The following is a 131816-nucleotide window of genomic DNA, read 5'->3' as shown; positions in this document are numbered from 1 at the left end:
TTGTTACCCTAATTTCACCCATATTTTAATATGAAAATTGCAGGGGGGATTATGTGTTTATGATGTTGTACTTTGTTCTAAAAAGATATTGTTGTACATGGTCAACTGATTTATTCCTGCAGTTCTTGATCTTTCTCTTGAATCTTTACGCAAATATGAATCAGAAGAGGAACACAACAGCGCTATCCATCCATTATTAAAGGGTGTAGTCAAATCCATGTATTAGGGCAAAATAATTTTCTGGAATTGAAAGCCATGTGATGTAGATGTAAGAGGTCAAACAATATCTAACAGATTAAACATGTAGAGGTCGCATTCTTTAGAGTTTGTCCCCGATTCATTACACTCACTGCTCATCTTGCATGCTTGTAAACAATACAAATAATAATTTAGCTGTCCCACAATCAAGGTTCCATCATGGGATAATTTCATATTTAATTAATATATCTGTCTAAACATAACATATACATATACATATATAACAGGGGAGCTAGAAAAACAATCCCAGTTAATTAGAATAACCTATAGGATCATTTTTATTGAGATTTTTTAACTTGCTACAATACATTTATTTTTCTTTGCAATTTATCTTTCAAAGTCTATATTTCACGGTGCACAGTAAGAAATTTGGTATCACTATTTTGATAGGGAGAACTTCTCTAATATCTTAAATGATATATGGTGAAAAACCTAAGAAATTTAATTAAATAAAATTTTAAATGTGGCAACAAAAGGTGCTTTTCCATCTCACTGCCTTATTCTTGGTGAAGTTCTTGATCAAAGATATACCAGAGCTAGCATAGATGATGGATTTGATCCCACCATGGTAGCTATTGCATATGCATAATGATTTTGTGTGCAAAACCAACATATTAAATGGCTGTATAACACACTACATGACGGGTAGAGTTTAATTATTAATGCAAAGGTATTATTAGAATATTTAGATTAAAAATACAAAATTATATATTGTGGCATGAAAAATTTCTTAATAGGTAATTTTTAAGATGGTAGATTCAATTATTATAAGAAACTAAGCTCAAGAGTTATAATTCATCTTACATCATATTCATGAAAAGATGATTCTAAATCAAACTTTTTAAGTAAATGCAATTATTGAGAAATTATCATTGTCTTGAAATGACTTATGTAAGGAAAAAAAAGTTATTTTGATATTTATATCCATTGATCTAAAATTTATTTTAAAAAAATAATAAGTATGTCATATAATTGGTCTAGAGAAAAAGAAAAGAAAAAGGCAAAGATTAGGTTAAGACATATTTTTATTTTGGTATCTATTGGTAAAAGAGACCAAAATTTTGTCCTCAATGTTGTAATTAATATTTTATATGGTTGAAATTATCAATGTTTGAAAGTATGGTGAAAGTGATATTAAGATCCTGTTTATTTTTGTGTTTTAAAAACGCTTTTGAAAAAAATTGAATTTTTATTTTATTTTTTCTGCTTCAAATTAATATTTTTTTAGTATTTTTAGATCATTTAATTTGATGTGCTGATATCAAAAATAATTTTTAAAAAATAATAATAAAATATTATTTTGATATATTTCTGAGTAAAAAATACTTTGAAAATCAACCACAGCCACACTCTAAGACATTCACCTCTGTATTTTTCTTTCGGCCAAGCATATAGGTTAGGAGAGTAATATTTTACATCTAAAATGAAGATCCTCCATTAAAATTAGATCAAATTGCAACACTTTTGTTTTTCAGAACAGAATTCAAGATTTCAAAGGACAGTAAGGATCAAATCATACGAAGAAAATGCAAATTGCAATTCAATGTTTCACAAATACCGAAACCATACAGCATCAATAAGATTCTATTTGCAACCTGCTTCTCTTCATTTTTGTTCTATTGTGGAAAAACTATTATAGTGAGAAATTAACAAAACAACAAAATGATGACGATTAATTTTATTATTTAGTATTATATTGATTATTAATTGGTTTTTATATTTTTTATTATATAATAAAATAATAAATTAATTCAATTTAGTGAAGTTCATAACCCGGGTTACATGTTTAAAGGGTTAACCAGGATAAACATGGTATTTTTTATTTATTTAGACCTATATAATGAATAAGGTCATAACAAAAAACTTTCAAACGATTTAATTTAAAACTCAGGTTAAGTAAATAATTAAATTAAAAAAAAATTATGTTTAAACTATTATACCAAGTTTAGTAACAATGCCAAAACATTTTTGACAATCTAAAACTTTTTTTATGTTGAAATTTTTTTTATTCAACTTGTAGTAAGAGTGTGATCAATAAACTATTAAACTACTATAATTCCACTAGTTTATTTTCATATTTTCTTGAAAAATAAGATTAATATTCTTTATAAATACAAATCACTATCATTATATTTTTTAGCATACTTATACACATTTTTCCTACAATTTATCTATCAAACTTTATGTTTTATTTTTATGGTTTTTTAATCATAATTTTTTACTACATTTCTTAGTGTAGTTCTTACTTTTCTATTTCTTCAAATAAATAAATAAAACTTTATATTTTAATTAGGGATTTGTTTTTAGATAACCTTGATGTATGATTTGATCTCTTTGAATCTACTTCACGATTGATCTTTATCTTCACTATATGTCTATGAAGCCTATTATTTTTGTGGGAATTTTTTAATAACATTATTAAATCTAACCAAATTTAATAAATTAATATGATGACTTGTCGATCTAATATTTAGACCAGATTAGGTTTTAAAATAAATTAAATAAGAATTAAGCTAATATTGACCAGTGAATTGATGAGTGCCTGCAACTCCAACAACCTGATTTGAAACTCCATTTCATTTTTTTTTCAAAAATAAAATGTGAATGACATTGATTTATTTATTTTTATTAAGAAAATATTCGAAAGACAAGATTTTGGATTACCTAGGTCAAAACATATTAGCTCACCCAACCCAAGACAAGTATCATAACTCTAGACAAGTTTATTAACCTCGCTTTCTAGAATTATTTTTTTATTTACTTGTACAATTATAAAAACAAATATTTGTAGGAAAGATAACAAATAAAATTATAGGAGAAATATACTCTCTTTTTTTATCAAAATTGTCTTTTTTTATTCATGTGATTTTATTTTATTTTTGACAACCAAAACCTATATTTTTTATTAGCAGCAAACTTAATTTGAAAAAAAATGCAACATCAATTAGAAAAACAAAAATAAGAAAACTATATTAATTTTTGAAATAAAAAGGAAATTAAAGCATATATATTTTTAATGAAAAAAAAGCTAAATTCTCTTATTCAAGCCTTTTTTAAACATTTGAGGAAAACATAGTTTTTAGGAGCATTTTTTAACATTGTGAAAGTAATAGTCAATTAAAAACTTAAAAACAAAATCATGAAGCCATCATCTTTCTGCAACTATCTTAAAAGCATAAGAACGATAAGTTTCAAGAAATTATAAAAAAAATTATAATTGTGAAATGAAGAAAAAAATAAAGAAATCGATAATAACATCATAAAAAATTAATAAGAAAATTATTTTAAAGATTCTGCATATAAGGCTAATACATAATTATCTATAAAGAAATCAATAATAACATCATAAAAAATCCGTGACCTTTTTAAAAACAACATAAATTTTCATCAAATTTTCTTTTTTAAAATAAAAGGTAGCAACAATTAAAATAAATATTTTTCAAAAAATTTCAAAATTTTGAAATAAGTAGGAAAATATATTTCTTTAATCTAAACTCAATTTCCATATTAATGCATGTTTTTATTATTTTAACGAAAGCATGTTTTGCATGTAATTGAAGGGAAAAAATAATAAATGTGTTAAAATAATGTAAAAATATATTAAATTGTTTTTTTAAGTTATATTTTCATTGAATATTCATGAACAATTATTTTATTTTATTTTATTTTATTTTTGCATATAAGGTACACAATAATTGAAAAAGAAATTGTAACATTCTCATAAAAACCTATGATATTATTTAAGAACCATTACAAAAATTAAATAATAATTTTAATATCATGTTATGCATTTTTTTTATAGTGCATTTCAATAAAAATAAAAAATATCTTAGAAAACAAAATATTGGAAGGAACCAAGCATCGGGGGCCAAAGAGAAGGGACTCGTACACCTAGCCTTTTTTCTTTCTTTTTTTGTTCAAGGGTGAATGATATGTTATCTACCCTTTTATTTTTTAAAAAATAAATCAAACGACACATCAATTACTATGACAAACAATGTATTGTTTGCTTACCTAAGTTATGCTCATCAAAGAGATGGATGACAAATCAGGTTGAGGTTTTTTAGGCTCAAAATACTATTTTTCAACCGATTGAGCTGAAAATAAACACATTTAGAATCTCAAGGAACAAATTTATCAACTTAAAATATCCATAAATCAACTAAAAAATACAAATGAAATGTAGGAATGAAATGTTAAAACCTCAATAAACAAGGATAAAAAAATGAAAAAAGAAAAACATTATTGACCAAATTTTTCAAAAAAGCCTCATAGACAATTTTAGAAAAGAAAAGGCCTACATTTTTGCTTTACTGTCAAATTTCATACTCGTAGAATCAATTTTTTATAAGCAATAAAATTAAATTTTATTTTGTAAAATCGGGTAACTTAATCTCAAGATTTTATTTACACCATAAAAACCCCATAGCAAGCAATTCAAAGAAAATTATGAAGGATAATTTCTATTCAATGTAATATGAAAAGGCAAGATTGAAAAAAATAATTGCTCAACGAATGGTGTAGAAAAATACTTGAAGAATAAAAAAAGAAAGAAAGAAAAACACTACTCCAATGCATAATACTTTGTGTGCGAAACTACAGTGTGTTCTCCATCTTTTTTTATATTTGTTTGTAATTATAATGTTATAATCACCACTTTTCATAACAAGATTACATTTTTTATTTTTTATTTTGAAAATAGAAATAACAATTTTATTGAAAAAATAAAAAAAGTACAAGTGAATAACTTTTTTTCTCATTACATTTTGATAAATGAAAATAATAAAAACTATAACTTGTCACTTGAAAAGTACTTGAGAACACCAGTAGATGGTCTTTTGGTAATATTTGGTGCTTTCAATTATACGGACAAAAAAAAAAACTCTCCAAACTTCCCTAATCTAGGATGTTTATATATGAATTTACCAATAGAAATCATCAAAGAAATAGATTACACAACTATGTCTTGTTGATATATAGAGTATAAAAAATGACTTGGAAATATTAATCTCCTTTATCCAGTAAAACATAAATACCAATCTTTCATTGAAATGGGGGAAATTTCAAATGAGTAGAGACAACAAACCACCACATAAATATAAATTCAAGATCTAGATCTATAAAGTATATAAAAAAACTAATATAATCTTAAACTATAAAGGAAAAAAAGGAGAGACATTGTTGTAAGTGAGAGGCATTAATGATAGCTAAACGATTTATTTATGAGAAACTATGCTTTTTTTTATATGAGAAAGACCATACTGCATTTTATTTTGAAATCGCAATTCCTATAATTACTCTAGCATTATAAAAGAGCTACCAAAAATCATTCATTGCAAAATATTTTAATGTCAACCTTTAAACTTGGTTTATTTATTTGAGTTTGTCTGTTGAAATAAATTCTTAGCTCATAAATTTCATCATATATTTTATAGTAGTAATCAACTTATAACATCAACCATTGTTGCGATGTCACGGTCGTACAAATTAATTACCCTAACTTAAAACACAACACACAAGATAGTATATAGCAAGCAAGGGGCCGATCTCACAATAAAGGTTCAAGCCAGATTTTTATGTTAGATAATATGCAATTTGAGGGGGTTTGGAGGTTATCTAAGCTAAAGCAAAGAAAACCAAAATTTATCAAGAAAAACAAACTTTGGTCGCAAGTAAATGTCCACCTACAAAAATCAAAACTGATCATGGAAATGAAACATCAATATATACTCTCAATATTTATCTTTTCTTATGTTGATTAGTTAACAGATCCGTTGTATAACTAATCATAACCATCAAACAACCACAGTGTCCGCACTAGTAATTTAATTCAATGGCAGCCTTAAGAACTAGATGAGTTGATTAATCTAGGCAACATAATTGTTCGAAGTCCATGTTTGATTTGATCAATTGAATGTTCTCTCTAAGATTATTAATCTGGATCTGCCACAATTATTAATCTTAGTTGCTTCATAAGTTTATATACGACAACTCCGATTTTGATAGCAAACTTAGTAATAGATTATTCATAATAATAACTTAGAGTCCGCTAGCTCTAGCAATTAAAATAAACAATCATAGGAAATAAGCATAGGAGAACAAATATATTCATTCATCATATAAACTGAAAAGAAAAGGTAAAATAAATCTCACAGTTCTTGAAATCCGAAGGTTTCTATGTCCTTGCAACCAAGAAAAAAAGTTTAGCCTTGCATGTCTACTAAACAATTAATCCAAAAAGAAAGAAGAAAGCATGATTTCAGGTTCTGTTGGAGGAAGGTATGCTTTTTTCTCTCTTGGTTGGCCATCATCTCTTTTCCTTTCTCTCTTTCTTTTTATATCCTATGAAACCCTAATCTCTTTTCTACAAAATAGTCATTAACTAAGTAGACAATTTACATTTAAGTCTCTCAATAACTATTTTTCTAAAAAAATGAGATATAGCCTTGCATAAAATCTTCAAGCTTTGAATTTTGACTTAGAGGAGCTAAATTGTTGAAATAAAGACTTAGATGATGATTTGGATGCTTTGAGAAGTACTTTAGACTTGTTTCTTCACAAAATTTGTTTGCTGACAGAATTCATATGTCATTTTAGAAAAATCATATCTCTCTCATATGAGATCCTTTTCTTTTTAGATTTGGTAGGCAGATAGGTATGCGAGTCAGGAATCCAAAAGCATTGAGTTTGTATCAAATGAACTTTGTAGCTCAAGATATTCAAGTTGAAATGGCCGAAGTTCAACATTGGCAGAATGCGAGATTTGACTTTGAAGGCTTCTATTTCCATTCTCTTTCTCTTTTTATTTTTCTTGCCTTATATTTATAGAAAGGTATGGATGTTAGCTTTTTAATCCCACTGGAATCACTTCGTTTTGACCTCTAGAGCTCAAGCTCTGCACAAAACATCGATTGGAGGTCAAATCTACCAATTATCTCTAATTTACTTCTTTTTGAATCTTTCATCCAAAAGTGCCTTCAAAACATAAAACAAAGAATATCAAGACATTTTATGTATAAAACATAGAAAAAACACTAGGTAAATATGGGTAAAACTATTAAATAATATGGTTGCATTAACCATCACGACTCTACAATGACCACCATCACCTTGCACAACATCACCACTACTATCTCACTATAACCATTACTAGCACACCACCCTATTATTCCACCATCACCTCCTCTTTGTTATTGTTGTCATCACCATCACCTCCACTTCTATCATTGCAACTAATTTAACCACTATCACCTTCTTTTCTTTATCATTGTCGCCACTATAAGTAGCACCACCTTTTCACCATAACATATCATCACTGACAAAACATATAGTACAAAAGAAAGAATTAGGGCTCTTAAACTATAAGATTACAACTCCAAAACTATAGAGAAAATCTAATATATTATGAAAAGTCAATAATTAATATAATAACTTAAAAACTACACAGCAATTGTTTTTAAGTGAAAAGACTGACTTAGTCTATATGGGGGGGGGGGGAAAGACAAAATAAAATGAAATATGAAAGATGAATAAAATTTGAAATAAATAGAAAAATAATTAAAAATATAAAAGTAAAATTTTCTAAACCTAATTTGAGGGCTTCTCCGAACATATCTAGTTACAACAAGATGAACCCCTATAGAATTAAGCATGTATAACCCTAGATAAATTTGAGCATGGTACAACTATCAAGTCTAAAGTTTATGGTTGTTGGCGTCAAATAGGTCATTTGGTGCATCTAGGCTTTTTCTTGGACATCATATTATCTATTTGATCCATAAATACATCCATAAAACATTCCACATTTGTCCTCTCTACTTGCAAAAGACTCACCCTCAAGTCAACATCCAAATCTAGATATAGCATCCTATCATCATAATAAGGATAAATATCAAATACATTAAAGGTCATATAAATACCATATTACATATAAGATCAATCATATAAGTATTGTCATTGAACTTCTTTATTATGTTGTAAGGATTATACTTCTTTTATTACAACTTGCTACACATCTCAATTGAAAATCTCTCCTTGCATAGAAATATCATCACCCTATCTTCTTCCATGTACATTTTAGGATAACATTGTTTGTCAATAGCCTCTTTATATTTGGTATTGGTTTGTTACAACTTTTATCTCATATAAGCTAGTATAGCTTTCACATTTGTAGCCATCTTCTTGAAAGTAATAGTCTTTGGCAACCTATGCATCTTTCTAAACAAGTATAAGATCAAGCATATTATCTCTAATTTTGATTTATTTGTGGCACTGTGTTCAGACTTTTATAGTGATTTTTTCTTATACAAGTGCCCAATTCCACTACTTTGGTTGGTCACCATAAATTATTTAAAATCAAATTCCTAGGTTTTTTATTTAGCGACACCATTTTCCCATCTATTTATAGATGTATTATGCTACTAAATTGTAATTTTCAATCATCATCCTCCATAATGTTTACCAAAAGTAACGAAGAAACTTGTTTTATTGATTACATGTAATAGTCTTTGACACCCTATGCAAACAAACGACCTTTTGAAATAGAAGTTTAACAATTGCAGAAGCATTATTCGTCTTCTTGTAATCATTTCCTTTTATGTATAGGGTAATCTAAATGCAAAATCCATACACAGGTCTTCCCATATATTTTCAAGAACAGGCATAGGCATACATAAACTTGTATATTGTTCTTACCCTTTGGCGGTTTGAAAAATATAGCATTAATGCACAAACTTACCAATATATCATTTCAAATTAGGCTAATAGTACTTTTCAATTACATCTTCATAATTAAGTTTGTGTTTTACAAATCCTACCTTTAGATGATTAGAAATTTGCTTTAATTTAAATTACGCTTAAAAGTTTTCTTTGAGAAATTACAAACAAAAAAGGAATTTCACTACTAAAAAAATGAAAAATGATGATGGAATATTCCATCAACATATATTGAAGATTTTATCGGTATTGAGAAATGTCGACAAAATTGTTGACAGAAAAGCATCGTTGAAAAGTATCTCATTAGGTTTTTTATTCCATCAACAATCCCATCACTGTTTATTTTACCAATAGAATATCCCATTAGTGATTTTGTTGGTACATTGCTACATATTTTGTACGTCTTACAAAAAGTTCTAGAAGAGCGTGAAATTTTTGATGAAAATCCCAATGAAAACCCCGAAGGAATTCCCTTTCTTTCGGTGATTCCATCAAAGATTGCAAAAAAAATTGGTATGATCCCTAAGCCAATAATTGCTTGCTTATAATAAACTCCAACCACAACAAAAACGCATCTAAAAAGTTGAATTATACAAGTTTCACAATATAATATAAATATTTCATAACAATGAGATAAGTAGAATTTCATACCAAAGTTGTTTTTTCTACAAATTAAATGTTTTGTTAAAAGTCTCACAAATAAACATGTAATTAAAACCTCAAGAAAAATAATAAAATATATAACAATGAGCTTTTAGTAGGTTATTTGCATGGTTGATAAACGAATCACTTCTCTGGTGTGCTTACTTATCAAACCATAAGTTTTTTTTTTTTATTTTGTGTACTAAATCATGAGTGCTTTGTAAAACTTTATGAAACATAAATCGTTGTTACAATGTCCAATTACTCTCTGTAGCATGCCTCGATTTATAGCTTTTTCACTTCTCTATGTCATTCACTTTCTAATTGCTTGTTTGTGGGCATCATACAAAAAATCACGCAATCTGGTACAAAAATTATGTAAGAAAATAAAAGAATACAAGTTTAGAATAATATAAAATTAATTGATTTAAACTCACCTAGTTGTACTATGGTTTTCTCATACTTTCTTGACAAGCGCCTTGTTGCTCTCATACCATTAAATGTTTTTCTTAATTGATTTCATACATTAATTAGTTTTAAAAACTTTTAAAACTAGTAACTAAAATTAGAGATTATTTATCTAACCTTAAAATCTTTCAATAATAATATAACATATATATTAATTTAGGATGGTTATGAAGCTGACTCCATTGAAATAATGGTTCTTTAAATGACCACTTCATCATAAAGGTGATGGAACGAGCAATTTCAATATTGGTAAACCTGAAAAAATATTTAAGCAAGTTATTTTCATGTAATTATAAAACTTAAAATAACTCAATACAAATAAATAACATCATGAGACAAAACATTAATTATATAGATAGGTCACTCTTCTATTCTGCTATAATTTTTCCTGAAATGGGCTTTATCTAAGAATAGATGTCTGCTTTGTTGTCCTCAGTGGTTAAGCCTTGGTTGGTAACTTCTATATTAAGTGTCTCTTCATAATCATCATCTAGATTCAAGGCACGATCATTGACACTATTACTTGATGAAGCAATAGTGCTCTTGTTAGACCCGGACTTGTTTTTTCTTGAATACATGGAAGCTAAAAAAAAATAATAAACTAATGAAATGATTTCTATTAATAAAAGTAATGGAGGTCACCATATAATGAAATTCAAGATGACATTATAATTGATCACAAGTTGCTAGCAACCACTAAGCACAAATTATAGTCATCAAACAAAACCAAAGTACTGACAGAAAAATCCTTACTTCTCAATATTGTGCTTTACCTCACAAGCTATGGTCCTTATATTTAACCATTCAATCTTTGGACCATCGATTACGTGAAGTTAAGGAATTGGCTTTCAATAAATAAACCATGGAAACAACAATATACATATTCTTTAACCTAAATTATAAGCATACAAACCATAGAGATACACATTATACATATTTGTCATATTATTAGTACGTGCATTGACTTATTAATCATAATTGTTAAATTCTAGTCAAACATAAATAAAAGCCAAATAATGAACTACAACCATCTTACTACCACAAATCAACCATAAAAATAAGCTCTATGTTGTATTCAACAAACAATCAAACATAAAGCATCCTAATAAATGGCCATATAATAAAGATTTAACATCTATATCATCAGCAATAGGTTTATATTTCTCAAAAAAAGCACTTCATGTTAATTTTCAAGATACTATTGCCACTATTGGTCACATTCAAGTTCAACAAATAGAACGAAGCCAAAAACCTCAAAGTTCAACAAAAGAAAAAAATCACATTACATTTAAGCATTTGAAAGAACTACATAAACATAACAAAATTGAAAGGTAAAAAAGTTAGACAATCACCATGGAGAATATTCATCTCATATCCAAGTTTTAATTTTGCAACAAAAAAACCATTCAATTTTCATTTCCCATAAACAAGAACATTCAAATAGCACACTCAAACAAACAATTGAGCAACTACATCAATTATAAAGACAAATAGTTAAGGTGTTAAATCCAATCAAAGAAAGTAAAAACCCTAAACAAGAAAAAATGCTACGAATAATTCACACACCAAATGAAATAAACCTATTTCATGAAACTCTAAAATACAAATCCCTAAACCCTGAAAAAGCAATCATCTGAAACCCAATCAAGAACTTACCCATTTATCTAAACAAAGGAAATGCATAAAAACTAAACTTTCAACTTAAAAAGTTAAAACCAAAGACAAACATGAGTTGAGATGGGGAGAGTCAATGCTAAATTTGTGAGGGTGGTGGGGGGCAGTCAAATTTTTCTTAGGAGAGAGGATGAGAGAGATATGTTGTGATTTAAAATGAATGAATAAGAAAAATAGGGGAAAGAGAGGTAGGTTTTTGACATGTTAAATCATCAATGAAATTTGTTTTGATAATTTGACATGTCAATAATGCTAATGAAATTGCCGATGTAATTTTTAAAATTTTTAGTTTTTTATTTCATCACCATTTTCATAAAAAATACTTCTAAAAATTTTTCATTGCAATTTTCATCGAGAAACAACAATGGAATATTAATCATCGGTGTTTTTATCGCTTTTTAAATTTTCTTATAGTGTTTTATCATAATAAGAAACACATCTATTAATAGGATGATTGCAAATTAAGTCTCTATATATGTTCTAATAACAATTAATGCAGTGTATAGTGAAGGATAATAAGGTTTGTTATAAGTCAAAATCCTCAATAATAATGGAGAAATATCCAAAATATTTAATTTTTATTCATCAATATTCTTTTTTATCATCTCTTTCGAGCTTGCATGGCTCATATTTTCCTTTAGAATGTTCTTGTTCATGCTGGTTTTTTATGAATATGACTAAGTTTTTACTTTTACAATCAATAGAACTATGCTCTACTCTCCGTATTTAATTGGTTTGCCATAGGGTTTTGTCAAGCTTAATGCCATCTTATCTACCATGAATTTGTTGTGATGTTTGAACTATTTTTTCCTTGTTAGCAACACTAAATTTACTTGCTTTATTGCTTTACCTCCTAAAAGGATTGATTCTGTCATCACTACAAGCCTTTTTTTTTTTCAGTGGCATCCTAACCCTTATGACCATATTCCTTAACTCTATAGGGGTAAATAACATATGCACTCCAATCTTATATATGATTGTTTGCTTTATTCCCCTATAAAATCTCACCACGTATTAACCCTTTGTCCTTTATAGTTAGTTATGTTTCACTAGCTATTAAAACTTAGCAGTATAATAAATAATAGATTTATTGCCATATGAATAGTCTTGATATCGTGAAACAAGTATTGTTTTTAATTAGGAGGAAAGAACCTATTATGCACCATCTTTCTCATAATTCTCCATGACATAACTGGTTATCTACCTTCTCTTACATATTTATATGTCTAACATTCCACCAAGATGAAGCTTCTCCCTTATACTTATATATGATTAGTTTCACCATCTCTTCTTCTATGATATTCACATATTTCCTAAGTTTATCACACTTAGAAATATAGTCAAGGAGTTCATTTATGTCAAGATCTCCATTAAAGCTAAAGACTTTTAATCTCATTAAAAAATCCATCGTTTTGGGTCAGGTAGTGTTGTCTCTCAAGTTGTGGTTATAGTTGTGATTTATCATAATCTATGAAACACACACCTCTTTTGATTTTTTTCTCTTAAAAATCCTCTATGCAGACAGGTTGTGGTTATCTATATGGGATTTGAAGAATAGGTATAGGGTTAGACTTGCCTTAAGGTATTTTTTTCAAACACATTCTTCTTCTATTCATGATTCCTATTTGTGCCTCCTTCTAGTAGTGCTAGATGGTTCAAGCAATATACGATATTTGTCACTAACCTTTCTATTTGATCTAGTCTCTATAATAGGGTTCTTTATGCTGCCTCTTAAATTCTCTATGTTGCCTCTTGAGCCATCTCAACATCCTAGATGGTCTCCACTTCTATATCGTGAGATGGGATGATGTTTATATTGTCTCTGTCCATCAAAAAAGTCAACCTTCTCCAATACCTATTAATGTAATGTATATTGCAAAAGACAAAAATAAGGTTCTTGAGCTATAAGATTATAATTCTAAACTATAAAGAAAACTCCAATATATTCTGAAAAGTAATAATTCATAAAATTTTTAAAATAGCATGCCAACTTATTTTTATGTTGGAAAAGTCGACTTGCCTCTCTCTCTCTCTCTCTCTCTCTCTCTATATATATATATATATATATATATATATATATAAATAACTAAGAAGGAAAAATTAATAAAATATTAAACTAAATAGGAAAATAATAAAAACTACAAAAGCAACATCTTTTTAACATAATTTGAGGGCTTTTAATTCTCGACTGGTTATAATGAGCAAACCCCTTATAGAATTGAATCCATAGAACCTTCTTATTAATTTTGAGCACAGTCCAAAAATTAAATCTAATGGTATGATCGTTTTCATTAAACATGTCATTCAGCATTTTCAAGCTTCTTTTTGAACTTCACTTTGTTTATTTGGTTCATAAATACATCTTCAAAATGTTTAACCAATAATTATTACAACTACCATCATACTTTTCACATGATTACTTATCAAACACTATAAAAACTGTTCTAAAAAACATTTTACATACAAATTATTTTTCTATTTGTAAATTATTATTATGCAAAACAAATATTTAATATAGTATATATAAGTTAATGTCTCTACATGACATATTTCAAGGTATGGTAAACTCGTTTCTTAAAGGAAAAAAGAAATAGATTTTTTATAATATTATATGAAACAAAGGTATGAGAAATGGTATTTATTTGACTAAACAAGTTAGGGAATACATTTACTTGTGGGGATAGTATTAGACAACCATTACTAATTAACTTATTTCCACCTAATTGGTTGGTTAATATTTTTTTAATGAAAGTTCAACAAGAGAAAACTTCTTTACATAACCTATGACACTATCTACTTGACTAGATAGAAAATTAATTGAAACAATAGTAGTAATCATCAAGTTTATAACACCTATAGTACTTTCATCTGCTTCTCTTTATGTACATCCCTAATTATATTTCCACAAAAATTGTCTAAATTAATTCGGTTAGTAACAGGCACCAGCCTAGATCATGCTAGATGTCAATAGAGTAGGTCTCCACTGGGCCTAATCTTTCTACTAGTTTTTCATCAAGAGGTGTAGAAAGTCAACAGGTGAAAGCATGCACTAAAAAAGAAACCTAGTAATTTGTTAGTTAAACTTCGAGAAGCAGGTAATGAGGGCATATCCGACTTCCTTATCCTCTTGTGTCTGTAATGATAAAAACTCCAGAAAGGAAGGATGCATAGAGGAAACTTGTATGAGCAAAAACAAAAACATCACTAGCTCACTAGTACTAGGTATTATCATAAGATAGCATTTCAGCAGTGCTGGTGTTGGTGCTACTAATGGCAGTGAGTTCATCCGAAAATTTGTTTAGGTTACAAGACTGTGACTTCAAATGGAGAAGACCCTAAGCATAACATGCACGTGGCAGCATTTTAATTGATTCTCAGTGTCATCAATACTACAATTGTTCATTGAGATTTATAATACTGTGGGAGTATTTAGTAATAGTTAATTACTCCTTGGTTCAACTTCTAAGAAAGAGACAAGCTGAAAGATGAGAGATGTTCACAAGAAGTCCCATCAACAATGATTTTAATATTTTTCATTTGGATTTGTATATAAAATTTTCAACTTTCCTTTTTTTCTTTCTATTTTTGTATCTTTTTCTCCTGTATTTATATGTATTGTATCTATTTCTCTTATATGTATTAAGTATTGGTAGTTACTTCTTTGATGGTATAAAATTTATTCATTAAAATGCACAATAGTAAAAATATTTTGTTGAGATTTCTTGATTTCTAGTATAGGTATTTAAATTAAATTTCTTGATTATTAGATTCCTGAGTTTCCTATATAATTAGTTTTTTAAGTTAACTTAATTAGTATTGTATACATATAGCACCTTATTCTCTCAATAAAAAAATCTAAAGAGTATTTTATTCCTATTGAAAATATGATATTAGAACTAGGTTAAATCCTTGAACCATGATTTTTCTCCTATATATTTTTCCCTTTTAAAAGTTTTTAAATCCTCTAGGAAAAAAAACACATTGAATCATTCTTTCTTTGATATATTAAGAGAAACATATTGTATTTAAATGTGATTTTCTAGAGAAAAAAAAAGAGATTTGAAAAATATATAACTTCTTGAAACAATGATTTGAAGATTCATTCAATTTGGATCAAACACTTTGATTAGAGTTATTCATGGTCTGATTGAGGTGAAATTTTATAGACATTTCAAGACACGAGGCTTTATAATCTAAAAGCATTAACTATTAGACTTGGATCAACTTAACTAGTGTTTTCAGCCATGAACAGTAACTGAGATGTTATGATTCACACAAAAAGAAGAAATTCTTTTTTGTTGTTTTGTGATTGATTTGGATATCTCAAATTAAAGAGAAAAGGATTAGTAATAAATATGGATTTATCAAAAGATCACGAGAACTTCTTCTACATTGCTGAACTCAACGAGCAAGGTAAAAGCTACGATGAAATAATAGATATAATGAAGAAAGTGGCAAAACTTTTGATGAATTAATTATAAAGGAGAGACACTTATTCTGTATGAATTATAAATTAAAATGTGATTTGTACAAAGATGGAAGAGGAGTAAAAAAGGAATATGGGAAAAGGATCAAAGAGTATAAGAAGAAGGAGTAAAGAGAGTAGAAGAAGATTTTTAGGGTTTTCTTGGGAGAGCTTATACTTCTATTTTTAGGTACTTTTCAAAAGTGCTTTTGGCTTAAAAAAAAAGTATCAAATTGATATTTTAATAATATTTTATGATGATTTTCATGTATTGATGTCAAAAATAAAAAACAATTCTAAAAAAATCATTTAAATGCATTTTCTAGCGAAAAAATATTTTAAAAAGCATCTTGTATCATAATATCAAATACACACTTAAATAAGTGGGCATATATTATATTTATACACCAACTTAAGGGGGAGTGTTATGATTTTATGATAACTTGTATATGGATTTAGAGTTAATGTCCTAATTTCTAGCTTCCTAATGTTTATATATAATTAGTTTCATAAGTTAGCTTAATTTGTGTGAGTGTATAGCATAATTTTATAATTTCTCTACTTTCATTAAGGATGGACATGTTTGTTTATATACATGTCCATCCTTAATGAAAGTAGAGAAATTATAAAATTGTACTACTTACTGCTCATTTAAAAAAATTTACTACTCATTTATAAAATCTATAGGTTGAAGGTCAACTTGATCTTGGACCTTACAACTAGATGAAGGGAGGTTTTTCACTTGTCAAGGAACCCAACCTTGGATTTTTTGTCTCTTAAAAATAATATTCATAGTTCCTTGTATAATTATATCTTAATAAATTATTATAAAGAATCTCATATACCAATGATCTTATTTGTTTAAATCATGGTAGAATATTAATAGTAGATATAATTTAAAAATATAAATTTATATGAGTAAATCACTATATTTCTGGCACTCATAGTCTGACATAATTTTTTTTTTTATGTACAAAAAATGGTAATTCAAAACTCGAGTCATTGTTTTCAAGTGGTAATTTAAATTATATGAATGAAAAACTACAATAACAATAAATAAACTAATAAGAAATTTGAAAAAGAAAAAAAGGTAAAAAGAACTCAACCTAAGCTCATCCAGATCAGTAAACTACCAAATGTTAAAAGGCAAAACTAGAAAAAAATAATTTAAAAAAAAAAACAAAAAAAAGAGCTTGGTTAAACGGGGTTATCTCGCTAACTTGGTGACCATAAGTATAAGATTGTGATAATCTCATAGAAAAAAAAAACAGGGAAAAGTCTATAGTGCAATTCCTAATAAATAAAATCAATAAAAAGAAAAAAAAATTGAATCTCAATTTCTAGCAAGTAAAATGTTAAAAAATGAAAATTAAGAAAAAAATATAATAAAAAAGAAAAAAAAAACTTGATTCGAGCACATCTAGGTTAAGATGTAAACTCATTGACCTAGTCGTGATGTTAGGGTACCAAGATGAAAAATGCATGACCTAGTCATTATACCAAGATAACCACATTTAAAACCAAATTGAATAAAATCATGAAGCTCAATTATCAAACAACTCAATGTTGGAAGATAAAAATGAAAAAAAGAAATTTAATTAAGAAGAGTTATGAAAAAATCTGAGTCAACTTGAGTTAACCCGCTAATCTCGCAATCGTTGGCGCAAGATCGGGATAACCCAATAGAAAGGAATGAGAAAAAAAAAAAAGGCATGATGGTCAATTTCCAACACAACAAATGTTGAATGATGAAATTGAAAATCAATTTTTTTTTTAAAAAAAAAAGGACAAACAAAAGAAATAGTCAACCCAGGTTAACTATTGAAACCGGTGACTCTGGTCATGAACTAGAGACTAAGCTCATAGAAGAAAAATTGTAAAACATAACAAAGCAAAATTCTAAAAAAAAGTGAAATAAAACATTTGTTTTCAAAAAGGAAAAAAAAGAAAACTAAGGCAAAACTCCTAGAGGATGAAATTTAAAAAACTTAGCAAAGCAAAAAAGATAGCAATAAAAAAGAATATGGATCGAATTTTGATAGAAAAAAACTATAGAGGATGATATTGTAAAAAAGAATAATATAAAAAATGATCCCAAATAAAACAAATAGTTATAAAAAGAATAGGGATCAAATTTGAAAAATTATTCAAAATAAAAAATAATTATAATCAAAAGAAAATGGATCAAATGTGAAGAAAAAAACAATTGAAATGATTGGTCTGAAATTTTAAAGGGTTAGGTGTTAGATTTGAGGATGAGAGAGAGAAGAATGAGAGGGAAAAAAATTATCAATGACGCCAAACCAGAGGCACGTTTGGCACAAACGCCACTCAATCATACTTAGACCTTCCAAACATCATGCTGGAAGGAGGCATTGGGTGATTAGACGAATATGCATACATCCTGAAAGGCATAGGGTCGTACTAGCATATTTTTTATTGTCTTAAAAAATAAAATTATCAATTTAACCTTGTATAAATTGTTAAAGACAATTGTATTATGATGAAAAAATCATCTTATCCACAATGTGTAGTTTAAAGATTTTTTGGGCTAGGAGTAATTTTTTCAAATAATTTTTCCAATGAATACTGTATTCCTAGGTACATAAGAACTTCCTTCTCCTTTTGTTTTTTTGTTTTTTGTTTTTTAATTTGTTACTACAATGGTTATATATAAATCATTCAAAATGCGGTTTAATTTGTTATTACAATGGTTATATATAAATCATTCAAAATGCGGTTTATTTTTAAAAATCATGTATATACTATTAAACTATGTGTTTATTACTTTTTAATGGACTTAAATAGTTAATAAAAAAAAAACATCTATCACCTATCTTATATCATATACCATTTAATATTTGATAGAGAGATGTTATATATAATACTTAGGAGCACTACTATACTAATTATACATCTTCTTAATTAATAATCATTAATCATTACATATTCATCCAATAATTATTTATTGTTGTTGTTGTTGTTAAATATCATAATTTAAACATCAATTATAAAATTAAAGTTAGAGATTTAAATTATTTTTTATAGGTTTTGCAATATAAAATTTTAATAATAATTATATATATTAAAAATAAAGAAAAGAGTGTGTATTATTTACAAAGTAAAATATTTAGCTAAACATGAAAAAGAATGAAAAATCAGTTTTTCCATATAAGGTTTATAATATATATATATATATATATATATATATATGGTAAAAATGTGGAATCATATATTAGTCAAGTAATACTAACAACTAAAAAAATTGAAGATGGGTTTAATTATTCATATGAATAGTGAATATGATTAATATATATTTTTAATGGTTTAATAAAAAACATCGTGGAGTAACTCAAGTGGCTGAAGCGTGCACGCGACGTATACATCGTTGAGGTCGCAAGTGTGATTCTCATTGGCGGTGACTACATTATGAAAAATGATCTATTGTTTATCATATTTTTTTTTCAAAAAAAAAAGGCCGGCGACAAGTTGCCCCTTATAAAAAGCCAAAAAAAAATTGGTCTAAGCTTGAAACAAGGCTAGTCATGCTGGGCTACTCAGACCCCCATATCTAGGTCCTTTTGTATTGGCCCCTTTACTTTTTTTACTTTTTTTTTATCTTTTGAATTTTTTTTATTTTGTCCTGGGTTTTTCTTTTCGCACATGCTTGGGTTTTGTTATAGTAAGCCCATGCAGTTTTTTATTTGCCTTTTGGGTTGTTTTGGGCTTTTTTATATTTTTTTTTCAAATTTCATCTTATAATGCAAAGTTTTATATTGAATTTTAACATTCAATATTGAGTTGATGGTCAATCAATTTCATATTGTTTATTATATAACTATTATAAATAATAAAGACTATTTCAAAAGGTTTTTATCTAGTGCTTATGTAAGTGAACTTTGATACGGGTTTGGCGACCTCATTAAACATAAAAACTTTGGTATTGGCAATCATGCCAGACCCTAAGAAACATGGGTTATGGGTCAGGCGAACGTGCCAGATTCAAAATACTTAGATTTGACAATATACTAACCCAAGGAAAACAAAGGTCTGAAAATGGTGTTAGACCTAAAACGCTTTTCTTGGAATTAATTTTCCAACAACCACAAAATCTTAACAACTCTTTTTTAAACAATAACAACTCTTTAATTCCCCAAGAACTCTTTTATTTTTTAATTGTTGTAACCTTATAAATTATGGAAAGGTTATTCTCCTAATTTAAAATATCCAAAAGTGTGGGAGTGTCTAGCTAAGGTTATGTTACTTGAACCTAAAAGAGAAAAGTTCAAAACTTCTAATTGTATGTTTATTGGCTATGCTGCAAATAGTATTGCATATAGGTTTCTAGTTTTGAAAAGTGATGTGCTAGATTACAATACTATTATTGAAACAAAAAATGTAGAATTCTTTGAACACATTTATCCATTAAATGAAAAGTTTTCTTATGCATATGTTAATGACAATAGAGTTGATGAAACTCACATTGAGGAAGTGAGGCGTAAGAAACAAAGGAAAGAAACTTCCCTTGAAAATGATTTTTTCACTTAATTGGTAGATAAGGATCCAGTGACATACTCTGAAGCTATTTCTTATTCCGATTCCTTGTTTCGGAAAGAAGCAATTAAAGTTGAAATTGATTCGCTTTTACAAAATCAAACCTGGGAGATTATTGATTTGCCCCTAGGTGCAAAACCTATTAGTTGTAAATGGATTTTTAAAAGAAAATATTTTTTTGATGGTTCTATAGATAAATACAAAGCAAGATTAGTTACAAAGGGTTTTACTTAAAAACAAAATATGGATTATTTTGATACTTTTTTCACCTATAACTAGAATTTCTTTAATTCAAGTTTTAATTACTTTAGCTTCTATTTATAACCTCTTTATACATCAAATGGATGTTAAAACTGCTTTTTTAAATGGTGATCTAGAAGAAGAGATATATATGTTACAACCTGAAGGTTGTATAGTTCCCGATCAAAAGAATAAAGTTTGTAAGTTGAAAAGGTCTTTATATGGCTTAAAACAAGCTCCTAAACAGTGGCATGAGAAATTTGATCAAGTTGTTTTAAGTGATGGGTTTTCTTTAGATAGTGTGGATAAATGTGTGTATACTAAGTCTATTAATAATGGATATGTGATTATTAGTTTATATGTAGATAATATGCTTGTTTTTGGTACTAACATGAATGTCGTGTATAGCACTAAACATTTCTTAGCCTCTAAATTCTATATGAAAGATTGGGTGAAACTAGTGTAATATTGAGTATTAAAATTATAAGGAGACACAATGGTATAATAACATTATGTAGAGAAACTTCTTAAAAAGTTTGGTCACTTTGATGTGACACCTGTGAGTACTCCTTGTGATATTAACATTCAATTAAGGAAAAATAAAGGTGAAGCTATTACTCAGCTTGAGTACGCTCGGATTATTGGGAATCTGATATATTTGATGAACTTCACTTGAGTGATATAGCATACGATGTGTGTAGATTGAGCAGATATACATAAAATCTCAATCATGAGCATTGGGCGGCAATAGTCTGACTAATGAAATATTTGAGAGGTACCATAGACTATGGTATTCTATATAGTGGATTTCTCATTGTATTAGAAGGATACAACGATGCTAACTGGATTTCAAATTCAGTTGAGATTAAATCCACTGGTGGCTATATCTTTATTCTTGGTGGTGGTGTAGTGTCTTGGAAATCATCTAAGCAAAGTTTAATCGCTCGATCCACCATGTAGTCAGAATTTATAGCTTTGGAATCAGCAGAAAATGAAGTTGATTGGTTGAGGAATTTTTTAACTAAAATTCCATTGGGAATAAAACCAACACCTTTTATATCCATGCATTATGATTCTCAAGTGGCAATAACCATTACTAAGAATAAATCTTTCAATGGTAAAAATCGACATATTCGATTAAGACATGATGTTGTAAAGTAGCTGCTACAAGATGGAATTATCTTACTTGATTATATGAAGTCAGAAATGAATCTGGCTGATTCTCTAACTAAACCACTTGGTAAAAAGATGATATTAAAAACATCGAGGGGAATGGAACTAATGCTTAAGTGAGAAACCAAAATGATGGTAACCCAACCTATATGATTGGAGATCACATGAATTAGGTTCATATGGGTAAAAACAAAGTCATTTGTTTCTATAATGTGAGAATAGTGCTAGTATGCAATTAAAGAGATGATGAACTACAAGGTTCTTAATAAGTTTCATATTCCTTATGGATAGTGTTCAAATTGCAATGAACACTTGATGGAATCACCTGTACAAGTGTGGAGTGGGGCCGCTCCTATGAGATACTAGAAAAATCTCTAGAGCACTTATGAACAACAAGACATGCGCATGGCCTATTAAGCGCAAAACCAAGTCAAAGAGTAAGAGATTATGGGGGTATAATGTGATTGGTAAGATACCTAACTTACAATAATAATTTTTTATCCATAGAAATTAAAAATTTCACCAATAATTCTGTAAGTTAAATTAAATCTCATTTTTTATATGTTTTGGTTCATAGTCCAAAAGATACCAGGTTAGATGCATTACACTCAATAGATGGAAATCCAACAATTATATATATATATAGTCAATAATGAAGACTATTTCAAAAAGTTTTTATCTAGTGTTTATATAAGTAAACTTTGATATGGGTCTGACGACCTCGATAGACACAAGACCCTAAGGTTTGGCAATCATTTCAGACTCAAGGAAACATGAGTCAGGTGAACGTGGAAAATCCAAAATATTTGGGTTTGACAATCTACCTAACCTAAGGAAAACATGGGTCTAAAACTGGTGTCAGACCCAAAACGCTTTTCTTAGAATTAACTTTCCAACAGCCACAAAATCCATATAATTCTTTTTTAAATAGCTACAACTCTTTAAATAGCTCTTTTATTTTTTAACTGTTGTAACATTTCTTTAATTTCTAATTTATTTTCTACCTAACTGTTACATTTTAGCAGTCTATATATACCATGTACTCTTATAGACAATTAGTGCTGAAAAAACTATAGTATTATTTTTCTGTGTTTGCAAGACTTGTTGTTATTTCCTTTCTATCTTGCTCACTGTTTTTGTAACCTTCGTATTTAGAGGAGGAACTTGTTGGATCTTGGATGATAGTCTTATGTTGTAGGAAATATCCTTAAGGACAGTGTTTACACACGCCTCAAGATATAGTTTATTTTTGTTCATTGTATCTTTAATTTTACAACAATAACAAAATAAATAAAAATTAATTCGACTCAGTGGAGTCCATAACCAGGATCATGGTTAAGCAGGTTGACCATGATGAACTTGGCCTTTTTTATTTCTTTCAACCTAATCCGTTGACAAGGTCATATCGGTACAACTTTTACATGATTTAATTTTAAATCTCGGATAGATAAGGAGTTGAGTTTGGAGATTTCAATGTTGATCCATTAAATCAAGTTTAATAATTATAGCAAATAATATTTGATGACCAGAATATATTTTTTATATTCAATTCTTTTTTTTATTTCAACCACAACATAGCACAACACTCTTAACTAATTCAATCTAATCGAATTGAATAATAATCATATAAGATACACCAGATAAAATTGACATCTTCGTCACTTTATATATTCCTTCTCGTCCACCTAACAAAGTCAAAATTAAACCATCTAACAAAAGAGGGCGTGCCATTAGTTTTAAAATTCAGGAAGTTTGCATTTTTTTTAATTTTTTTTACTTTACAACACTAAAGTTGGAGCAATTAAAGAAATAGAGATAGTCACCTTATTAAAAGAATATATATATATATATATATATATATATAAAAGAACCAAATTAATGAAGGATATCAAAGAAATTTAGAAAATCTAAGCGATGTGGACACATCTCGATTAATGAAATGTTGAAATATTTATTGTTGATGAAGGGAGCGCCACTTGGTTTGTGTGAGAAGCATGTTATTGCTACCATGTTTTTATAGTTTTATTATTCTTTAATTTATTGATTTCTATAAACATAATATAAAACCTTTTTTACATTTAACTAGTCTTGGTGTCGATAAGAATGCAAAATATCATATTTTTCATCCTTAATATATAGCATTTTATAATTATTTGACGTCTAAATATACTCATTACTTTTATATTTTAATTTATGGTGCAAACGGAGGCGTTAAGGGCATAACAAAGTTGCTTTATAATCCTTAGGATGATTTTGAACAATTTTGACATTGCTTTATAATCTAGACATAACTCTCTCATCTGAGCTCCGATTGAGATGATTCAAAATGCTATGGAATACTAAGAAAAAACTCTACAACTTTTATGTTTTGTGTTTTGAGTTTTGATAGATAATATAAAACCATATAAAACCTTGAACTTTAAAAAAAGATATGAAAATTTTAGTATGAGAATATACCAGGAGTTAAAGAAAAATTACCTGAAAACATGTGGAAAAACTTAAGTAAGAGTGAGTAAGGGTAAAATAGGAAAGACAAAAATATCCCTTATTTTCTTTCTCCAAAGGGTCGAATGCAGCCATAAGGAAAAGGAGGAGTTTTTCCATTTCTTGCTTTATAAAACCAAAAACATGTAAGGAAATCATGAATCATGGCTATGATAAAAAGAGGATGGGTGATTAAACACATTACCATAAGAATCAAGAGAAAGAAAGGAAAATTTGAGAGAGGGTTGGCGGCAATGAGAGAGAAAAAAAGGAGGAGCATAAAAATCTCATGACGAAAACTTTCAAAGTTCATTTTCATGCTTGGTAGGGGGTTCTCAACCTACCTACATAAACTTGAGTGAAAAGGAATAAAACTAATGCTAAATTTATGAATTTGCATTATAGAAAATTAAGGGAAATGCAAATTGTTTGTTGTTTAAATCAATTGGGGTATAGTAGAGAGTGATGGGTGCAAAACCTTGCTAGAAATTGAAGAAAATGTTTAGCATTAAAGAGGTATAGGGTCGATCAACATAAGGAAGAATTAGTAAAACAGTGAAATTATCATGTATGCTTACTAATTTATGCTTGGTTAATGTACATGAATATATTATTGATGTGTTGTGGAAAAACAAATTGTATCTTTCATTTCCTTACTATGTATTTCGACTAAGAGAAAAGGAGAGAATAGGAAGATTTTTTTTCTTTAGTTGTGAAAATGCATGTGAAATCGTGTAATATGAAATGTATATTGCTAGATGGATGATATTTGAGAACAAGTAAATTATTTTATTGAATAACAATGAAATGGTATTAATATGATCGAGAACTTCTAAGAGAAGATTGTCAAATTATAGGTAACAATTGAAGTGGTTAAGTTTAATTAGTTAAAATGAGGGAAGAATACTATGAAAGATTAAATAAATGATTTGGATTGAGAATAAATGAATGATTTTGATGTGGTGTTTAATGTTTATTGATATGTATAAATTATGCTTATGTCCTAATAAGATGATGAAAAATTGGAAATCTTGTTGATATAGGAGAAATTGTTGGAGTGGGACAGTAGGCAGGGGCAAACAGACATAACCAGACTACAGATAGGTATTCAACATCTCAATTTAAGTTAGTTATTGGAATTTTTCTGCTATACGGGTTGTTTACTTCACTAACATGATTGTGGATTATAAAAAGAAAAAAAAATGTTTAGAAAAGAGTTAAATTAAAAATATACGGATTTATTAGTATCCATGAGGGATTGCTAGAGTTATTGGCATCCATGAAGGATTGCTGGATTTATTGACATCTATGGGGGATTGCTGGAGTTATTGGCATCCATGCATGATAATAGAATTGCTGGCATTCATGGGGGATTGCTAGAGTTATTAGCATCTGTGGGATTACTGAAGATATAGGCATCAATGTGCGATTGCTGAAATTGAGGCATCCATCTCTAATAGTCGTAAATATAAAATGACTGCGAGGTTAAATGGGTGCTCTGACAAATATAATGGGTAGCTTGAGTTTTATCAACCACATAATTAGTTAAGATAACTTAGATCATTTGAAACAGTGTTTTAAAACCCGGACCGGCCCAGCGGGTCTACCCGGGACCCGGCCGACCCGGGCCTGGGACCGGTCCGGGTGGAGGCAAAACCTGCTCGGGAGTTGGCCCGGCGAAACCCGGTCGACCCGGCGGGTCGACCCGGGACCCGGTCCACCCGGTCAAACCCGGGTGAGACCCGGTCAATTTTTTTTTATTGCCAGTCATTAAACGACGTCGTTTTTATCCTTCTAAAATGCCAAAACGCTGAAGACAGTGTGAAGAAGAACGAAGCAAAATCATTTACAATTGGCAAACCTAATTTACTCACTCTTTGAAACCCAGCTGCCCAGCAGAGGAGCAGAGGACGTCTCGGCCTATTGATCGCTAAGGAGCTGAGGAGCAGAGGACGTCTTTGAATCTCCTTCTAAAACGCAGCATTTTTCGTACTCTCACATCTCTCTATCTAGTCACCTTCCCGCCGCTTCCTGCCTCTGCCTCTTCTCTTCCTTCGACCTCCGCGTCCCGGCCTATTGCACCGGCTGCCTCTTCCGGTTAGTATTTCAAGTTTTCAACTACTATTTCTTTCATTCTTTTTGTCTCATATCATTGTTAGACTTGGGACTTTTGAAGCATAAATAATTGTGGTTAAAGCTTGAATCTTGATCTGTTAGGTTTAGTTTTTGTCCACGGTTTTTAGCTTGAATGAGGTTGATAGTGAACACCCAAATAGGTTTAGTTTTCGTTGCTTTTTTGTCAAAAAGTTTAGAAGTAGTTTACTTTGGCTCTTTTGTGGGTAAGAAAGAGGAGCTTGGCATGCTAATTATGATCTGTTTCTTTTATATTGTTGACCCAACATTTTGTTAAATTGTTGGGCTTTTTTTTCTTGCGAGTTTGTGTTTATAAAGTTTTTGAGTGATCAAATTTGTGGATTTTTGGTTGGTGATGAAGATCGGGGGAATATTTATTTTCTAAGATCAGGCTCACCATTGCTTGCTTATATATGTAACAAGGGTGGAATATGAACAATTTCTACTGTTAATTTGTTGTGGTCCTTCGTTAGTATTATTTTGATAAATTGTTTATTTCTACTGTTATAAATTGTTTATTTTTAATTCTTTTGCATTAAATGAAAACCATGGGACTGTCATTGTTAATTTATGAATGATTGCAAAGTGAGTTGGCTTGAAATTATATTCCCTCTTATAAATTATGTCAGGTCTTAAAATGTCTTCACATGATGGTAGTACTCCAAGTAGTGATCCTTCAACGGCCCAATCATCTCAACCTTCAATTTCTATGTCAAGTGGTAGTAGAGGAAGAACAGATTTAGCATGGGGTCATTGTAGAGAAGCTCATGAACTTAGTGTTGGATGTAAAAAGACTAAATTAGTTTGTTTGTATTGTGCTAAAGTATTTGTGGGTGGTGGTATTACTTGATTTAAGCAACATTTAGCTGGAGCTAAAGGAGAAGTTGAACAATATCGCAAATGTCCTCCTGATGTTCGACATCAAATGGTTTTGAATCTTAAAGGAAATGCTGAAACAAAAAAAAAAGAGTTAGAGAAATGCAAGCAGAATTCAATCCATTTAATGCACAACAAAGGAAGCATGAAGAGATGATGATTAGGCACGTAGAAGATGATGATGATGGTGATGATGATGATGAGGATGTCAATACTAAAAAACATATGTTACCACCGAAGATTGCAAAAAAGAAAAAGATTCAAAGCACCAGCACTGTAAAACAATCGACTAAAAGTTATGGAAAGCAGAAGAAATCTGCAACATTAGGGACATATTTCATGCAGAGAACAACTCCTGGTGCTCAAAAGTCTCTTCAAAATTGTTGGCAAAGAAAGGAAGCAGTTGAACGATGTGATCTTGCTTTAGCGAAGTGGATGATTGATGCATGTGTGCCATTTAATGCTGTTAACTCTGTGTATTATCAGCATGCCATAGATGTTGTAACAGACATGGGTCCTGGTTATAAAGGACCAAACTTGCATGCTATTCGTGGTTATTACTTTGCAAAAGCGGTTGATGAAGTCAAGATTTATGTTGAGACTTATCGAGAGATTTGGAAGAAGACTGGTTGCACATTTATGGCTGATGGATGGACAGATCAGAAGAGGAGGACTTTAATTAACTTCTTAGTATATTGTCCTAAATGAACAGTTTTTTTGAAAACTGTGGATGTATCAGATGTCTCAAAGACTGCTAGATTGTTGTATCAGTTGTTTAGAGAGGTTGTTTTGTATGTTGGAGTAGAAAACATTGTGCATATGGTGACTGATAATGCTGCAAATTATGTTGCTGCTGGCAAGTTATTGATGGAAGAATTTCCTTCAATATTTTGGTCTCTTTGTGCTGCTCATTGCATCAACCTCATACTCCAGGACATTGGTAAATTACAGTCAGTTTGTTGTGTTGTTGAGCATGCTTCTGGTATCACAAAGTATATTTATAATCATTGTTATCCAATGTATTTGATGAGGAAGTTCACTGGAGGAAAAGAAATACTTCGTCCAGCTCCTACTCGTTTTGCTACCAATTTCATTGCATTGCAAAGCATTTTAGCTCATAAAAATGAGTTGAGAGCTATGGTGACATCTAGGGAATGGGTCTCATCTGTTTATGCTAAAGATAACAAAGGAAAAAGGTTTGTTGAGAGTGTGCTAGACTCTCTGTTTTGGGAAGAATGTGCAATAATTGTGCGAATGAGTGAGCCTTTAATTCGAGTTCTACAAATGGTTAATGGTGATGATAGACCTTCGATGGGATATTTGTATGATGTTATTCATCATGCAAAAGAAGAAATGATGAGGAGATTTCAAAAGAGAAAGGCTAGAGTGAAACCTTTCATAACATTATCAGTAATCGGTGGGATGGACAATTTTATAGAAATCTTTATGCAGCGGCATTTTGGTTGAATCCTCGATTTCAATATGATGCAAATATAATGGATAAACATATGAGCACCATTTCTGGACTTCTAGATGTTCTTGAGAAGTATGCACATGGAAATCTACCATTGCAAAGTAAGATTACAAGTGAGATGAAGTTGTTTAGGAATGCTGAACATGACTTTGGTCGAGTGTCCGCAATAAATAATCGCACCCTTATGCCTCCAGGTATATAATTTTTATATTTAAAAATATTATTTGACATAGTCTTCTTTTACTTATTATTTTTTTGTATAAATGAATGGTGGATGACATATGAAACCAGCGCTCCAAATCTACAACAGTTGGCTATACAAGTGTTAAGTCGAACTTGTAGTTCTTCGGGATGTGAGAGAAATTGGAGTATGTTTGAACATATTCATTCCAAGAAGAGAAATAGATTGGAGCACCAAAGGCTTAATGACCTTGTTTACGTCCACTGCAATCTAAGATTGAAACAAAAGTATTTTTCTTTTCTCTAATTCCTCAAATATTATTTTATCTTGTTTAGTAACATTATTAATACTTATATTGTGTTTATCTTCACTTTTAATATATAAGAATTATTGGAAAGGACGAAATTATGATCCAAATAATGTTGAGACAATTTGTGACATTGAAAATTGGGTAGTAGAAGATGACCCGTCAATCTTGACAACTGAAGAAGCAGAGAGTTTTCACCAAGCTCTATCAACTATGACCATACAAGATACTTTAGATGATGGTAATTAATGATTGATTATTTAGTGATAAATATTATTTAAAATAAAGTTTTGTTTAACACATAATATTTATATATTAATTGTGTTTAAAATGTAGATGTCATAAATGTTAATGATATTGAAGATGATTGTGACGATGAAGTTTCAAATGAGCATGCTGATGATTTATTAGGTGTTGACGAGATTGGCTTAATTCCATCAACATTTGATCCAAATTTTGCTCCTATGGACACAGAAGAACTTAATGTGTTCATTCAACAAAAGTGAATGTGTTGTTGATTTAGAATTTATGTTGTTGAATGTTTTGTTTTAAATATTTTAGAATTTATGTGGTTGGATGATTTGTTTTAAATATTTTAGAATTTATATTTTGTTTGTGTTTTGGATATTGAATTAAATTTATGTTGTTGGTTTATAATTTAAATTTGGTTTATGTAAGTGTTGCATTGTAACTAGTTATGTGTTTTTTTTATAGGTGTTTTTTTTGGGTTGACCCGGGTCAACCCATCTGACCCGTGACCCGATCACTTGACCGGGTCGATGACCGAGTCGGGTTTCAAAACTATGATTTGAAATGTGATAAATATCCAAGAGAGTTTAATGAACCAATGTATTTGATTGTTCTATTACTTTGAATATTTTCATTTATAGAATCATCTTTATAATTTTCTTATTTAATTTCAGGATCCTTGTACTCCCAATTGGATTAGGACAACTAATATATTGTCTTTTGTTATCTTAAAAAGTGAAAACATGTAATAATATAGTGTTGCGTGTATTTTAATACTTACTTAGACAAAAGATGTAAAACTAGATAGCATGTGATCATGTGTTTTATTTTCAGATGTTTTCTAATACATGTATTTGACTTGAGTATTTAAATATTAGTTAAATTATGTTTTGATTATAAACTATAGGAGCCAATCATTATAATTAGAATTTGATAAAGAATGAAAGTGTTGTGCGATGATGAGAATAAAGGAGAAATGCTTTATTGTAGTGAGATTATGATTCAGGATGATTGGATCATATTTTTATTGATTGATATAAGATTAATACAAGTGATGAATGTTATGGATTGTTCCTTTTTAAGGGAAACTCTACCTAAATTTTGGTAGAAATAAAAAAAAATATCAGAGAGAAGAATAAATCTTAAAAGAGAATTATTATAGTTAAAGGTACAAGATATGAAAGTATTACAAAAAAAATCCTCCAAATTCTTAAAGCATAAATGAATTTATAGTTTGGATGAACATGGAAATTTCGAAATGTTATAATTGGTATCAGAGCCAGGAATTTCTGATTGAAGAATGTTTATTGATTCAGGATGGTTCGCACCTGACAGAGAGCTATGACAAATCAATCTTCTATTAAGAGAAAGGTTTTGGGTAAAGAGAGCAATGAGGATCAAGAAAGCGATCCTCTGGCATATACGACATCTCATATGCCTACGATGTCCATACAGTTTGAGAGAGAAGAATCAATAGGACATAAGGGAGAATCTTTCTCCTAGAAAACTAAGAATGTACAACCAGAAGTAATAGGCAATGATCAACAGGCGAACAGGCCTCTACCTGTTGTATGTACAGAAGCACATGCGTCTTATCATGATCCAACTTACTCAATGTAAATGGTTCGAGCAGTAATGACAGGGATGCCAAGGACAATTGATACAGCTTCTTGAAATAGTGTGGTTACCCTAGTGCGTTGGGTAAAGGATATGAGAGATATGGGATGTGAAAAATTTCTGGGGGAAATTGTTGGAGTAGGACAGTAGGCAAGAGGAAACGGACATAACCAAATTACAAGTAGGTATGCAACATCTTAATTTAAGTTAGTTATTAGAATGTTTCTTATAAATTGGTTGTTTATTTCAATCACATGATTGTGGAGTAGAAAAAAAAGAAACAATGAAATGAAACAAGTTAACTTAGAAAATTTACAGTGTTATTGGCATCCATAAGGGATTGTTGGAGTTATTGGCATTCATGAGGGATTGCCAAAGTTATTGACATCTATGAGTGACTGTTAGAGTTATATGCATATATGAGTGACTGGTGGAGTTATTAGCATCCCTGAGGGGTTACCAGAGACAAAGGCATTCGTGTGGGATTGCCAAAATTACAGCATCCACTTGGGTGGCAAAAAATATAAAACGACCATGAGGTTAAATGGATGGTTTGATGAATGTAATGGGTAGCTTTATTTTTTATGAACCATGGAATTAGTTAAGATAACTTATAATTACTAAGATTGTTTGAAATGCAATAAATATCCAATAGAGTTTAATGGACCAATATATTTTATTGTTATGCTACTTTGAATATTCTCATATATAGATCATCTTTATAATTTTCTTATTTAATTTCAGGATCCTCGCAGTCCTGGCAGGAGTAGTTGGACTAATATATCGTCTTTTGTTATCTTAAACAATGAAAACATGTAATAATATAGTGTTGCTTGTATTTTGAGACTTACTTAGACTAAAGATGTAAAACTAGATAGCATGTGATCATGTGTTTTATTTTGAGATGTTTTCTAATACATGTATTTGACTTAAGTATTTAAATATTAATCCAATAATGCTTTGATTGTAAACTATGGGTGTCAATCACTATAATTAGAATTTGATAAAGAATGAAAGTGTTGTGGGATGATGAGAATAAAGGAGAAATGCTTTATTATAATGAAATTATGATTAGGATGATTGGATCAGATTTGTGTTGATTTATGTGAGATTAATACAGGTGATGAAGGTTATGATTGTCACTTTTTAAAGAGAAACTCTACTTAAATTTTGATAGAAATAAAAAAAAATAAGAAAAGAGAAGAGCAAATCTTAAAAGGGAATTATTATAGTTAAAGTTACAAGATATGAAAATATTAAAAAAAAAATCCTCCAAATTCTTAAAGAATAAATGAATTTATGCTTTGGATGAATATGAAAATTTCAAGATGTTATAGATACTAACTACATTGAGGTGAAAAATGGGCATAAAGTCGCTACACATGTACTGCATACATGCTAAAACATTCTTTGGCTGGCAAATCTAATACATAAACCCTAATGTGATTTATTTTTCAGAAACTTCCACATTTGGTGTATGAATACAAGTTGAAAATATCACTTTCCTAGTTATATTAGGACTCTAAATTATTATTTAATGTTTTCATTAATTAGTCAGATTGGTTTGTTATTATTTGAGGATAATATTTAGATTATTTTTAGAAGATTTTTTTGGCTTCTAAAAGGCAGGATTATCTTGTAAAAAGAAGGAAAATGGGTATATTAGAGATGTCTCTCTCTCCCCTCTTCTCTAATTTCTCCTTCGAGTTTTTATCATGGCCCTATGTGGCTAAACTTTTGTAATTGATCAAAGGAAATGGAAGCCTCATAATCAATAAAATAGTAACATCTAAATTTTTTTTATTGTTCAATTTATGCTTGAGTATCAGATGTTTTTATATGTCTATTTTCATGATTGTCTCGTTTAATTACTAGGAGGTCTACTAGTTTATTATCCATTCCAATTTACTACTAGGTTAGATATCAAATCTAATGATATCGATCTCTTTAACTCTTAAGGCTACTACTAGATTAAACATTTAGTGCTTGTCTTGGATTGTTTAGTAGTTTGGGTTAATTAGATTGCTTGTTTTCCAATTAACAATGACTAAAAAGAGATAAGAAAATAGTTCCAACGGTGAATACTTAAAGTCTGAATTGATATATCCTTGCATCGATGATTAGTTGTGAAATTTTGATGGTGGACATTGACTTATATCAAGGTTTTCTCTTTTGATTGATTTTGATACTTTAATTTGAATTAGACCAAGGTTTTGCTTAAAAAAATTTATGTTATACACAACCCCTACATCCTTGTTCACGTAACATAAGATTAGGCTAGATACTCTCCGTGAGAACGATCTTTACTCATACCACTACATGTACTTTTAGGAGTATATGTTTTATATTTGGTTTCATAGAGCAGCACACCAGTGCTCATGCTTTGCCACAAGGCCATGATATTTTTTTTACAAAAAATGATATTTAGGTGCTGAAATAAGGGAAAAAATGACATAAAAAAATTGAACATGACAAACTTATAGCCCTGGTTAATCAGGACCAAGCCAACCTGAGATATCTTGCCAAATTCATGACCCAGATCATGAGATTCGAATAACCCGGTAAAAAAAAGGAGGACTATAAAGCACTTTTTTTATAATAAAAAAAACATGTTAACTTTTTAAACACATCACCCGAGTCATTAGACCCACAACACCTATTCAAACAAACCATGAAGTCCAATTCCCAATTAATCAAATGTTCTAGGATGAAATTGAAAAAGGAATTTTAATTATACAAAAGAATTTAAAAAATAGCAATTAAAAGAATGAGGATCAAAATTAAATTAAAAAATAAATTTATATTTAATTGAAAGGTTAAAATGAAAAAACAATCTAGTAAAAGAAAAAAATTAAAAAGAATAAGGATCAAAATTGACATAAAAAATAAAAACAATGTTGTAATTAAATGGTAAAATTAAAAAAAATAATAACGTTTACAAATGGGTCAAGGAAAAAATTAGAAATCAAAACAATGAGGACCAAGTTGAAAAATATAATACCATCAATTTGAATTAAATGATGAAATTAAAAACTATTACAAAAATTACAAAAGGACAAAGGAAAAAAAGTAGAAATCCAAAGAATGAAGACCACATTAGAGAATATAATATTTAGTAAATTGAGATTAAATGATGAAATTAAAAACAAATAAAACTTATACAAAGGAGCCAAACCAAAAATTAAAAATCAAAAGAATAAGAACTAAAGTTAAAATGTCAATAACCAAGAGAGTCGAGCAATGATTTTTAGGGGAGGAGAGAGAGAAGAAGGGGAAAAAAGGCTCATTAGAGCCAAACTGGATCACCAATAATGGCACACACCACACCAACAGGAATAGAACACGACGGCTCTTCCAACGACACAGTGAAAAGGTATTAATTTTTGGATCCAGGAGGAATTGCTTGCGCCCCCAGGTGTCATAAACACACGCCCACCTTTTTGTTTTTTTATTTATCCAAATACATAATTGTCCATAAGCTCATTTTGTAATTACAAAAACTTTTGTTAAAAGCCAAAAACACTCCTTAACCTGAGGCTTAAATTTTTTATTTTAAAGGTAGTTTTGTAGTTTTACTGTGCATTTTAATTATTTATTGTTTTTGCATATTTGTGCAAATTCCAAAATTCTTTTTAGCTTAAATTATAATAGCCAAAAAATAGTGTGAAAATATAAAAATACCATTTGACACTAAGTTTATTTTTTTTCCTTCTGAGGGTGTTTGGATCGTTAATTTTATTATACAATCAAGATGGAAAAATACTTATTTATTCTTTTTCTATTTGATAATGAAAAATGAGCAATGAGAAAAGACCTTAATGCCCTTGAAAGCTTGTTTTAAGATTTTTGGTGGAGAGCACAAACATCATTTAACTGATCCAATGAACAGTAACAATAGAGAGCTATAGTACCTCCCTAAGGGGTTTAGTTCTTTTTAATTTTTAATGTTAAAAATAATTTTTTAATGTAATATTATAGTTTTAACTGTTAAAGAGTAAAATAATTTATATATTGGGACCTCACTTAATAACTTAAGTTTTTAACATGATTTTAGAGCCTAAATAGTCACAAGTTTAAATCTCACTATTCTCATTCTATTTGATAAAATTAAACATAAGAAAGTGATAAGTCTATACAAGTTTCAAAACCAAATGGTAAATACTTGACGGGGTATGGTAAAAAATAATGTAAATCATAATTTGAAATCTTACTTAACAACTAACTTTTGGGTTAAGATAGTTTTTTGACATTAATGAAAATTTATTTTTAAAAATCAATTTAAAATTTAAGTACAAGTTAGTATTAAATTTAAGTTTCGAATCTAAAATGGATTTATTTCAGAAAATATATTAATAGTTATAGAAAATTATTTTTAAACATTATTTAATAGTTCAAGTTCTTAAAATAAAATATTCTGATATTCATCAATGATAATTATAACTTCTTCATTGAGATCTAGAACAAAAGCTTCAAAAGTTTTTTAATCTAGATCTAGAACAAAAGCTAAACACCCAAGGAGCTCTTCTTCTTTTTTTCTTTTTTTTTTTTTGTAACGGGAAAAGTACTTTATGGTAGATATGTTTGATGAGATTGCAAGATTTTGATTTGTTATTTACATTTGAGAGGGAAAGCTGTATATGAGTACATTTTGTTTATTCTCATAATTGAGATTCTTGTTGCTGCAAATCTTTGTATATAAAAATAATAGAAAATTAAGAACCCGCAATTGAAATCAAGAAACTCCTAATTTATTAACTAACTACTAAAACCTCACCAATATTTCAATAGAGATCATTAGTAAAGTTAATTAGTAAGAGAGAATACGATTAAATCATATGGACAAGATTAATTACCCTACCTAGCTAGCTCCTATCATGCACTGGGAGAGGCCATGGATCCCAGGTCCTATCCTTTTTCTTCTTCTTTTTTACTAGAAGGAGTAATAACGTGCAAGCCCATCCATCGGTAACGTGGGTTTATTTCTACCGGGCTACTTAGCTAGTAACCGATCTTAAACCATAGTGCTAATTAAGCTAATGTACCGGATAATCATTGCTTGGCTGATGGAAACACAATAATAGATACAAGGGAAAAAAGTATCACTTATTGCTAATAGTACCACTAAAGGAAGAAAATAATGTGATAGGAAGAAAAAGAGAAGCTAAAGCACTTTCATAGGACCCATGGCACGTCTCCTCATTGGTCCCATCTGATTTTGATTTTCATTATTTGTTTTTTCCTCTGCAAACTTCTCTCTCTTCTCCTTCCCCTCCTGAGATATATTCTTCATTCCTTTCTCATAACCTCAAAAAAGTTGCTTAAATTAACTCACTGTTTTTGGTGATGTCAAGCAACAAAGGGAAAGACATAGCAGAAGGTTCATCAAGAGGTGGCGCTAATGCTCCTGACCAGCAAAGTCCACCTCCTTTGAGTCGATACGAGTCGCAGAAAAGGCGCGATTGGAACACTTTTGGTCAGTACTTGAGGAACCAGAGGCCCCCAGTTGCATTATCACAGTGTAACGCAAACCAAGTGCTTGATTTTCTTCGATACCTCGATCAATTTGGCAAGACTAAGGTGCACTTACAAGGGTGTGTCTTTTTTGGACAGCCTGAGCCACCAGGGCCTTGTACTTGCCCACTTAAGCAAGCCTGGGGTAGCCTTGATGCTCTCATCGGCCGGCTTAGGGCTGCTTATGAAGAAAACGGTGGCTTGCCTGAGACAAACCCTTTTGCAAGTGGTGCTATTAGAGTATATCTACGAGAAGTGAGGGACTCTCAAGCCAAGGCAAGAGGAATTCCTTATAAGAAGAAGAAGAAGAAGAGGAATCCGACGAAAGCTAACGATGAGAGCTCAAGCTTTCATATGCAGTAAACTTGATTTACTGTGGTTTTCCCTAGAAAACAATGGTACTTGATTTAATTTTTCTCTTTGGTTAGCTTTTATTCAAAACGTTGGATCTAATAAAGACCAAATACAGCTAGTAATTGATCAATATTAATGATATAGATTCTCCAAGTTCTGCAGTAATCCGATTTAGTACATAAGAATTCATTAAAATTTCCAGCTAAGTGTCACGGTCAACATATGCAAGAACATGTGTAGGGAAAAAGAAAACAAAAAAACAAAAAAAAAAACAAAACTTTCTAATTATACGGTGTATATATCATAGTCCAACAACTTAGTACATTTCATTTCCCTCTTTCCTTAATGTTAAACCCTAGGCGAAGGGCTCCAAAACCCTAATCTGCATATATACTAGTTACTTCAAAGAGAAAGCACTTGGCATGTATTTTTTTTATATACTACAGTTGTTAGTTATCATTACCTGAAAATTATTGTCAAACATAAGATATACTATATACCTAGAGGATGGTGTAAAGATCTCCCTCTCCCTTTCTCTTGCAAATCAGTCTTGGCTCTTTTGGGATTCTGCACGATCTTGTGCCCGCCATGAACGGGCAACATTTGAGCATATTATATATATAAATATATGTAGTTGCACACGCATAGATGGAACAAATATATATAAATATATGTACACGACCACACACTCATCTTTGTCAGAATCTTAAGAAAATATATGATGATTGAAGATATGAGGAGGGATAAACTAAATGCTTATTCTGTGTCATTGTTTGTTGTTGTTTTTGTTGTCACTAACATCAGCTATATATTTAAGATCTTGTATACGACACCATATAAAATGCTCATGTGCTGCTACATGTTATTATAGTGGCATCCCTTGTCCCTTCCTGGGATATTTAAACTCCGCATTATGTTAATGTTTTTTTTTTTTTTCCTTGGTAATGCTAGCTAGCTACATGTAATTAATTGACCTTTGTACCTGAACCAGATCATGTTTTGTCAGCTTGGAGAAGTGATGTTTGACATTCTATTATATATTGCCCCACAATCCTTTGAAGCTAACAGTACAATGGTAGGGAACATTTAGGGAGATTATCTCAATAATTGATCAAATGGGAGGTATCAACTTCCTTGATATAAAAATATTGATAGGGTTAATTAGATTACTTATTGAGTGTGGTCCTAGCTAGAAGTCATATAACGAGATTCACCTACGACCTTGTAGCTCAGGAATCTTGCTAGTGCATTGCTTAGCTTTTTGGCAGCTAATATTTCCAAAATCCTTTGCTGTAGACCCAAGATCACAAGAAGCATTTCTTTAATCAAAGTGCTTTCTTTTACCTAGCTTTGCTGGTAACCAATTATTATTATGCCTTGTCTAGTCTAGCAATTAACCTCCGAACTACTCTTGACCCTTTTCAGGCTCTTAAATTTTCAAGGCTTGCATAAGCGTGGCATTTGGGACCTCTATCAACTCTTCCTCGATCAGATTGAGTTATCGGTCTTCGAATCGCTCAAGCACTGTAATTTAGTTAGAATGAGAAAATGCATGAAGTCGGTCCAAGATCATAAAAACAAGGAGTGATTAAAGTGGGTAAGTTACGTTTTCTCATCCTTTTGTCCATTTCATATCAAAGCCTAGTCAAGTTTGTTGTCATGTACTGCTATCTGGATATGCATTATTGAAGCATAAGCACTACGGTATTGCAATTTTCTCATTTTGTTTTCTTATCAATATCTCTATCTAGCTAATATATAGAGCCTAGCTAGCATCCCACTAGAGCCCTTTTCTCAAGAATATATTAATACTCTCATAGATTGTATTCAAAAACATCATTCTACTACACAAATTAGCAAGGTCCAACACGAAACACTTCTATCCTTGAACAATGTGTGTCCTTGTGGCATTAGTTAAACATTATACAAGTTTGCTTAAGCTCCTCAACATTGAAACAAAAGTAGCACAATATTCAGGATGGCTAGCCCTCCCCGTATCCCCCACTCGGGATAAAATGCAATGCCCCACATCTTAATAATGTGCTTTGGTTCTTCCATTTATCATTGGATTCCTCCTGGGAATCCATCGGCAACTAAATTTATTACTTTAATTTGTTTAATCAACAATTCTAAACTCCCTTCATTAAATACCATTGATTCAAATCCTTCTTTGCTTACAGAAAACACGTCTAGCTAGTAGAACTATAATTAATGTTTGGAAACGATTAGCTGCACTATTAAAATTGAAGGTTTGGGAGGCCCGAAAAAATCGTCACTATAAAGGTCTTTTTGTCGCCAAAACACATATGTGACGAACGTTTAACCCGTATGTGTTAGTTACCCTATCCAAGCTAGCTACAAGGGCGCGCAGTTTCTTTCTTTTCTCTAATCCAGTTGGAGGTTTATAGAAATATACAACATAAGTAGCTCTTTTCCAAATCCCTCTTCCTTATCCCTAATCTCAAGATTAGATATCTTAATGAAAAGTTTAGATGCTAACCATTAGGAAGTCCTATTGGAGCCAAAGATTTGTATTTTGAACATCTTCATATTGAAGTGGATTTGGTAAATGATAGTGCGAAATGACGGGAAAAAATCTATTTAATTGATTCCAACTTGTTTTGGTTTAGGCTTGTGGTCATACTGCTCTTTGTATCTTACAATAGAATAAATAAAAGGGTGATTCCTTTTTCCTTCTAGTGCTAGCTAATCAGCACTTCAGTACCATACACTAACATATATATATATATACACATAAAAGTATTTGAATTATGTTTGGTTAGTATTTTAAGATAAAATAAGCGGATATAAAAAAAAGAAAAAAGCGTGTTCTGTTTAAAAGATAAAGACAAAAATATAAAATAAATTTATCTCTAAAAATGAATTTATATACGTTTCAAAATAAAAAGTATAAGAAAGTATCTTTATTTTCTCTACTCTGTATTTATCTTTTCTGTTATGAAACAATAACCTAACTTTACCTTGTTATTTCCTTCTTCAAGCTTCAATTCAATGAGATTTTAGAAGGATTTAAAAACCAATGCATAGGTTTTAATCTTGTATAAATCACTGTAGCTTTTCTTGATCTCTTTGCCGCCTAGTTTAACCGCACATATTGGAGCTATTATGACGACCATCACAGAACACTTCAAGTCTAGAGTTGTAATAATGTGAAACTCAAAGACAGATTTTTATATCTTCAACAGTGCACAGTACCATGCCACTCCCTCACACATCTTTACCTTAGAGTCAAGTTAATATGTGGAAAAAAAATGACAGTAAGCAAAACTCGAACTCCCAGGCTAATTTCTAGGTCAAAAGGCCCTGATCATGGCATCCTATACCCACTAGAACAATGAACAGTATGAGTTAAGATCCCAAGTGATTATTAGGAGTTCTTTGTTTAAGAAAGAACAATGCTCAATGTGGAAAGAATTCATATTTAGGAGAGATTATTGTACCTACATCTGTGAGTGAAAGCTATGTTAACTGCTAGGAGTCGAGAAAGCCAGAGATGGATCCCATTATCCAAACCAATTTACACTTTATATTCTTACATCCATGATCAAGAAAACTTTGCGTTTTTAGCTCTTAAAGTTTAGGGAAAAAACGTGTAGGCTTTCAGAAATGCATGAAACTTATAGGCAGAGTTGCCATGCCATTATCCTACCTAGAGTCCACTAGGATAACTTACAAAGGGCTCTAATCTATGCTAATAATTAAATTTAGGAAAATAATATAATTTTCCCATGTTAGACTTTATGCACTAGTCAATTACATTAGAATAAAAAATCTTCAGGTCCTAATCATAGGTTTCCTAACACGAAAACAAGAAAAAGAATTAAAAAAGACTATAAAATTTTGAATGTGAACTGTTTTGAAGGATAGAACATGAGAAAAAGTAAGATTATTTCAAATACCTCACCTAATAGTTAACATTTTGAATTTAAATAATTATTTAATATAATATTATTATTTTAATGGTCAAATGATCACAAATTCAACCTAGCTACTATTCTTCATTTTCATTTAATTAAATTAAATTAAATTTCAACACAACATTAGAGTGAATATGTATAAATTTTAAATGGAAAGGTTTTTATTTAAGAAAATGTGTTAGAGAAATGATATAAACTATTTTAAGAACTCACCTATTACTTTTTTAGATAGAAATGGTTATTTGTTATAGTAAGGAAATTTTTTGACCAAATTAGATTTGGGTAAAAATTAAGGGTAAAATATCAGGTTACGGGTTGGGTATAGATATTAATTTACCCGACCTAACCTTTAATAAATAAATAACCTTAAAGTTTAAAAAAAAATACATATACACCAAACTAATTATATACTAAATTGTTGTAAATTATAGTATTTAGGTTCAGATTATAGGTTATGGATGCTTGATGGTTACTAAAAATCCAATCCTATCAAGTTTGAATATAAAAATTCATACCCGTTCAGATTCAAGTCGAATTTAAATATTTATTATGGGTTTAATTTCGGATATGAATATTATAAAACCCTACCCATGAATAAATATTTGTATCCCTATTAATTTGTTTGTAATGTATACCTTCTTTTCATATCATTGTATATCTGAAAAATGATAAAAATGCCTCTTTATTTTTTGGTGATAAAGTAAAAGAAAAAATTACCAAAGGTTAGCTTAGGTGACCGGTGAGATCTTTTTAGTCTAGTTTATGTTTGGTGATTTATTTACTTCTTTTTTTCTTTTCTTTTGCAAAAAAAGTATTTTCACTAAATTGATTGCATGTGTTTTTATATAAACATATCTGCATTTAATTACTTTTATTTATAAAAACATCTTAAATTCTTATGTCAATAAAGGCGAGGGTTGATTGTCAAAGCCTCAATTTGGGATTCATTTTCTACTGTGTCTACCTTGTAAGTAGTACTTGCGTAAAAGTACTCCTTTGCATGCATGTGCACGTATGACTTGATAAAGAAATTAAAACACTAATGCCAAACTCCAATCGAAAATATGGCCAAAAAGAGCTGGTACACACCTCTTTCTGCGACGTTCACCTGACCCAATTTGTATTTCTAATCCAATTTATACGAACCCTTAATTGGAATTGTGGGTTGAAAATCAAAACTCCCTTTTAGGAGTTTGTTTCAATCTATTTTGTTAAAATTTAAAAGTATTTTTTTTACTTCAAATTAATTTTTTTTGTTAATATATTATGTTAAAAATAAATTTAAAAAAAATAAAAATATATATTATTTTAATATTTTTCCGACCAAAAATACATTTTGAAAAACAACATTTAGACCCAAACAAATATAAGCAAAGCAATTTTTCAGATGCCCGTGCTGTTGGCCTCAAGGACTACACCATCAAACTAAGTTGCCAGAGAATCTACTTCTTGTTAATTAAATCCATTTCACGAGTTTACTTAAATGAATTAAAAGGTAGTTGAGTTCTGTTCTTGCACTTGATGAGTTGGGGTGAGAAACACCAGATTCGTGCAGATGCGGACCGTCCCCAGGCCGGTGCTTTGATACAGTGGGAATGCTCTAATCACCGACGCGTAAGATACAAAACCACGCAACTGGGCTATCAATTTGTTCGGTGAAGAATGACACTGCAGTCTCGATCATGGAATATTAAATGCAATATCTTCGAACGTGCTTGTGATTTGTGTTCATCGTCTGATAGTGATCTTACCTCCGGACAAGACAACAATGCTAAACGTCATAATTAATTGATAAGTTTTAATTTCGACCCAGAACTTTTCCTTCCTTCAAATAATTCAGCCTGTAATCCATGACCTCGGATTGAAGGGAATGGCATGCGTGTGCTCGGATTATTTTCCCAGAAATTCAAATACTTGGCGGCCACCTTCGAGAATTGAAGGCCAAGGCGCATGCGGAAATTGAGGGAATATGTTTCAAGAATCCTGATCTCGGTACTCAATGTTCATCATCATCTCGTTCGTAGCTTCCCTAGTCCTATATAATTCAAAAGGAAAAAAGAAATGAAGAGGAGAACTTTCAAAGTACTGCTTTGGAGGGCCATGAAAGGAAAGCCGCCTCCCTGTCTCTCTCTTTTTCAACAAAACGTTCGGCGATACATGTGTATCATTCCAGGATTAAGTTCATCAAGGCCCACTATTCACTCGACCTGCCACTGTGCCGACAAGGAAAAGAAAACAAATAAAATGCGTGTTTGTCCATGTTTCTTTCACATTCTCAAGGCAAAATCAGGATCTCCACCATTTTCTGCGCAAAAAACCAAATAAAAAAGAAATAAGGAGGTACTCGAAAAGGTCATCAAAGAAAATGTGGAAAGATTTAAAGTTGGGAGGGCTTGATAAAGAAAGCCGTACGATTCATTTGTCTTATGTGGCGGTAGAGAGAGAGAGAGATACATGCAAGGTAAGCCGTATGTGGCCAATTTTGGTCTGATGGAGTTGATGGGAATGGCGGCTGCAACATAAGCAGAATTATAATACCATTGTCAACCATGCTTTTGACATGGAAAGAGATATCAAGAAATATCAGTGAGATGTTACCAGTTTTGTCCATGTTAAGGAAACAAATTTGAACAAACACTTTAAAGTAGTATTATTGGCTCAAAGGTTCCAGATTCCACTGCTTTAAATACAGCTCAAAACTTTTACGAGAAAGATAATCCTGCTGTCTGCTATCAAACTTACAATAGTGGAGCTTTTGGCCCATCATCTGCAGAGCCTTGAATACATTCACCATTTGATTTCTGCAAAATAATAAAAGAAACGACTGGTAAGAATGATTAGAGACTGGATGAATTGCACAAGAGTTAGGACATATAGAGAGGTACAAGACTAGGTCATCATCTTTTCTAAGAACTGCTACAAGTCGACAAGTGATCTTCATTAAATTTTACTCAGTGCTAGTAAACAATTTTAAACATGTCAGCTTCCCTTTTAAAACAATAGCATAAATTGTTGAAGAAAAAGTTTAGCGAATGTAAACTGTGGCATAGACTCTAATAATGTTAGACACCAGCTGCTGATCAAATTAACTATCAAAATTACTTGCCAGAGCATAAAGTTATTTCTTCTGGGCATAATTAATCCATATATATTGTGGCTAATGCGGTCCAATGTCCCAAACATCTATAATGGCTGCAAAACAGCACAACCCCCCTGCATTCATAATGAGAAATAAAACCCTTTTACAGCTACTTGAATGATAGAGAAGGTTGATACAACGAACTCTCTGAAAAACCAACCAGGATTTCCTAGCTACAGAATTATCAGAAATCCCACCCAAACCCCAACACACAAATAAATAAATAAATAAAACAAAGGGCATCAGGGAGTATCGCTGGCTAGCAGAGCTCTGGCTACAGTGAGAAGATGCCTTTGAGTAGCTTTAACTTGAGCTTTGTTTGGCTGCAGAATGAAGTAAATAACACTCACCTACATGCATCCTCTAAAATCCATTGCTGAAAAACATAAGCTTAAGCATGACATCAATTTTGTGCCTTTTGGCATTGTGTTAGCTTCTGTTTTTTAAATTGCTTTTTGGCTTTAAAAAAACATCAAATTTTAATAGTTTTGATGTGTTGTTGTCAAAAATAAAAAACAAATCTACAAAAAAAAAAAAAATAAACATCATTTTAATACATTTTCAATTGGAAAACACTTTTGAAGAGCACCCTGCACTGCATCACCAAACATACACGCCATCAGCAATCCCCTGGCTCCACTTTCCAAAATAATACAAGCAATTGAATTTATGGAAATACCCAGATAAAGATGAATGCACCCAAAACCTTCTCCAGGAACCCAGACTGTGAAAATAGCATGTAGTAAACACGTTCATATGCAGGAACAAAATGCACATGAGATGCAATGAAAGGGCTAGAGGAGCCGACTCATGAAAGGTGTTTCAAAACCCATGTTCATCTATCTCTCCTTCATTAGAAGAACCCTTAATAATAATAACAACAACAACAATATATACAACAGTTATGAGGTTCACAAAGACAAGAATGACAAAGTCTTTCATACTTTTGGAAATATTCCATACTACTAGTGAAATTTTATCTTTGCAAGGAAAACTCTCAGATGCCACTGAAGGATAGACTGATTGTTTCGATGAAGGATGGTAGTATTTATCAAATTCCAAGTGTTGGACATAATCTGACTGGCCCTACCTCAAAATTAGTATATCCTATCTCATTTTACGCATACTATTAGAAGAGTACCCCTAATATGACCCAGATTTCGAAGATCTGAGATTAACAAAAGAGTTAAGGTCATAATAAAATAGATACTTATAAAATGCTGCCTTAAGAAAGAAGTGTAATCAGAACACACATGCACAGATGCATACTCAAGATTATAAGACATCTCAAGAAATTGAAGTCAAAACCATGTTTGAAGTTAAAATCATCACTTATTAAGTAAAGCACAGATGATGTATTTTTGTTATTTTCCATGTTTAGCTACAGCTAGCTAGACCTCTTCCCGTTTTCTTTTGAAAGTCAAATTAACTAGGAGCAAAATTCACAGAGCAAAAATTAGTTTATAAAGTGACTTTCAACACCCCCTGCCCTCACCAGCTCCCCTACAAAAAAATCAAAAGAAGGGAGTAGAACTACCAAATGCATGTAAATGAGACATTGAAAATAAGAAATGGAAGTGCATAAACTTAATTATATGATCCCCAGAAATAATTGCAGAAATAACTCGCAGACACGCTATAAAGAAAATGTCAACGTGAAATACATTATAATTGACAGGAAATTACAGCATAAACTTAACATCTGGTTCTCATTTCTGAAGTTTTGACAGTACAAAATTTGAAGTAAGGTCACAAATGTAATTCTTCAAAACATATTTGCCAAAACAAGGCCTAACAAAATTCTCAGAGCGCAAGAAATTTAGGTTTGGAGTGACACAATGGAGCATCATAAATCGATGCATAAAAATCTTTAAGCAAAGGCTCTTAGGCCTTAGAACCTACCATGAAAAACATTTATTAGGAAACTTGAATGATTGATCCAATCTATCATATAAACTTATCACTTGCTCGAAAACAATTATATATGAATCAGCAGAATTAAAAGTTATACCTGTTCCACAGTTCAAATAGGGTTCATTTGTACCACAAAAACCATTATCAGAGTTGGTTCCACTGCATGATATGTTGAAGAAATACGAAAAAAATCCATTGAATCCAGATAATAATGCCAGTAGATTAAAAAATCAGAAAGTTGCAGGGGAAAACATGAAACTAGAGCAGGATGAAAGAAAACAATGAATTTAAAAGCTTTGAAGTAAGATTTACGATGGGGGGACAGCTAGTACCTTGACTATCCCATGATTTATGTATGCAGAGAATAAAGGACCTCAAATTGTAAAACAGGATCTCAAGACTATATCTCATTACAATGAAACAAACAGGTTAATAACAGAAAAGGATGCACAGAAAAGGTTATCTTACAAGGGAGTCACATCTGAATGCATTGCTAAGTGTTGCACCCATGCATCTGATCTCAACATCCTCCACTCTCTTTCCATCCATGGACAACCGCATCTCTGTTACAGAGAGCGAGAAAATGTGCCAGAGCAGCAGGACCTATCATCTACTCCAACAAAATAACAATTATAGTAACTATAACAATGATATCATTGATTTGCATCTGAAACCTAAACTCACATCTATTCAATAACAATGACTTCTATGTTCAAGCGGTCATTGAATGAGTGAGTTAGTGATGTCTTGTTCATCCAGATTCAGATAAGATTCCAGAAAATGAATTTGAAATTGACAGTATCTGACAAGCCACACAGGACCACGCTTGGGCATCCAAATATCTAGGTTGTAAATAGAAGAATACCACTTTTAAAGAATAGCTAAGGCAAAGCAAAGCAATCACATAAGACAAAATTAATTTTCATCTTGGAAATCTACCAGGCCATCACCGACACTAAGTATCTTTAGTATTCAATAAGCAGATCTAATAAAAAATCAATAAAATATTTATTGAACCATCTTCAACATCTTGATTACAGAAAAAAATTGAACATAACTATTTAGCTCTGGCACAAACATGTACAAAGCCTCACAGCTCTAATCAGCACCATAATCATGTAGGCTAAAATGAGATTAAACTGTCAAAATGCAAGAATAAGGTGTTTAGCTCAAAATGAACAACCAAATTATAAAACAAAATTTCTGACACCACTCCTCAAACTACCAATTTTGGTTCTTCCACCACATGACTTTGAGGTGTACTAAACTCCAAGCTTCTAGCAACTTCAAAAAAGTGTGCAACAGCTTCTTCTGGTGTACCAACAAGAACACCATGCCCAAGATTAAGAATATGTCCCCTCGGCCCAGCACATCTCACAACTCTGTAAAAGGTAAACAAATAAAAGGAATCCAATTAATAAATTGGAAACCCAAGTCATAGTTAAGCACGATGAAACGCAAGATTCGTGAGCCAAAGCAATTTATGAGCATAAAATGGGAGTAATGTTTTGCCAATGTTTTCTCTCACATCATATATCAATCTGAGCTATATGATCATAGTGCCTTGAAAGGCGTCTGAAGAATGGTTTGGAAGTAGTAGAACACCTTGCTCTTGAGTTAGCAATCATCAATTGCATTGTTGCTGACACACTAGTATGCAACCATTTGTAAAGAAGCTAATTCAAGTAATCCATAATTACAAATACAAGTACAGGAAGTATATCAAAAGAAGGAAAACTTTCAATAAACTCAATTCAAGGAACAATAAATTCACTCAAGACAACATTCCATGAACTGTATACGAAGACTCAATCTAAAGTAATTGAGTAGTGGAGGTTCAACCGGAATGACTTTAGGCTACAGATAACAAACAAGTAAGCCTTGGCTCTGAACTGAAACCACAAGTATGGGCAGCAAGGGTAAAGATTAAATTGGAGAGAATGAGTATCAGATATTTAACTCATATGATAAACCTTTGAATTTCATCAGTCAACTCAAGAAGAGGTGAAAATAAGTAAGCAGGGTCCACGTTTCCCTGCACACTGATCCCACTCCCCAAACGCTTCCTTCCATCTGCCATATCCACAGTCCAGTCAAGCCCAGTCACGTCAACACCAGTTCTCTTCATACGCTCTAGAAGGCCACCATTTCCATTAATGTAAAGAACCAGTGGTGCTTTAGGGCATTTACTCCTCACGGTACTGACTATCTGCAATTTCAGAAAGGCTACACAATCAAAAGATTCAGATCAATTCAGGAGATATTCCTAAAGCATTTCCAGTAACTTTATATATGCATAAAGCATACACGTATAGCGATTTTTCTGTCAAAAAGAAAAGGAAAAGGCAATACTGAAAATAATTTTGAGACTGCTGCACTATCTTTCATCAAGTTGAGAAGCCATGTTGTCCAATTTAGAGTTAATGTAATGGGTAAAACAGAGACTATGATTCATAACTAGTTTGATTAAACGTAAAAAACATTGCTAACTAAATTAATAGAATTAAATCCTAATGACCTCTTCAATAGTTTGATTAAACAAAAAAATAATAATGTCAACTAAATTAATAGAATCAAATCCTACTGACCTCTTCAATATATGGCTTTTGACCAACAATCCCACATGTCAGGAGGTAGCTGTCCACCCCACGAGTCAAATATTTGTATGCAATGAGCCCCTGACTCCACTTGAAAAACAATGTAGTCAGAAATCGCCTTCGTCAGATGTGAGAAGAGAGCCCTTAACACTTGTGGTGCTGTATGGCACATACTCTTTATGGTTGTATATGTACGAGTTGTACGCCCTTCCACTATATATGTAGCTATTGTCCAAGGTGCTCCAACAAAACCCAGAACTGCAGCATGCCCCTCAACCTACATAGGACATAAATAGGATGATCTAGAGAAGCAAGTTGCTATGATCTATTTTTCCACGCAAGTAAGAAAAAAAAACACCAAGCTGAGATTTTTTACAGAATACATTTCTGAAAAAACAAAAGAAATACCTCACGGCACAATATCCTAAGTGAGTCTCCCACAAACTGAAGTTTCTCTAATTCAATCGGATGCAAAGCCTTCAAGCCTTCTTCAGAACGAATTGGAGAATGAATAACAGGACCCCTCACTTCTTCTATGTCGAATGGGACACCAAATGCAGGTAGTGGTGTAAGTATGTCAGAGAAAATAATAACACCATCAGGATGAAAAGCTTCCCAAGGCTGCAAAGAAATTTCCACAATGAGATCAGTCGTCTCTGACCTCTCCCTGAAGGATGGATATTTCTCAGCAAGCTTTCTGTAGACAGCCATATACCTTCCTGCTTGACGCATCATCCACGCTGGAGGTCTACTTACAGGTTCTCCTTTTGCAGCCTTTACCAAGAGTAGATCTGAATGGAGAATGAATCAAATGAAAATATAATTAAATATAATTATTTTCGTTAACAATTTCTCATTATAGTTTAAGCATTTCTTGTAATTAATTAATTATTACTACACGAGGCTTAATTTTACAAGTAAGTCCTTATTGTTAATTAATTTTTTTGCTTCAAGTGAAGTAACCAAAACTGTAATTGAAATGAGCTGAAGAAACATAAATTTTCACTTTAAAAAAAAAATGAAACAAAAGGAGTTGATTTGAGTTTAGTCGTAGTGAATTTAAGAGCTTGCAGAAAATAGGAAGCTGCAAAGAGAAACGATGTAGTCAAATACCGGAGGAGGAAGAAGAAGAAGAAGATGAGAAGGCGACGTGGACTCTTCGGGGAGAGGACTTAGATTTTGTGGAGCGAAACCCTAACTGTAAGGGCACGATTGAAGAGGTTCTCCATGTTAAGCAACTGCAGCGATTAACAAAATCAGTCGAATTGGAGAAAGCTTGAGAAGTAGAAATTCAAAAAAAAAATGGAAAACCTGCAGATAAAGAAATGAAAATTGTGAGAAAATTCGAAGGTAACAGCTTTTACCTTGTAAGAATATTATAAGAAGAAGAAGAGCAGTTCATTTTGTTTGTGAACAATCGAGCGAGAGACAGAGAGAGTGTTTGTTTTTTCGCTAAAACAAAGTATTTTTAAATTTTTGAATTTGTTTAAAAAATCAGCATTTTATATTTTTGAAAATGCAGCGCGCATGCCATATAAAATCAATGGCTCTATTTGCCAAAAATTTGCCAGGTTCTCTATGACCCGAAGCCACGCGAGGGTCGTAGCCGAACAAATCTAATGACAATTTTCTCTATAACCTCAAATTATTTTTGTTAACATATTGCTAAAATTATGAAATTTTAGGATCAAATGCATATTATTTTGTATAATATTTGAATTGTCTAAACACTATTAATTTAGTTTGATTTGTGTTTAGATTTTAAAATAAATTAATTAATTATGTTGAATTATAGATTTATTTTTTTTAGGTTGTGATTATTTTATTGATATTAAATGTTGAAGTATGAATTATTGGTTTTACTTGATCTTGAGTTGATACACAATAATTTGTCTTGAGATAATATCTCGATTAAAATAGTTTGATTTTAAAATGTTTTTTTTTTGTTTTGTCAAACATGGCCTTAATTTAAATTAAATAAAGTTTCAAATTTTTTTGGAAGATCATCTTGCTATTAATTTCAAGTCCTCATAATTTTTTACCCTCGTATATTTAATATTTGGAAGTGTGATCTACACATGAAGTTCTTTTTTGGAATTAGGTAAATCAGTTTCCTTCCATAAAAAAATTCTTTAAAAAATACAATTTTATTTTAAATTGCATATGGTCAAGTCTCTCAAAAATAAAAATAAAAATAAAAATCATATTTGCATAAATAATAAAAATAAAAAAATACAAGGCATGATTTAGCATCTTTAAATACAAAAATTCAAGAAAATAGATTTGTTGATATATTTGCATGTATTTTTAGATTTAATAACTAGTTTATGAAATCCATGAGAACTTAGTCTACATTAAAAAAATAACAAAAATTATTTTGTTTGTTCGAATATTAAGGATTACAAACTTATATCTTAGTAGATTAGGTTTTAACCTGAAAAGATAAAAATCTCTTTATCGAAAAGGATTTTTATTAAAAACTTTAGACAGACTAACGGTTAGAAAACATAATAATATCTTAGTTTATATGAGACAAATAAACAATACAGTTTACTTTATGTAAGATGTACTAGGGGTGATGCGTTCTTTCTATACATAATTATTCTCCTTATCCAGACTCTGAGATTAGTTAGAGTTCTTATTAATCAAAATATTAGGTAGTGACTCCATCTTTTTTTAACTGATAAAGATCAAAAATTTCTTATTCTTTCTACTCATCACCATAAAAGATCCTACTCTAGGAAGATGATCATCGTGACGTCGCACATGTGCCACAAGTCTCATTAGAATTGACAACATTGTACTTTCTCATAGTCATTGCTTTGTTATTTATATCATCTGATATGTATTATGTGTGTCCTGCTTGCAAATCGAACCTCATCAATTCTATAATTGTTAAAATCAACCGAAGACTTATTATCATTAGAATATTTGATTTTGCTAATTTTTCTCTTTTGTTTAAAGAAGCAAAAAGGAGCTTAAATTTTGGATTTTAAGGTGTTTAAAGGATCAACTTAATTTTACACTTAAAACAAAAGGTACACACATGATCAAATTGATAATATTGAAAAAACAATTTCTAAATCATAATTTTCTATTAGAGAATTTGTAATACTTAATACCTAAAAAACCCTAAATCATGCCTTGGTAATTGATTTCTTGCTAGACCCGCGCATATTTGTTTAGAAAGAAAAAATGTTTTTCTCTCTCCCCTCTTAACCCTTATATAACCCATTTTCTCATTCTTCTAAAATTAGAACAAACAAAACCCATGTCAATCGAGGCTGCTCGCTACTCCTTTTCATCAGCCTGTTGCTTCTAGTCTTGCAAAAGGGATTAAAATCCCTTACTCTCTTTTATCTCCCTTTATTCTCTTTTAAGGTCATAATGGTTCCTCTTATCTTTTATCCTTTTCTTTTCTCTTTTTTTTTTTAATTTTCTCACCTTTTCTTTCAGTCTTCTTTCCTTATCCCTCTCTCATTTGTCCCGAGAAGAAAAAAGAAAAAAAAGGAAGAATATGCAAAAACCTGAAACAATCTTTTAAAGCCATTTAACCATCCAAGAGCTTAAAAGGCAATAACATAATTAAACTATTAGAATGCATAGTGTTATGAGTCTATAACCACATTAATTTCACAACATCATTTAGCTTTTTTGTTAATGTTAATTACTTATATACAAAAAAAACATGAGAATCATTATGGGCTTCACTATTCAGCTCCATTTTTTTTTAATTCAACCTTTTTTTTTCGTTTCAATTTCGTTTTTTTCCTCAATCTCATTCTTAAACGTTTTTAACACTAATTTGGGTTGCCTTTGTACCAGCCATGTCAATTGAATTACGTTAATGCAACTTTCACATGGTTTGATTTTATACCTAAGTTGGGCGTGGAATCAGGTTGAGAGGTTTTTTTCCTATCAATTTCATCCTTTTTTTCTTAATTTTATCTTTAGACATTTTTTTTCAATCAGCTAGGTTGTCTTTGGACTGATCAAGTTGACTTGGTCACATCAGGGCAACTCTCATACGGTTTAATTTTAAACTTGGGTTAGACAAGAAGTTGGATCGAGATATTTTTATTTCAATTTTATCCTTTCTTTTTTTTTCTCAATTTTATCCTTAAACTTTTTTTACCAATCGGCCAAGATGCCTGTGGACTGGCCAAGTCAACTGGAAAACATCTAAGTAACTCTCACATAGTTTAATTTTAAACCTAGGCAAGGCAATGAGTTGAATAAAAAAAATTTAAGGTTATCCCGCTAAGTTGGGTTTAATAAAAATGTCAAATTGTTCTTTATAGCCTGTGTCGCACGTGTGCATGCGAAGTTACGGCATTGGGATTAAGGAGTTGCCATATAGTTGTTTGGTTCAGGATCACTAGGAGACCCAAATGGACTGGTCTTATATGAAATTCTAAGGTAAATGACTAGTTGTGGCTAGGAAAGGTATTAACACCCCTAACACTAATAAAAATTCTAAGGTATTAGACCCGGGTAGACTGGTCTTATATTAAATTATAAGGTAAGGGACTGGTTGTGGTTAAAGAAGGTATTAACACCGCTGAATCAGGTTTAATAAAAATGTCATATTATTCTTTATGGCCTGTGTCGCACATGTGCGTGTGGAATTGTAGCATCGGGATTAAGGAGTCACTACCTAGTTGTTTGGTTTAAGATCACTAGGAGACTTGGATGAATTAGTCTTATATGAAATTCTAAGATAGGGGACTGGTTGTGGCTGTGGAAGGTATTAACACGCGTAGCGCACCTTACCTTGAGGTAATCTGCTTTGTGTGGTCTAGATATGGCTTAAATGTATTGATGGGTTCCTAACTAATGATCCATCTATAGCTTAAAATAAAGATTTATTCACATGAATAAATCTAGCATTTTGAATTCATTATGAGCTTGTATGTCCAGATAAATTCTTGTGGGAAGAACCCATGTAGGCGCCTTGACAGGGTTCACCTATTCTGAAAGACAAAAGAATTTTCCACAACTTGTATATTGTGATGAAAAACAACTTGTATATTTTCTAGTCAACTTCTGGTTTTAAATGTCAGCCTATTTGTAGGTCCAATATTTATACCAGAATGTTAACCATTAATTCTCACGGATTAAATTTTTTAGGGGTTATTGAAATATTGGTTAAGTTCTCATGGATTCAATAAATTAGTTATTAAATCTAAAAGTGCATGCAAAGATATTAATTTATCTTTTGAATTTCTTTGTTTACTTTTATGTGGTGAGTGATTTTGCTTTGGATCAAATATGACAATTAGGAAATTTTTAAAGAAGTTGGTGAGTTTTTAAAAAAACCACTAACTAAATATGACATGACTCCATTTATCTTCTTACATCCTTAAAAATTAATGTATGAATACTTTTGCTTTGGATGCAATAACTGATGATACATTTAGGGAATTTCTAAAGAATAAGGGGTGTTTTTCCTTTCTAATATATATAAAAAAATGATGGTAAATATTACAGTTTTGTAAAAATCATAGTTCTCACCTGTAATATTTTTAAAAACTATCGTTAGGAAATGTGATATTTTAAAAAATACACACAAATGAACTTGCACAACAACCGTAACAAAAAAAAAAAGGAAAATGAAAGAAACAATGAATGAATGAAACCTTAGAGGCATACCGATGACAACACCTTTAATACCTTCACTTGCCATTAGGTGATGCATGTGGTAACTGTAGTCACCTTTGATGACCCTCTTTAATGTTACTGAATTCATCTTACTAAGATCTTTTTGATGTGTTATAACTTATTTTTACCCCATCTTTCCAATATATTTTAAAAAATCAAAATTAAAAAAATAAGAAATAGTGAGCAAAATGGCAATTGAGCAGAGAAATAAGGATCAAAATAAATATGAAAATTTAATTCCTTTTCCAAAATAATTATGACTTTAAAATATTAATAAGAGATGGGATCAGAGAATTGAGAGATAAAAGTTTTTTAGATAAGGGATAAGAAGAGGTAGGAAAGATAAGCAAAGCATGAGTTATAAATAGACTAAAAAAAAAAAGAGTTAAATAAAAGCTTTAATCTTTAAAAGGGTTCTATTCATGAAAAGTAAATACTTGGGTGGTTTTTTAAAATATAAATAAAAAATTTTCTTCTTTATATCGAAAAAGCAACTCATGGATGGTATAATCCTTAAAAAGATTATATTCACAATAGATTAAAACTTTGTAGTTTTTTAAAAGATAAAGTTTTATTTTTGAAGAATCAATCCAAGAAAGGAAAAATCCTTAATAAGGTTTCATCCTCGTGAAGTTTAAACTTTCTTATTTTTCATATAAAAAAAATATGAACACTTTCTTGTAAAAATATTACTTGGTCATTTTTTATGAATATTTAGGTCTTGCGATGTGTTCCACCCTACCATTATGTGGCTGTTTGGTAGTGTGGCTGCGGGTGAACTGGTTCACCCGCAGCCACAGTTTTTCTTGTTTGATTAAGCAAAAAATACAATTTTTTTTTGTAGGACCCACCATTTATTAAAATTGTGCCGCAGGTTTACCAAAAGTTGTATTTTGCTGCTTCTTGCGCGCGGAGAAATCATTGAACAGTGGAGCATGCCTTCATTGCACAGTGGAGCATGCCTCCACTGTTCACATGCCTGCCGGACCGGGTCCGGTCTAAAGCTAAAAATGCATTGAACCGGGTCCGACCCAGTAAAATAAATAAAAAATTATTTTTTTATTTTTAATTGTATTTTATTTGAAAAACTAGTGTTAAACATTATTCAATGACACTAAATAAATTAGACGGAGATCGTTTGATGACGTAGCATTTGCAGAATTTGATCGCAATCCTAATTTTGTTTCAGATTATATTTTACCCAATGTTGTTGCGCTCTTAAGAAACCAAGAAAACTGTAGTCCTTGTCGGATGTATTTCATACGTGATGAAATTGTAGATAGTTTAATGGAACAATAAAAAATATTTTATATAAAGTATTATTTATTTCATGATGTAATAGCAATAGTTAAATCTACAATATTTAAATTTAAAACCATCAATATATATATATATATATATATAACCTCAATTTGAAAAGCAATTTTTTAACCAAACACATAAACTATTTTTTGTTCAACCACAGTTTTAGCCAAACATATATAAATATCAAACCAACCTCAACTAAAAGTATTTTTTATAAAATAACTTTTTTCAAACCACAACCACAACAGCTACCGCAGTACTAAACATACTCTATGATTAGACTTATGCTGAGTCATGGTGACCCTATAAAGGCTCATTAAATGTGAGTGGTAACCTTTAAACCCATTTTAGGCATAATTAAGTAAAATAAGTTTTAAACTCAATTTATCATCCACCATATTTTTTGTGTCCAATGCTTGTATTTTAAAAGTGAGAATTAGGCCTTATCACTAGACCAAGTTTAAAATCATTGTTTTAGGTTATAGTAATCATTTACCCTAAATTCATACATGTCAATTTAGGCAAAATTTCTTATAATTACACAATATGTATTTTTATCATTTAAAATAAGAACATAATGCAACTTACCTTAAGTGGGATGCTTTAAGATTATTCTTATCTTCTCTTTAGCATAATCATCCTCTTAACAAGAAATTTGAAGATTAGTTAAGGTTTCTAATTACTATAAAACTAGGTGGAGACTTTCATATTTAATTTTACCCTATTGAATCTAAATGATTAAGACCGATGACATGTTCCTTGCAAAAGAATGATGACTATATTAGGGACTTAATAAAGGCTAGGCTTTGTTTGCTTGTTTAAGAATAATTTACTTAATTGTGGTTTTTTGTGTTTTTCACCTGAATTATTTAATTAAATGTTCCATTTGTCTATTTATATGCTTTCATTTCATGCATTTTTTGATATGGACTTGTGCCATGCACACACTAAACGACACCTTCTTTGCACACACATTGCCTTAAGTTAGCATTCGAAATTATGGTGTCTCAATGTGGCTTCACCTTAGACTAACACTCATGAAACCTCAAACTCTCATCAAAAGTTAAGAAGGTCACGATTAGTAGTCGATGTGAATTTTCATGGTCTATATTTCTTGCACCCTATAAGCTCGAGTTTGACTTTTAAGGTTTGTTTAGCAATAAAGAACCCTTTGAGACCATTAGGTTAGCCAACCTATCTATATATAATGGCTAGAACCTTCTCCTATGATGTCTCATTATAATATCATTGGGTAAGCTTGATGAGCATAAAATTTCATAAGATAGGTAATAAGATGATTGAAATGGTAAGGTGTACTCAAGAACAATTTTAAACAGAGTATAAACACTGAAAAAAAATAGAGGGGGATTGTTTGAGTAAGAAGATTTCAATATGGAATATCTAATCTAAAACATTTGTATCCTATTATCAAAGCGGGTAAACTCTTGGAAAAAAAAGAAGTAAAGGTGACATCACAAGAAGCTTAATAATTATAAGCTTTTGATACTTACTGGTGAGTTTAGACGATAGGAAGATACCATGGAATGAGCAAGAAAATACCATGACTTCATAGCTTACTAATGAACCATTTTGTATATTACTTTGTTTTTTAATGAATAAATTTTTTAAAGTTTTCTTCTCAATTCGTATGGGTTAAGGCTTAGAATGTTTTTCACATTTTTTGGATAAAGAAAAGTCATTTCTGAATATCTATATTTATACAAGATAATTTTGAGTTTTTTTTATAATTAAAAAAAGAGAAATAAACACAAAGTACAATTTAGAAGCTCAATTCTTTTCAAAATCCCACATAAGAGTAAGTTATGGAAGATAAAGAGGGAACTCAAGTCGGGTTGAATCAGATCAACTCCTTGAAGGATGAAATGACTTGGCTAACTAGCTTGTTAAAATAGACTATTCACTCTAAATAGCTTGATGAAAGACTTTCACAAAAAAAGTCCACTACGACAAGATCATCCTTTTGCCCTCCTATATTGGACAAAACAACTTATCTAATTCTTCCACTCCGTCCTCTTATGCATCTTCATGAGAAGAGTACTTTAAATGCATATTTAATTAATCATAACTTGTCGTTTGTTTCTCCAAGATCATTAAAGGTCCCTATTGTCGTGCCAAAAAATCCATCACAAACTACTAGTGCAATTTCGTGATATGATGCACTCTCTCCTCAAGGACAAACACCTCCATCATTATTTTAGCATGGTCCAAGCCATAAAGAAAAATGCCACGAGTCATCTTTTTTTCCAGTTCCTTTTATTAACATCTTATAAATGTATATTGGATAACACCTCAACCACTTAAACCTTTCCAACCGTCTTTTCCAAAATAGTATAATAAGAATTTAAGCACGAGTACCATGTAAGAGTTGTAGGGTATTTTATTGATAATTGTCGAGGCTTTAAAAAGTAGATTAACAACCTAATCAGACATGAAAGATTATCATTTGAAGAGAGAAAATGGTGTGTACAACATAACCATAAAAGGACAAGAGACCATTAGAAAAGAAGACTTGTATGATCTTTTTTCTGTTGATGAAATGAATCATGCACTAAATGTTAGCATTTCTAGAAAATTCAAAGGCATTGAATTTATTAAGTATACAGAAGCTAATGTTTAGAGACCCACCTTAAAGTGTACTACAATAAAATGACTAAATTTATTCATGATAAAAAAAAATATTAATCCATTACTTTTAATAAAGCTTGGTTGGACCTACTCTTAACTAATATATAGGGTTGGATAGCTTTAAAATAAAATATATAGACAACTCTAATAGATACCATTTTTAAATAGATTGGACTTAACTTAAAGGTGACTTTGAGTAAGTTTGACTTTTAAAGAATGGAGAAAATAAATAAGGAATTAATCAAGGAATATGCTATAAGGTTTCACGAAATGGTAGCGCAAACTTACCCCTCTCTATCCAAAAAAAGAGCTCACCTCCATTTTTATTGACACTTTAATGCCTTCATACTATGAGTACTTGATTGATAATTCATCAACTTATTTTATGGATGCGGTGACCATAACATAAAGGGTTGAGCTAGGCTTGAAATTAGAAAGATCAATAATTTAACAATGAGGTTTGGTGTCATATCAAATAATAAATAAAAATATGGCTTTTAGACTGAGAATCATGACCACAAACATTCTATCTAGTCGCCTCAAGTATTGTTGAGTGTCACAACATCATCAACCTCTTAAGTGTCATTATCCAATATTGATGTATCTTTATAGCTTATCATTGTTTACCAATAGCTTATGGATACTAGACACATCATCTCATTCATGATGAATCTCATATCGTAGGTGGTATAATTCAATGTGAAGTGTGAATATCATAATGGGATTGTAGGCCATTTAATTGAAGACCATAAGAATTTCAGGTATCAAGTTTGAAAGTTGGTCAGCAGGGGCCATGTTTCATTTGTGAAGAATAATGGTACATATCATATCATCGCCAGTCCATCAATGACATAGTAAGTGATCAACTAGGATGATGATGAAAGAGACGTTTGATGTATGGCACCAAGTTATAAATGTTTGGCAAATCGAAACTGATATGATATGGAATGAGGGTTATGTTGTCAACCCATTTTTATTATTTAATTTTATGAACTAAGTCATCAAAAATTTTATTTTTCTTGGATTTTTTTATATGTTTTAGGGTTATGTTTTTTTAGGACCATATTGCATTTTTAATCAATTTTGTCTTTGTTTTCTTGGTCTAATTGCTCTTTTCAAATCAAGAGATATTTTTGTGAAAGTAATAGTAAATTAATTAGTCAAATTTCAAGACATGTCATGCTAATTTTAGGAGAAAACCTTTCTTTTTATGAATCCCAAAATCTCATAAACTTAAAAGGTATAGTCCACATTATCTTTTCTTTTTTAATTCCTAAAATGTACTATCTTTTTTTAATAAGCCTTAGAAAGGTGAATTCTTACTTCGAACTTTCTTCTTGAACCTTGTAATGCCCTTTTCACTCCCAACAAACCTTTAAAGGAAAAATCTTGCTTGAAATAATTCAGTGGAAACTAAATGATTTGATAACTTATAATGATAAATAGTGTGCATTCAAGTCATGATCCTACCATTTATTCTCAAAGGTTAACCTCATAGTTTTTCTAATTAATAATATTTGAACAAGGCTAAGACTTTTCAACATAAACAAGTTTGAGTTAGGGATAAAAAAGACTATTTTTGTTATAACTTTAACAAACAAAAGTTCATTCATTATTGTCCTATTTTTAGCCTTAAATATCTTTTTTTGATAGTAACCTATAACAAGATCATCCCTCACACTAAGGGTATGTTTTAGAAGCTCTTGGACAATCAATGCAATTCTCCAAATAAAAAAGAAATGGAAAATGTGAAAAGGATAAAAGTGTTGCAAAAGAGAGAAAAAACAAAAAATATTAAAAAAAAACACTTTCTTATAAATATTATTTAGTCATTTTTTTGTGAATATTTAGGTCTTACAATATGTTCAACCCTACTATTGTGGACAAATTTGGGTTCAGTTAGTGTGACTTCACAAATATCTATTGAGTGCAAGTGGTGACTTTTAAGCCTATTTAGGTATAATTAAGTAAAATAAGTTTTAAACCCAATTTATCATTCATCATCTTTTCGAGTCCAACACATGTATTTTAAAAGTGAGGATTAAGTCTTGTCGCTAGGCCAAGTTCCAAATCATTGTCTTAAGTTTTAGCATTCTTTTATTCTAAATTCATACATGTCAGTTTAAGTAAAATACTTTGCAAGAGCACAATATGTATTTTTATCATTTAAAAATAAACACAAGGAAACTTACCTTAGGTAGTATGGTTTAAGATGATTTTTATCTTTACTTTAACATAACCAACCCCTTAACTAGAAATATAAAAACTAATTATGGTTTTTAATTACCATAAAACTAAATAACAATTCTTATATTTAATTTTACCCTGCTAAATCTAAACAATTAAGATCATTAAGATGTTTTCTACAACAAAATAATATCATGAATGTCATCTTCAATATACCTTCAAGGTCTCATTCTTTCATTCTCTTCTTTTCTTTTTTTTCTTTTCTCTCTCATGTTTTGGTTATTGTCTAAGCCTATTTGGGTGTATTTCTTAAAATACCACACTTCTCAACTGTGGATTTTTAAAATATCGTAGGTGGGAACTGAGGTCATTTCCAAGTTGTAGCAAAACCAATTTGACACGACCCCATCTCTCCTTTTCCATGTAGCAAAACCACTTGAAGATCTCAATCCTGCTATTAGGAAAGGACAGCACTAGGAAGTAGGAACAAATTTCATTATGTTTCAAGCATCAAAGAATGGATCCAGCACTTCAATTTAGCTTATTTAACATCAAGCATCAGCTGCAACTTATCTTTCTGCAGAGTGTCTGCATTGAGAGAATGCAGATCCATTCATACTGTATATGCAGCCAACTTATCCAAGTCCTTAACGTGTCGCTCTTGTTCACCAAACATTCTTACTGCAACCGTATCCGATCCACGTTTTCAGCTGGAATGAAGTATAGCTCACACTGAAGATCCACATTCAGACTCAAGATCATACCCTGACTTGAATTTTATTCACCAGACTGCTATGGCGATGAAAAATGTGTAGACTGCAAAGCTATTTACAAGGAATTACTACCAAATTATGCTTATGGGGTTGAGATGCAAACAATGGCTAATTGAAGCCCTAAATAGCTGAAATGCAATGGTGATTCATATGAAAGGCAAAACAACCCAATTATTTTCAAGAGCCTCTCTAACTTGGCCAGAGTTAACACGAGAACAAGGAACATGTCTAGACAAACACCAATGTTTCCAATGCCATGTCATAGCTCCCGCAAGGTGTGCCCTATCAAGAATCCCATACAACTATCATCCAATCGGTGCATTATTGATGAAGTGATGAAACTACTGGGAAACAAAAGAGTGGGAGGAGCTCCCAAAGAGAAGATCCTACGAATTGGGGAATAAGACACTGCCACTATTTGATATAGCAAGTACGGGAAATGAAAGGCAGGGAGAGCATGCCTCGACGCGTAAAGCCTGGAAAGGGCTTTTAATGATGACTTGCCAGTAGTGTTCCATCATTTTCCAAGTTTATGGAATATGTTTCGAGTTGCACGTTGTCTACAACTTTAGCTCCACATATAACACCCTTGCTCTGAATTCAATTGTCATTGCCATGGTGAAGTGTCAAAGTTCGATTTTCACCATGAAATCCAACAGAGCTATCTATCTTACTTAGCTACTAACCTAAAACACTACCAGTAGTGATTGCTTCAGAAGACCACCACAAGACAAGGTTTTACAGCATACCAGCATCGTGCCTTGTTTAACCAAGGCTCATCTCACTGTAAATTCTCCTAAAACTGTAACACAAATTATGTTCTATTTGAAATATTAAAAGAAAAAAAGTTACATAAAATTTTATTGGCTCACAGTTTTCTTACATGGACGAACCCTCTGGAGCATCCCCTCATGAAACACGCTCGATAAAACGATCAAACTCCATCATGATACTTATTCAGTAATTCAGATGCTAGAGAAGCCCTTCGAGCTGGAAATTGCCACCATCTGCCAAGTCCAAAACCTAGATGAGAATGATTCCTTTCACTGCATGTATTTCCAACATTGTCATCTAGAATAGTGTAGTTTGAGCTGCTTATGTTCCTGAAATAGCAGAAGCCACTACCATTGTATGTGTATTCCTGTTGTGTGCTCCCCATACCACTTTGAACCAAGTTATTCTTCACAACCATAACACCCTGCCCATTCTGCAGATTTCTGAGAATGTTCGATGCAAATCCCAAACCAGCATGTTTAACATTTTTCTCATTGAATCCCAACGTAACATTTGCCACCGACAAGGAAGTGCCATTTCCTTGATCCATGTAGTCAGAGTACATGTCAAACTCGAAATTTTTTAACGACTTGAATGCTTTAACATTAGAGGATGGCTTCCTGAAAGAAACATTATCAGTAAATTTAATCGTCTGATTCACGATCTGCAAATCACCATCCTTGCCCATCTCCATCAAGTTGCGGTAACCAAAGTGTTGATTAAAACGGGTAGTGATGTTCCCATGAGAGGACTTTACCCATCCATTTGAGGAGATGAACCTGCGTGCACTTGTCAAGAATTTTCCATTCAAACCTGTAAAATTTGATACCAAAGATAAAGCAAGAGGCTTGCTTTCATGTTTCAAAAGCTTCCCTTCTGTAATTGTGCTCCTATGGTCCAGCCAAAGATGCAAATTGGCATCTATAAACCACACATTCAAAGCATTCGTGACACTAAATCCTAACTTGTGAGTCTTTCCATCCAATATATTTCCTAAGAAGGGCGTGATTTCAATATCATAAGAGGGGAGATCAAATGAACCAATGGCAGTAATGGGTCTCCACAAGAGAGGATTAATCCCACCGGTAAAAACCACAGTAAAAGGCCAAACTGCGCCAACAATCTCTCCATCAAGACTAACCACAACCTCTCTAAAAGGTCCATTTCCCGGGAAACCAGTGAGATTATTTGCAATAATATACTCATTAGGATAATTTCCATACCAAAATTCATCATTCTCATGAAAAGAAACATAAACCTCCAACACAGCCCTGTACACATTTTGAGGTATCTTGAATTCCTTCGCCTCAGAATCAGTAGAATTCTGAATTTCAAACCAAAACCCATCATTCAACGGAAAATTTCGCGAAATGGGCAAGATCAAATCAGCCTTAGAATCCCTCCCAGATGCCAAATTATTAAAACCATGATCACTATGACTCAATTTCTTTTCAGCAGGATAAAAGTAAATACTTACATTCACATGGTATATACCAGTATAAGTACTATCAACGATATTACCCATATAAACAGCAAATTCTTGAGTCTCATTCTTAACAAGCAATGAATAATACCTTGTTATATCCTTCCGAACAGTCCAAACAATCCCAGTTGCTCTAGGCTCCGCAGTGCAACTCCTAAGAAGCTCCACACCACCTAACCAAACCCCAAAAATACGATCAAATTGCCTCCCTTTGCAAGTTGCCTTCCATTCAAGGACAATCTTGGAGAAATCTTGAGATGGGCAATGAGAGGGAGGGGTATAGTTTACAAGAACAGGAGGTTTGCCATAAGTAGAGGCAAAGTCGTGTTGGAGAATAAAGTGCTTGCAAGGTTTAGTATTGGGGACATCTATGGGTTTGGTAACTTCAAAGAAAACAGTTGGTGGGGTGTCATTGAGGGGTTTATGGGCTGGGTGTGTTTTGGTTATGGAAGTGGGTTCTGTAAAGAGATGTGATTTGAGAAGGTTGTTGGTTTTGTGGATGTTAGCTGTGGAGGAAAGAGGGTGGAGGAGAAAGACGAAGAGGAAGGGGAGATGGAAGAGAGAAGCGGCCATTGACTGGTTGTTGTTAACTCTCTTTTTTCTTTTCTTTTCTTTTCCTTGAGATGAAAAAAGAAAGAACGCTTTTTGGAGTGCTGTTTTCTCTGGAGAAACAACACTATACATAGGTTGATTGTACAAGAAATTCTGTTGTTGGAGTAAATTACAATACTCAAGATGAAAACAATGAATAGGAGGTGGAATTACGCGTGCGGCATCACAATGGTCCAGGAAATGCTGTCCGATTAAGGGATTGCCAGCCAAGGTCAGGTGGGCCAAATTCTTCTTGCTTGGTCTTTTTGATGAAGAAGTAGAGAAATATAAATGCTTTTACATTGAAAAACAAAAATATATATTAATTTAATACGTTTTTTAAGATAAAAATCATTTTTAAAAGATAATTTTAAACATATTACCAAGCTCGTCCTAATTTAAGGAAATAAAAATAAAATCTTGCTGGCAATGGCGTAGAATCAGGAATGTTTTTAGGCTTTATAGGAAGAACATCAATGATAAATTCGGTTGTGCGGGGTGAATCCCAATCTAGTAAAAAAATATTAGGAAATCAATGTGCAAACACTCAGATTGAAATTGGATTTACACAGTAAAATTAATATTTTGCTCTCCATGGTAAAAATCATATAACTTGCTCACAGGAATAATACCATGGGGTAAAATGATCATTTAACTTTTTATTTGTATAGTACTATTAAAAGTTTAATTTGCTTAATTGTTAGGGTAAGGGTATTTTTTATCTCTATCTTTGTTAGCATTACTATGATTACCAGGATACTCTTAGAATTAAAAAAAAATCTATAGCTTAGGTTAGGTTATGGGGCCTTTTGGTTTTTTATTATGGTTTGTATATTAATATCATATGGATAAGGGTGTTTAGGTCTTTTGATGAATTAAATTTAAAAAAACAATTGTTAGTAAATACAACACATAAGAAGTACTTGCACTCTTTAGATGATGTTTGCGATGTCTTCTAGCTGCTAAAATAGCCAACTATCATCTTTTACGACGTATCATGTGGAGGCGCATCTAATTAGAAGATGCGTGTAAGACATTTTATAACGGTCAAACAATAATTAAATCTTTCTCTCACTTCCTCTCGAAAAACATGCCAACTAGCCAAAATTAAATGTTGATCTTCATTTTTTTTTATTTCAATTGCGACCCTCATTATTTTGATTGTTTTTTATTTCTTTTGAATTCTCTTTTGATCTTTTTTTAATTTCATCTCTTAGCATTTTATATCATTTGGTATTTATATCAAATTTAATCTTTATTTCTTAATTATTTTTTTAATTTTTATTTTTCAATTTCATCTCTTACCATTTGATATGATTTAATTTTTATGTCATATTTGACCTTATTCTTCTAATTGATTTTTTAAATTGATTTTTTTTCAATCTCATCCTTCAATATTTGATTTGTTTAGGATTGTGCTTCACAAATATTTTTTGGTGCGGTGATCTCGGTCTTATGACCCTAATCACAGGTATGGAATCTTAACCCAAATTTATATCAGTTTATTTTTGTCTTTTTTTCATTAATTTTATGTTTTTCCTTTCATTATTCAACATTGATTTTATTGAATATTAAGCTTATTTATTTTTTTCTTTCTATGACGAAAACCTATCCTTGTGGTCCAGGTCATTTTTCATGCTAGCTCAGATTGGCTCAAGGCTTTTACATCATTTTATTTTATGTTTTTATCAATTTTATTCCTCATCCTTCTAATTACTTTTTTTATGCATTGCAAAAATTTGATTTTCAGCCGTCAACATTGGATTATTATGGATTGAACTTTGTTATTTTTTTTTCAATGCAGTCATTCCTGTCTCATGACTCGAGTCACGAGTATAAAATATTTGTCTAAGTTGACATCAGCTTTTTTTTGTAATTTTTTTACACCTATTTTTTTTCCTTGATTTCAGCATTCGATATTAATTTTATTAAAAATTAAGTTTTTTTATTTTATTTTTTATATGTTTTTTATGAAGATGTCTCAGCCTCATAATTTAGATCACAAGTTTGTTGTGCTAACTCGAATTTGGTCGAATATTTTTTTTTTTCATTTTTCTATTTCCTTTAGCATTAAGGTCTAAAGTTTATTCGCAAAATTTTCTTTTGCTTTAAAACACGTTGGTTCCATATGTCGTTTCTGGTGAAAATGAAAAAACGATTGGGTGGATCAGGATCTACTACTTCTTCTTTTTCGTGTGCTGGCGATGGAGCTACTGGAACGTGCAAAACCAAGAAAAATCCACAAACAACTGATTTTATTTTTCATTGAATCTGTTTCTCTCCATCAAAGTTAAGTCATCGCTGCTACTATACATTAAAAATATCTTGTTTGGATTTGTTTTAAAATTAACAATTTGAAAATAAATTTTTAATTTTTTAATTCTTTTGAAAAGACAATTAAAAAAAAACGATTTAAATACATCAAAAATATATTTTTTTGAATTTGTTTTGTTATTTTTAGCTATTTTTTGGACTTAAAAAAAATCAAAAAAATCAAAAATCATGTTACGACATACACAAAAATTGAAGTCCATATGGCATAAAATACTCTATCATGATAAATAAAATATAAACTGCCCTATTTTAGAAATACAAATTTAAGACTGCCTTGTTTTGGGAAAGAACTCCACCATTGGATGAAGTGATCCTTACACGAACCCGCTAATCTTCTAAAAGAAGGCAAAATTTCTTTGAGCTATTTAGAGCATTATTTTGGTGATTATTTTCCATAGAAAACTTGTGCAATTTGAGAAACTATTAGGAAGATTTAGCTCGTCATACCATTTGTAGAATAGTATGATACATACAAGATACATGAGGAATTTCACGAGCACCATAAAATTTCTTCAATTATTATATTTTATTAATATATCTTTTTTGCTCATTGATCTTTATATTAGATGTGATGTAATTAATATGCCTAATAATGTATTTTATTGAAGTAAAAAAACAATGTCGATGTCGGTATGGGTGAAAACAACGATGGGGTGCCAAGTGAGTGAGATGTTTTGGATAGGCGGGGGAACATGAAGAAACAGAGATGATATAGAAAGATATTTTTTATTATATAATTAACGTGGATGTTCAGGTAAATTTATGTATATTTTGACTAATTTTACAGGTTTTAAGTTAACAATCATATAAATTTTTAATGATTCTAAAAAAATTCAAACTCGTTATTATTAAAAAACAAACTTAAAATATGACTAATTAAACTATCTTTTATACAAAAAAACTTTAACCAGAGGAGCTAAGAGGGGAGGAAATGTATTGGCATATTGAGTCAGGCGTGCAGGGGAGGAAAAAGCAAATTCATAGTGCTGTTTGCTGAGGCAATATGCTTGAATTAATTTTAATAAAAATAAATTGGGTTTGTGTAAAAGAAATACATGGAAATGAAGAGAAGAGAAGGACCTAATTTGGAGACAAATCAGTGGAGAAATGAAGAGAAGCAAGGCTAGAAGAAGCAGCTAGTGTGTTTGGCATTGTGTTTGAAAATTATTTTTAAAAAAAATTGATTATTTTTTTTATTTAAATTAATATGTTTTTAATATTTTCATATTATTTTAATATACTGATATCAAAAATAATTTTTTTAAAAAATAAAAAAAATATTATTTTAATATATTTTAAAATAAAAAACACTTTAAAAAATAACAACAACTATAATTCCAAATATTTTCAATCGCCTATAGTTGAAGAGGTGTGCGGTGTACCTACACCCTCCGGACTCGTCTTTTGAAAAGGAAAAGGGAAAGCCATTGATGTTTGGGCACAGCTGACGTACTCCTATAGATATAGAGTTTCGTTGTTAGAGCTAATACACATTGATAAAATGATTTTTTTTTATAATGTAAATATAATTTTTTTATTTATGTACATTCCAAGCTATTTAGAATAATTAATTATACTTTATGTTAAACTAATTTTAATATAATTATATAACTAATTTAGATATTTTTTATATAATATAAGCATGATGTTATTAATAAAAAACAAAGAAAAAAAATATTGACCAATAGATACATATTATTTCATTTACTTTTAGCTTCTCTACCTAGAAATGTAGAAATAGCATTTCAAAACAAGAATAGACATCTTAGCTATTCATATAGTTTACCCGTTGGAATAATTAAAACTAAAATTAAAAGGTAAAAGTACATTTTTTTTTTTATTTTGGCTCTCCTTTTAGCTGCTGTGTTGGAGATGCTCTTAGAGCTGAATCATTTGTCAGCTGTGTCTCAAATAACATGTTTGCTTGAGTTAATACTCAGCTTAAGTCATGTTATATTAGGGGTGTTTGGAATTGTAGTAGTGATTATTTTTTAAAATGTTTTTTGCTTGTAAATGCATCAAAATAATATTTTTTTTATTTTTAAAAAATTATTTTTGACATCAACACATCAAAACGATATGAAAACACTAAAAAAAAATTATTTTGAAGTAAAGAAAAAAATCGTTTTTGAAATGCAAAAACAAACGGGGTCTAAGTAAAATATAACACAACTGCGGTTATATAAATGAAACTGACATATAATTAGAGAATGTTATTATCCTCTAGATTTTAAAAAGAAAGAACAAAAAAAAAATGTATTTGTAATGAAAGATGACCAATTATGTCAATCCCTTCCAATTATACAATCACACTAAGAAAATTGAGTCCATCTCATTCTTAAAAGGTTATGTGGTTGTTGTCTTAAAGAGATGTCGTGTTAATTTTATCCTTGGAGAAATGTGCAATCGCATTAAGATGACCATGTCAATCCCTTCTAAGGTAAATTGTGCAATCACACTAGAAAGATTTTGATTCCTTCCAAAGTAAATTGTGCAACAGTATTAGAAAGACCGATTTCATCCCATCCCTAGAATTTATGGGGTTGTTGCCCTAGATATGACTTGGAGAAAAACAAACATCATTACTTTGAATAATTTAATTTATATATAAGAAACTTACATTCTGTCTTTGACCATGGTACATTTTTATTACTCTTTGAGGTATAATCAATTTGACGATATTTCTGTTGAGATCATAGTCTCAATTCTAAGTGAGGAAAGAATAAAGTTTCTCCAGTAAATGTCTTTACATATTTTACGGTTTGAAACAACATTTCACTTGTACTTGTTGAAAACTTTCTAAAAATTTAAGGCTCTAACTGCATTAATGAAATTGGTAAATGTATAACTCAAATTTGGTCGTCTTATTAACCCATGGACAAGTAAAAGAAATCATACTCCGACTTAGAGTGATTAAATTATTACATAGCCTTTCCTACTCATTATTGAAGAGTTGTTGGAGTTATAATGGAGTAGATATACCAACAACTGTAAGAAGGTCCGTGATATGTCTCATTTTATGAGTGTTTTGATTATCTGTCTTTGATGGTGATTATGGATGTTAATAAACCAGTTCTGAAAGAATAATTGATGACTTTTTGATCAATTTTCCACAAACAGAGCTATTAATGAGATCCCAATAAATCAAAGTAGCTTAAAAGCAAGACTTATATGTTAGATAATTAGTCAATCTCTTGATTTTAGCAATTCGATTCCTTCTCCTTGACCAAGCTGGCTGGTAACTGGTACCTGACGCTTGGTAAGTAAAAGTGGCCAATGGCAGATAATTGGTACTCGTAATAGGTTCCCCTTGGTAGATTCGAGAACTCTCAAATGCTTAAATAAGTATTTTTTTTTTCAGAGAAAAGACAATGATATTTTAGAGAGATAGACTCTGAAAATAAATATGCTCAAAATATTCAGATTGAAAAGATTATCAACCTGCTCTTTTTAAGAATCCAATGAGTCTTTGTAGCCCATGATTCTTACCTTTTGATGGAGAGGAAGACTAAAAAGTCATTTTTTTATACTATTAAAACATATCTTATGTATTAAAGAAGAAAAATATCTCTAACTCATCAGAAAAAAAATATCTTTGACTCTTTAAAAAGAAAATATTTCTGACTCATCAGAATCTTGTGGTTCAATATGGAACCTGATAACATTGCTAAAGCCACATGCATTTAAGTTTAATATTTGACTAAATCTAAGGGTGATGAGTCTAATTGCTCGTCATACCCCTATATGATTGAACTAAATATTTAACTAAGTCTAATGATATCGGGTATGGTTATTTGTAAGGTTTATATATATATATATATATATATATATATATATATATATTTGAGATCAGTACTTAGATGGGCCAAAATATATAGAGTTATCACCCAATCTTTTGTTTCTTGTTTTAAACATTGATTCTAGACAAACAAAAATAATATATATATATAAAACACGCTGATGTATCATCCGGCAATTTATAATTGTTATACTCGGTATGACTCATTTAGGATAAGAAATAAAGCCAAATTCTACAGATGCTATATAAAGATTTGATTTCAATGAAATTGTCGTTACACTAGGTAATTCTAATCGCTTTCCTCGATCAATACTTTCATAGATCTCTCTCCATTCCCTCCCTGATCCTTAACCCCGCTAAACTGGACTCTCTGCTCTAGACCCTGACCGATTTCCCGCTGACTGCCGTGAGGCCAGAAAGTTTGAGGAGAGAATTCTCAGGCCTCAGTGTTCTTATCATGGCAAATGAGAGACTTTGACAGTGCCTCCATCTTAAAAAAAAAAAAGAGAGAAGAAAACCCACCAAAATTTATGGTTTCTTTTATCAAGTGGGTGTTATGGGAATTTCGAATACTTTGGTATGAACAAATCTATGACATTTGCGGCTTGTCTTTCTCAATATTCTCGTAGGAGAAAGGGAATTATGTTTCTTCTATACAATATCCAATGATCATACCTGTTATCGAATTACAATTGGCTTGGCAAAATTTGGTCTGGTTTTTAGAGTGGGAGTCGTTTTTGTTTTTTTTTAAATTTAATTACTGTATTTTTTTTTTGGATCTGCGAGAAAGAAGAAAAGAGATAAAGTTAAAAGAGAATTGTTTTAATTTAATAGGAGCTGCTGAAATAAATTAATGACATAAATGTAATTTACAGGATGTTGATCACAATAAAAATTATATAAATTGCTATCTTACTTGTGTGGAAACCAATGCAGGACTCAACAAGCTTCCATTAACCCTCAGTGCTTGCTCTAATCTTTCCCTCTTCTGCTGACTCCAACATGCCACACGCCAAGCATTCCTGCAGAAGATGGAACACCCCCAAACCTACCTGATAAATTTCGCCCCCAAAATCACAACTCGATTTTCTTTCGGAGAAGAAGCAAATTTTCTCCTTCTTCACAACCAAAACTTTGCCACTGCCGAAGCGATCAATCTTTGCCACCCATGAATCCTTACGAGAGACCCTTGACCCCACATGAGCAGACACTGAGAGATGAGGTTATCTATCTTCACTCTCTCTGGCACCAAGGCCCTCCTGCCCTAAACCCTAACCCTTACGTTTACCCACCCAACCATGTAAATTATTCGTCAAGAAATCTCCATGTATCGAACCCTACATCCTTCAAAAAGACCAACAGACACAAAACCACATACCAAAAGGCCAAGGACAGCAATGTCCCCCCACCAGGGCCAGTACCCGACCCACAACCCGACCCTGGTCCAGAATGGCCTGTCAACCCGCCACAGCCATCTTCTCCTCAATCGGGTTCTGGGTGGCCAGAATTCAAGTCCAACCTGAGCACCTCAGCCCGACCTGTTTCCGAGGTTGACCTGGGCAAGGTTGCTGCAATGCACATGCAGCAAAAGGTTGTAAAGTGTTGCCATCAGTTTTTCGTTAAAAGGTTTGATTTAGATGGCAACGAAGATAACGGATTGGACGAGTTTGATGGGGATGAACACTGTTATTATCATGATAATGATGTTGAAGAGAGTGAAGAATTTAAGTTCCTTTTGAGTTTGTTTGTGGAAAATCAAGAAATTAGAGATTTTTATGAGAAGAACAATGAAAATGGGGATTTTTACTGCTTGATTTGTGGAGGGATAGGAGAGAAAGTAGGGAAAGTATATAGGGGTTGTACAGGCCTTGTTCAGCATGCAAGAACGATTTCGAAAACAAAAAGGAAAGGGGCTCATAGGGCTTTTAGTCACCTTATTTGCAAGGTTCTTGGTTGGGATATTAGTAGGCTTCCTATGATTGTGTTGAAAGGTGAACCTCTCAGTCGCACATTTGCAAATTCAGGCAGAACTGAGGTATATAAACAGAAATTGTGTGCTTGTGTGACTCTGTTTGTGTGAATAACATATGTTTTATATTGACTTCAGTGGTGTTTGAGCTTTCTCAAAAGTGCTGTAATCTGGATGGAATGTAATTGTTGCTGTGAAGAATAATATTGGTGCTGCTATTTGCAGAAATATTAATGAGCCATTCGAGTATTAGGTTTCTGATTGATGTGAATGCAGGTGAAATGGTTGTTTGCAAAATTAATTATGCCTGTTTTTATGCGCTATTTGTTTTGTAGAGTCTTATGGAATTTTCTGGAATGTAAGGGTTTTACATGAGGATATTGCTGTTATTTAATTGCTGTGTTTGAAGCAAGGTAATGGTAACAAATTGATTGATTCTGATATTGGACTTTCCAGTATGATAGCAAGTAAAGAGGAAGTGTAGATTATTAACTGAGATGATCTTGTTTAAATGGAGATGAAAAATGCTACTACGAATGCGCTTTACCTTTTGTGTGTTCTTTCATGTGATCATGGCTTTAGATCATGTTTATAACAAACTAGATTTTCTCAAAATATTAACTATGTTAATTTGATATGAAAATGATGAAGCTAGGATTATGTTTTTGAATTAAATGGAAATTATACATAAAGAAAATCACAGTGCCTGTTAAAAAAACAGCTTATTTGCATCTATTAATTGCATGTCATGGATGTTATGCTTTTGAGTTGTGTGCCTGAGAAATCATAGCCATGGCAAAGAACATCTCTAGAGTACAAGAGCAAATTGTTCTTTGGATGCTTTCCGTAAGTTACAACTTTGCCTCATATTATTAAGACAATGCTTAAGTAGCATTCCCTTTAATTTCTCAAAGAACCTTTTGTATAATGATTTTTCCCCAGCATGGATAAACAAATGGGATTATGATTTCTTCTATGCAAAGACCTCCCATTGCAATTATGCATATCATTTTTGGTGGTTTGTTTTGTGGGGTGTTGAGGATTAGATGTTTTAGCTTTTATATATGGCATCTATTTCTTGTCTGATTTTTTGCTTTGCAGAATTTTTCAGATGAAGGTGATGGTAAAAAAGTACATGAAGATCTTAGTAATGATGTGCCAAACATTGAAGCATATAAAAATGGAGCCACGGAGTGCCTGGTAAGATGGCTGTTCTGCTACTTTGATGTGTAACTACAATATATTGTTTCAGCTTTTTTAGTGTGATACCTCATGTTGCTGTGATTCCTTATTTTTCCAAACACTATCCTGTTACTTTATATTGAGTTGCCAAGAGTAATGTTTTTCATACTAGTTCTCTAACATGAACAGATAACTACATGGCTTTTAAAGCAAACTATAGAAGATTTTATTGAGAGAATTTACTGCACAATTAATCCTACCGCATCATTGGGCACCTAGCCATTTAAGCTGGAAAAAGGTCACGGGAATCTACCTTAAAAGAAAGAACCAACTTCTTTATTCTGTAAAATCCATCGTTTTGCTGTATTGGCAAAACCTCAAATGCCATTGTTTTTATCATATGCCTGCAAGGGCATCTAATGCTTCCTGATAGTCTGCAAGGAGTTTCACTGTATGTCAAGTGTTGGGGAAACATGTATACAACTTGAGAAAGACCATAAAGTGGTTTTCTGCCAATCCGAGTTCATTGGCTTATTTCCAAATAAAATGTTTTCTAAAACAGATTTACTAATTGTGTAGCTTTTGAGATATGGTCAATCCATGAATGAGCAGGCTTAATGGGTATTATCTGTGCTAGCTATTGATTTACTCCATTACTAAAGAAAACGCCATACAGGGATGTGAGCCACCACTGGTCTCTGATGTCCAATGGCTTTCCCAAAAGTATGTTGATGAATCTCCATCAACAACTGTAGGGTGGCCCACCTTGAAGACCTGTCGCTCTTCAGAAGCTTCTGCTGAAGAGCTAGAGAGGTTTGCCATGGTGCAGTTGCAGCAGAAAGTTTTGGATGAATGCCAAAATTTCTTAGCAAACCCATCTGGTTCGATTTGTGATGAAGGTGAGGAAGATGGGGATCCAGATGATTGGATGGATGAAGATGGGTCTGATGAATGTGAAGAATTTAAGTTCTTTTTGAGATTGTTCACAGATAGTAATGAACTGAGGAATTATTATGAGAATCATTATGAAGGAGGGGAGTTTTGTTGTTTGGTTTGTTGTGCTTTAAAGAAGAAGGGTTGGAAGAAGTTCAAGGGGTGTCTTGGACTCCTTCAGCATACAACTGCAATATCAAGGACAAAGAAGAAGAAGGCGCATAGGGCGTATGCACAGGTTATCTGTAAGGTTCTTGGTTGGGATGTTGATCAGCTTCCGAGAATTGTATTAAAAGGAGAACCTTTAGGGCACTCTATGGCAAAGTCAGGCATCTTGCAGGTATCTTTTGTCTGTGATGATGAAGGCTCGTTTCTTCTCCTGGCTGTTGTTTAAGTGGTTTGGGGGATAGGCAGGTGTCTTGGGTTTGATTTATAAACAAGATGAAAAAGTCATGCTTTATGTCTATTATATTTGTTGGTTGTTATTCTTGAATTTACAAATACAAATGATCCTTGAGTCATATATTGCAGGGTGAACCAGAGATAAATGCTGGTTGTGGTGACGAGGACTCAAGTTTTCTTCAGACTGAAACTGTTCATGGTAATGTTAGTGTATCAGCTTCAAGAGAGTATTCTGGTATTTGTCAGAAAAACTGTGTGCAGGTGAGTTGCAAGGTTAGAAAACTGTGAAACTTGTGAAGTTTCCATCTTTATATTTGATTATTTCAAAACAGGAGCAATTACTTAATTGCAGAACACATCAAATGAAGGAATTGTTAATGAACATGGCAATGATCTGGAAAAGGAAAGCATCAAAGCTGATAAATTGAGTTTGGTGGGTTCTAAGGTGAGATGACTGTTCTTTGTGGTCCTTTATGTGATGTTTTCTACTGATGGTTTGCATATGATTTTTTGTTTTCCTGTCACTAAAATATCACTGCACTATAAGTGAAGGATTTTGCGTGTAGTATTGAGGAAAGGTAGAGAGGTTAAAGTAAATCATAACAAAGGTGGCAATCTAAGCAGGTGATGTGGTTGCTTTATTTAATGGTCACCTGAATGGAGGGTTTTTTCTTGAGGTATTGTTAATGGAGAGCATAAAAACAGACTATGAAATTCTCTCCCCAAACTCAACACAACCCACCATCGATTCTTCATCTGCATCCTCCATCTCATAATCATCACTGCATGCCCTGGATGCTTTAATTATTAATGGAAAATATATCTGTAATGTGTGTGTGTGTGTGTGTTTCAAAGTAGAAGTTAACTCTTAAATGCATTGATTTCACTACCATTTCAGGCTGCTATGTTTCTTTATTATCAGTGTAACACATTTATTGCAGGCAAGCTTGAAGGAAAGGGGTGGGAACTATAAAAAGCAAAACATAGCTTTCTGGGTAAACAATCGTTGTTGGCCTGAAACCAAACAGTCTCAATCAATGAGGAAAGCGAATCCATTAGAAGAGGGATGTGAAGGTGAAGATCGCTGAAGAAAGTGTTCGACGGTGGGATGATAATCTATTCATTTAAACCAGTACCAGATGGCTCACATTCTCGCCTGGTTCAGCATCCTCCACTGGGTTCAATCATGGTTTTACTAATTTCCATCTGTAATGCCTTTCAGGAGGATCCAGTTCAAAATTAAATACAAGATTTTTGTGCGAGATCCTACTTTCTGCTCGAACATAAAACAGATGGAAGAGATGAAGTAGGTGTACAGTGTACTAGACTTTTAGTGGTTCTTGTATGAGCAGCCAGGAAGAATTATCTTAGATAGAGCTTTGATGGTTTTCTGTTCAGAAAGTACTGATGTCAAAGAATCAACTCTCCTCACTACCCAAAAAGCAAATATTAAATTGGTATTTTCTTCTCGAAAAGCAAATATGAAATAACAAATTCAAGGGGAGAATTTGCATCAGTATTCCAATTGCTACTAGTTATTGGAATTGGCAATTGGGATTCAAACATGAAAATGCTCTTCTAGCTGGCTCTAAGAGTAGGCAATCTTGTGTTTTCTGGCTTGAAAAAATAATAATTTAATATTTTTTTAGTAGTTTTTATATGGTTTTAATATATGATGTTAAAAATTAAAAAAAAATATCTAAATTAAAAATAACTTTTAAAAATCCCTAAAATTCCGAAGGTTCCAACGAGCCCATTGGTTAAAAAGAAAAGCACGGCTCAAGCCCTCGGGTTACTGTGAGTGGGGCCCAATCAGCCTTGGCGGGTTGCCCTTCGTCCCCTCTATATAAATAAATATAAATGGAAGTAAAACCAGTGAGTGTCATCGAAAACCAGATATCCATTACTCCCACAGCATAATAATAATAATAATACTAAAAATAATAAATAAAAGAAGATATTATCGTTGATACTAAAAGGAGGAAAGAAAAAATGTCAGGACCAATCTCACAGGACTGGGAGCCGGTGGTGATCCGTAAGAAAGCTCCCAACGCCGCCGCCAAGAAGGATGAGAAGGCCGTCAACGCCGCCCGCCGCGCTGGTGCTGAGATCGAAACCGTCAAAAAATGTATCCATCCCTCTTTTATATTCTCCCCTCCGTGTTGTTTAGATGCTTAATTTAACTCAATCAGTCGATCCAAACAATCTTTTTTTTTTTCTTTTTATCTTTTCTGTTATTGATGATGATGATAGTGAAGTTAGGGTTTGTTTCTTTATACAAAAAAATTAAAGGACATTTAATATTTGTTTCAGATCTATCTATGTTCTTATTATTTTGGAATCTATTGTGACACCAAGCAACTGTAGATTTTTTTTAGGAATTAGGGTTTCTTTGATAGTTTTATACCTTATTATTATTATTATTATTATTATTATAAATAAGCAAATTAATATATCTTTGTTGTTCCTAATCGAAGACATTCAAAAAACCCTAATCTTATGTTCCAATTCCAAATACACGCTTGCACTTGGGTGCATGGTACGGGAAAGAAAGAAGATAAAGTGAAACATGGCAGCTAGAGATGATAATGAACTGCGATGATGTTTATTTTTTGTCAACTTAAAATGATTCTATTGTAACGAACTGCAGCAACTGCTGGTACAAACAAGGCCGCTTCTAGCAGCACTTCTTTGAACACAAGGAAGCTCGATGACGAAACAGAGAACCTTACTCGTGAGTATAATAATCCTTTTCTTTTCTGAATTCATGTTTGAAAAGATGAATTCATTCTTGTAAAACATTCCCTGCATCTCTGATGTCGGATTTACTATTGAATTCTACATTCCAGTGTCAAATTTGCAAACATGATCTTTCAACTCTGTTTTATATATATATATATATATATATATATGATCCAAAAGGGAAAGGAGGGGAAGGGGGATGTTAGTTATTACATCATTGTTACCATTGTTTTGTTTGAGTCTTCATGGTGTCTGTGCTTTTCTTGCTGTTTACAAGTAATGTTAACTGATGTTGCAGTTTCCAATTAGAAGTAATATGCTGATTAATGAGTTTTGAGGATCTTGAGGTTTATTTGTTGATGAGACTTTCTGTTTTAATTTTCAATCAACTTTGCTTGGGTTTAAAATATAGTAGTAGTTAATCTCATCTAGATAAGCCTTTCCTTTTTGACATATGGCTGAAGAGAGTTGCTTAAAGAATGTGTATATCTCTGTTGCCTCTTTCTTGTCATCGTTTTAGAATTTGACTCTTCATAATGAAAACCCTGAATTTCAGAATTTTTTAGTCATCTTGGGAATCAAAATACAAAAAACAAAACAAGTGATGAAATTAATATCTTATTTATGATTCTATGTGCCAAAAAAGCTTCACAAATAAATTCCAGATGCGACTCGCCCACTTGAATTTGATGTGCTCATTTCTTTGATCATCTTCATGTGCAATGTTGTATGAAATGATGACCATGTTTCTCTAAATAAGCCCCACATGCTTTAGTATTGGGTGTTTTGGCATATTTCTATACCACTTTACATGGTTTTACTTCTTTCCCAAGTTGCTTTTTTTTTGGTTAGATGTTGTGTGATGCTTTCCATTGGAAGAAAAACTTTCTAAAACATTCTGGTCTCCCACAGATGACCGAGTGCCAACTGAACTGAAGAAAGCAATTATGCAGGCTAGAATGGACAAGAAACTTACCCAGGCTCAACTTGCACAGGTCCCTCTCTCTCACTCTCTCACTCTCTCACATCCAAACTTGCTTTAAATTTTAGTTCAGGGCTCGCCTTAAATTTTTTTTCCCTCTTGCAGGTGATCAATGAGAAGCCCCAGATAATTCAGGAGTATGAATCTGGAAAAGCCATTCCTAATCAGCAGATTATAGGAAAACTGGAGAGGGCTCTTGGTGTGAAGCTACGGGGAAAGAAGTAGGATTTGAAACACAGCAAGGAGCTATAAAGTTGTTCTCTGCTGTCTCTAGTCTTGGAATCGGTGGTGTACATGAACCCTTTCAACCTTTGTTATGGCTCGCTTGTAAGAAACAGTTTATTTGACTGGTGTGATGACTTTGAATTTGGATTTGGATTTGCCCCCTGTCTTGGTTCCTCGTGTATTTTTTTGTGCACGAAAGTTTTGGGTTGGTTCAGATTTGCAAGAATTCACTCTCGAAAATGAGATCGCATTGACAGTTTTCCAACAAAGAAGGCTTTTACGACATTTTTTTACATAAAAAATAAAAAAATATCAATTGTAAAAACCAGTGTTATTAAACCTGGCCTGGCAGATTGACCCGGTCGATCTGGTGGCTGGACCAGACCGGGTTTACTAAAAGACCGGCTGGGGCAACAGCCCGGTTAAACCCCGGGCGACCCGGCGGGTCGATCCATGACCCGGGCGAAACAGGACGAGACCTGATTTTTTTTTCTTCAAATGTGAGATTTGAAACCCATTAGTATATATTTATATATATTTTATGTTCCCAAGAAAAAAGGATAGCATAATATTTTTTTTAATGTGAGATTTTAAGTCCATTCGTATATATACTTTATGTTTCCATGAAAAAAAATTATATTTTTTCAATGTGAAAATTAAAACCCCTTAGTATATATACTCTATGTTTCCTTGAAAAAAATCATGTGTTTTTTAATGTAGGATAAAAAAACCTTTTGGTTTAAATATTTTAACTTAAAAGGATAACATAGTATCTTTTTAATGTGGGATTTTAAGCCCTTTCGTATATATACTCTATGTTTCCATGAAAAAAATTATGTTTTTTCAATGTGGAATTTGAAATCCATTAGTATATATATTCTTGTTCCCTTGAAAAAAATCATGTTTTTTCAATGTGGGATAAAAAACCTTTTGGTTTAAATATTTCAACTTAAAAGGATAACATAGTATCTTCTCAATGTGGATTTGAAGTCCTTTCGTATATATACTCTATGTTCCCATGAAAGAAGTTATGTTTTTTCAATATGAGATTTGAAACCTATTAGTATATATACTCTATGTTTCCAAGAAAGAAATTATGTTTTTTCGATGTGGGATAAAAAACCTTTTGGTTTAAATATTTCAACTTAAAAGGATAACATAGTATCTTCTCAATGTGGATTTGAAGTCCTTTCGTATATATACTCTATGTTCCCATGAAAGAAGTTATGTTTTTTCAATGTGAGATTTGAAACGTTTTTGGTTTAAATACTTCAACTTAAAAACTTAATATAATATCTTTTTAATGTGGGATAAAAAACTTTTTAAAATATTCTTTTAAACTTCATTGTTTACAATATGTATAACCTATATTTACATAGATTTTTTCATATGAAATATTAAAACTTTAATTTTTTTTAATTTTTCCGGGTTAACCCGAGTTGACCCATGAAACCCGGGACCCGGCCCCTTGGCTGGGTCAACCCCCAGACCGGGTCTAATAACTATGGTAAAAACTGTTATTAACCATAACTAAATATAATTTTGGAAAAGTCAAGAATTGATCTCATGACTTTGTTTATTAAAATTAATTTGAGTAGAAAGAAATTGGCATATACTTGATTGAGTAAATGTACTTTTAGAATAATACATAAATTAGAATAATTTTTTTAAAAATAAATACAAAAAATAATTAAAAAAAACTAATATTAAAAAAAAATTATATAAAAAAATTATAAATTTTTTTAATTTAAATATAAACTAAAAGTTACTTTAAAAAAATACAAATGTTTTTTTAAGGTAAAAAATAGAAAAATAAAAAAAGAAGAAGTCAGGAGACAGGAGCCATGGTCTGCCTCATCTAGGAACCACTTGGTCTGCCTCATCCAGGAAAGGCTCGTGTGAGGACCATAATTCTTTTTAATGTAATTATCGTTTGGCCCATTACTTTTTGAAAAACAAAATAATTAGACGAATTGTAGTTCAATATTAGATTTCGGTCATTATGATGGATAAAAAAACATATTTTTTTGTTTTTTTACTTAAAATACCTAGAAAATATCCTAAACACCTTAACAAATCTATAAATAGCCTTAAGAAACCAAAATCATCCCAAAAACCAAAAAACTTCCCGAGCCTAGATCTAGACTTGTAAGCAATTTCAAGGCACAAAAACTAAAATTCTCTTTACCAAATGAAATCCTTTGACATAATGTTCGACCATTTTGGTAGTAAAAATTAATGTCAACATTGTTTTTTTTTTTTTTATCGTTAGAATTCAACGATCTTTTTTTCTCTCCTTTCTCAAACTAAGAGCTAAAAAATAAAAAAAATAAAGTTTGTACCAAAACTAAATTGAAAAAACATTGAGGGGCTGAATATGTATGATTTGTAAAGTTTAAGGACTAAATTAAACTTTTTGTATGAATTTTGACCCATCACTCATTTGTGGTGACTTTTCTACTTTGGTTTCATGTCTTTTAATTATATCTTTAGTCAACAAATTTGATTCAATTGTTCTTTAATTTAGCCCCAAAAAAATATAATAGGACAAAAAACATTTGAGGACCAAATATAAAAAAAATAAATAAATTAAATAGTAAGTTCACAGTAAAATGTGTGGGAGAGAACCGTCCACGTGTACACAATGTTATAGTGACACCTTTTAAATTTACCACTAATAATAATTATTTTATTTAATTTCTGGTTGTTCTTTTTCAATAGAAAATCAAAAGCCATGTTCATTTTAAAAAAATAAAGATAATTTAAAAAAATAAATCAAAAGTTCATCAACATTGATAAAAAAAAGCTATAAAAAATTATATTGTTTATATTTTTTTCTTATTTGAAAAACAGTTGAAAAACTGTGAAGAACTTCTAATTTTTTTTTTCCAAATCTAGTATAAAAATCTATTGTGATAATAATATAGTTTTGGATGGAAAAATATTGCATTTGAATATGAAGTTTTAATTATTATTTTAATTTAACTTTTTTAAAAAAAGAAATTGGAGTATTATTTTGTCTTTGAATAGCTACTAGTAACAGTGGACGTGGGATTGATAATAGAGCCTAAGCATAACTCAATCCTGGGAGATTTTCTTTAATCCGTCTATTGGTTAATTTATTCAAAGTCATTTTGAATTTTAGATTAAATTGAATTTAGTTTTTTAAGTTAGTTTTTTTAGGTTAGAAAAAAATCAAGGGTGTCAATTCTATTTTAATTGGTGTTTTTTTATTGGAACGATAAATCTATATTCCAGAGTATTTTAGTGTTCTCTAAGGTCATGTATACTCAAAGCGCACGCGCATATATAAAATTCAAGATATTAATTTAATATGTTTAGAAAATGAAAAATGCCATTACATTCAATAAAAACTTCTTCTGAAACCAATAGCCCTAATTATCAAAGAAACCAGTGGTGGGGCAGCCACATTCCGGCTAAAATACCACCATCGATCACCCTTACTAGCCACATTTTACTTTTAAAGGTATATTCAACACTTCCCCTTAATTAATTTCATGTAATTTATGCTGATTTTATTTTATTGAATGTTAGGGTTTTAAATTAGAAATTACTATAATTGATTTATGTTTAATTAGTATTAATTATGTTATTTAGTGAATTAATAAAATTATGGAGAATAAATGTTAGTGTTGATTTAGTTAAATTATGGATTAGGTTAATTAGATATATTTTTAGTTGATAGTTAGGTTATTTTGTTAAATAATCAATTATTTTATGTTGTTGTTGATTGTGAATTAATAAAATTATGTGTTTGCAATGTTAGTGTTGATTTAGGTTAAATTATGGATTATGTTAATTAGATATATTTTTAGTTGATAATTGATGCAGCTTGATTAACCCCAAGATATTAATAAATTAGAATTGTGTTTTGTTGTGTTATTTGAGAGAATACTTGATAATTTAAGAATATTATGCTTCAATGGTAGTATCTCCGACAATGGTATCACTTATAATGGAGAAAGCTATAAATTTTTAATTGTAACATCAGACATGTTCCTTAACAAATTATCGAAAATGTTATGTGATCGATTTGGTTGAAATATGTTTGAAATAGAAGTTGAAATTACTTGTAGGATGTTACAAACCAGAGCTAGTCAAACTCATTATGTCGTCGTACCAATTTGTAGTGACAAAAGTGTGAATTCAATGTTTGAGTTTGCAAGGATCAATGAGATTAATATGCCCGAACTCTACTTGAATAGTAGACATAGACGAAGAAATTCTTCCAGTATAGAGTTGACCCGGTTTTCAATAAACTTTCAAAGAACCACACAGGCATTACAAGCATTTGATCTATCTAGGTTAGGTGATAATGCTAGTTGACAAGTTTTGGTGCAGGAAATTGTAATACGAAACCTTAGTTGGGCATGACATCTGCTCTATATTGCTAGAAAATTGGTTTTTTGTGATTGTGTGAATTGCTTTTTTTTAGGGGGGTTGATGACAAAATAATCTATCACAGGATGTCTATGTTAAAAGAGTTATATATACCATCTACAACACGTGAGTTGCAGATGGCATCTACTACTCGCATGTTGTAGATACCAATTGCAACACTCTCAATTGTACTAGTTCCCTAAATTATTTTTACGCCTGTGTTATTTTACAAATATTTTTCTTAAATGTACTAACTTACCAAAACACTAATGTGAAATTTATCTAGCTTTGTCCCCCAACATAATGATAGTAATAATGGTAGTTTGCATTATTATAAAATGGAATATATTTTATTGATAAATAGTAATAAAAGTTATTATTCAGAATGGAATGAATGAAGTAAACTCAAAATATATCTCGTCTTGAATTTGGTTGAGAAATCTAAAATGACTTAAGATCTTGAGTAAGATGAAATTTATTTTATTTTGTTTTATTTTTTTAAAATGATATAAGTATATTGATCATTCGGAGTAAAATGAAACGGAATTGATAATTATGATACAATACAAGTACCTTTAATTATTTTTTATTAGAAAAAAGTCTTTTTGTTATTTTGAATCTTAGAAGACAAAATAGAAACACAAAACGTGTTATGAAAGCATGTGATATGGAAAAAAAAAAAAAAAAGTTAATGCACGGAAGATAGTTTGCGATATTCCAACAAAAAGATTGAAGTTATTAAGTTCATTTTGATTCAAAACTTTGGATAAATTATGCTATAATTGGGGTAAAGACATTCTTAATCTCACGGGGATAAAGAATTACAATATATATTAAAATACCTAGGTAAAATGCTATAGAAATCCACATTAACCCTTTTTTAAAAAACAATTCCTCAATTTTTTTTATTCAATTACAGCCTTTTATGCTTAAATTAATATTTAATTTACTAAGAAAAGAGAAAATTCAATAAAAAAGGAACTAAAGTGTAAAATAAAAAGAAATTATATGAAAAATCTCAAATTCTTAGTGTCAATTTGTTTCATTTAATAATGAGAGTTTAATAAGTAAATCTTATGAAACTCAGGAAATAATTAGTGATATTTTATTAGTTCATCTTCAAAAAAAAAAAATACAAGAAGAAGAGAAAATAAAACTTATGAACCATAAAAACCGATAAAAATATCCCCGCTTAATATTTATCTTTCCTACTTATATATTTTTTTTTTTTTCATGTAAGCACAAGAAGTAAATAATCAGATGTTACTATTTATTTTTTGAGTACTATAAAATCTTTTGTTCGATAATAACGGTTTTGAACCTTCACCTTGCTTGATAAAGTAGATACGGATAGATAAAATTTTTTTTTTGTTGGTTGTAATAATTTTTTATTATTTATATTTAATCTTTAGACCATGTTTATAATAAAATCATAATTTAGATAATCATTAAACATTAAATATAAGTGATTAAACCTTTAAGAATAGGTATGAGAAAAATTAATGAAACAAATATAGTTATAATTGTTGATAGGGAAGATCAACAAAGTGCAAAAACCACAATCGATCTACAAACTCAATGAAGATCATCTTAAACCTTTAAGGAGAACATTTTTAAATATAAAAAGGCATACCTCTGAGGAACTAACAAAAAAATGGTGGTACGAAACTCAATTTATTTGATTGAAAAACTATGATTTAAAATTCTAATTTGTTACAACCTTGGAGAAGATATAATTATACGAATGAACAATGAAAACTTTAATACTTAATCTCTAAGTTTAAACTAAATAGATTTATTTTTTAAAATACAGAATTGACATTATGATTTCCTTTAACTTAGAATAAGTAAAATATAATCTTTTGTAATTCTGGAATAATTACTTAATTTCTATTTAGAAATAATTGGTTGATGAATATTGTTATAATTGATATAAAATGAATTTTAATTAGTTAAATAGAGATTATAAAGGATCTCTAGATTGAAGAGGTAAACTTTCTCAAATTAGAAGCCATTAAGCTTGGATTAAGAAATTTCCTTCACAATGATTCCAAACTAAATAAAATAACTTTAGAAAATAATTTATAATTGGTTGATAATTTATTAAGAGTAAACTTTTGAAGTAATAAGAAATGTATTGTATATAGAATTTTACACTAATGGTAAGAATAATGAAAGGAAGAAGAATATTACTTTTAGAATGTAAGAATTAAATTAGAAAACTAAATGATATAAAATCATATGGAGAAAGGGCTTGAACATTTCTGTAAAATTTGAGTTGTCATGAAATGTACTAACTTTTTAAAAGATTAAATTTGATATAATCAATATATAACAGGATATTTTTGAATTTTTCATAACTTCTAGACGATAATTTCTGCTCAAAACATAAAAAATACACTTTTTTAGAAATCAAGCTAAATTTCTATTTTCTATGAAACAAACAGGGTCTAAGACAGTCTTGTGTTTCCTTTCTGAAGAATGATTTGGTATGCTGTTGAAGATTACCTTATGGATGCACACAATTGCTCTCAAGTGCTTTAGTGAAGAAAGCAGAGACCAAAGATTGGAAAAGAGAAATTGCTGGGAATGGAAAATTTTGAAACTCCTGTCATGAATGCATAACATTTACATCATTGGCTTCTTCCAGCTAAACAGCATTTGTAGAAATGATTTGAACAGGACTGATAACAAAACATGCAGAGGAATCCTAATTTCAACATCATAATAATAGCATATAAATTACTCACATGCCAGTTTCGTGCCAAAGCTAGTAAGGCATATGGCAAATGCTTGAAAAGCTGAGAGTGGCAGCCTATAATCCATGGTGAAAGTATCTTCGCCTACCTTCCCAAACTGGAGGAGGACAGTATCCTCATCTCCTCTCCCTCCTGGCTGGCTTTGGTCCATAGTTGCAACTAGTTGAAAGTTCTTCACTGATGCTACCGTTACCCGACCATGGAAATTCAAGCACCAACATTGCAAATGCTCATGCCACCTTGGGGCTTTGTTCCGCAAAACTGTACAACCAGAAGAAGCAGACTCCAGTCCATTCATCTTCGAATTGTCAAGAATTTTGTCATTGATTGTTTCTTGCAGCACTGGGCACTTGAGTGAGCAAACCATCCTCCTTGGACCTCTAGATTTCAAGAGATTAAATTTATAAGAGACCTGCCCAACCTCAAAATTGCCTGCTGGAACTTGAGGGCTTATTTGCTTGCTTGCAAATCGCCGGCTAGCTCTGCTACTCGAGGGCTTTGCACCACTGTGTGGTGGCTGGCTGTCAAAGATTGTGAAGTTGGTACCGAGGAAGTCCGAACTGCAATATTTAATGTTGAAAATGGAATTATTTTCATATGACTTGTTACATTATCACTAATTATCCCAAAGCCCTCATCTTTTTATATTATTTTTGTAAGACTCTAAACTAGGTATTGTTCCAAATCAGATCCACATTACTTCTTCAATGAAATGCCATGTATTCTGAATCAAAAGATAAATGATCTCAACAATTTGAGGAAAAAAACCTGAAAACTAGATTGTCCCAGCACTGTAATTTATGTGAGCGCAAAGCATGACTATGAGAATAAACAATACCATACTTAAAACGAGTAAAAGTAAAATGCGATGTAGATTCTTAGCAACTGTGAGTAAATGGTTCCTAAACACCCCGGCACAAATTGCTGGGAAGTGGTAGCTATATCCAGGAAGTGCATTATTTTGAAAACAACAAACCAGAACTTGTTTTGATACAAAAATACCTTACCTTAACTTTCCAACATAAGCATTACTTCCTTGGGATAATTCATCAGCATCGAGTGAGATGATATACTCTGTGTGAGCACCTTGCCTATACCTCCGTGCTGCTAGAAGAAACTTCCCCTTATCCATAAATGCTAGTAAGAAAAACAGAAGAGAATAATGAGCCAAAGCTCAATTGTTTTACATTATGTCAGTCAAATGATGCGGCCAAAAGTTTTTGATGACAAACCGAAATCTAGCAATGGAAAACCAGCAAGTAAGACTAGAACATAGTTTGCAACTCAAAGTTTACAAACTTCAGTGAACACTGCATACCAAATCTAGCAATGGAAAACCAGTAAGTAAGACTAGAACATAGTTTGCAACTCAAAGTTTACAAACATCAGTGAACACTGCATACCAAATCTAGCCATTCATTATTAGCTTTATCATTCGGTATTGCTTTTTTGCTGTTCAGTATTGCTTACTTGCACCTCAAATTGTGTATCTTTCCATACATGGCTTACAACATCCTTCAAATGATTATTTCCATAATTACCAAAAGCAAGAACAATAATGTGAACCACTGCTGTAACAGAAAAAAATTGAAACCAGTATCATTAAAGAAATCTGACTACAATTCCAATCTAATTTTCTCCAACCAAACATTTTCATGATTTACTTTCCATATGTGCTTGAGAAACCAGTACCTGACAGAAAAATTATACTTTGTTTTTTTACTTTACATTTTGCTTGAGCACCAACTCTTCGTGGTGGAAGTTCCAGAATTTTTCAATAGAGCAGCAATGAAATTTCTAATACAAAACCCGTGTTGATTGATACAATCTAAACATGTCTTTGCACGCAACAGTTTCTGCTATGACAGAGTCTGTCACAAACTGCCCCTTAAAAGTACACAACTTGCCAGATTGCTACATCCTATCACATGATGATGAACACAGAAGGAATATTTCAAGTTAGAGATCCTATGATGCAGACAACAAAAGAAGCCAGATTAATGTATTTTTATATACAGTGGTATTTCTGTAATTTTCAGATTTGCTAGAAAATCTGGAAAAATTATCTAGATCTATGCCTTGTTTGTTTCCAGGAAAATGAATTCCTGGAAACCATTTTCCTCACTTTCCCATGTTTGGTGAACATAAGGAAAATGGGTCAAAGGAAACTCAATTCTGGTCAAAGGAAAAAAAGAAGCTTTATGATAGGAAAGTGTTTTCCTTTTTTTATTCTAAGGAAAACACTTTCCCATGAAACACCTCTTCTTTGCCTCGTCTTCATCTCCAAAAACTCTGTTAGCCTCTTCAGTGATAACATTCACACTAGCAAGCCACTTTACAATATCAAAATAGGAAAAGTCGTTTCACTTGCAGAGGCTGCCAAAGGGTCATTTGTCTTCCAGCAGGGGAAGCCATGCCCATATCAAGCCCGTCAGCATAGACTGGTGAGTAATTGCTTATCCTGTGGCAAGATTGTCTGCGAACAAGAAGGAGAGGGGCCTTGCAGTTTCTGCGGCGCCCTTGTGTTAAAGGAAGGAAGTACGTATGCTGGTCTTGAAGAAAGCATGGCTCCTACATCAGATGCTGAATTTGCAGCTGAGGCTTATTCTAAAAGGCTTGTGGAGTATGATAACATTCACACTACCTGTGTAGTTGAATACACGAGTAACGGAGCGTCTAATGAGAACAATTAACAGTTCCACAACTGTGGATGTCAGGGAACCAAGGATCTCCATAGCCAATGTTCTGCCTTTGTTTAGCAGCCAAACCACAAGTAAAGGATGATCACTACTGCGATATTTGAAAAACTATGGAGATGGATGTAGCAGATAAAATGAGTGAAAGAATTTGCTTAGAGCAACTGCAGAGAGGCAGGGAGGCTAGGTTAATTTGTGAAGTCAAGTCAAGCAATTATATTCAAGTAAATATAACCCCAATGACATATTCCATTAATTTATTAATAAATTATATTATAAGTGATTTAATATTTATATTTAATATTTTTCATATATTAGATAAATTTTTTTAAAAAATTAATTCACTAATAAATTATTTTCCAGTTCATTTTCCATAACATAACCAAACACTGGAAAGTGCTTTCCAGTTCATTTTCCATTACACTACCAAACATCGGAAAATACTTTTCCGGAATTCACTTTCCCCGGAATTCATTTTCCAAAAGGAAACTACTTTCCTGCAAACAAACGGGGCCCTAGGTTATTTTCTATTTAGTATTTTTTTAGTTCTCAAGTAATTATCCTTTTTAGGTTTTTCCTATTCTAAACAGATTTCTTATATAGAAAACAAGTCCTTATTGTATCTCTATATAAAGGTTATGTAGTCTTTCAATATTTTATTTACAGTTTATTAGTAAAATTACAGCAATTTGCTTTTGATTGTGTGAGTCAATCTTCCTAGGTGTGAAGCTTAGGATTTTTTATCCTCTAGGTGTGACTCCTAGATAACCTATTAGAGTAACTCTAATAGTTTCTACACATTTCAGTAAGTTAAATCCTATATTCCAACCATCAAATAACCTCCACTGAGTTTCTAAACATCCACGCATTCAAGTCCATCTAATCTTAACAATGAAAAGATCAGCTCAAACCATAAAATTACCATTGACATCACTTTTCACAACCTCTAAAAGTCAGATTCTGAACAGCCCCTAGGCTGTCCTGCATCATCCTGGGTATAAAACGTGAATTAACAGATGAAGAACATGCATAATTTGTCTATTTGACAAAATTTGGAAAAACATATCACAAAGTTATGCCAGGGCCATTTACTAACAGATTTTTGAAGAAATATATCTAACAAGATTTCATGTTTACATAAGAAACATTTGATCCAAGTTTCCAGGCACAGTTACAAATTTATGTTGAACCATTGACCATCATGAGGCACTTCTTAAAACCATACACAATTGATGAAACCAAAAACATTTTATCACCCATGGTTTACCACCAGACAACTCCATATTCGAAAGTTTTTTTTACCTTTTCTTTTTTTTTTCCTTCTACTTTTTATTTTTTAAAATTTGATTTAACATTACATGCTAGTCAATATATAGGTGAGACACCTTAATCAGTCAAGTTTATTATATTGACAAGAATACTTGATATCAAATAAGGACTGAGTCAAGTTGATTCGAATAAGCATAGGGTCACAATCAATTACATCTACCTAGACAAAAGTCATCCTACAAGTTGACAAAATGAATCATGTCTCTTTCATCTTTGGTACAAGCAAGTCACATGTCAACGATTTACTCAGTCAAACTAATTAGCTGCAAAAGTGTATAGAAAGATCCTCCGCACATCTTCATAATTTGCAAAAACATGTCTACCGATATATACTTACATGGAGTAAGAGCAAGATATAGGTAAAATGTTGAAGTCTTCTTATTTCGTTTAATAAGACACTGATGGGGCAAGTCACGTGGACCTGGCTGCATTTACAAATGAAAAGAAAAGGAATCGTCAATTTCAAAATTTGCAAACATAATTGATCAGCAATTGCAGCAAGTCACGCAGCACAGATCACGAAGCTGAATAGAGAATCCAAAAAGTGACAAGATTACCAGATATTCATCTTGCACAGAAATGAAAAATGTCAAGAAAATGATAGCCTAAAAAACACAAACATAATTTGAAACAGGGCGTCAATTATTCTGCCGGAATCATTTCTTAAAAACCAAGTCACATTTCAGCTCAACTAGTTATATGAATATATCTTGATTCCAAATTTACATGTCAGTAAACCCTGCCTTGTCTATTACCATATCTACTAATGGATATTTGATAAGAATATCTCCAAAATCTTAGGCAAAAGAATGATCCCATCGATATATATATAAAACACAATTTCCCAGATGGAGACCCAACCAAAGTGGCATCTGGGAAGTAGTAATCGATGACAATGTCCTCCAGCATTTTCTAAAAAATGGTTGTTTTCAATTTTCCGAGATTCAAACCCACAAGCAGGTCGTGAACCTACAACTTTCACCAATGCAAATATCAATAGCCCCCCTAATATATCAAAAATCTCTAAGCATAGATGGATATTCTAAAATGCAATTCCTTAAACACAAAAGACTATATTATCATATTGTGAAACCATAGAAGCTGGATTAACCAATTGTTAGAACCCAAAAACTAATAATAATTCAAACCTTTATATTATAACTGCTCAAAAATCAAAGTTATTTGCTTTCTACAGTTGCATCCAAAATTTAAATTCTTGGGTTTTTCATTTTCCACAAAAAAAAAAAATGCACAACTTAATAGCATTGAAAGAAAAATTAAGGTAAACTATGGAGTACAATTAAAACAAATTCACAAAATCTTAATCCCTACATCCCCAATTACTTCAACCAATTTAATTAAATACTCCAATTATCTTAAACCAAAACCTTCATTACCAAATCCAATCACAATGACAGAATATTCCTTGAATAAATAAAAATTCACCAAAATAAATAAAAAATCTGACCTGTTTAAGGCAAGAAGGGAAAGTAATTTTGCCAGGACTTGCATTATTAGTACTACTACTACTATTAGGAAGAGACTTGACGATGTCTTTGGTAACATCTCTCCATTTCTTACAAACACAAGCACAAGCGACGACGCTTTGTCTCTGAGGCCACCGATCCTCACTCTCCTCAACTCGTTTTATTATTTCTCCTAACAGCTCAGGTAACATACTCCCCCACCCATCCGACTCAGCCCATAACTCACCACCGAGTCGCCCCGATTCCACTGCATTTCGTTCGTTTCTGTTCTGGTTATTAAAGGATCTCGAGAACCTTCGCGATAAAATCGATCTTCTCAGCGACATTTTAAGGCAGAAAGAGAGGGGGGGGGTGTCTGCCTCTTTGTTTTCGTTTTTATGAGTGTTTCCGTCTTCAAACTTTAAAAATAAAAATAAAAAGGAAAACGGAGAGGGAGATAGACAGTTTATATTTGGTTAAAATTATTATGGTTGGAAACGAAAACGGTTTATAAAGTGACGTGGCTGTATGATTTTCACTTAGACAGACGAATGACAGATGTTAGATTTGAAAAGGTGGCGCGGCTGTATTGGTTGAAGGGAGATGGGGACATGAGACTAGTGTGATTAGAAAGTGAAAGGTCAAGCGATGGTGATGGAGGTAGGAATTTTTTTGACTGGGTCTGAAAATTAAGCAGAAAGGGACAGTAAAAGCGGAAAACTGTGGTTTTTACGGTGTTTGTGTGGGGGCGGTTTAGAATGGTATTTCAAACGGTTTTTTTAAAAACAAATTATTAAAATTAATTTTTTATATATTTTTAAAATTATTTTGATGTATTAATATTAAAAATAATTTTTATAAATAAAAAATATACTATTTTAATGTATTTTAAACATTTTAAAAAATAATTATTACTATATTTCCAAACTCGTATTATTTTTACTTTATTAAAAAATATTTTTTGATATAAAGTTATTATTTAATTATAGATTATTATTAATTATGAGTTTAATTACGTGAAAAGCATGTGATTTATTCTTCTTTTAACTTTTGTTGAAGCTTAAAATTATTAAAATTATTTCAATCTTTAATATAACCGGGGCAAATTTGTTTGTCTAAAAGGGGAGATTCGGATTAAACTTGCAGAAAATGATAGTATATATGGACAATGAGCCACGTATGCAACAAAAATATTCTCTATCTATTACGATAAAGTTTGCAACTTGATGAATGGGATAAATCTGTCTTATGCTGTCCAAAACTGTCCTCCAAATCTTGGCTAAAAGTTAGTTTCAAGACAAATAAATAAATAAAAATTGGATTATTTTTGAAATTTCACATAGTTTGAATTCATAACATTTTCTACTTCAAAATTAATTTTTTTTATCAAACATAAGGAGAGCATGATGAAATTTAAATACATAGAACTAGTCATTCTGTCTCCATTTTATGAGACTTTATATTAAAAAAGTTGGAGAGTAAAAAATAATATAATTCTTAAATATCAATTATTTTGAATATATGGATATGATGTGGTCCAAATCTAAGTGTTGTTAGAGATCTTATAATGAGAGCCAAGTGTCTGGAACCATATTTCAAGATAGTTTATGTTTTATCATCGTTTTATATTATAAAATTATTTGGATTATTATGATGTTTTGTTTATAATATATAGAGTCCGTATCTGAATTTTTTTTGTGTTATTGACATTAAAGATATGTTTCTATTCTATATATTTCTATTTTCTATATTTTATTTTTATATATATGAAAAGTTTCTAAATCACCATATAATAATCTAGAAATTACATTAGAAAAGAAAAAAAAGTTCTATTATGATTTTGAAATCTTTTATACCAGATAATCTAGTATCCTTTTGTATGAAAATAAACAATTTGATCATTGTCTTCGTCCTTTATTATGGATTTCTGATTACATTCTCTATGAAAACCTCTTATCTCTTTCTTCTCCAAGCTTGGGGTATAGAAGAAGGAACTAAGAAAAAGGTATCAGCAACAACATGTTTTATTACAGGGAGCTCATGATGTTCATATCGATCTATTATGCAACTCTGCATCTAACATTGGGTAGACCTCATACAATAATTGTCCTAGATCTACCGTATCTTGTGCTTCATTTCTTCTGGAACAATCACAAACATTTTTTTTTGTTACGGATCTATTTCCAGAAATTCAATGTGTAATCTTAGCATTCAATATGTATTCCTAAATAATCTCATCTTTCAATTATTCAACAATTTCATTTTATCACTTTCAATATTAGTTATTATTTATATGTTTCATTGCACCAACAAGATGTTATTTGTAACAAATAGTTTTTTTGGATAGTTAATTGGTTACATTTTATTCATTAAATGAGTTGAGTTGATAATTTGGAATGATTTTATAATAATATAATTATTTTATCAAATTATATTTAATTTTACATTTACTTTCATTTACAAATTGCATACTAATTATAAGAAAGTTTGACCCCTCCCTTTATTTATTTTTCTATTTTGAATTTTAAGAACTTTTATTGAATTTAAATATGTCTAGCAACTTTAAAGAATTGAGGAAGGGTTCTTTTTCATTTTTGTATCTAGGTTCAAGAGATGAGAGAATTAAAAATATCTATTTTATTAAGAATTATTTTTTGGTACAAAGTTATTATTTAATTATATTTTATCATTTATTATGAGTTTAATTACGTGAAAAGCATGTGATTTATTTTGCTTTTCTTGACTTTTATAGAAATTTATTAACTATCAATATAAATTTTATCAACTGATAAAATTTATAATGTTGTATATATATATTAACATTTATAATGTTGTTAATTTTTTTTTTCAATTTCAGTTGATATAGATGCAAATTTTGCATATTTATTTCAAATTCTTAATTATACTCAACTTTTTCAAAAGATGATTACTATAAATTATATCATATGATTTGATATTTTCATGTAGAAAAAACTTGACCCATTCGATTTCTAATATATTAGTTCAAATATAAATTATGATTATAAATAAATAGAATCAAATAAATCAAACAATTTAATTTATTATCAATTTAATAATTGATTAATTTATATTTGAAGATCAAGTGTACTGTCTAGCAATATGTCATGATTCTCTAAATATTAGGAAAGTCATAAGTGGTTTGACTGTGACCGGCTTTTCAGTGTAATTATCTCTTCATCAATAATGTTCCGATTTAGATATTTTAGCATGGAGTGTGTCTGCCACGTCATATCATATTTATTCGCAACATTATAGTCATTGATCTTTTGAATAAGATTTGAAACTCTTTTCAAATCTCATTCCATCTTGTATAAAGATTTAACAATCAATATTATTTGAGAACATGTGGAATATTTTTTCTAATTCACCTAAGATGATGAATCCTCTCTTAATCACTCAGATACCTTCATATAATTTATGTTATATCTAATGTCTGTCTATTTGTTACCTTTCCCAAAATAACGTGTAACATGATGAGAACATAACACTCTTTATTTGAGATAATTTAGTGATCTCAAGTCTTAGATCACCTACACAATCATCACATAAGCCTTTCCATTGACATATGTGATATCTCCATATAGAATTTTCATGCGGGTTAGTTCAGTGTACATGTCTTATGACAAACACTTACATGTTAGTTTTATGTATCTCTTATACCTCAACTTATGAAACAACCGTTTTCTTTCATAAAGAAAAGAACATAATATATACCAGTTTCTACAGCTTTAATGAATGTTCAATATTTAAGAGAGAATCAACCAGGAATATTTTAGGAACAATCACATGATACAATAGGAATCTCATAATTATAACAACTTTATAATTTTCTTTGCAAAATATTTATGTTCCTTAAATTTTATCTTTACTCTAGATTCATAAATAAAATATTGGAGTCATTAATATAATATTATATGAATATTAAATATAAATTAAGTATTTATTAGTAATAAATATATATTTATATGAATATAATAATGCTACGTATAATCAACTTACATGATATATTAAACTAACAATTAAACTTAAAAAGATGATGGATAAAAAACAATACCAGTCCATTCTAATTTATTAAAGCAAAATGGGTTATAAGGCTCTACTTAGACTTATACAAGGTGGAGCTAATCCAACGGAAGCTCTCTTGCAGTAGAAAAGAAGGAGGAAACTATTTTTAAAAAGTCAAAGCTATACTAACTTATAAAACAAAAACAAATATACATACTCAAAAATCTAAATAAAATTACACATCATGTAACAATAAAATTATCAACACATCTTGAATAAAAATAAAATAACGAATATTTACAAATAACCTTAAGTCAAAGTGTGAATACATAATAAATAAAAGAAAGCCAATCCACCCCACACATATAACCTTGCTACTTAGGAAGAAACTGAATTTGCAAAATTAGAGGAGCAACTAAAAAGGGTAAGGCTAGGGTAACCTTAAATACACAGATCCAAGCACGAGCGCGCACACATAAAAAAATATTTAAATTGATAATTAATAATTATAAAATGTTTTTTTTTCTAATTTATGCTATAATCACCGAGTGACATGTGTGAATTTGATAAATAAATAAACAATGCAAATAAAATCCAATCCTTGATAATATGATGGTTGTATGAATTGAATTAATTAAAAAAAGAACAAAAACAATAACATTAATCAAAGAGATAAATAACAATTCATCATATAAGTATACAATCAAACACATATAAAGCTTTAATCATTATAGCGGAGTTGGCTTCATGTTTTGAATTGAACTGTTCACTTCACTGTATAATATACTTTGAACAAGATAAAACTTGGCTCGATAAAAAACACAAACACACGCTCACTCTTTCACCATCGGTCACCATTTTTAAGATTTTTATAAAATCAAAATATATTAGATTTATATATGCAATACAAGTAAAAAGGTGACATAACATTATGCATATATAACATATTATCTATATATAACTTTATTTACATAAATATCTAAAACAAATATCAAAAATCAAAATAGACGGAAATAATATGACAAGCTACTCATAGGTAACTACAAGCAAAATGTTGATGAATAAGTGAAAACCACAATAATTATGAATATTAGGTCTAATAATAAATTCAAATAAAGAGTTAGAAAGTAAATTTTACATTGAATATATATTAAATCAATCCAAATACAAAAACAAAATTAAAACTACACGAAAACCTAAATTTTTAGGTTTCAAACCAAAATTGTGATTCTAAAAAATTTAACAATAAAGAAACCAAAACAAATAGTTTCAAATTTGATAAAATCACCAAAAAATTATTTTCATGAGAAGAATGAAATTGAGACAATATCGTTCCTGCATATAAATCTGAATTTAAATCTAAAATAAAAAAGTATAACTTGTATACAAAAATCAAATTTAACACAACCACACTTGCATATAAGGTTTCAAAACTATACTTTTAAGTACAAAACAATGACTTACAAAAAAAAAAAAAAAACTGATATGATAACGAATATGCCCATAGCATCAAATTCTAGTGGTTCATCATGAAAAAATTATCATGACATGAATTCAACATGAAAAACCAACTAAACACAAAATGATCATGCAATGAACATCAAAATCAACACAATAATAAACAAATCATTTTTAAACTACAGTTTTAAACCTAAAACATGAGTTTTATGCAAATATAAAAACTAATACAAACATAAGCAAGAACTTAAACATCAAACACATCACCACCAACACATTTAGAATATTTATAAAAATATGAAAACAAAATTTAATAAAAAAGGACACAAAAAGAAATAAGAAACAATGATCAAACATGCTACAAATTCATAACAGCTTCAAAAAACATGACAATCACATTAGTAAAGATCAAATCAAAATAGAAGGTGAGATGATGATTTGTGGCCATTGAATCATAAATGCATTGACCACTTCTTCTCACCAATAAGTAAGGCGATGATCACCTCTAACTAACAAGAAAGATGAGAGACAATTTTGGTTTGAGCTCTTTTTTTTCCTCTTATTTTTCAATGAAATGGTAGTTGTTGTCACTAATCATGTTCAGTGGTGAGACGATGTTGTTGTTGTGATGATGGTAAGAGGTTATGACATTGGCTAATGAAAAGAGAAAGAGGATGAGGTGGTTTTTGTTGGGTTTAACATTTGTGAGGAGAGCCAAAGGAGATGGACAATGTGATAGAGAAGGGGCACTCAAATGGTTGGCATTTCTAAAGTTGATAGGAGGTAAATAGGGTCGCCCCTCTTTGATTTGGTGACATGGAGAGAAGAGGTCATTGTTCTTGTGGTCATCAATTGTTAAAAGGTATTGAGTTGGTTTTTATTTAGGGTGAGCTTGATGCGGGATGAATTCAAGCTAGAAGAGAGAGGGGAAGGTGAGATTAGGTGTGAAAAAAAGATATGGATGTTCAAAAATATAGTAATACTAAGAAAAAAAAGTTGAAAAACACCCGTAACTTTCTATTTAGCAATATTTCTCCATCTAGATAATGGAATGATTAGTATTTAAGTTTTTCAAATTTGTACTAAGTTTGAAAAATACATTTTAGAGGTTCTCTATAGTTTTTCATTTACAAGTTTTTCATTATTTCTTAAATAAAAAAACTAAAATAATGAATAATGCATTATTTTTCTTTCATATGCAAATAGTTTTTTGCAATCTAGAATATTAAAATTATTATTTTTTACATTTTTATTTTTAGTTAGTGGCATAAATTTAAATTATAGTATAAATGTTTTTTAAGTTAATAAGTATAACTTTTCCATTATAATTTTTAATTTGAAAGAAATAAAATTAATATTTTAAACTCAATTATCATAAATAAATAAATATTGAGATGATTATTATAAATTTTAACTTTTTGATAAAAATAATTATAATTTTGATGTATTTATTATTTTTTCGATGACAACTATAGATGAAAAAAGAAAAATGACTTTCTATTGCTACATAGATGCCAAGACTAACTTTCTTTCTTTCTTTCTTTCTAAATTATGTGTGTGATTTAACACTATCTTTTATATATATATATATATATATATATATATATATATATATATAAGAACAAACTTTTGTCACTGTTTTATATAACTTTTCTAAAGTAAAATATTTGACATAAATACTACAATTTTATAATGTATTCTTAAAAAATAAGTATCCATATTAGTTTTTTTTTTTTAAAAAAAAACAAAAGGCTTAGGGTTGGGTTGCCCAAATACATTTGAAGTGCATTTGGTATTGTGACAACATTTATTTTTTAAAGTGATTTTCACTTGAAAATGCATCGAAATAAATTTTTTTATTTTTGAAAATTTATTTTTGATATTAGCATATTAAAATGATATGAAAACACCAAAAAAATATTAATTTGAAGTAAAAAAAATAAAAAAATTTAAATTTTTTTAAAAACACTTTAAAACATAAAAATAAATAAACTCTTGGTTTGTCAGCCTAAGCATCTTTTTGCTTAAAAAAAAAAGAGGAAAATCATAGACTAACCGATTCTAATTATAAGAAATTATAAAACGTGTGGCTTTTTTAGTATAACCATTTTACTATTCATCTTCTTACATTTCATTGTATATTTTAATAGTGAGGTTTTTGAAAAATTTCAATTTGATCCTTGGTTTTTTTTTTTTTTTTTTTTGCACAATTGAGCCATGTTGAGCTTAAATTGGAACTCAATTACATGTTTTTTTTTTTTTTATGAGGGTTAAATTAAAAGAAAGAGAGTTTAAGTAAAAAAATTAGTAACTTGAATGACAACTCTGCAATTTGTTTGAAAAGTTCATTTTAGTGATTTATCTTTTTAAATTATTAGGTAATCGATCCCTATAATTTTTAACTATTATATTTTGGTGCCATTACTTCATTTTTCTCTTTTTAGTCCCTTTTCAATAGAAGAAAGAGGGGCCTGAGGGGGCATCAGATTCTGACTTAAAAAGAGAAAGTTGTTGGCGACGATTACGACTACTAAAACGATCAATTTTTATGTCAAATGGTTCTATATGATTAGGGGAGTTAAGATACCTAAAAAAAAGAGGGGCCTGTTTTTTTTTTTTACCTTGAAAATACCTAAAAAAATAGATATGAGTAATGAAAGATTTTTGGTTTCGTGTTGATTTTGGGTTTTATGGCATTTTTTTTGCTTTTTTGAAGGCCATGGGTTGGTTAGACAATGTTCCAACTTCTTGGTGTTGTAGGTTAAAAAATGGATTGAAAATAGGTTTTTAGGTTGGAAAAACAAAAGCCTCATTTTTTCGACCCCCAGAATAGTCAGATTCTGGGAAATTATAAATGACGCGTCTATTTTTTCTAGCAACGAATGGGGCAGACGACACGTCGTACGCCCCATTAACTTTAGAAAAAAATAAAGGCCTGCGTGCGGGCTCTTTTTTTGTGGGTTAGGCACTAGGTTGGGCTTAGCAGGCACACAACACCTGACTTACCAGCCCTTAATGCTTGGTCTCATTCTTTTCTTTTCTTTTTCTTTTTTATAATTTTTTTTAGAAAACTAATAGTTTTTTATATGTATTTTTAAAAATAATTTTTGTATTTATGTTTTGATTAATACTCATTCTCTATTATTTTTTTGGCTTATATATCATTTTTGAAATAGCGATTATTTTATTACTATATTGAGTGTGTTTAATTTTTTTACGAGGTTAATGTGATTCATCTATAATTTTTTTATATAGATTAAACTTATTTTTTAAAATAAAAACATTATTTTTTTACAATATTTTTAAGATGAGCAACCTTGCATATAATTTTTTTCCTTTTATTTTATTCAATAAATTTTATATGTGTCAATTTTTGTTACAGATTGATTTTCATAAATAAATTCATCAAATACAATTGAGTAAATAACTTATATTAAATATCTTTGTCTACATTTATTTCTTAATTTTTTTAGTCTCTCTTTTGGTTATTATTAACGACTTTTTTGTTTAGTTTATTTACATAAATGATTATCGATTTATTTGATTAGATGTTTGCATGAGTTTTTTTATTTATACTTTGATTTTTTTAGAAAATAACCTGTATACCTAGGGTTTTTTTAAAAAAATTTTATGACATGCGGCAGTGCGCAAGTCAAATAGCTAATACATTATAAATACACTACCACCCTCCAACAGCCATATATAATTATGTTTGGTATTGTGATACAACACGGTTAAAGATGTTTTTAGGCTGATCATAAATTCAAAAATTGTTTGGTTTTCACTTATTAAATTTGCTTTTCATATCAAATTGTCTACATTTATTTCTTTTTTTATATATATTTTTTTCAAACCACAATTATAAAAGCTACTACAATGCCAAAAACACATTTAGACATGAATCAATAAAACTAAATACTAAAAAAAAAAAAAACACTACTGCCTCTCCTCTCACTATCGTTCACTACCACAATGCACAAAGTTATGTATTTCTTCCTACACATGTGCAGAATTTTCCAAAGCAGAAGCATAGTTTACATTAAGCCCTTGGTTAGAGTTATAATTTGTTGTCAATGAAACTATAGAAACATATGATCAAGGAGGAGAATGTTAAATTTATCCGGACAAGGCTAAGAAGTTGTAGCTCCACTTGCATTAACATTCCTCCTCCTTTCAAGAGGTATTGAGTTCAAATCTTTTCTTAGTACCATAAAAGATAACCTACTCCAGACAATGCACTTCCACAAGCGCACCGCCCACAGCTAGTCAAAGAGGTGCACGCTTTCCTAAGGAGCGCGAGAGTTTTAGGATCATCAAGTTTCCATACTCAAGCATTACCTTCTTCTCATGCTCAAGTGACTTGAGCATCTATTAGAATTTATGATTTATTTTGGTTTTGAGGAGATAAATTCTTGTTTGCCTAAGGTGAGACATAGTCTTTTATAAACAAGTTCTTTCCACAATGACTGAACATTAATAACGTTTAAAAAACGAAATTATCAAAATGGAACATCCATGCCCGTCTTAGACTATTTCTCGTGAGGGATTGATACAGAGAAAGATGAATAGAGTACAGAGGTAAAATGGAGAGGAAAAAAGATGGACGTTAACTCATCCATCAAAGTTTTTGGCTATGAAGGGAGGGTAATGCTGAAAGTTAATCTGCCTAGATTGGGAGAATTGTAAATTACAACTGAAAATGGATAGGAAGCAAGTCATGATCCATCGTGGAAAACAAAGAAAACACAGTATCTGTCCTCTCCCCATCCTTCCTACCAAGCACACCTTGTTTGTAATGCCAATGGTGTTTTTTTATGCTAGTTTTTCTGCCCCTTAAAAAATCAAAAGGGTCCTCAAAACGCAGTATTGGGACAATGCTAAACATAATAAAATACTATCAAAAACCTTTATTACTAAAATGTAAAACAGTCAAGCAAACTCTGGTAGATGAATAAGGCGTATTTAGTAGGGATTATGATACAAGGAAGCTTAAATGATGCTTTTGACAATCCATTAGGAAAAAGTTTGGGAAAGAAAGATTCACCTAGCTCAACCTTCAAAAACACTCTTCTCTCTCTCTCCCGGCTATGACTTTCTTCAATAGCAGGTCAAATCCAAAATTTAACTAAATCAAGCTTTTTAGCAATAAATAAATCTACATTGATATGAGCATACAGGCATCAAAAGTTACTAAGCTCAAAAGGAAACTGGATCGAAATACAAAATTTTCAGGATTGAAGGTTGCCAGTTCTCACAATGAACAACCAAAAATCAATAACCAAACTCTCTGTGACATTTGTTGCCAGCAATAAATTAGCCAAAACTATATATTTTATCAAGAAATTAAATCACAAATAAAAAGAAGTGAGTGTTGCCTAAATGTTTAAGAGTTATTTTGTTACGAGTACAAAATAGTTGATTTACTACAAATTCTGCAACACAAAAAGAAAAGGAAAGGACCACCTGAGGAAGAGACATGATCATTTGATGGCCTTCTGCACGGAATTTGTGGAGCTTCGAGGCAGAAAATCGCTCTTCATCTTCTTCTCTTGCTGCTGTTGTTCGAGGATTGATTTTCGCTCGATTTCTCTCCACTTGTTGATTCCAACTGTGCAAATAACTGCCAAATAAACCCCAAAAAAGTAGATTTGAATTGGATGATAGATAGATAGATAGATAGATAGATTGAATGAATTAAGCAGCACTTACATCCAGCGCCGACAAAGTAGAGCAGACGGAGAACCTTAGGGCCGGCAGGGCCTGCCGCTGCCTCTTCTATTGTCATCTTCTCCAATCGTCCCCAAGGAATTCGCTTGTAGTGTGATCTCTAGTCCTCCTATACTGGATTCAGAGTCCTCCTATCAGTTGTTTCTTTCGGTATTCGTTTTTATACGAGAGAGAGCGGAAGCGGAGCCTTTCTTTCTTTTTCTTTTTCTTTTTCTTTTTATTATTTTACTGCTCATAGTCAAACGACAAGTCGCTTTTTACGCATAAAACGACGTCTTTCTCTTCCTCAACGCAGCCTGCGGCCCCTAAACGATTGATCGCTGGAATTAGATCAAGAGGAGCAAAGAAATGGAGAGAAAATTAAAGATTGCCATCATTCATCCAGATCTTGGTATAGGTAAATTTCTACTCCCCTTCTCTCCATTTTTTCAATTTTAGAAATTTGTTTTGTTTATTTATTTTACGAAGCTAATTCAATCGTGTGATTTGTAAAAGAATTCAATGCTTGTATGGTAGAAGGAATTAAATAACCAGAATGAAGCTCCTTTTTTTTGTATATTAAAATGATTCATAGGTGGAGCCGAAAGATTAATAGTCGATGCTGCCGTTGAACTTGTCTCCCATGGCCACGATGTTCATATTTTTACTGCTCATCATGATAAAAACCGATGCTTTGAAGAAACTGTTTCCGGTAACTTGCGTTTATTTTCATTTTCTTCTCCTTTAAGGTCTGTTTCCTGTATTTGATTTGGATAAATTCTATGATGCACCTGATTCATATATATTGGCTGGCTGTACAGGTACCTTCCCGGTTACTGTATATGGTTCTTTCCTGCCTCGGCATGTATTCTACCGTTTTCATGCCTTATGCGCGTATTTGCGGTGCATTTTCGTTGCCCTTTGCGTGTTATTCCTGTGGCCATCTTTTGATGTTATATTGGCAGATCAGGTTTCTGTTGTCATCCCACTTTTGAAACTTAAAAAATCAATGAAGGTATTATATTCTATGCCTTTGATATGAACTGAACTGTTGTTTAAAGGTTTTAGCCTCAGGTTTCTTACACTCTAGTCCTGTATATCCAGGTGGTTTTTTATTGTCATTTTCCGGATTTGTTACTTGCTCATCATACAACTGTTCTCCGAAGGTTGTACAGGAAACCCATTGACTTTGTAGAAGAAATTACAACGGGTCTGTTTCCAATTTATCTGCCTTTTTTTTTTTACCGGAAATATCTCTTTAGTGTTAACTTTGTTCCAGTTGAACCTACCAATTCTCATTTACTGCTCTTGGGGACTGCAGGCATGGCTGATATGATACTTGTTAACAGCAAATTCACTGCATCTACCTTTGCGAATACATTCAAGCGTCTTCATGCACGGGGAATTCGACCTGCTGTTCTTTATCCTGCTGTTAACGTGGACCAATTCGATGAACCTCATTCTTATAAGTAACGAAAATTATTGTATATCTCTTGCATCTTGTAACTCTAGGCCTGCTCTTGAAATGTCATAGAAGAATTTCTTTCATTGCATTTTTCCCGCCAGTAGTTCAGAATCTTATTCTTATCTGTTTCATGTGGCATAGGTTGAATTTTCTCTCGATAAATCGCTTCGAAAGGAAAAAGAACATAGAATTGGCAGTTTCTGCCTTTGCCAGACTTCACACCCTTGAGGAACATGCCCTTCAAAGTCAAAAACTAAATGAAGCTACTTTGACCATTGCTGGCAAGTCTCAATTTGCTTCTTTCCTGGGTTACATTACTAAAGAATTTCATATATTGATGAGTTTGGAAAATGGTTTTTGTACTTGGGATGCAGTGTTTTCTTTATCCCTTTATGCTTGTTGCAGAAAGGGCCATGTACCTTCCTCTCTTGAAAAAAGAGGAAGGGAGGGACTGGGGAGTACATGCACCTTCACTAAAGACTTTTAAGATTGAAATCACACTTTACATAATTACTTTTCAATTTTCTATTGCATTTTTTGAATGGGTGGAATGGATAGAAAATATGTTATGAAGGCTGTGTTCTGCAAAATGCAGATATTCTTGTAACAGAGAGTGAAATATGCAATTTTTTTATGAGATGACAAGAGATTTTTTTTATTTTTTTTAGATGGGGCTATTGGAATATTAACCTGATTTGTAGGGAAGACAAATTAGACGTGTTTAAATGGTAATACCACAACTTTGCTCATTAAGTGCTTGCTTGTAATTTGTCTTTCAGGTGGATATGATAGTCGACTGCGAGAGAATGTTGAATACCTGGATGTACTTAAACACCTGGCTGCAAGGGAAGGAGTCTCATCTCGGATTAGCTTCGTTACGTCCTGCTCAACAGCTGAGAGAAATAAACTTCTTTCACAGTGCCTATGTGTCATTTATACTCCAAAGGTCTGATCCCTTTCTCTTGTCTATAACATTGATCATACTTTGAGATGAAAAGAGGGTTTTATATTAATTGTTCAATAAATGTAGGATGAGCACTTTGGCATCGTCCCATTGGAGGCAATGGCAGCCCATAAGCCTGTAATTGCATGCAATAGTGGGGGCCCTGTGGAGACTGTTAAGGATGCAGAAACAGGATTTCTTTGTGACCCTACCCCTGAAGATTTCTCTTTGGCGATGGCTAAACTCATTCAGGATCCTCAGATGGCAAGCAGAATGGGTGGAGAGGCAAGGAAGCATGTTGCTGAGTCATTCTCAACAAAAACTTTTGGCCAGCATTTGAATCAATATCTCATGAGCATTACTGGCAGTAAAGAAGATTGAAAATAGCCAAGGTAGCTGGAATCTTTTTATTGACCTAATACGAGATAGTTTGTCAGGCTTAAATGTTGCCACTTGATTAATGGTTAGAAAGAAGGATAATTTTGATAAATCATCTTTCAAACTCAGAATGGATTTATTTCGACTCTCCTTTACAAGCTTTAGGTTTCATAGATAGATGTTGCTGATGTGGAGAACACGCTGATTTGGCCGACTGTTGATGCCTGCTGCAAGCAGTGCATGCTGCAAACGCATCACTAATTGAATTACGATATGCCGCCAAGTCTCGCTCCTCTTCAGAACTAAAGCTTTTGTTCCTGTTTAACAAAGAAGCAGCTGCTCTTTTTTATTTATTTATTTTTTCAATTCTAGTTTCAGAGTCAAATAATACATTGGTAAGTCGAGCAAATCGTGACTGGTTGCCTAATTTGGAGACAGATGTTTCCTAACAAGGTAGAAGAAAATTGAGTAGCTTTGTCGGTGAATTTGGTTTGCTCGTTCCCAAGTGCTTGCAATTAAATCCGACTCAAATCAGATTCCAAGAGATGAACGAATTTAGATTTGTATTTTTAAATTATTTTTTTATTTTTTTAAAATGTTTTGATATGTTGATGTAAAAAATAATTTAGAAAAACAACTAAGAAATTTGAAAATCCTCGTCATTGCATTACAATTTAAACGGTACTTGCAAGCAAGTCTCCTTCATACAGGAGGATGGCTGAACGCTTGTGCAAAGGTAGGTGATAATTCTGCTATGATTGTTGACTAATTAGCTAACCAGTTATTAGTAACTGTTAATTATTTTTTCTTTTCAACAAGAAACTATAATCGAGAATTGAATTGAATTATAGGTAGAGCCAGGCGGTTGTTTCAAGATTTCAAACCTTGAAAAAAGTATATCTACCACACCACACAACAAGAATAGATAAAAAAAAGTAAAAAATAAATTGAAAGTAAAAAAAGATAAATAAAGCAAGTAAAAGTTGTAAATAAAGATAAATTGAATAAAATGTAGAAAAAAATTGCATGGGATTAAATATATTTTCAAGTAGTTGGATGATCTATTTATATTGGTACAATATTTAAGTTCTATTTAAACCTCAAATTCTACTCCTATATAGGTTCTTTATATTAGATGTGATAACCTATTTTTTAACCCTCATTTCTAAAATATTTTCAAAATAATAAATTAAAAAAACAATACAAATAATAATAAAAAAGAGATGAGGGAGTGAAACGATGAATAAGGAAGAAAAGAGGGGCTAAGATGACAATGAATCAAATAATATAATGAAAGATCATGCATATAAGGTAAAAATAAATAAATAAGAGAATCAAGCAAAATTAAAAAATTATAGAGAGATCCTAGTTCAAGCAATAAATAATATAAAGATTTAATATTATTTTTTTAATTTAGGTTTTTTCTATTTTTAAAGGAGTCCAATATAAATAAAGGATACCATATAGAGAAAAGGACGACAAAAAAAAAACCTAGCACCTTTTCACCAATAAAAAAAAGAAGAAAAATTCCCTATAAAAAAAAAAAAAAAACCTTGTTGATTAAAAAACCAAAACCTTGAATATCCCCTTTATTATCTTCTCACAATAAATATCATTGACACCACTACACCCTAACACTGACTAAGCCATATCAAGCTACCACCTTCTATTTTTCTCTTCATCACAATGCTGATAACAATCTCCTCTAATTCTTAGCCACAAATATTATCAATATTTTTTTATCCTAATCAAAACATGACTACCTTGCTAGCCACCACACTAAACGAGTGATATAACAATAATATCCCCTCTTTCTCACGCCTGAATCAACTCGATCACAACATGTTGATTTATTGAGTCACTTGACCCTACATCGTCAGCGAGTGAGAAGACACACCACAACCTAGATCACCTATCCACGTTTAAGACCCATGCATCATCATTAATGATCCAACTTCTAGAGGCTTCCAATCGACTCTAGCTGTTTTCAAATGTCTTTTTAAATTTTTAACGTGTTGAATAGTTTATTTTGATTGATTATATATATATATATATATATATATATATATATATATATATATATATTATTATGAATTTGGGCTTGGCTTGATTGATGTGTGGATTTGTTCTTTTTGTTGTTTTTTTGTTGATTTAGGTATGTTGTCTAATTTACTTTTTTCATAACTCAAAGTCGGCCTAAAAGTTGTAAATCCTTATTAGGTTTCTCCTCGAATATCACATTGAGGGTAAATGATTTTCGTATTGTAAGTATTAATGTAGCATATACATTTTTGTTTGTTTTCCTTTTTCTGTGATTTATGTTTTTTTTTTGTAAAATCGATTTGGGAATTGTAAATCTTAATTAGGTTGTTTTTTTTTATATCCTTATTAGGTTTCTCCTTAAATATCACATTGAGGGTAAATGATTTTCATATTGTAAGTATTAATGTATAATGTATATTTTTGTTTGTTTGCCTTTTTGTGTGATTTATGTTTTTTTTGTAAAATTGATTTGGGAATTGTAAATCTTAATTAGGTTGTTTTTTTTTTTTGGATATCGCATTAAGGGTAAGTGAATTTGTGCATGTAAATATCAATGTCAACGTTTTTTATTTAGTATTCTTTTTTTTTTTGTATTTTTTTTCTTATAACTCAAAATCAGCCCAATAAATGTAAATCCTAATTAGGTTATTCCTCGGATATTGCATGGTAAATGGGTTAATGTGATGTGTGTGACTCTCATTTTGCATTTCCCTCATTTAATATATAGAGTGATTTTGGATTGGATCGACACGGTCTCATTTAGCAAATGGTGGCCTTCAAGCTTATTTTGAATATAATTAAAGAAAACACCAAAGCTCAAGCCCAATTAATAAGTTTGACCATGACACAAGAAAATAGGCCAAAGCCTAATGAACCATGAACATCCACTTAGGTCCAAGGTCTGTGTTTAAGAGGATTGGGCCTTATTAATAGGCCCAAGTCTCAAATCACTGCTCTAAACCTTATTAGTCTCATATCTTCAATAACCAAAACATGCATACTAGTTTAGTCAAATATTAGCATGCATGCACAATAAGTACTTTTTATTATTAAAAATAAACATAAAATAACTTACCTTAAATATGATGTTTTAGGATGATTTTAATGTTTTTTAGCATAATTAACCCTTTACCTACAAAAATTTAAAAATTAGTTAGAGTTCTTAGTTACCATAAAATTAGGTGGTGATTTCTTTTTTCTAGTTTTACCTTGTCACATATAGTTCACAGAGATGCCTCATGCGACATAACGGCGACTCTGCCGAGAATTCTTTTTAGGACTAAGCTTTGTTTGCTTGATTTTATGATAATATATGTTGTTGTGCTTTGATTCGTGCTTTGATTCATGCATTGAATGTCTTTGTTATGATTATTTATCTAAATTAATCATTATATGCTTATTGTTTTATTTTATATAAATGTTTTTGTGTACTTGTATTTCATATGCCCTCTCATTTGGTCTGGGTTGGATATGGAGTTATTCATGCATCCAAAACACTTTTCTTTTCCACACATTTTTTTTTTGTTACACTAGGAAACTAGTGATGTCCTAATAGGTCATTGACTTAGGCAACACTTGTGAAACCATCAAATTCTTATAGATAGACTATTTGATCGCAATCGGTAAACCAAAAAGGCTTGGTTCTGATCAATACTCTTTCACCTTATAGGTCTTGATTCAACCTATTAAAGTCTATTAATGAGCAACGAGGGACCTTTTTAGAAGCAATTTACTTAGTCAACCTACCCACATATAATGACTAGAACTTTCTCTTAGGGTTCCTCTCTATATTGTTATATTCAATCAAATGTTTTTTCTTCCATGTGAATATCTATTTTATGTAGGTTATTTTATAGTTTTTTTTTTTAAGAAACAAATAGAAATAATATTTCAAAATTTTAATTGTCTCAAATTCATAGAGAATTAAAAGAAATCTCTTTTAAAGCAAAACTACCAGAAGAATATGGAACAAATAAGAAACAAGATAGTTAAACTTACTAGCTTACTTGAACAAACCCTTCAAACTAGGTCATCTTAAAAAAGGCCCTCCAATAAAAATAACTATAGAAATGTGCATTTCATAATACATCTCTATGACTCCTGAAAATTAAGACATATCATATGGAACATGAAAGTTTGAGTAGTGTTGTCTTGACCTAGTTTATAAGTTTATATAGAAACAAAATTAAGAAATGGACAAATCTCGCTAATATAAGTTTAACATGTAAGTGGCCCGAAACAAGTCTGACTTTCAAAGTATGAAGAAAGAAAATAATGAGTTAGTCAATGAATACACTCTAAGGTGGCGTTGAATGACAACATGAATTCACCCTTCTCTATTAGAGAAAGAGATTATATCTAATTTTGTTAATTCATTTAAATCTCTATACTTTGAATGCTTAATTGGTAATTTGTTAGCCCATTTCATGGATGTGGGACTACAATAATAATAATAAAAAAAATAATAAAAAAAAAGTTTGAGCAAAGCTTGAAATTAGAAAGGATAAAAAATTTATCAGTAAAGATTGACATCAAGTTGAATGATGTATAAAAACAAATATCCCTCAAATTAGGAATCTTGACTATAAACACTTTAATTTATCCTTCTAATATCTCATCTGGGAAACTCAAACATCGTTTAGTATATAGCATTGCCAGTTTCTCAAGTGCCATTATCTAAGATTGATATACCTCTTTCCTTGACTAACTCAGTTGAAATAAAAAAAAATTGATCACTCAATTGATGCTCGGTTTGGAAAAATTAAATGAAATTTTATTGATATAAAATAATTAGAGTAATTGGGATCAAGTTTGAATAATAAACAAATATACAAGCCCCTTTTCTTTCTAGAATAAAGGATTAAATTGCACAGGTAAGGGAAATGTTCAACTCAATATTTTTTTGGTCACTCAATATTTTTTTTTTTAATTTGATCATTTCATATTGAGTTTATTTGGGATTGGACTTAACTATGTTTTTTGGTTGCTTAGATATGGGGATCCTGTAATGTCGAGTAAAAATTTTGATCGACGGTTGATGCTTAATTTTGTAAAATTAAATTAATTTTTACTAATTTAAAACAATTAAAGCTTGAGGGACCAAATTTGAAAAAAACTATATATGGGACTTGATCCAATAGGTAATGGCAAAATGGCTAACGCATGCATTACAAATGCTAGCACATAATCCATTGTGCTTTGACAGTGTGTGCAACTTTCTCTGGTGTCAAAACACCTCTTTCCTTGGTAGTGTTGGAAACGACTTATTGAGGCCTTTCGAGCGGCACGTCACGTGTAATCAGTGGAGGTGTATGATGACCCTTTTTTCTTCTTTTTTTTTTCTCCTCTATTTTGTCTCTTTTATCCTTGGTTTTTGCATGCATTCTCTCCAAAATAGAAAAGGTCCTGTCATTTTATTTTTAAGTCAAATTTCGTCTTTATTTTTTTTATTGCTATTTGTTTTGTTTTGGATCTCCTTTGTAATTGAATTTGTCTTCAATTTCATCTCTAATCATTGAGTTGATTGAGAATTAGGTTTTGTGATTTTTTCTAGTTTGTGTTCTATAGGATAACCCTAGTTTTAAGACACGAGTCATTCTTTTGATTGATATTTGTTTTATTTTGGATCTTTTTTTTAAATAAATTTGTATTCATTTTCATCCCTTATCATTAAGTTGATTGAGAATTTGATTTTGTGATTTTTTTCTAGTTTACCTTCTATAGGGTAATCCTGGTTTTAAGACATAAGTCATTGGTTTGGAAGGTTAGTTCGGGTTATCTTTAGTCTTTTTTTAGGTTCTTTTTTAAAATTGATTTTTTTTCAATTTTATCCTTTAACATTGGGTTAGTTGAGGATTTGGCTTCATAATTTTTTTACTTTTTTTTTTGTTATTCTAGTCTCATAACTTGGGTTATAGGTTTAGCGGTTTAACCCGAGTTAATTCAGGATTTGTTTTTCATAAATTGTTTTTTAGATTAATTTTTTTTTAAGTTTCACCCTTTAACAATGGATTGGTTTGGGAATCGAGTTTCGTAATTTTTTTTTAATTTTTTTATAGTGTTATCTCAATCTCATAACTCAAGTTAACTTGGGTTGTTGTTTTTTTTGTCCTTTTTAAAATTGATTTTTTTTTCAATTAATTTTTCCTTCAATATTGGTTTGAAGAAAATTGAGCTTCAAATTTTTTTTATTTTACTTTTTATGAGGTTATCTCATTCTCATGACCTAAATTATGTGTTTGGCAATTTAACCTAGGTTAACTTGGATTGTTGTTTTTTTGTGTTTTTTTTAAATCAAATATTGTTTTCTCATTATGCCCTTCAACATTTTGTTGATTGGCTGCTTTTTTATTCTTAAATGACTTAAAATGTGTTTTAGATGTTATTTTATTAAATTTTGTTTAATGTTTTTCTTAGTTATCAAGTAAGATTGTAGAGACCTTTTTAGAATATTGATAAGATATATTTTTATAATATTGACAGGTGTTAATTTTGTGCAGGTAATCATTGTCAATTTGTTTTGTTTAGTTTGGTTAATTAATTTTTGTTGTCTATTTTCAATCATATTATTAAATTAACGAAGTTTATTGAACCTAATTGAGTTTATAACTCAAGTTTTGAATTTTTCTTGCTTCTTTAAAACATGTTTGTAGTGCTTGAACATTCTTTTTATATGTTAAAAAAAATGGTCCAGCTCATGACACAACGTAGGCCACCAATCTAGTATAAGTTATTTTGCTTGCTACTATGCCTAACTACAACCAATCCAAAAAGGTCCATGAACAAATATAAATGCAATATGCTTGTATATCCTAAGTAATCAATCACCCTAAACTTCATTCTTAGATATCTTGATCTTAATAATCAATTCTCTTTAATCTTCTAGAATCCAAGTATATCCCTTGAAATGAGAATATGATCTAGCAAAATAGAACACAAAAAAAAAAATTGTTCTTAAAAATTAATAATTGTTTCATCAAAATAAGCATATTTGAAACTCTAGGCCAACACATTTTGAGGCAACGTGGTGATGTTATGCTAGGAGAAGTGCTTAAAGATATAGGTTTATACATTGATTAAGTAGTATGCTTGCTTAATTAGTTTTGCGAGCATCCCACTTATTTGAATATTTTTTAGCATTGCGTGATGAATAAAAATATCCATTTGTTATGGCACTTATTGGGTGACAATGAGGTGATTTGTAGTTGGAAATTAAGTATTTATATTCAAGACTATGAGCTTTGTGTTGTAGATTTTGGATTTGTGATGTTTAAGTGTGTATGATGATGAAACTTGTATGGTGGTATTATGTGATAATAGACCTAATAAATTATGCTACATAAATTGTGTGGTTACAAAACACACCAACCACAATAAAACCAAGTGATTTGCATTATTTTCTGGTTTCTATCAAACGTTATATAGCGATCTCCGGTATAGAACTCTTAGAGCCTTTTGTAGTGAGCCTCTAGGGAAGTTGATATGGCGACAGCAGAAGAAGCTTTGATTAAGAAATCAGGAGATATCTACAGATCTATCTTGCATGACGAAGCTGAGAATACCACGCAGTGGAGGCATGGTGGTCCTCCCGTATATGATTCCGTCAACCAGCTCTTCGAAGAAGGCCGGACCAAGGTTCTAGACCCTTTCTCTTCCTCTCCTTTGTGCTTATATATGTCTAAATTATGTGTTCGTGTGTGTCCGGATTTCTTCTTCTTTTTCTTTCTTGTTTTGTCTCTGAAACTCTTTGCTTGTTAACATGGTTTGTAGGAATGGCCAAAAGGGTCTCTAGAAGAAGTAGTGCAAAATGCTATAAAGTCTTGGGAAATGGAACTCTCACACAAGACTCGTTTACAGGACTTCAAGACCATTAATCCTGACAAATTCAAGCTCATTGTTAATGGTACTGTGCCAAACTTGAAACCCGATTTTCTTTTCTATTCTTTGTTCTTATTTGATTTAATTAAACCAGATTAATGTTACAGAGATTAAGGACAGGATTATCAATTATGGGAAGCTTCCTTGAACCTCACCTGTAAGTGCTCTGATGAATATTTGGTTGTGTGACAGGAAGAGAGGGTTTATCAGGAGAAGAAACGCTTAGGCTTGGGAGCTACAATGCTTTATTGAAAAACTCTCTACCGAAGGAATTTCAGTACTACAAAGCAGATGAAGAAACCTTTGAATCATCCCATGATGCCTTTCGATCTGCCTTCCCTCGAGGATTCGCATGGGAAGTGCTGAATGTATATTCAGGACCTCCTGTGATTTCTTTCAAATTCAGGCATTGGGGTTTCTTTGAAGGACCTTTCAAAGGCCATGCTCCTACTGGAGAGAAGGTTGAGTTCCATGGCCTCGGAGTCCTCAAGGTATGCTTTAAAAAGAATTCCCTACACCAATAAGAACTTGTAGAAGGTGCCGGTAAAAAATCCAAGCTATTCTTTTCATCTAATTTAGAGAAGGGGAAAAAAAGCACAACCACTTAGCATGCTAAAAATATCAAAAAGTAAAAAGAAATTCTGGAAAATGCACCGATTTTCACCCTTTATGGATCTTATTCAGTGTTTTTTTCAAAAAGGATAGACTCCAAATTATCCACGTAGCCTCTTTCAAGTTTGGCTTTCAAACGTGTTTCTATAGTTAATTTAGTATTGTGATAGTTAGAAATATATTAAAATAATCTAAAATTAAAAAAAAAATAAAGTAAATAATAATAATAATAATAATAAACAGTGTCGTTATCATACAATTCTGGATTTTATCCACTAGCATTCCTACTTCCCTGCTTGATATGATTTGATAAGGCCTTTTCATCAAGAAATCACACCTGGCAGCCATTAATGGTATGAGCTGTAGTGCGTTCGTCAAGAAATCCTGGGCCCAAAAGCCATTATTGTTTTTTTTCTGGTTCAGAAAAAATTGCCAATGGACTTGAAAACTCTGAATTTCTACTAACATGAAAAGAAAAAAAGGGACAGCCCAATACATAAAATGAAATTACAGAGTGGAACATCTTCATTGATTAAACAAATAAATTAAAATGATTTCCTACGACAGAAGTAAAGTGGCTTCATGGCTTGTGACTTTTTTATGGGTTCCCAGATAGATGAATCTCAAAGGGCAGAAGATGTGGAGATTTACTATGACCCAGCTGAGTTATTTGGAGGGCTCCTGAAAGGACCGCTGATCTCACCATCCCAATCAGAATCAGAAGATAACACTGCCACCGTCGCAGCAGCAACACATGGCTGTCCGTTTTCCAAATAAATGTAACTGGGCATGTGTTCTCGCTAATGCTTGTGTTTTGTCACTTCTGTTTGTACCTTGAATATCAAGCCGCTTGCTTGATTTTGTTACCTTTTTATCTGTTGCTTGCTGTACGCCTATCCATCCCTCGCATCGCATGCAAACTTCCAAAATAAAGCATTTGTCATCACAAAAACGCTTTTTGCTTCTGTATTAGAAATGGAGCTCCTAGAGAATCCATCTCCTTGTTCTTATCAGCAGAGCTTCTATTAGACCTGAAGAGATGCATGCCATCTTACGCAAAATCTTAAATGCGCGGTATACTACATGGAAGGTCAGACAAAGAGTATCTTCAGCTCTCAGAACTTACCTTGCCGGAACAAGTGGGTTGGCCATGCAGTGACACTTGCTCTCTCTAAAAGGCTGGCAAAAAAGTAACTAAACCCAGCATTTTTATGCCGCGTACAGGTTGATGAATTCTGGCTTTAAATCGCCACTTGACAAGAAAGAAAACACAATTGCGGTAGAAGTGAGATAACAGGATGATTGGATGGCACAGAAACGGATTGTTGCTCGAGCAGCGCTCCAGCAGCGAACTCGGAAATACAGAATATACAACCAAAAGTCCACTAGCAGCAGACTTGCAACTTATCACCACATGCTTTGTCAATAGAATTAGCAACATGAACAAGACTGCCCAGCAACAATATCACAGCTAAAATTTGGTGCAGGTGGGTTGAAATTGGAATGTCTAAGTTACAAGCTTCCATTGATAAAACCAAACGATACAGATCATAAATATTGCCCAACTCTCCCTACTGTAATACATACTGCCTAACTCTAAAATGGAACAAAATGAATCGACCCATTCAAGGACTCGTAGTTCATATTCCACATGCATTACAACAACAAAAAGAATATAAACAGTATCACTTCATCGAAATTCAATTTTGGGGTCGATGCCTCGACGACCTTCATCTACAAGTGCCAGGCTCAACATTTCAGTGCAAAATTGATCATCCGGTTTCAGCCATAAAGCCTGATTGAGAAGTGGATATGATTAAGACCAGATCTTAGGGAACTTTTATGACAAAGAAGATAGAGGAGGTGGGGGAAGCAGTAAAATCTTGTCTTTGAAATTATACATTACTCCAGATTACTTACCTTGTGGTAGCATGTAATTGCAGCAGTAAAGTTATCCTGCACAAAAAGGGAACGAAGAAGAGGCACCTATAAGATGGCTTTTAAATCATGACACAGTATCAAATTGTAACATTTCCCAAATTTAGAAAGTGGTCGAAATTTCAAGCAATCTAATGACAAGTCATTATATCTGCATTAAAAAATAGTTCATTCTTCCAAGTCAGTCCAAGTCGGACAAAAGGTGATTTGCAACCAGTCACTTTGGGAAACACTACCACTTGAAAATAAAGAAAAATATGATTTTTGCTTCCAGTGAATATGGAATGTTGTTGGATGACTCGAATAATAGCAGAAGGTTGTCAAACAATCAACATGAGAAACTGAACTGTAATCGCATGCTGGTTTGTGTTCATGTTCATGTTCATGTGATGTGAATATTGTTATCAAACCCTTGCACAAAAGTCATTGGAAACATAAATTAGCAAAGATATCATAATGTGATAGCTTTCCAAGACATCTTCAACTTTCATAACCACTTTCATTATTTGCACTAGCCCGTTTCAATACCTCTCCCACTTCTAGTACTCCTTATTTTCTCTGGATAATTTTGCCTTTCTCAAGCTATTGCTTTCAACTACAACAGCCAGATGATATCATTTTAACAGACTTAAATTAAAATGAAAAGAACTCAATTCACCTGCAAATGATAAGTGTATGCAAGACCAGCATAAGTACTCAAGCTTCTAGTTGATAATGCAAGTGCTCTCTCATAGCATGAAATTGCTTCATGGTAAATCCTGAAATAGTAATTTGATGTTATTAAGCTGAACAGTAATATGCCATATCATTCATTTATACATGTCATAAGAGAACATTCTATTTCTACAATAATAACTGCAAAGAAAGGAAAGGAGAACGAAACTCCAAGTCAAATATGTAAAAAAGTCAAACCATAAGTCACAATGTCATGCTTGCTCACAACAAATCAATCATGCAATAAATGAAGAAACTAACATGAATTTTGAGGGTTACAAAGGGCCAAGCTTATCCTCCTTTCATCCTATCAATGGAATTTGAAAAGTATTTTCTATCGCATGATATTATCTGTTGTATTTCACCAAGTGCACCAAGAAAGCTCCCAACTTGATCCTTAAAAACACTTCCACAAAAAGCTACAGGAAAAGAGACAGAAACTAACATGTTTATAAGAAAATGTTAACAACTAAAAAGATGGCCAAAGCTTTCCATATATAAAAACTGTAACAAAAAAGTACTCATCAATATGGGTTTGCTCAGTTAACTAATTGAAATTAATGGTTATGCAAGTTCAAAGCAATTGGAGGGTTGAACTACTTTTCTTTCTTTCTGGTTGACAAAGACCTCAGAAAGTGTGTATTGAATAAAAAATGCAGAACATATACTAATCATCCCTGCAACAATATGAAAATATCAAGACGCTAAACAGAAAAACAATTTTGAAATTGAGGATGAGAAAGATAATTCATTTCAAGTACAAGGAAAATTCTAGAAAAAAACAGACCAATCATACATCCTGGAGTACCTAAATGGCAAGAAGCAACTAAAAAAAGGGAGTATAACTGCTCATTCCAACAAATTTTAAAACGTACTTTAACTTTCTGTAGGCATGGGCAAGATTAATGACAGTTGGTTCCCACAATTGACTCAACGAAGGAATGTGCTTCAAAGTCTTCTCAAACCACAACACTGCCTTGTTGTACCTGAAAGTGTTTGAGAAACAAAATTATGAAGGTCAAACAGCTTGACTGGCATCAAAAAGTTTACAGCCAATGGCTTTTAGTAAAGAAAATGAATGCTGTTTGCAAAATTGATTATTTGATTCTTCAAAGAAACACCATAAACATTAACAATGCAAAAGAGACCCTGTAAGTAAAAATTTTAAGTCAATCTTTGACAAAATTATGAGGAAAGAAAAATCCTTACTCCTTCATATTATAAGCAACAACACCAAGTTCATTGTATACAAGTGGATCTGAAGGGCAAATTGTCTTTGCCTGCATGAAAAACTGAAAAAAGATGATGAATCAGAATGTTGACAAACCATAACAAGAAACACGAAGAAGAGTCAAAAAGGAAACAGGATTTCAAATGACAAACAAGTAAATTGCAATATTATGATGTTCACTGTCCATTCGATTTATGTTCAGTTTGCAAGAAAGCTACAAATAATTCCCCAAAAGGAAAAAGGAAATCATTTGTTTAGATTACAACTACGAAATTGAAGTCAATGCAACAAATGCTAACCTAAAAATGTGGGTTCGAAGCTAGCATTCTTGAACTGAAACATGACAAAACAAAAGCCCTTCATTTTTCTTTTTTATTGAAAATTAAGGCAGTGTTTTCTCAAGCATCAGGGAAGAATGATGCAGCGCCACTTAAAACACCAGGGGCTAATTGTGTTATTTAAACACAATTTATCAATTAATCAAACAAAATAGCAATTGGCCAATGTTCAGAAGATAAAACATCACCTGCTCAGCAAGCTTATAGCTGTGAGTTCGCATGTATTCCATCCCAATATACAAAGTTGGCAAATGACACCTGGAATAACAGAATATCAAGATTCAACCTGTAAAAAGACAATTGATAAGTAATAAGAGGACTTCAACAATGCATAACCTTGGGACCAAAAAAAAGACTAATTTCAGATCATTATATCAAATAGGAGCTTCGGGTCAACTTAAACTACCTTTTGGAGATTTTGAGTTGGGGAAAACCAACCACCACTTTTCTGGTTTAAATTAACAACTCCAAACCTAAAAGACCCTTTAGCTAGCCAGCTAGCCAGCCACCAAGCTAGCTCATCACCCAGAAAAAATTAATTACAACAAAGCAATCAAGACAAACTACCTGGCAACACTATAACATTGACATATAAAAATCTCCACCTCAACTTCTTATTATACAGGAAATACCAATAATTACACTCAGAAAACGAAGGGAACAACAAAAACAATGAGAAAACACATTACACAATGGAAAAGGCGGGTTAACGACAAAAAAACTAGGATTTCTTCTAAAAGGTACATAGTTAAAATGATAGCCCATAATAGTTGAGATCGGGCAAACTATAAGCAGAAGTGGGACATATACAAAATTGTATATATTCAATATTTCCATAAATCTAAAGTTTTGAATCAATGTAGGCAAGGATAAGAGAGAATGAGAAGGTAAGGTGAGGAAAGACGAACTTTTGTTCTTTCTTAATTATATGATAGGAAAGAAATATGAATGCAGCATACAAATTATGGTGAACTTTCTCGATTCTTACAAGTAGAAGGAATTACTAAAAGACAGTGAAACTTTTGAAAAGGTGGCAAATGGCAATAGAGGTCTGCATGTACCAGCACCAGTGGAGGCTGGCATGGAGGAAACCCATTTGACTCCAAACACACATATTTATTTAAATAATTTTTATCTTAAGGATTTTTCCATATATTTGTTTTAACATTTTTTTGAGGACATGGAATACTTTAATTTTTGTATACTGATTGCGACCAATTCCATACACGTTTCCTTTTTCATATTTCTTTTAAATTATAATTTTAGCTTTATATTGATTATAAATAATAATATATGGTCGTCCCTTGGAGGCTGTCAAGGAGGCCTAAAATAACTTCCTAAAGTTATGGACGCAGAGGAATTCAAGTGTGCAGGAAAATGCTAAAATATTTTCTTAGAACAAAGGCAGCCTAACAAAAGCACATAATGCTCCAAAAACATGTACCTTTCAGTTCAAATAGTGTAAAAATATTATATTATTTTCAACTTGAAGAGGTTAATGAGGTTCTAGTCCAAATTACCCTGGGAATAAACGAGCAGCGGTGCGATATGCCGACATTGCTTGATCACCCTCTTCTTGAGCAGCATAAGCATTCCCAAAGCCAATCCAAGCAGGTGCAAAGGTTCCATCTAGACTGGTAGCCTTGCTGTATTGTAGAACAAAGAGAAGAAGAATCAGATTTAATCCATATGACCAAAAAGAGCACAGTAGGTACATTTTTTACTGAGCTTCGGGCAAAAGTTACCTGAAATAACGCCGTGATTGATCATACTTCTTGATACAGTAGTAGTAACAGCCAACAGCAAACCATGAGAGAGTCCTAAATGACGAGAAGACCTAATAAGTAAACATGATGTTCAATTGCATAATATTTAATGGAAATGTTCAATTGCACAATATCTAATAGAAACTCATATTCATGCTTAAGCTGAAGTGAAGTCTATGAGAAAGAAACAAAATCTCTCTTCTCCATCTCTTGTGTTTTTCCTTTTTCTCTTCAAAATTTTATAATTAGTAATTCAAAAGCATTTGACAATGAAATTCAGATGAGAGTCCACAGGATATCATTTAACACAATTTCAAGCAAGACTCGACAAAATATCAAGAGAAATTGGAAAGAAAGCCAATGGAAGAAAGCACTTATTTTTCCTATGTTTTTTAGCAACCCTGAAACCATCTTCACTTCTAACTTACCATTTTGTTTTATCAATTCAAAATCTTATGCACCGGTAGATTTCACTTTCCACGATTTTATTGTTGACAATTTGAGGAATTGAAAAACAGGCCACATGAAAATACCACGTGGGAAAGTTTCACACGGTCAGAGGATTCTAATAGGTCCACCATTACATTACTTCTTAGGATTTACAATATTTCCATGCACGACGGTAGAAATGTATGCATGTGAAAACTGTTGCAGCCAATTATACATTAGGAGAATCTTAGCTTTGTTGAAGAGAAAGTGACAGTCCTAATGGATGAGAAGTCCAATAACCACAAAAAATGAATTATGCTCTTTAGTACCTTTTATTGGACTATACTAATAATCACTGGAAAACCACATGCATATTTCCCATGTTACTCATGAATGGTATTTCAGGTGTAGTAGATACATGTTTTCCAAGAGTTCTTACTTCCTTCTCTTTAACTTCTTTCTTTGTGTTAATTAGTCAAGCTGTTACTGGAAAAACAAATTATTTGGATAACCACCATGCTCACATTTGATCAATGATGACAAGAAAATTATTCTGTGCCTTGACCACATCTAGAGAGCAAACCATGGAAGCAAAAAAGGGAAAATAGATAACTCAATCTAAGCATAATCCTTCACAGTGAAAGGGAATTAAGGAAGCCGGTCCTGAGAGTAATCCTTCAACTCCAAAGAACACAGGTCATATGAGCATATCATAAAAGAAGATGCAGGTATATAAACTCACTTTTGAGGATAATCCTTCACCAAGTTAGATGCCATGAGATACAGCTCATTTGAATTTCCAAGCTCCACAGCAGCTGCTAAATGTACCAATGTACATTTCAAATGAAAAGGGTCCTTCTCAAGCAGACTGCAAAAGAAAAGATAAAGCTCAGATCAACTGACACATCTAGGGTGTGTTCTTATCTGTATTCTGTTTGAAACAAGTTAGGAACTCACTCTGAAGTTAGTTCAAAGCATTTCTGATATTCACCACACTGATTGAAGTACTCTGCTTTACAAGCCAAAAGATCGGTGTTGTTTTTTAGTGTATGCATGAAAGAAGGGCTAGAAGGATTGCTATTGCAGCTTTCTTTTTCAACTTCTCTGAATTTGGCTTCTATGACACACTCTTTGTCATACTGTGACAAGGGACTGACATTAGTTTTGGAGAAGCACATAGATTTATTAAAGCAAATAGATTATCTGGAAATCATTGTTTGGATCATATTGACTAGTATACACTGCAGTTGTGCGTGTTCACCTTTTTTATCAAGCAAGAGTAGAATGAAGAGAGCCACCTATCTTCAGGACCAAATTGCAAGGAGGAAAGTAGACTTGTTTCTGCAATGCAGTAGCAAATATAAGACGTTTGAGTATTAAATGACATTGTTATTTAGAGCAATGTGGAGCAATTAATATTCTTTCAGTTAATGAAGTGAATGCCAGAATGGTACTGAAGAGAGAAATTCTCAACAATCACCACTTAAACAGTAAATAATACAAATCAGATAACAATATTCTTCACATGATTCAAAAATGAGGTTTGGAGAACTGTTACCTTCTTCAAATGTGAGCATGTGATTTTCAATAAGGCATTCCAAAGCCTGGGAAACAATGGAGATACAATCATCATTCATACTTCCAACCAAAATCAGTAAAAGAGATGAGCAAAACTAGAAAGAAATCAAGATTATGTCCAGAAAACGAAGGCAAAAAACTTCAGTTGAATCTATCAAGAAAACTCTTTAATCTTTATCAACCTCTTAATATGGATTTTTGAAGCTTTGCACGGAAAGCTATGTTAATTCTTTTTGCATGCACAAATACTATAATGCAAAGAAACTCTCTTATGCAACCTACAAAGTAAACCAGAAAGCAAAGGTAAAACAAGTGCAATAGCTACCTCATAACATAAAGGATCAGCCTTGATAGCAGCTTTGTACCTTAAATCATCACAAAAGAGTAAATTAATCATTACAGACCAAAGACACAGTAAGCTTTCTAGAAAAATAAGATGGCTAAGAAAAGCTAACCAATGTCGAGCTAGAGCACGATTTTCCAATGCTTCATAAGCCCTACCTCTTAGAAAACATATTGCTGAAGAAATCTATTCCAAAACAGAAAAACAGCATTTCACTAACCAAAATTCAAAGTCATAAATACAAGTATAATCTATGTATATTCAAGATACATAATCCACATCTTTATCACAATCAACTAATATAAAGCACCAAAAAAAATTCTTCAAAAATTCATAAGCGAATTGTGAAAGACAAAGAACAAGACTTGAAATGTTCAAAAGAAAAACTCAATTGCCAGTTAAAAATAGCATAAGAAAAAAAAAGAAAAAAAACTCACATTGATCTCGCGATCTTCACTATCCTTATCTAAGTACATAACATTACAGTCTTTAGTGTCATATACATTTCCATGTTCATCAACTTTTGCATCACCAAGCATTAACAAACACTGGTCCCACTCTTTCAATTCCTCCTGGTCACAATTTTAAAAGAAAGAATTAAAAGTTAACCAAAAAACCCCTAAAAGTAAAAAAAAGTCATTAGTTCTCAAGATTAAAGATCCAAAATCGAGGATTTACGAGGCATTTGGCGGCGAGGTAGCGGAAACGGAGGTCGCGAAGGACTATTTTGGAGGCGTTGAGGAGGTGGTAGGCGCGGCGGTAGTGGCGGCCGAGGAAGAGAGCCTGAGCTTGCATGTAGATGTCAGCGGGATCGTCGGTGAAGGCGGCGACTTTGTCGGCGAAGAAAATGGCAGAGGAGTATAAGTGCTTGCTCACACAGTCACGCACTACCCCTCGAAGCTTCTCTATCTGCTCTTCTCTCATTTTTATTTTTATTTTTATTTTTGAGAAAAAAGGGAAAATGAGAGTGAGGTCTTGGAGTGAAACGGAGATTGTAGGTTTTTGATTTGTGCTGTGTAAAAAATATAATACGTATTCGGGAAGAAAGTAAAAGGGCAAATGAGCGGGAGGTTTTTTTTCCGGTTTCGTTAAATGGGTTGGTGGGTTGGTTTGAGCCTGGCTTTGAGATACTCGATTCTAATTAGCCCACGGACACAATTTTGCCCGGAGGTGGGTATATTGATTTTTTTAATTTAATTCTTAAATGATGTGTTTATAAAGATTTAAAAGTGATAATTTATTTTAATTTATTTTTTATATGATTATAATTATTGTAATATCAAAAAAAAAATTCCTGTTAAAAAGTGTGAGGAAAACACTTAGCACTGTTAATTATAATAGCAATTCACGGTGTTTTTTTTATACATTTTGATCCTTTTTTTTATCATTGATTTTTTTTTAATTTAGTCCTTATATGACGTGTTTATAGAGATTTAGAGTTGATAATTTATTTAATTTTTCTTTTATATAATTATAACAGTATTAAAAAAAAATATTTCAGTATTGGGTTGGTATCAGAAAAATATCTCAGCATTGCGATATGATCTATTTTTAAAAAAGTTTAGTTAAATAAAAAATGATTTTAAAAAAATCAGGTTATTAAATTTTGTTAAGTGAATGACCCGATTTACGAGTTTAGCGAAATAACCTTAGTTGTCTTTGTTCACAAGTTTAGCAGTAATAAGAAAACTCCAATTAATTAGCTTTTAAAAGTCAAAAAATGTGAATAATTCCAATAAGCTCGCTATTGATACCATGAAAAAAAAAACTCTCAGCTCCCCTTGTTGTAGATTCAACAAGGACGAGTTGGGTAGCTCGCCTTTGGGCCATGGTTTAGCCCAGCCTAACCCATTGACCAATATATTTTTTCTTTTATTAATTTCTCTCTTATATTTATACATTTATTTTCATAGAACTTAATGTGTGTATTACATATATTTTTTGTTATGTGCTACAAAAACTCTTTCTTATGCTACCTCAATGAGCTAAGTACTACAATAACTCCTTTTTATGCTTTTACAACAAGTTACGTTTTATAACAACACATTTGTGTGCTACCATGTTACGTGTTACGTGTGCTATCTATATGTTGTACGCCACCCTACACCTGTAAGGATGAGCTACACCACCCTAACATCTTAGGAATGGTAAGTTATAAAACAATTTCTTAAAAAGGTTTTCAATACATATCGATGTCATAACACTCATCTCTTCGCTATATATAATAAAACACTCATTTCATCTTCATGATTTCTTACTTGAATGTCACTTAAGTAACCAAATTAAAAACTAATTTAAGTATCAGAGAATTTGCTTTACAAGTAACACCAAATAACAAATGCATGTCATCCTTTATCAATTGTGGAATCCATTAAAGTTTCTCTACAAATTCATCAGTGGTGTCGTCTATGGGAACTAAAATAAAAGGCTAGTTCATTCCCTTTCACTCTTCATAAAAAATATTACTTATGGTTGATGAAACACCAGGATAAAAAAGAGTAACTAATCTCCTTACAATAAGGACTCTAGTTCCCCTAAGTCTTCAATAACTCTCTTAACATGTACAAATGTTCAACAACGTTGTTTTAGCTATATAGGAACAATTTCACACTTTTCCATTCCATCAATAAGAGAGTCAACATGAAGCTCCATTACATGTACCATATACACAGAGACAACTTCAATTCCAAGAAAAATCTAGACAAAACAACATGTCAAGTAGGCACAATACTCAAACCCTCTAAATGAGTCAACACTCCTCAATAGACCCTAGCCACTAGCATGCTTATCTCTATCAATCTTCTTATGAGTCTCGTTCACATACTAGACAAGATGCATTACAAAAAACCTAGACAAGATGTACATGAGACTACACCAGCTCCTACATTCTTATCAGGTAAGAGTCTTCACTTTGTTACCGAGTGTTACACACTCATCTCTCTAAGGACTATCACAGAAAGCCAACCTTAATAACTATAATGGCTTTACAAATCCTAGGAAGCACATATAAAATATCAAAAGCATCCCAGAGCTAGTGACAACAAAGAGTGATGTCACGTGTAAGATTTTTCATAAAACTTTCCACAGATCTGTTAGGATATGGTATCAAAACCTTGAATCTGACTCCATCTTTGGTCTTTACGGTCTCTATATGAAGCTTATGTCTCGTTTTAGCACCAATATTCAAATTAAATAGAGCATAACTAAGCTTTTTACCATCACACAACGAGATGATGAAAGCACCAAGGCATATCTCGAAAAATTTAACGAGGAAATGCTATGCGTGGAGAATGTACTTGAACCTATCACCACTGAAGCCCTTACCAATGAAGTCTACTATTATTACTTGTGGGAAAGGTTATACACACTCTCTGATAAAAATCTTCTTAACATCAAACAAACAATGAAAAATTTTACTAGGGTGGAAAGAGCTAGCATAACTAGGCAAGGTTACCCATGTTTTTACAAAGAAGAATCTCTTTAACACCATCAATCTCTAACTAAAGTATCTAAAAAGTGCAAAAGGCTGATTTGTGATCGCCTTACATATCCAAAGCTCTTGACTGCACCTCTAACTACCACATATATTGAGGTGTTAGCTGCTATCAAAGGAAAAACTTTGTACAATATCCTCCTCTTATAAAAAATGGCTCAAATAGTAGGAATCCCAATAAATTGTCAATTTTACCATGATCACATGCACAATACTAAGGAATGCTTCGCACTGAAAAAGGGAGATAAAAAGACTAATCGCCAATGGTTACTTGCAACAATTTATGGGAAAAAAAGAAGAAGATAAAACCAGAGCAAGAAACAAAGGAAGTTTGTACACTCCATAATGACCTTTTAAAAATCATGTAATTTATGCCTTGTCTCCATGTAATTTATGAAAGAAAGAAAAAGATTTTGGGCTTTTCAATAAAAGCAATAGTATTTCTTTGTCTCCAATGTAACCTCAATTATCTCCACGTCTCTATTGTTTTTAATGCAACTCCATATACTCCACTATCTCTAAAACAACTCCACTTAGCTCCATTAAAAGTTGTCTCCAATATAACTCCACGTCTCCATTAAAAACAAATCTTTGTCTTTATTGGTCTCCAAATCTCGATGTCTCCAAACAAGTCTATAGTCCATGTGACCATTTTTTCTCCAAAAAGATCAGGGATCTTCTTTAAGTCCTTGTGACCATTTGTCTCTAAAATGATCATGTATCCTTCTATTGATAAAAACCTCTAAATCTATCACAAAAACCTTTACCTTCACATAAGACTCAATATTTCAAGAGTCTTTAAATTTATATCCGAAATCAAAGACTGAAAGGGCAATGTTGATACAAAAAAAGACCCACCTCACCTTTGCTATAACAAGAGCGACCTGGGTGCTTGCCCCTACACTAAAAGGTGAGCTATTGGCTAGGTCAGACAAGACCACTAAGGTCATCTCGTCCTAGCCCATCGACCAATAAATTTTTCTCTCTCCTTAATTTTTCTCTTATATTCATACATTTATTTTCTCGGAACTTAATATGTGAAGCACACATAATTTTTGCTACGTGCTACAACAACTCTTTCTTGTGCTACCTCAATAAACCACGTGCTACAATAACTTTTCCTTGTGCTCTTACAACAAGTTATGTGCTATAACAACACATCCTCGAGCTACCAGGCTATGTGCTATATATGCTACATATGTGTTATATATCATCGCCATCTTATTAACTATATATGCAAACCAAACCACCCAACTACTTGCAAGGACTAGCTATGCCACCCATACATCTACCTAACATTTTGGGGATAGTGAGTCATGAAACAATTTCTTACAAGGGGCTTCAATCCCTATCAAGGTCAAAACACTTATGTCTCAACTACACATAACAAAACACATCTTTCATCTTTTTGTTTATTTACCTGCTTTCACTTGAGTAACCAAACTAAAAAAACTAACTTAAGTATTGAAAAGTTTGGGTACATAATCTTTTATTCAAGACAATAAAATGTGGGAGGTCATTTGTAAAATAAAAGGAAAATGTGCATTAATAACTAAAGGATGGCTCATGGAAAACAACAGGAGCAATTGAAACAATAGAAGATGGTCATCGTTCCTAAAGCTTTATCAAGTTTCAGTACCCAGAAACTCTTTAGGTGTAATTGCAGGCAATAATTAGTAGGTTTTGTAATCACTGGTCTATAGTCCTAAGCTATAAATTGCTCGGAGTGTTTGAAAATGTAGCAATTGTTGCTTTTAAAAGTATTTTTTTCTTGAAAATATGTCAAAATAATATATATATTTTTATTTTTTAAAACTATTTTGACATTAGCACATTAAAGTAATCTGAAAACACTAAAAAAAATAATTTGAAATAAAAAAATAATTTTTTTTAATTTTTTTTAAAATATAAAAACAAACGGGCTATTCATATATACTATTGAAGAATGATTTCCCCATGAATCATATCTAGAAGAGTCCTAATTCATGCACATAATGTGGCGGCAATGAATTTAAGCTTATGTTTCTTTTCCACTTCCTGTGATTGAGTTAAGGGTCTCCAGTCCTATATTAAATCAATTATTCAATTAATTGATAACAACTTTAGTAGTTCTAGTACATTGATTATTTAAGATTATACTACTTAATAGATTAAAATAATATAATTTACGAGTTTAACAACCTTACAATCTTCTTTTCAGGAAGCCACTTTGATATTATTGAAGGGCATGTTTGAGATTGTAGTAGGAGTTACGGTTTAAAATGTTTTTTTGCATAAAAATGCATCAAAATGATTTTTTTAAAGAAATTATTTTTGAGATCAACATATCAAAACAATCTGAAAATATATATAAAAAATATTTTTTAGCAAATTTTTTTAAATATTTTTTGAGAGAACGAGGTTTCAACCGCATTTTCAAATGAACTTGAAGAAAAAAAAACTTTAATTATCTTAATTTTAACTAATCATGGATTAAAATATTATAAACTCGATCAGTTCATGCAAAATATAAAATAAGAGTGCCGAGGTAAGATTTGAGTTGATCTGTTAGGTCAAACCGGGTTTTAAAACCATGCTTAAAAGAAATGGATGCCGGATTTTGTACTTTAGAAAATCCCATTCCGTTAAAGGGGGCAGTGAATGAAATTCTGTCCAGTCAAACATAAAGAAAGGGAATTGAGGATTCCAATTCCGATTTCCGTCATTTTTTTAAAATTATTTCGCCACAAAAGTTTTAAAAACACAACTATCGGGAGCATTTTGACATCATAGTTGGTTGGCTATCATTGATAGAAGGTTACAGTTAAATAATAATTGGATCTAATAATTTTATCAAGCATATGGTTATCAGTAAAAAAAGGTGTAATGAATTTTTAAAATCATTTGAAAAAAGAAATTAATCTTGATTGGTTTGTAGTTATCATGGATTTGGAATTCATTATTGTAATTATCACCATTGTTTGAAAATAAATTTTCATGCTCTGATTTCAGTTGTAGACATAAGAAATTTGAAATTGAAATTTTAAGTAAGTTTACATTTATTTCACATAAAATATATTCTTCATTTTTTCATATTTGGTTAGAAATGTTTTATGCTCAATAATGGGAAATATCTTGTGATACAATATTATTTGTAAGAGTATTTTTGTTTTTACTTTCAAAAAGTATTTTTGAAACTTTTTTTAAATTTTTTTGCTTCAAATTATTTTTTTATTTTGAAGTATTAATGTCAAAAATAAGTTTTCAAAAAATAAAAAATTATTTTAATATGTTACCAAATAAAAAAATACTTTAAAAAATAACTACTACCATAATCTCAAATACTACTTAAATCATGAATTCCTCCACTATTCTTGTTATTTTTTTAACACTTATTTTTTTGAAATATTAAATAACTATTTTCAAATAATTTCATTAAAAAAATAAAATAATAACGTAGTTTCTTTAAAGAAAGATTTCATATATAGATATTTTTTAAAAACAAATTATTTTACACCCAACTGACGAACGGAACCTAAATTATAATTACAAAGCCCTAAATGAAACAACGAGTGAGATCGAAACTTAATCCTTCGATCAGGGAAATTATTGTATTTGAGATTTTGAGAGTGATTATAGTTTAAATTGTTTTTTATTAGAAATGTATTAAAATAATTTTTTTTGTTTTTTAAAAAATTATTTTTGATATTAATATGTTAAAACGATATAAAAATATAAAAAAATTAATTTTAAATAATTTTTTTAAAAATAATTTTAAAAAATAATTTATATCATATTTCAAAAGTATTTGGGATAGACACATGTCTGGTCCATAAAAAGCTAGGCTAAGTGATAACAGTGGCATGCCACTTCAATTCAGGGAAAGCAACTGCTGGCACAGCAGCTTGGAAGCTAAATTATAAAGTGTTAATGATGATGTACATCTTGTATTCTTGTTTTTGTATTTTAAAGGATTTATTATTATTACTTCTTTTTTTATATTTATATAATCTATGTACGTTACGTAATTAACATTACTAGGGCTTTCTGTATTTATCATCACTAACTTTATTAAATAGTGCCAATATTTTGCTCTTAAAATTTTTATTTTGATCTATCTATTTTATTTTTCTTACAAATAGGTCCTTAATTGAAGTCTTGTTTTGTCCTCACATTTTACAATAATGTGATTTAGTACTTAAATGGTTTTTTTTCAATTAAATCCCTAAAAGTCAAAATTATGATAATACATATATGATATTGTTGGACACAAAAGTTTTATTTTTTAATGAATATATCTAATTAAATTCACTTAATTATTATACCTTGTCCATCAAACAATTTAAAATAAAGAAAAAAAAAATATTTAAGAAACAATACATATATGATGATATGAGAGGAAAAAAGACAGAATTTAAAGTAAAAACACTTCAATGATCTAAAAATAATAATTTATTTTTTAATAGAAACATGTGTTTCCTGTATCATCATATAACTATTAAGAAATAAAAGAAGGTTATTAATATAATAATAAAACTAGTAAGTAATAAAATAATATATTCATATAACAGGTGGCCTGTTTGACATGTTTTTTTGTTGTTGTTGATATGTTATATTCAGTGATAAAAATATTGACAGAATGAAACAGGTAAAGTTTATTTTGACATGTTTTGTTTGTGAGTAAATTCATATATAAACTTTTACCGACATATCACAAATCTCCGACGATAGTTTTTTTGACGGATTATTTCTGTACGTGATCACATCAGCAAGTTTTTTATCGATAGACTGTGAATATAAATACTAATAAAAAATTCCATCAATAAATCTAAAATTTTTGGTAGTGTAGGTCATTGAGAAGTGGTTTTACTTTGATTTTGGTTTTTTTATATTATCATAAATCTATTATTTTTCAATAATCTTTCTTCTATAATTGAAATGGATTGATTGAAAAAATAAGAATTAAATAAACTTAAATAGATATACCCATTGAAAAAAAGTTTTGTTTTCATACTATCTATATTCTATTATTGAACTTGGTTTAAGATATATCTATTATCATAATTTTGACCAAGTTTGAGATTTGGTTTGTAGTTACTTAATTAAAAAAAAATCAGTTAGGAATTAAATTGTATTTATTATAAAACATAAGGACTAAAAATATCCAATTAAACTTATCTGTAAGAAATAAAATACATGGAACAAAAGAAATTTTTTTAAGAAATTGTAGAGATTAAAATCTACATCAATAAAATATTGAATATTTTAAGAGTATAAGTGTCATAATTTAACAGTGTTGATGACAGTAAATGATAGAAGACGTAATGATAACAATTATATAATGTTCGAAAATGATTTCAATATAAAAAAATATTACAATAACTTTTTAAATATAAATACATTAATATTAATTACAAGGGATATAACTTAACTGGTCAGGTTTTGAGTTTGCTCCTCAAAGATCATCTGTTCGACACAAACTTCAGGGTCACTGAAAGCTTACATAATCGTTAATTTTAGAATCCATAAAATTAATTAAAATACATACAAGTTAGACCGAAAACTCAAAATAATCTTAAAAAAAAAAATTCAATATTGATCCATTACAAGGTTTTTTTTTTTTTTTTAACGATAACGTCCACTAGCATGAGAACTTTAATGACGTGACACTTTAGGTACTCTTAAAAGCTTCATGGTAGTGTCTTTCCTATACTTGATTGAACATGAGATCTCAAAAAATGTGTGATTTCAAGGCCTTTTCTTAGATACAGTAATTAATCCACGTGAATATCACTGGCAGTACTTTGAAAATCTGTAGACATCAACTTCGCCACAGAACTTATTTTCTTTTTAAAAAAAAAATCAAAACTCAAATGGGATTATATTCATAGCCAGAC

General features: G+C 31.2%; 11 protein-coding genes and 2 pseudogenes across 14 annotated transcripts; 8 read left to right on the top strand and 5 right to left on the bottom strand.

Moving 5' to 3' along the window:
* Positions 1 to 27907: 27907 nt before the first annotated feature.
* Positions 27908 to 30150, top strand: LOC112329121 (uncharacterized). Its single transcript, XM_024611625.2, has 5 exons — positions 27908 to 28310; positions 28395 to 29099; positions 29216 to 29350; positions 29793 to 29885; positions 30008 to 30150. Exons 1-5 carry the CDS (start codon positions 27908 to 27910, stop codon positions 30148 to 30150), a joined length of 1479 nt encoding a protein of 492 aa, XP_024467393.1.
* Positions 30151 to 36690: 6540 nt separating this feature from the next.
* On the top strand, positions 36691 to 39096 carry LOC7455945 (protein LIGHT-DEPENDENT SHORT HYPOCOTYLS 7). Its single transcript, XM_002317422.4, has 2 exons — positions 36691 to 37419; positions 38801 to 39096. The coding sequence occupies exon 1, from the start codon at positions 36854 to 36856 to the stop codon at positions 37382 to 37384; it is 531 nt and encodes a 176-aa protein (XP_002317458.1). The 5' UTR covers positions 36691 to 36853; the 3' UTR covers positions 37385 to 37419; positions 38801 to 39096.
* Positions 39097 to 47352: 8256 nt separating this feature from the next.
* On the bottom strand, positions 47353 to 50467 carry LOC18103362 (uroporphyrinogen decarboxylase 1, chloroplastic-like; annotated as a pseudogene).
* An 11641-nt stretch (positions 50468 to 62108) lies between these two features.
* Positions 62109 to 64567, bottom strand: LOC7472347 (peptide-N4-(N-acetyl-beta-glucosaminyl)asparagine amidase A). The gene has a single exon (XM_002316820.4). It carries the CDS (start codon positions 64474 to 64476, stop codon positions 62470 to 62472), a length of 2007 nt encoding a protein of 668 aa, XP_002316856.3. The 5' UTR covers positions 64477 to 64567; the 3' UTR covers positions 62109 to 62469.
* A 6228-nt stretch (positions 64568 to 70795) lies between these two features.
* On the top strand, positions 70796 to 76457 carry LOC7472346 (uncharacterized). Of its 3 annotated transcripts, none has more exons than XM_052445447.1 (7): positions 70796 to 71093; positions 71453 to 72551; positions 73587 to 73685; positions 74344 to 74940; positions 75132 to 75263; positions 75355 to 75447; positions 75944 to 76457. In XM_052445447.1, the coding sequence occupies exons 2-7, from the start codon at positions 71685 to 71687 to the stop codon at positions 76088 to 76090; spliced, it is 1935 nt and encodes a 644-aa protein (XP_052301407.1). In that variant the 5' UTR covers positions 70796 to 71093; positions 71453 to 71684; the 3' UTR covers positions 76091 to 76457. The 3 variants fall into 3 exon arrangements, with proteins under 3 accessions (XP_052301407.1, XP_052301408.1, XP_052301406.1); XM_052445448.1 differs by lacking the exon at positions 70796 to 71093 and having other exon boundaries at positions 71118 to 72551; positions 75944 to 76105; positions 76225 to 76457; XM_052445446.1 differs by lacking the exon at positions 70796 to 71093 and having other exon boundaries at positions 71120 to 72551.
* Positions 76458 to 76862: 405 nt separating this feature from the next.
* On the top strand, positions 76863 to 79113 carry LOC7455943 (multiprotein-bridging factor 1a). The gene is made up of 4 exons (XM_002317420.3): positions 76863 to 77130; positions 77653 to 77736; positions 78657 to 78739; positions 78832 to 79113. The coding sequence occupies exons 1-4, from the start codon at positions 76995 to 76997 to the stop codon at positions 78949 to 78951; spliced, it is 423 nt and encodes a 140-aa protein (XP_002317456.1). The 5' UTR covers positions 76863 to 76994; the 3' UTR covers positions 78952 to 79113.
* A 6805-nt stretch (positions 79114 to 85918) lies between these two features.
* On the bottom strand, positions 85919 to 92037 carry LOC7472345 (tubby-like F-box protein 7). Of its 2 annotated transcripts, XM_024611457.2 has the most exons (5): positions 91605 to 92037; positions 90474 to 90561; positions 87119 to 87248; positions 86103 to 86671; positions 85919 to 85960 (listed from the first exon to the last, which is right to left on the bottom strand). In XM_024611457.2, coding segments are annotated over exons 1-5 (1134 nt in total). In that variant the 5' UTR covers positions 91950 to 92037; the 3' UTR covers positions 85919 to 85958. The 2 variants fall into 2 exon arrangements, with proteins under 2 accessions (XP_024467225.1, XP_002316855.2); XM_002316819.4 differs by having other exon boundaries at positions 85919 to 86671.
* LOC18103361 (uncharacterized) lies at positions 88215 to 89100 on the top strand. Its single transcript, XM_024611458.2, has one exon. The coding sequence runs from the start codon at positions 88265 to 88267 to the stop codon at positions 88802 to 88804; it is 540 nt and encodes a 179-aa protein (XP_024467226.1). The 5' UTR covers positions 88215 to 88264; the 3' UTR covers positions 88805 to 89100.
* Positions 92038 to 93436: 1399 nt separating the features above from the next.
* LOC7455942 (putative protein TIC 214 N-terminal part) lies at positions 93437 to 93979 on the top strand (annotated as a pseudogene).
* An 8420-nt stretch (positions 93980 to 102399) lies between these two features.
* LOC7472344 (uncharacterized) lies at positions 102400 to 102993 on the bottom strand. The gene is made up of 2 exons (XM_002316818.4): positions 102796 to 102993; positions 102400 to 102706 (listed from the first exon to the last, which is right to left on the bottom strand). The coding sequence occupies exons 1-2, from the start codon at positions 102869 to 102871 to the stop codon at positions 102567 to 102569; spliced, it is 216 nt and encodes a 71-aa protein (XP_002316854.1). The 5' UTR covers positions 102872 to 102993; the 3' UTR covers positions 102400 to 102566.
* Positions 102994 to 103043: 50 nt separating this feature from the next.
* On the top strand, positions 103044 to 105690 carry LOC7472343 (uncharacterized). Its single transcript, XM_024611551.2, has 8 exons — positions 103044 to 103210; positions 103388 to 103504; positions 103614 to 103807; positions 103897 to 104002; positions 104114 to 104261; positions 104399 to 104538; positions 105037 to 105203; positions 105288 to 105690. The coding sequence occupies exons 1-8, from the start codon at positions 103162 to 103164 to the stop codon at positions 105579 to 105581; spliced, it is 1215 nt and encodes a 404-aa protein (XP_024467319.1). The 5' UTR covers positions 103044 to 103161; the 3' UTR covers positions 105582 to 105690.
* Positions 105691 to 113001: 7311 nt separating this feature from the next.
* LOC7455941 (pathogen-related protein) lies at positions 113002 to 115062 on the top strand. Its single transcript, XM_024611463.2, has 4 exons — positions 113002 to 113255; positions 113391 to 113523; positions 113691 to 113989; positions 114723 to 115062. The coding sequence occupies exons 1-4, from the start codon at positions 113103 to 113105 to the stop codon at positions 114885 to 114887; spliced, it is 750 nt and encodes a 249-aa protein (XP_024467231.1). The 5' UTR covers positions 113002 to 113102; the 3' UTR covers positions 114888 to 115062.
* A 513-nt stretch (positions 115063 to 115575) lies between these two features.
* Positions 115576 to 123483, bottom strand: LOC7489047 (anaphase-promoting complex subunit 6). Its single transcript, XM_002317584.4, has 16 exons — positions 123126 to 123483; positions 122885 to 123019; positions 122560 to 122633; positions 122430 to 122469; positions 122085 to 122130; positions 121788 to 121867; positions 121484 to 121665; positions 121269 to 121394; positions 120077 to 120151; positions 119852 to 119977; positions 118520 to 118589; positions 117972 to 118054; positions 117638 to 117748; positions 116707 to 116806; positions 116031 to 116066; positions 115576 to 115905 (listed from the first exon to the last, which is right to left on the bottom strand). Exons 1-16 carry the CDS (start codon positions 123369 to 123371, stop codon positions 115801 to 115803), a joined length of 1635 nt encoding a protein of 544 aa, XP_002317620.2. The 5' UTR covers positions 123372 to 123483; the 3' UTR covers positions 115576 to 115800.
* Between the last annotated feature and the right edge of the window lie 8333 nt (positions 123484 to 131816).

The sequence above is a fragment of the Populus trichocarpa genome, chromosome 11 (genome assembly GCF_000002775.5).
Source record: "Populus trichocarpa isolate Nisqually-1 chromosome 11, P.trichocarpa_v4.1, whole genome shotgun sequence".
Taxonomy (NCBI): Eukaryota; Viridiplantae; Streptophyta; class Magnoliopsida; order Malpighiales; family Salicaceae; genus Populus; species Populus trichocarpa.
This window is presented reverse-complemented; position numbering and strand designations above follow the sequence as displayed.

What these genes read in the sequence shown, in the direction of transcription:
- LOC112329121 (XM_024611625.2), top strand. Translation starts at nt 27,908, where the DNA reads ATGTTACCACCGAAGATTGCAAAAAAGAAAAAGATTCAAAGCACCAGC. An exon ending in CATAACATTATCAGTAATCG is followed by an intron (nt 29,100 to 29,215) that starts GTGGGATGGACA and finishes CTGGACTTCTAG; the next exon opens with ATGTTCTTGAGAAGTATGCA. An exon ending in TCGCACCCTTATGCCTCCAG is followed by an intron (nt 29,351 to 29,792) that starts GTATATAATTTT and finishes AAAATTGGGTAG; the next exon opens with TAGAAGATGACCCGTCAATC.
- LOC7455945 (XM_002317422.4), top strand. Translation starts at nt 36,854, where the DNA reads ATGTCAAGCAACAAAGGGAAAGACATAGCAGAAGGTTCATCAAGAGGT.
- LOC7472347 (XM_002316820.4), bottom strand. Translation starts at nt 64,476, where the DNA reads ATGTATAGTGTTGTTTCTCCAGAGAAAACAGCACTCCAAAAAGCGTTC.
- LOC7472346 (XM_052445447.1), top strand. Translation starts at nt 71,685, where the DNA reads ATGAATCCTTACGAGAGACCCTTGACCCCACATGAGCAGACACTGAGA. An exon ending in CAAAGTCAGGCATCTTGCAG is followed by an intron (nt 74,941 to 75,131) that starts GTATCTTTTGTC and finishes CATATATTGCAG; the next exon opens with GGTGAACCAGAGATAAATGC. An exon ending in GTCAGAAAAACTGTGTGCAG is followed by an intron (nt 75,264 to 75,354) that starts GTGAGTTGCAAG and finishes ACTTAATTGCAG; the next exon opens with AACACATCAAATGAAGGAAT.
- LOC7455943 (XM_002317420.3), top strand. Translation starts at nt 76,995, where the DNA reads ATGTCAGGACCAATCTCACAGGACTGGGAGCCGGTGGTGATCCGTAAG. An exon ending in GATCGAAACCGTCAAAAAAT is followed by an intron (nt 77,131 to 77,652) that starts GTATCCATCCCT and finishes AACGAACTGCAG; the next exon opens with CAACTGCTGGTACAAACAAG. An exon ending in CCCAGGCTCAACTTGCACAG is followed by an intron (nt 78,740 to 78,831) that starts GTCCCTCTCTCT and finishes TCCCTCTTGCAG; the next exon opens with GTGATCAATGAGAAGCCCCA.
- LOC18103361 (XM_024611458.2), top strand. Translation starts at nt 88,265, where the DNA reads ATGGGTCAAAGGAAACTCAATTCTGGTCAAAGGAAAAAAAGAAGCTTT.
- LOC7472345 (XM_002316819.4), bottom strand. Translation starts at nt 91,949, where the DNA reads ATGTCGCTGAGAAGATCGATTTTATCGCGAAGGTTCTCGAGATCCTTT. An exon ending in ATATCTTGCTCTTACTCCAT is followed by an intron (nt 87,249 to 90,473) that starts GTAAGTATATAT and finishes TTTTCTTACTAG; the next exon opens with CATTTATGGATAAGGGGAAG. An exon ending in GCTTATGTTGGAAAGTTAAG is followed by an intron (nt 86,672 to 87,118) that starts GTAAGGTATTTT and finishes TAAATATTGCAG; the next exon opens with TTCGGACTTCCTCGGTACCA.
- LOC7472344 (XM_002316818.4), bottom strand. Translation starts at nt 102,871, where the DNA reads ATGACAATAGAAGAGGCAGCGGCAGGCCCTGCCGGCCCTAAGGTTCTC. An exon ending in CTACTTTGTCGGCGCTGGAT is followed by an intron (nt 102,707 to 102,795) that starts GTAAGTGCTGCT and finishes TTTATTTGGCAG; the next exon opens with TTATTTGCACAGTTGGAATC.
- LOC7472343 (XM_024611551.2), top strand. Translation starts at nt 103,162, where the DNA reads ATGGAGAGAAAATTAAAGATTGCCATCATTCATCCAGATCTTGGTATA. An exon ending in CTTTGAAGAAACTGTTTCCG is followed by an intron (nt 103,505 to 103,613) that starts GTAACTTGCGTT and finishes CTGGCTGTACAG; the next exon opens with GTACCTTCCCGGTTACTGTA. An exon ending in GTGTCATTTATACTCCAAAG is followed by an intron (nt 105,204 to 105,287) that starts GTCTGATCCCTT and finishes CAATAAATGTAG; the next exon opens with GATGAGCACTTTGGCATCGT.
- LOC7455941 (XM_024611463.2), top strand. Translation starts at nt 113,103, where the DNA reads ATGGCGACAGCAGAAGAAGCTTTGATTAAGAAATCAGGAGATATCTAC. An exon ending in ATTCAAGCTCATTGTTAATG is followed by an intron (nt 113,524 to 113,690) that starts GTACTGTGCCAA and finishes GTTGTGTGACAG; the next exon opens with GAAGAGAGGGTTTATCAGGA. An exon ending in ATGGCCTCGGAGTCCTCAAG is followed by an intron (nt 113,990 to 114,722) that starts GTATGCTTTAAA and finishes ATGGGTTCCCAG; the next exon opens with ATAGATGAATCTCAAAGGGC.
- LOC7489047 (XM_002317584.4), bottom strand. Translation starts at nt 123,371, where the DNA reads ATGAGAGAAGAGCAGATAGAGAAGCTTCGAGGGGTAGTGCGTGACTGT. An exon ending in GTGAAGGATTATCCTCAAAA is followed by an intron (nt 120,152 to 121,268) that starts GTGAGTTTATAT and finishes CTCGTCATTTAG; the next exon opens with GACTCTCTCATGGTTTGCTG. An exon ending in CATACACTTATCATTTGCAG is followed by an intron (nt 116,067 to 116,706) that starts GTGAATTGAGTT and finishes CTTTTTGTGCAG; the next exon opens with GATAACTTTACTGCTGCAAT.